The 128,881-nt window shown below is 45.7% G+C and overlaps 1 protein-coding gene and 1 pseudogene across 1 annotated transcript; both read left to right on the top strand.

The window, feature by feature from the left end:
• Positions 1-4,346: 4,346 nt before the first annotated feature.
• Positions 4,347-4,548, top strand: LOC139235761 (U2 spliceosomal RNA; annotated as a pseudogene).
• Positions 4,549-21,996: 17,448 nt separating this feature from the next.
• Positions 21,997-122,358, top strand: LOC139235343 (zinc finger protein ZFP2-like; the record flags this gene model as incomplete). Its single annotated transcript, XM_070866483.1, has 3 exons — positions 21,997-22,553; positions 23,814-23,820; positions 121,762-122,358. Coding segments are annotated over 3 exons (1,065 nt in total), but the record flags the coding sequence as incomplete, so codon positions are not given.
• Positions 122,359-128,881: the final 6,523 nt, after the last annotated feature.

The following is a 128,881-nucleotide window of genomic DNA, read 5'->3' as shown; positions in this document are numbered from 1 at the left end:
CCTGTGTTACTCACACTCCCTCAGTACCCTGTGTTTCTCACACTACCTCAGTACCCTGTGTTACTCATACTCCCCCGTCCACTGAGTTACTCACACTCTCTCAGTACCCTGTGTTATTCCCACTCCCTTAGTATCCTGTTTTACTCACACTCCCTCAGAAGCCTGTGTTAATCACACTCCCTCAGTATCCTGTGTTACTCAAACCCCCTCAATCCCCTGTGTCAATCACACTCCCTCAGTAGCCTATGTTAATCACACTCCTCAGTAGCCTGTGTTACTCACACACCCTCAGTCCCCTGTGTTACTCACAATCCCTCAGTACCCTGTGTTCTTCAAATTCCCTCAGTACCCTGTGTTACTCACATTCCCTTATTACCCTGTGTTACTCACACTCCCTTAGTACCCTGTGTTACTCACACTCCCTCTGTATCCTGTGTTACTCACACTCCCTCAGTACCCCATGTTACTCACACTCCCTCGGTACCCTGTGTTACTCACAATCCCTCTGTATCCTGTGTTACTCACACTCCCTCAGTACCCTGTGTTAGTCACACTCGCTCAGTACCCTGTGTTACTCACACTCCCTCAGTACCCTGTGTTAGTCACACTCGCTCAGTACACTGTGTTACTCACCCGTCCGCAGTGCCCTATGTTACTCACACTCCCTCCGTACCCTGTGTTACTCACACTCCCTCAGTATCCTGTGTTACTCACACTCCCTCAGTACCATGTGTTTCTCACAATCCCTCAGTAACCTGTGTTACTCGCACTCCCTCAGTGCCCTGTGTTATTCACACTCCCATAGTACCCTGTTTTACTCACACTCCCTCAGTACCCTGTGTTACTCACACTCCCTCAGTGTGCTGTATTACTCACGTGCCCTCAGTACACTGTGTTTCTCACACTCCCTCAGTACCCTGTGCTACTCACACACCCTCTGTAACCTGTGTTACTCACACTCCCTGAGTACCCTGTGTTACTCACACCCCCTCAGTAAACCGTGTTACACACACTCCCTCTGTCCCCTGTGTTACTCACACTCCCTGAGTACCATTTGTTACTCACACTCCCTCAGTGCCCTGTTTTACTCACAAACCCTCAGTACCCTGGGTTAGTAACACTCCCTCAGTACCTTGTGTTACTCACAGTCCCTCAGTACCCTATGTTACTCACAATCCCTCAGTAACCTCTGTTACTCACAATCCCTCAGTACCCTGTGTTACTCACACTCCCTCAGTACCCTGTGTTACTCAAACCCCCTCAGTTCCCTGTGTTATTCACACTCCCTCAGTACCTGTGTTATTGACACTCTCTCAGTACGCTGAGTTACTCACACACCCTCAGTCCCATGTGTTACTCACAATGCCTCAGTACCGTGTGTTACTCAAACTCCTCAGTCGCCTGTTTTACTCACACCACCTCAGTAACCTGTGTTACTCACACTCCCTCAGTACCCTGTTATTCACACTCCCTCAGTAATCTGTGTTACTCACACTCACTCAGTACCCTGTGTTACTCACACTCCCTCAGTATCCTGCGATACTCACACTCCCTCAGTAACCTGTGTTACTCACACTCCCTCAGTAACCTCCATTACTCAAAGTACCTCAGTAACCTGTGTTACTCACACTCACTCAGTACCCTGTGTTACTCACACTCCCTCAGTTCCCTGTATAACTCACACTCCCTCATTAACCCGTGTTACTCACACTCCATCTGTCCCCTGTTTAACTCACACTCCCTGAGAACCATATGTCACTTACACTCCCTCAGTACCCTGGGTTAGTAACACTCCCTCAGTAGCTTGTGTTACTCACACTCCCTCAGTATCCTGTGATAATCACACTCCCTCAGTACCCTGTCTTACTCACACTCCCTCAGTACCCTGCGTTACTCACAGTCCCTCACTAACCTGTGTTACTCACATTCCCTTAGTACCCTGTGTTACTCACACTCCCTCAGTACCCTGTGTTATTCACACTCCATTAGTACCCTGTTTTACTCACACTCCCTCAGAACCCTGTGTTACTCACACTCCCTCAGTATGCTGTATTACTCACGTGCCCTCAGTACACTGTGTTTCTCACACTCCCTCAGTACCCTGTGTTGCTCACACACCTTCAGTACCCTGTGTTACTCACACTCCCTCAGTACCCTGTGTTCCTCACAAACCCTCAGTAACCGGTGTTACTCACAATCCTTCAGTACCCTGTGTTACTCACACTCCCCCGTCCCCTGAGTTACTGACGCTCGTTCAGTACCCTGTGTTACTCACTCTCCCTCCGTCCCCTGTATTACACACTCTCCTTCAGTAGCCTGTGTTACTCACACTCCCTCAGTATCCTGTGTTACTCAAACCCCCTCAATCCCCTGTGTTACTTACACTCCCTCTGTACCTGTGTTACTCATACTCTCTAAATACGCTGTGTTACTCAAACGCCCTCGGTCCCATGTGTTACTCACAATCCCTCAGTACCCTATGTTAATCACACTCCTCAGCAGCCTGTGTTACTCACACACACTCAGCCCCTGTGTTACTCACAATCCCTCAGTAGCCTATGTTATTCAAATTTCCTCAGTACCCTGTGTTACTCACACTCCTTTATTACCCAGTGTTATTCACACTCCCTTAGTACCCTGTGTTTCTCACACTCCCTCAGTACCCTGTGTTACTCACACTCCCTCCGTACCCTGTGTTACTCACACTCCCTCAGTACCCTGTGTTACTCACACTCCCTCAGTATCCTGTGTTTCTCACAATCCCTGAGTAACCTGTGTTACTCACACTCCCTTAGTACCCTGTGTTACTCACACTCCCTCAGTACCCTGTGTTATTCACACTCCCTTAGCACCCTGTTTTACTCACACTCCCTCAGTACCCTGTGTTACTCACACTCCCTCAGTATGCTGTATTACTCACGTGCCCTCAGTACACTGTGTTTCTCACACTCCCTCAGTACCTTGTGTTACTCACACACCCTCAGTAACCTGTGTTACTCACACTCCTTGAGTACCCTGTCATACTCACACCCCTCAGTAACCCGTGTTACTCATCACTCCCTCTGTCCCCTGTGTTACTCACACTCCCCGAGTACCATGTGTTACTCACACTCCCTCAGTGCCCTGTTTTACACACACTCCCTCAGTACCCTATGTTACTCACAATCCTTCAGTACCGTGTGTTATTCACACTCCCTCAGTAATCTGTGTTACTCACACTCCCTCAGTACCCTCTGTTACTCACAGTCCCTCAGTCCACTGTGTTACTCACACATCCTCAGTCCCCTGAGTTACTCACACTCCCTCAGTAATCTTTGTTACTCACACTGCGTCAGTACCCTCAGTTAGTGACAATCCCTCAGTACCTTGTGTTACTCACAGTCCCTCAGTACCCTGTGTTACTCACACTCCTTCAGTACACTGTGTTCCTCACACTCCCTCCGTCCCCTGTGTTACTCACACTCCTTCAGTACACTGTGTTACTCACACTCCCTCCGTCCCCTGTGTTACTAACACTCTTTCAGTACCCTGTGTTATTCACACTCCCTCAGTACCTGTGTTATTGACACTCTCTCAGTACGCTGTGTTACTCACACAGCCTCAGTAACATGTGTTACTCACAATCCCTCAGTACCGTGTGTTACTCATACTCCTCAGTAGCCTGTGTTACTCACACCACCTCAGTAACCTGTGTTACTCACACTCCATCAGTACCCTGTGTTATTCACACTTCCTCAGTAATCTGTGTTACTCACACTCACTCAGTACCCTGTGTTACTCACACTCCCTCAGTATCCTGCGATACTCACACTCCCTCAGTAACCTGTGATTACTTGTTAGTTATTAGTTACAACTCACTAATTAGTTACAAGGTTCGATTGGGATATGACTTGGCCAACTTAGAATTTAAAAAAAACAAAAACTTTTGTCAGCAACGAGAATTAAATCAAGGCATCAGCAGTTGAAACCACATGCTGTGTTATCGTTATCCTGTGACATAGTTACACAAAGGTCAGAAAGGGGAAGATAAAGGACGACAGTTTGTAAGGCAGACTCAGGATGACCTAAAATACGGGAAACTGCAATCAGACAACTATGGCTGACAGAGATAAGCGCAGATCTAAAACCTATGGCCTTGCGATATGTAAAGAATTTATTGTTTTTAAACTTCAGCAACTAACCTGAGATCCTGTGAGACTTTGTAACAATGTGACTTATTCCTGCAACTAACTGATGAAATTAATGTAATTACACTTAATACACGGAGCCTGTTTACTTGTGCGTATAAATATGTGCGATATCTTGTGTTGGGGGAGTGACCAGCTCATCCGGTGATTGAGCAGCTGCTCCCACTTTCGCCTTTTGGCTAAGATCATGCGTAACTGGCCTGACAGGAGAGTAACCATGATCCCAAAGTGGTTCTCCCTGGATCAGGAAGGTGGTTCTCCTATGCTTTTTGGAAATAGGAGGTGGGTGGGATGGATTGACCCATCCACCTCCATGGCACGAACCTGGTATTGCAGTACTTCCAGGAACGGTGCAGTGGCTCTCGGCCTTTTGGCTAAGAGCATTGGAGCAGAGTGATCCTTGATGTGTGCAAGGTGACCTCTGGCGTTCGTGATTTGACAAAGAATTGGGAAGATTGGCTACGAATTAAAAAAAATAAATAAAGAGTGCGACAAGCGAACAAAATGCGAGAGGAAGGCGAATGGAATGTTGGCCTTCATTGAGAGAGGGATGGAGTACAAAAGCAAGGAGGTCCTTCTGCAACTGTACAGGGTATTGGTGAGGCCGCATCTGGAGTACTGCTTGCAGTTTTGGTCAACTTACTTAAGGAAGGATATACTAGCTTTGGAGGGGGTACAGAGACGATTCACTCGGCTGATTCCGGAGATGAGGGGGTTACCTTATGATGAAAGATTGAGTAGACTGGGTCTTTACTCAATGGAGTTCAGAAGGATGAGGGGTGATCTTATAGAAACATTTAAAATCATGAAAGGGATAGACAAGACAGAAGCAGAGAGGTTGTTTCCACTGGTCCGGGAGACGAGAACTAGGGGGCACAGCCTCAAAATACGGGGAAGCCAATTTAAAACCGAGTTGAGAAGGAATTTCTTCTCCCAGAGGCTTGTGAATCTGTAGAATTCTCTGCCCAAGGAAACAGTTGAGGCTAGCTCATTGAATGTATTCAAGTCACAGACAGATAGATTTTTAACCAATAAGGGAAGTAAGGTTTATGGGTAGCGGGCGGGTAAGTGGAGCTGAGTCCACGGCCAGATCAGCCGTGATCTTGTTGAATGGCGGTGCAGGCTCGAGGGGCTCGATGGCCTACTTCTGTACCTAATTCTTATGTTCTTAATTGTCTGAGTCCAACTCGGGGTTGAGGAAATTACAACACCGGACAGCCCCGCACGGGCCCAAGGCCCAGAGCCCACCTCCCCGGGGGCCCCGCACAGGCCCAGAGCCCACCTCCCCGGGGGCACCGAGCCCAGAGCCCACCTCCCCGGGGGCCCTGCACGGGCCCAAGGCCCAGAGCCCACCTCCCCGGGGGCCCCGCACGGACCCAGAGCCCACATCCCTGGGGGCCCCGCACGGGCCCAGAGCCCACCTCCCCGGGGGCCCCGCACGGGCCCAGAGCCCACCTCCCCGGGGGCCCCCGCACGGGCCCAGAGCCCAGAACCCACCTCCCTGGGGGCCCCGCACGGACCCAGAGCCCACCTCCCTGGGGGCCCCGCACGGGCACAGAGCCCACCTCCCGGGGGCCCCGCACGGGCCCAGAGCCCAACTCCACGGTGGCCCCGCACAGGCCCAGAGCCCACCTTCCCGGGGGCCCCGCACGGGCCCAGAGCCCACCTCCCCGGGGTCCCCGCTCGGGGAAAGGCCGGAGCCGCAGGTTGTTGTTCGGGGCCTGAGGCCCACAGCGGGTGTGTGTGAAACTCTTTTTGGAGTTCACCTGCAAAACATAAAACATTAAACGGTGCCACCCGACCTGGGTGACCCTCCAGACATTTACAAGGCCCTTTTTTTTCCCCCTTTTATTTTTTTTGTGTTTTTCTTTTTTTGTTTTTTTTTTGGGCACTAAAATCACAATTTTCCCCAGTGCCCCCTATAAAAGGGAAGGGGGACACTAAAAGCACCGGCAATTAAAACAAATTAAACTTAAAAAACGTAAAATCAAATTAAAATTTGGTTGCCGGGCGTGATGACGCACTCCAGTCCCTCCGGTGCCCACCTCTCGCAGAAGGCCGCGAGCGTACCGGTGGATCAGTGTGTGTGAAGCCCGCAGCCCCCCGGGGTTTATTAACCCGCTCCCTCCCTCCGCCCATCTCTCAGCCGCTGCCTCAGACACAGCCGCCGCATCGCGCATGCTCAGCTCACACTGCCCGGGTGATTGACGAGCGGGCGGTGGGTCATCCAACCAATCAGAGTGTGCAAGAGGCGGGGCTTGCGGCCCCACAGTGGGCGGAGCTGGAAGACCGAGCTCGAGATGAGTTCTCCAACCAATCGGAGTGTGCGAGGGGCGGGGCTGAGCCCGGATCTCCCGTACTGAGCATGTGCGGCGACAGTTGGTGGAGCCCGGATGATGTGGGTTGTCGGCGCGGGGCAGGAATTGGAGCCGCGCGTGGGGCTGGTGAGCGTCATAAACACGTGGTGTAGGGCCCAGGGCCAATCACAGCCCAGAGGCTGACCCCCGGCTTGACCCGCGGTGACAGGCCCGAGGTCAGCGGGGTCACCGGCCGCCAGCTGGGATTTGGGAAGGAGGAAAAATGGGAGGCATTCTAAAGCAAATGGTGCAATTTGCAGGTGAACACAAAGCTGTGAGGGGCAGGGTCCGCTGATCAATCTGTTCCAGCATTAATAGCAGTATAGAGTACAACAAGAAAGTTCTGGTCAACCTTTATCACTCACTAGTTAGACTCAGATATTGAGGGTTGGCCTCAATTCTGCGACATCAATAATAACTTTCAAAACCAGCAATGTTCAAAGGAAACATTTTCTGGTGTTTTGGGGCAGGTGCAGGGAGTGGGTCTTTCAGTGAGTCGGACAGGCTCATTCTGTGCCATGTGATTCCCTGAAATGGTGAGAGTCAGGGAGTGAGTGGTCAGGGAGAGCCCATCACCAAAACAGGGAGATATTACAGATATATAGGGAGGGTCAGAGTGTATAAAGAGCTGACGGGAGCACAGACACCCAGAGTCAGTACATTCAGGGGAGGGGAACCAGTGAGTGTAGAACTGAACCCAGCCAGAGTCAGTACCTTCAGGGGAGGGGAACCAGTGAGTGTAGAACTGAACCCAGCCAGAGTCAGTACCTTCAGGGGAGGGGAACCAGTGAGTGTAGAACTGAACCCAGCCAGAGTCAGTACCTTCAGGGGAGGGGAACCAGTGAGTGTAGAACTGAACCCAGCCAGAGTCAGTACCTTCAGGGGAGGGGAACCAGTGAGTGTAGAACTGAACCCAGCCAGAGTCAGTACCTTCAGGGGAGGGGAACCAGTGAGTGTAGAACTGAACCCAGCCAGATCAGTACCTTCAGGGGAGGGGAACCAGTGAGTGTAGAACTGAACCCAGCCAGAGTCAGTACCTTCAGGGGAGGAGAGAGAGGGGAACCAGTGAGTGAAGAACTGAACCCAGCCAGAGTCAGCACTTTCAAGGGAGGGGAACCAGCGAGTGTAGAACTGAACCCAGCCAGAGTCAGCACTTTCAAGGGAGGGGAACCAGCGAGTGTAGAACTGAACCCAACCAGAGTCAGTACCTTCAGGGGAGGAGAGAGAGGGGAACCAATGAGTGTAGAACTGAACCCAGCCAGAGTCAGTACCTTCAGCGGAGGGGAACCAGTGAGTGTAGAACTGAACCCAGCCAGAGTCAGTACTTTCAGGGATGAGACACAGACAGTTTAGGGAGGGAGTTCCAGAGCTTGGGGCCTCAGCAACAGAAGACAAGGCCACCAATGGTGGAGCGATTATAATCAGGGATGCTCAGCAGGGCAGAATTAGAGGAGCGCAGACATCTCTGGGGGTTGTGGGGCTGGAGGAGATTACAGAGATAGGGAGGGGCGAGACCATGCAGGGATTTGTAAACCAGGATGAGAATTTTAAAATCGAAGCGTTGCTTAACTGGGAGCCAATGTTGGTCAGCGAGCACAAGGGTGATGGGTGAACGAGACTTGGTGCGAGTTAGGACACGGGCAGCCGAGTTTTAGATGAGGTGAAGATTACGTGGGGTAGAATGTGGGAGGCCAACCAGGAGTGTGTTGGAATAGTCAAGTCTAGAGGTAACCGAGGAATGGATGAGAGTTTCAGCAGAGGGTGAGCTGAGGCAGAGATGGAGATGGCCGATATTACACAGGTGGAAATAGGCGGTCTTGGTTTTCTGGGGATATGTGGTTGCAGCATTCTGGATAAGATCATCCGTCTTTTTAATAGAATGAATGTGCAGGAGGCCATTCGGCCCATTGTGCCTGTGCTGGCTCTATGGTAGATATATCCAGTTAGTTCCACTCCCCTGCTCTTTCCCCATAGCTCTGCAAATATTGTCCCTTTAGTATTTATCCAATTCACTTTTGAAAGCCACTATTGAATCTGCTTCCACCGCCCTATCAGGCAGTGCATTCCAGATTGCAACAACTCGCTGCTTATACAATGGTTCCTCATGTCGCCTCTGCTTCTTTTGCCAATCACCTGAACTCTGTGTCCTCTGGTTACCGACCCTTCTGCAAATGGAAAGTGTTTCTCCTTATTTAGTCTATTAAAACTCTTCATGATTTTGAACACTCTGTCAAATCTCCTCTTAACCTTTTCTGATCCAAGGAGAATTACCGCAGCTTCTTCAGTATCTCCACATAACTGAAGTCCCTCCTCCTTCGTACCATTCCAGTAAATCTCTTCTGGTCCCTCTCGAAGGTGTAGATACCTTTCTGAAAGTGTGGTGCCCAGAATTGAGCACCATGTGTCAGCTGAGGCCTAACCAGTGTTTATAAAGGTTGAGCAGAACTAAACATCAAATGCTGGATTTTTTTGATGGGGTTTAGACGGGCGAGGTTTATCCAGTCAGTTGGATGTGAGCTGAAACATGTGCACTTGGAGCGGGGAGCCAGGGACACGCTGTGTAACCGGGCACAGACACTCTGCACAGCCCACACATCACTTGTTTCCCACATGGCCCAGAAAGATGTATTAAATGCAACAATTAATTTGATTTTACTTTAAATAGTTTTGTTTATAAATTTAATTATGCTTCTTTAATTTTATTTCTGAACTCAGATTCAGGGCCCCATTTTATTTCTTCCTCTGAGCCTCACAACTTAATCTGTCAGCGTAATGTTGACGAGTGGTGATTGATTGCCCTGGGAACCAACAGGAAGAGAGGTCAGAGGCCGGAGGGCCCAGCGAGCAGCGTGTTCTGCAACCAATCGCGGTGCTTGAGGGGTGGATCCTGAGTCGGCCTGTCAGGTGAGTCTGTGTGAACCCCTGTTAAACAATTTATCTTTTAAAGTTAAATCCAGATTTATTTTGTCAGCAAAACAGTTTAACATTTATCAGTATTTTATTTCCCTGGAGTTCCTAAATGAGTTTCAGACACTTCAGTGCCAAGTGGATCAGGTGTTTAAAGATCATTCATTTCCCTCATGTCGCTGTTAGTTAAAGATATATAGATTGATTTCCCTCCATTATGCATCTTTTGTAAGTAAACAAAAATCATTTCTGTTAGCAGTGAGTCACATTCTGCACTGGGGGAGACGGCTGGTGACTTCAGGCTTTAAAATAATCATCCACTTGTTCAAATCCCTCCAAGGCCTCGCCCCTCCGGATCTCTGTAACCTCCTCCAGCCCGCCAATCCTCTTAATAAGGAGAACCAATTTTCAGTGTCAGAAAGTTCAGTAACCAGAGGCACAGATTGAATGTGATTGGCAAATGAACCAGAGGCTACATGACGGAACTAATGAAGCAGCGAGATGTTCTGGCCTGGAACGCACTTCCTGTTAGGGTGGTGGAAGCAGATTCACTTGTAACATTCGAAAGAGATAAACATGAGTTTAAAAGATTTTCAGCGTTATGGGGCAAGAGTAGGACAGGTGTCCCCTGAGTGCATCTCGCTCACTAACCGGTTTTCAGTTCTGGATACAGATGAGGGCGATGGTTTCTCTGGGGAGTGCAGCCAGAGCCATGTCCACAACACCGTGGGTGGCTCAGCTGCACAGGGCGGGGAGGAAGAAGTGTGGAAGAGCAATAGTGGTGGTGGATTTGATAGGGGAACAAACAAGCGCTTCTGCAGGCACAGACATGATTCCAGGATGGTATGTTGCCTCCCTGGTGCCAGTTTCAAAGATGTCACTGAGCGGCTGCAGGACATAGTTGAGGGGGGAGGATGAACATCCAGAGGTTGTGGTCCATATCGGGACCAATGACATCGGTAGAAAGAGGAATGAGATCCTGCAGGCAGATTTTCGGCAGCTAGGAAAGAGATTAAAAAACAGGACCTCAAAGGTAGTAATGTCTGGATTACTCCCGGTGCCACGTGCTGGTGAGTACAGAAATAAGAGGATAGAGCAGATGAAGGCATGGCTGGAGTTTGGTGCAGGAGGGAGGGATTTAGATTCCTGAGGCATTGGGAGCGTTTCTGGGGGAGGGGGGACCAATACAAGCCGGACAGGTTTCACCTCAACAGGACCGGACAATATCCTCACTGGATAGAGAGAGGGAACAGTGTGGATCGAGAGAGGGGACAGTGTGGATAGAGAGGGGGGACAGGGTGGATAGAGAGGGGGGACAGTGTGGATAGAGAGGGGGGACAGTGTGGATAGAGAGGGGGGACAGTGTGGATAGAGAGGGGGGACAGTGTGGATAGAGAGAGGGGACAGTGTGGACAGAGAGGGGACAGTGTGGACAGAGAGAGGGGACAGTGTGGACAGAGAGAGGGGGGGCAGTGTGGATAGAGAGGGGGGACAGTGTGGACAGAGAGGGGGGACAGTGTGGACAGAGAGAGGGGGGACAGTGTTGACAGAGAGGGGGGACAGTGTGGACAGAGAGGGGGGACAGTGTGGACAGAGAGGGGGGACAATGTGGACAGAGAGAGGGGGGGCAGTGTGGACAGAGAGGGGGGACAGTGTGGACAGAGAGGGGGGACAATGTGGACAGAGAGAGGGGGGGCAGTGTGGACATAGAGAGGGGGGACAGTGTGGACAGAGAGAGGGGGGACAGTGTTGACAGAGAGAGGGGGGACAGTGTGGACTGAGAGAGGGGGGACAGTGTGGACAGAGAGAGGGGGGGTCAGTCTGGACAGAGAGAGGGGGGGCAGTGTGGACAGAGAGAGGGGGGACAGTGTGGACAGAGAGAGGGGGGACAGTGTGGATAGAAAGAGGGGGGGACAGTGTGGACAGAGAGAGGGGGGACAGTGTGGACAGAGAGAGGGGGGACAGTGTGGACAGAGAGAGGGGGGGACAGTTTGGACAGAGAGAGGGGGGGGCAGTTTGGACAGAGAGCGGGGGGGACAGTATGGACAGATACAGGGGGGACAGTGTGGACAGAGAGAGAGGGGGACAGTGTGGACAGAGAGAGGGGGGACAGTGTGGAGAGAGAGAAGGGGGGGACAGTGTGGACAGAGAGAGGGGGGACAGTGTGGACAGAGAGAGGGTGGACAGTGTGGACAGAAAGAGGGGGGGGCAGTGTGGACGGAGAGAGGGGGGGACAGTGTGGACAGAGAGAGTGGGGGACAGTGTGGACAGAGAGAGGGGGGGACAGTGTGGACAGAGAGAGGGGGGACAGTGTGGACAGAGAGAGGGGGGGGACAGTGTGGACAGAGAGATTGTGGTCAGTGTGGACAGAGAGAGGGGGGCACAGTGTGGACAGAGAGAGGGGGGACAGTGTGGACAGAAAGAGGGGGGACAGTCGGTATCGTGTTTGGAAGGCAGAGGAAACAAAAGCTAGAAAATAGACAATAAGGGAGTTTGGCAGCGCTAAATGCCAGTGCCAGTGTGTTTCAATGAGATCACCTCTCATTCGTCTAAACTCCAGAGAGTATAGGCCCATTCTACACAAACTCTCATCATAAGACAGCCCTCTCATCACAGGAATCAATCTAGAAATACTTCAATGCCAGTGCAAGGAGTCTAGGGATTGAGGCAGATAAGCTGAGATCACAGACAGACATGTGGGGGTATGATATTGTAACTATTAGTGAAACACGGCTCAAAGAACTGCAGGAATGGCAGCTCAACATTCCTGGTTACAGGGTTTTAAGACGAGATAGAGACAGGGATAAAAAAAGGCGGGCGCGTCGCAGTGTTGATTAAAGAAACAATTCCAGCTGTGGGGAGGGATGATATGTTTGAAGGATCATCAAATGAGGCCACATGGGAGAAGTGAAGAACAAAAAAGGGGCGATCACACTGCTGGGGATGTACTATAGACCCCCAAACAGTCAGAGGGAGACAGAAGAGCAAATATGTCGGCACATTTCTGATACGTGCAAAAATAATCGGGCAGTAATAGTCGGGGATTTAACTACCCAAATATTAACTGGGATAGAATTAGTATGAAAGATATAGAAGGAGCAGAATTCTTAAAATGCATTCAGGAGAACGTTTTTAGCCATTACGTAGCAAGCCCAACAAGAGATGGGGTGATTCTGGACTTAGGTTTAATGAATGAAGCTTGGGCAGGTGGAAGGGGTATCAGTGGGAGAGCATTTTGGTGCTGGTGATCATAATTCAGTTAGATTTAGGGTAGTTATGGAAAAGGACAAAGATGGACCAGGAATAAAAGTTCTCAATTGGGGTAAAGTTAATTTTACGAAGCAGAGATGTGATTTAACCAAAGTGGACTGGAAACAGCTACTTGAAGGTAAATTAGTGTCAGAGCAGTGGGAGACATTCAAGGAGGAGATAGCGAGTGTTCAGAGCAAGTATGTTCCCTTACGATAAAGGGTGGGACTAATAAATCTAGAGGCCCTTAGATGTCAATATTAGAATATCAGAGATAGGAGCAGGAGTAGGTCATACGCCCCCTCGAGCCTGCTCTGCCTTTCAACAAGATCATCGCCCTCAACTCCACTTTCCCACCTGATCTCCATATCCCTTGATTCCCCGAGAGTCCAAAAATCTATCTATCTCAGCCTTGAATAGACTGAGCATCCACAGCCCTCTGGGGCAGAGAATTCCAAAGATTCACAACCCTCTGAGTGAAGAAATTTCTCATCTCTGTCTTAAATGACCTCCCCCTTATTTTGAGCCCCCGAGTTCTAGTCACTCCAGCCCGGGGGAATCGAGCTCCCAGCATCTATCCTGTCAATACCCTTCAGAATCGTGTATGTTTCAATGAGATCCCCTCTCATTCTTCTAAACTCCAGAGAGTATATGTCCATTCTACACAATCTCTCATCGTAAGACAGCTCTCTCATCCCAGGAATCAATCTTGTGAACCTCCGCTGCACCATCTCCAAGGCAAGTATATCTTTCCTTTAATAAGGAGACTGAAACTGCCCAGTACTCCAGGTGTGGTCTCACCAAGGCCCTGTACAATTGCAGCAATAGATCCTGACTCTTATACTCCACCCCCTTACTGCTTGCTGTACCTGCATGCTCGCTTTCTGTGTTTCTTGCACAAGGACACCCAAATCTCTCTCAACACCAACATTTAAAGTTTCTCACCATTTAAAAGATATTCTGTTTTTCTATTCTTCCTACCAAAGTGAATAACCTCACATTTCCCGACATTATACTCAATCTGCCACCTTACTGCCCATTCACATCGTCTGTCTATATATCTTTGCACTCTTGTGTTCTACTCACAGCTTACTGTCTCACCGAGCTTTGTATCGTCAGCAAATATTACACTCGGTCCCTTTATCTAGGTCATTAATATAGATTGTAAATAGCTGAGGCCCCAGCACTGATCCTTGCTGCACCCCACTCGTTACAGCCTGCCGGAAGCCCCGCCCCTCACACACTCCAATTGGTTGGAGGACCAACCGCCCATTTGGTCTTCCAGCCCCGCATCGCTCTTCCTATTGGTGGGGAGCTGCCGTCAATCAGCCGGGCAGTGTGAGCTGAGCATGTGCAGGCGGCGGTGGCAGACGCTGACGCAGGAGGTGAGCGAGCTCCAGGGAGCGGGTTAAAGAAACACTGGGGGCAACAACACCAAGTGCAGCCCCGAGCCCAGATCTCAACCGGGGAACATTCTCCCCACACCGGGGGGAGGGGGGGGGATATAAACCGGGGAACATTCTCCCCACACCGCGGGGGGGATATAAACCGGGGAACATTCTCCCCACACCGGGGGGGGATATAAACCGGGGAACATTCTCCCCACACGGGGGGGGGGATATAAACCGGGGAACATTCGCCCCACACCGGGGGGGGGATATAAACCGGGGAACATTCTCCCCACACCGGGGGGGGGATATAAACCGGGGAACATTCTCCCCACACCGGGGGGGGGATACAAACCGGGGAACATTCTCCCCACACCGCGGGGGGATATAAACCGGGGAACATTCTCCCCACACCGGGGGGGGGATATAAACCGGGGAACATTCTCCCCAGACCGGGGGGGGATATAAACCGGGGAACATTCTCCCCACACCGCGGGGGGGATATAAACCGGGGAACATTCTCCCCACATCGGGGGGTGGGATATAAACCGGGGAACATTCTACCCACACCGTGGGGGGGGATATAAACGGGGGATCATTCTCCCCACACCGGGGGGAGGGATATAAACCGGGGAACATTCTCCCCACACCGGTGGTGGGGATATAAACCGGGGAACATTCTCCCCACACCGGGGGAAGGGGGATATAAATCGGGGAACATTCTCCCCACACCGGGGGGGGGGGATATATACCGGGGAACATTCTCTCCACACAGGGGGGAGGGGGGGATATAAACCGGGGAACATTCTCCCCACACCGGGGGGAGGGGGGATATAAATCGGGGAACATTCTCCCCACACTGGGGGAGGATATAAACTGGGGAACATTCTCCCCACACCGGGGGGAGGGGGGGTATAAATCGGGGAACATTCTCCCCACACCGGGGGGGGGTGATATAAACCGGGGAACATTCTCCCCACATCGGGGTGGGTGATATAAACCGGAGAACATTCTCCCCACACCGTGGGGTGATATAAACCGGGGAACATTCTCCACACACCGGGGGGGAGATATAAACCGGGGAACATTCTCCCCACACCGGGGGATATAAACCGGGGAACATTCTCCCCACACCGGGGGCGGGATATAAACCGGGGAACATTCTCCCCACACCGGGGGAGGGATATAAACCGGGGAAAATTCTCCCCACACCGGGGGGAGGGGGGGATATAAACCGGGGAACATTCTCTCCACACCGGGAGGGAGGGGGATATAAACCGGGGAACATTCTCCCCACACCGGAACTGGGGGGGGATATAAACCGGGGAACATTCTGCCCCTGCCTGCCGGGTCCTGGGTCCGCTCCAGCCCGAAGGAATGGTCAGTGCATGCGCTGTGTCTGCGTCAAACTCTCAGGGAGCGTCTGTAAATCAACGAGAAATAGTAATGGACCAGGGAGCGTCTGTTAATGAAGGAGCAATGCTGACTGAGCAGGGAGCGTCTGTAAAGAATTCTAGAATCACAGAATATTACAGCACAGAACGGGGCCATTCGGCCCATCGAGTCTGCGTCGATACTTTTGGGGTGCAATCCGGTTATCCCACTTCCCCCGCTCTTTCCCCAAATCCCTGCAATATCATTCTGCTTCAAGTCTTTGTCCAATTCACTTTTGAAGGCTACTATTGACTCTGTCTCCACCGCTCCGTCAGGCAGTGCATTCCAAACCCTAACCATCCCTTGTGTGAAAATGGTTTTCCTCATATGACCTCTGTTTTTGCCAATCGCCTCAAATCTGTGCCCTCTGGTTATCAGCGTTAGAAACAGTTTCTCTATTCATTCTATCTTATCTTCATGATTTTTAACACCTCTATCACATCTCGTCTTAGCCTTCTCTGCCCCAAGGAGAACAATCCCAGCTTCTCCAGTCTCCACATAAATGAAGTTCCTCATCCCTGGCACCATTCCAGCAAATCTCTTCTGTCCCCTCTCCAAAGCCTTTGTGTCCTTCCTGAAGTGTGCCCAGAATTGGACCCAAGCCTCCAGCTGGGGTCGAGCTAATGTTTTATATAGCTTTAGCATAACTTCCCGGCTTTAGTACTCTGTGCCTCGATTTTTAAAGCCCAGGATCCTTTAAGCTTTATTAACAGCTTTGTTAACCTGTCCTGCGACCTTCAAATATTTATTAAAATTTTTTAATATTTCAAAAAATATAGCAGAAATGTGGAGTGGTCAGGGAGCGTCTGTAAAGGAAGGAGAAATGGAGAGTGGTCAGGGACCGTCTGTAAAGGAAGGTGAAATGGAGAGTGGTGAGGGAGCTTCTGTAAAGGAAGGAGAAATGGAGAGTGGTCAGGGACCGTCTGTAAAGGAAGGAGAAATGGAGAGTGGTGAGGGAGCTTCTGTAAATGAAGGAGAAATGGTGACTGGGCACGAAGCTTCAATTTTAAGATTCTCATAATTGTTTTCAAATCCCTGCATGGCCTCGCCCCTCCCTATCTCTGTCACCTCCTCCAGCCCTACAACCCTCCATGATTTCTGACCTCCTGCACATTCCTGGTTTTAAGCACACCACCATTGCTGGACATAACTTCAGCTGCCTAGGCCCTAAGCTCCAGAATTCCCTCCCTCCTCCTTTAACACCCTCAGAACGTAAGAAATAGGAGCAGGAATAGCCCATTTGGGCCCTCGAGCCTGCTCCGCCATTCCATAAGATTATGTCTGATCTGATCATGGACTCAGCTCCAATTCCCTGCCCGCTCCCCATAACCCTTTACTCCCTTATCGTTCAAAAATCTGTCGACCTCCACCTTAAATATATTCAATGACCCAGCCTCGACAGCTCCCTGGGGCAGAGTATTTCACAGATTTACAACCCTCTGAGAGAAGAAAGTTCTCCTCATCTCAGTTCTAAATGGGCGATCCCTTATTCTAAGACTATGTCCTTTAATTTTAGTTTCCCCTATGAGTGCAAATATCCTCTCTGCATCCACCTTATCGAGCCCCCTCATTATCTTGTATGTTTCAATAAGATCACCTCTTATTCTTCTGAACTCCAATGAGTATAGGCCCAACCTATTCAACCTATCTTCATAAGACAACCTCCTCATATCCGGAATCAACCGAGTGAACCTTCTCTTACAGCCTCCAATGCAAGTATATCCCTCCTTAAATAAGGAGACTAAAACTGTACGCAGTACTCCAGGTGTGGCCTCACCAATACCCTGTACAGTTGCAGCAGGACTTCTCTGCTTTTATACTCTATCCCCCTTGCAATAAAGGCCAACATTCCATTTGCCTTCCTGATTACTTGCTGAACCTACATACTAACTTTTTGTGTTTCATGCACAAGGACCCCCAGGTCTCTCCGTACTGCAGCACTTTGCAATTTTTCACCATTTAAATTATAATTTGTTTTTCTATTATTTTTGCCAAAGTGGATAATCTCACAGTTTCCCACATTATACTTCATCTGCCAAATTTTTGCCCACTCATTGAGCCTGTGCAGATTTTTTGTGTCCTCCTCACAATTTGCTTTCCCACCCATCTTTGTATCATCAGCAAACTGGGCAACATTATACTCTGTCCCTTCATCCAAGTCAATAATATAAATTGTAAATAGTTGAGGACCCAGCACCGATCTCTGAGGCACCCCACTAGTCACTGTTTGCCAACTGGAAAATGAACCATTTATCCCGACTCTGTGTTTTTTGTTAGCTCACCAATCCTCTATCCATGCTAATATATTGCCCCCAACCCAGTGAGCTTTTATCTTGTGCAGTAACCTCTTATGTGGCACCTTATCGAATGCCTTCTGGAAATCCAAATACTCCACATCCACTGGTTCCCCCTTATCCACCCTGCTCGTTACATCCTCAAAGTACTCCAGTGAATTTGTCAAACCTGATTTCCCTTTCATAAAACCATGCTGAATCTGCTTGATTGAATCATGCTTTCGCAAATGTCCTTAATTATGGACTCCAACATTTTCCCAAAGACAGATATGAGGCAAACTGCTCTGTAGTATCCTGCTTTTTGTCTGCCTCCTTTTTTAAATAGGGGCGTTATATTTGTGGTTTTTCAATCTGTTGGGACCGCCCCAGAATCCAGGCAATTTTGGTAGATTACAACCAATGCATCCACTATCTCTGCAGCCATTTCTCTTAAGACCCGAGGATGTAAGGCATCAGGTCCAGGGGACTTGTCCACCTTTAGTCCCATTATTTTACCTAGTACCACTTCATTACTGATAGTGATTGTATTAAGTTCCTCCCTACCTATAGCCCCTTGATTATTCACTATTGGGATGTTTTTAGTGTTTTCTACCGTGAAGACCGATACAAAATATTTATTCAACGTCTCTGCCATTTCCCTGTTCTCCATTATTAATTCCCCAGTCTCGTCTTCCAGGTGACCAACATTTACTTGAGCCACTCTTTTCCTTTTTAACCCTCTTTAAAATGTGCCTCTTTGACCCTCGGTGTCAAATTCTATCTGATAATGCTCCTGTGAAGCACCAGGGGCCATTTTACAGAGTTATTTCACGGCTGAGATAGATACATTTTTGGTGTTTTGGGGAATCGAGGGATATGGAGATCGGGCGGGAAAGTGGAGTTGAGGTTGATGATCAGCCATGATGTTATTGAATGGTGGAGCGGGCTCGAGGGGCATATGGCCTACTCCTGTTCATAACTCTTATGTTCTTAAAGGCGCTATATAAATGAAAGTTGTTGTCTATAAAGGAAGGAGAAATGGTGAAGGGTCAGGGAGAGCATTTGATCAGGACTCGGAGATATGGCAGATGGACAGCTTATAGGGAGCGATAGAGTGAGGGAAAGGAGAGAGAGAGAGACCATGTACACAAGAAATGAAATGTAAAGTTGGGTGGGGAAGAGGAGGTGGGGAAGTGACAGCAGACAAAAGGAGGCACAATGGGAGAAGGGAGAGTAATAAAAGAGATAGAAAATAATAAGACTTGCATTTATTTCGCACCTTTCACCACCACCAGATGCCCCAAAGCACTTTACAGTCAATTAAGTTCTTTTTGAAGTGTAGTCACTATCGTAATGTAGGAAACGCAGCAACCAATTTACAATGTGATAATGACCAGATAATCTGCTTTACTGATGTTAAGGGAAAATATTGGCCAGGACATCGGGGATAACTCCCCTGTTCTGCTTGAAATCGTGCAATGGGAACTTTTACATCCACCTGAGGGAGCAGTCAGGGCTTCGGTTCAACATCTTATCCAATAGACAGCACCTCCGACAGTACAGCAGTCCCTCAGCACTGCACTGGAGCATCAGCCGAGATTTTTGTGTTCATGTCTCGGGAGTGCGACATCAACCCACAACCTTGTGACCCAGAGGCAAGTGTGTTACCCACTGAGTCACAGCTGACACAAATACTGACATAGTTACAGCAGGTTAGCTCAGTTGGAGATGTTAGACGATGCATTTATCAATGCTTAGATATTTTTTCTATAGCTCAAAATCAGTAATATTTTGGACCGTTCAGATCAAGGTTCACAGATTAACAATAAGAAATAGGAGCAGGAGTAGGCCATTGGATCCCTCGAGGCTGCTCTGCCATTCAATAAAATCATGGCTGATCTGATCTTGACCTCAACTCCACTTTCCTGCCTGCGCCCCATAACTCTTGACTCCCGTATAATTCAAAAATCTGTCTATCTCCCCTTTAAATATATTGACTGACTCAGCCTCCACAGCTCTCTGGGGTAGAGAATTCCAAAGATTCATGACCCTCAGAGAAGAAATTCCTCCACATCTCCGTTTTAAATGGGCGACCCCTTATTCTGAAACTATGTACCCTAGTTCTAGATTCCCCCACGAGGGGAAACATCCTCTCTGCATCTACCCTATCAAGCCCCCTCAGAATCTTACACGTTTCAATAAGATCACCACTCATTCTTCGAAACTCCAAAGAGTACAGGTCCAACCTGCTCAACCACCTCATCTCAGGAATCAACCTCGTGAACCTTCTCTGAACTGCCTCCAAAGCAAGTATATCCCTCCTTAAATAAGGAGACTAAAACTGTACACAGTACTCCAGAAGTGGTATCACGAACACCCTGTACAGTTGTAGCAAGACTTCTCTACTTTTATACTCCATTCCCCTTGCAATAAAGGCCAACATTGCATTTGCCTTCCTGATTACTTGCTGTACCTGCATGCTAACTTTTTGTGTTTCATGCACAAGGACCCCCAGATCCCTCTGTACCGCAGCATTTTGAAGTCTCCATTTAAATAATAATTTGCTTTTTTATTCTTCCTACAAAAGTGCATAACGTCACATTTTCCCACATTATCTGCCAAATTTTTGCCTACTCACTGAGACTGTCTATAATCCTTTACAGATTCTTTTTGTCCTCCTCACAACTTGCTTTCCCACCTATCTTTGTATCAGCAGCATATTTGGCTGCAGTGCCCTCCGTCCCTTCATCCAAGTCATTAATATAGATTGTAAATAGTTGAGGCCCCAGCACTGATCCCTGTGGCACCCCACTAGTTACAGTTTGCCAACCTGAAAATGACCCAGTTATCTGTGTTTTCTGTTCGTTCGCCAATCCGACATCGATGCTAATATATTACCGCCAACCCTGTGATATCTTATATTGTGCAGTAACCTTTTATCTGGAACCTTATCGAATGACTTCTGGAAATGCAAATACAAAACTGCTACTGGCTCCTCTTCATCCACCCTACTCGTTACTTCCTCAAAGAACTCGTCCAATTTGTCAAACCTGATTTCCCTTTCATAAAACCATGCCGTCTCTGCTTGACTATTATGATTTTCTAAATGTCCTGCTACCATTTCCTTAATAATGGACTCCAGCATTTTCCAAATGATAGATGTTAGGCTAACTGCTCTATAGTTTCCTGCTTTCTCTCTCCCTCCATCCCTTATTGAATAGGGGTACTGCATTTGAGGTTTTCCAATCCACTGGGACCTTGCCAGAATCCAGGGACTTTTGGGAGATTACAACCAATCCATCCACTTTCTCTGCAGCCACTTCTTTTAAGACCCCAGGATGCAGGCCATCAGGTCCAGGGGACGTCCACCTTTAGTCCCAATAGTTTGTCGAGTACCTTTTCTCCAGTGATAGTGATTGTTTTAAGTTCCTCGCTCCCTGTGACCCCTCGATTATCTATTATTATTATTGGGATGCTTTTCGTGTCTTCCACCGTGAAGACCACACAAAATATTTGTTTAAAGTCTCTGCCATTTCCGTGTTTCTCATTTTTAATTCCCCGTCTCATCCTCGAAGGGACCAACGTTGGCTTTAGCTATCTCTTCCGTTTTATATATCTGTAGAAGCTCTGACTGTATTTATATTTCTTGCCAGTTTACTCTCAATCTACCTTCTCCCTCTTTATTATTTTTATTAAGTCAATACTTAAAACCACACAGCAGAAGGAAAGAATGTTCCATAGAAACTAGAATTGTCTCTTCTGAATTTCGATCCTGTACTTACAGTGATGACTTTTGTAAACTCCTTTTGCAGGTGTTAGAAGGGGAGGATTTGAAGAAGGGAAACTCAAACGAAACGTCACGTCGTGATCAGATAGAGTCACTCGATTCATCAGGACTTGAATATCATCGGCCTTTTAATGTGGAAGGAGAAATGTTTTTTTGTTTTGTCTGTGGGGAAAGATTACAAACATCAGTGTGACTGAAAAAGCAGAGGCACACACACCCGAGTGAGAGTGTATCAGTGCACTGATTGTGGAAAGAGCTTTAACCAGTTACACATCCTGAAAAACCATCGCACCATTCACAGCGGGGAGAAACTGTAAACGTGTTGTGTGTGGAGGAGGCTTCAACTGATCATCCAACCTGGAGAGACGGAAGCACACCCGCACCACGGAGAAACCGTGGAAATGTGGGGACTGTGGGAAGGGATTCAGCTACCCGTCTGCGCTGAAAATTCATCAACACAGTCACACTGGGGAGAGGCCGTTCACCTGCCCCGTGTGTGGGAAGCGATTCACTCGGTCATCCGACCTGCTGATACACCAGCGAGTTCAGACTGGGGAGAGGCCATTTATCTGCTCTCATTGTGGGAAGGGATTCAGTGTGTCATCCCGCCTGCTGATACACCAGCGAGTTCACACTGGGGCGAGGCCATTCACCTGCTCAGAGTGTGGGAAGCGATTCACTCATTTATCCAGCCTGGTGATACACCAGCGAGTTCACACTGGGGAGAGGCCGTTCACCTGCTCGGAGTGTGGGAAGCGATTCATTGTGTCATCCGACCTGCTGACACACCAGCGAGTTCACTCTGGGGAGAGGCCATTCACCTGCTCGGAGTGTGGGAAGCGATTCACTCAGTCATTCCGCCTGCTGACACACCAGCAAGTTCACGCTGGGGAGAGGGCGTTCTCCTGCTCTGAGTGTGGGAAGCGATTCACTCTTTCATCCCACCTGCTGAGACACCAGCGAGTTCACGAGTGACTGCAGGGGTTGGATTCTGCTATAATTGCAGCTGTTAATCACATCCCGACTGAATCGTGTCAATTCCGACAGTTGAATTTTGTTTCTGATGATAATAACACTATAACTGGGCTGGAATATAATATTTTGATATTTCAACAACAGAGTGTGTCGACATTTAATGTTCCAAGATAAGAGGAGACTAATTGATGTCCTGTTACTGACTGCACCATTTTGGGGCCTTTTCTCCTTTATAACTCTGGATTATTTCAGTTCTCATACCTTTGGTTACTCTCGTGGACAAATGCCAGTTCCCCTTACCTTCCAGAGTGCCTCTCCTATCCTTGGTATTGTGGGAAGTTGTCGGTAACATGCCTGGGATCACTGAACACAAAACCCAGTCTGTGAATCACTTTCAGATACTGGACTTAGCGTGTGTCCCACAGCATCTCTCTCACCTTCTATGTGTGATTGGAGCATCACGCCTGCAAACCTGGGTTTAATTTAAATTTGAATCCACTTAGGAAATGTATTTAAGAAAACACAGATCACTTCAAATAATTGCCAACGGTTTCGAGTCAACAAGATGAACAATTAAATAAATCCCGGCCCAATATTCCACCTCTACATTCACAGGAGAAAGTCTGTTATCAAACTCCTCGAGTAGACAGAATATAGAACAATGCTAACTGTAATAATATCTAGCATCTGTTGTAAATATCTTTCAAATCCCGACTGATACAATGTGGCGTTTTCCTTTCGGTTGAAGTGAATGGAAGATGAGAGGGGTGTTGGCATAGGGAACTCGGCTAATTCAGCTTCTGAAAGGTGTTTATGTTTAGTTCATTCCATATTAGGGAAAATGTGGTTGTTATCATTAGAGAGAGATTTCACTGAGCAGCAGTATTTGTTTGCAACCAACTGGCCAAGGATATTTTCATCATAGAATATTTAGATTAGAAATATTATGTTAGAATAAGAAGAGTTCAAAGACTAGTGGTTTGTGCTTGTCACAGGAAGACCAGTGCTTCCAACATTGTTGATGTCTGTTGACGAAAATGCAGACTTGTGTCTCTGGACTATGCCGTAGCCAAAGACGACCATATTAGGCAATGCGAGTTCCAGTTGGATAAGAGGTTGATGGCATAGCAAAAGATACAGCAGTTAAAACAAAATTTTCTCCAGTTATCTGCAAAGTTGGACATAAGAATTTAAAGTATTGAGTTAAATTATTGGGATCGATTGTTATAGAATTGAATTGTTATAGAATGGAGAAGTGGTGAAGTTATTCTAAACTTGTATCGAACCTTGATTAGAGTTTGTGTGTGCAATTCTGGTCACCATATTACAAAAAGGATGTGGAGGCACTGGAGAGGGTGCAGAGAAGATTTACAAGGATGATACAAGAAAGGCGAGCGTATACCTATCGGGAAAGGATGGACAGGCCAGGTCTCTTTTCTCTTGGAAAAAAAAGGTTGAGTGGTGACCTAGTATTTTTAAAATGATGAAAGATTTTGATAGAGTAGACACAGTGTTTCCACTTGTGGGGACCAGCAAAATTAGAGGCCATCAACATAAGAAAGTCACCAAGAAATCAAATAGGGAATTCAGAAGAAACCTCTACCCAGAGAGTGGTGAGAATGTGGAACTCGCTGCCACAGGGAGTGGTTAAAGCGAATAGAATCGATGCATTTAAGGGGAGGCTAGACAAGTATCTGAGGGAGAAGGGAATCGAGGGTTATGTGGATATAGTTAGATGAGGAATGAAGGGAGGAGGCTCGAGTGGAGCATAAACGACGGCATGGGCCGAATGGCCTGTTTCTGGGTCGTATATCCGATATAATCCTGTTGTCGAAGTCACACTGCTCGAAGGGGAAGATAAATGACCTGCATCCAAACGCAATTGTTACTTTTGTCTTCTTTGTAAAATGACAAAGTCTGGGCATAATTTGTTTGTGAAATTAAAACTGATTTTATATATATATATATATATATTGCTAAGCGTCGCTGGTCAAACACATGGGAAGGAAAATTTAGCTGAAAATTGAGATAATTAAGTTTTATTTTTGAAAAAGTCCCGTCTCTGTGGTTCTGTCCAAACTATGTATTCAGAAATAAGTTTTTGGGGGCGACTGTTATGCTCAAGGGAACTAATATCCTTCCTCTTGTAGACTGAATTGCTCTCTGGCATATTTTGGAGAATAATAGGTCCAAGAAGAGGTTTGGTTAAATAAAATTAAACAAAGAAACTGGGTCATAACTTGGACCAAGTAGGAATGTTTTATTGATGTTTAAAGACAGTATGATAATATTATATTCGACAGTAAAGTTCATCCGGGCTCATGATATAAATGGTGAACACTGTATAAAATGTAATGAGAGGAAATGAGTGTGGATATAAGAGGAAAACAGGAAAGTTACACCTCCAAATAGAAATTTTTCTTAACTCATTGTTCCTGGGAGAATTGTCATAAATTAATGGGTACAATCTGGTGTTAATGTAAATTCTTTTTAAAGTCAGGGAAGTGTAGGAAATTGCTAAGATTTATCTGAGATGTTTGTGTCATTGCCGACACTGAACAATAAGAAAACTGAATTTGATCGCCTGGCCACTACCCGAGACATCGGGACCGTGCAGAGGGAGATGAGTAAAGATCTTCGACACCCCACGATGTTTTGATAAGTACACCTCAAATGGCTTGGATCAGATGTCACATGTGGCATGATACTGGGATACCGCTGCGTGTGTGTGTGAATAAGTCTCAGGCATGCTCAGTTATCGACAACAGCACAACATGAAATGGCTAATGTGGCACAGGAGAGTGAGAGAACTTTTTAAACCATCAAGGTCGTGACACATTCTCCATAGAGAAACCGACTTTGAAATAAGCAGGATAGAGTTAAACACACTGCTACCTGTCAGAGGCATTAGAATTAACAGTGGCGAGAATGCTGATCAAATTAGGATTTCCTTACAGCTAGAATGGTCATCAGTTTCAAGGCCTCCACTAAGTACTGAACAAAGAAAGCTTGTAGAGAGGCTAAAAACAAAACAAGTCAGCATGTCTCTGTCTGGACAAGGTGGCCATGGCTGTGTGCAGATCAGCTACAAGCTGAAGGTGGGAGATAAGGATGACGTACCTCACAGGCTCCATAACAAAACATGGATCCAAGTGAGAGGCCATTTCCAGGAGGAAGCAGAGGCCCTCAAAAGGTTTAGTTTTGGAATCCGTGATAAACCGAGGCAGAGACCCTCAAAAGCATAATTTTAGTGGTAATAGAGAAAGAAGCCTAAAGCCTGCTCCTTGGGAAGATTGGGAGACCAGGAAGACTCCCCTGAACCAAGTGGGTTGGGACACATCCTGACCACAAACACTAAATTAATAGTGTTCACTTAAAGATTTAGTATCACTCCAGGACAATATGTAATTCAAGAACATTATAAAATACTTCAATACAAATTTAAAAGATAATGACGGCAGATTATTTTAAAGTAAGAAATGTTGTATGTTGATCAGTAATGTTAACTATAGGTTTGCCAAGTACAAATGCTGATAGTGATCATCATATGTGGGACTGAAATAAAATGACATCCCACCTCACAAAAAGAACTCGACCTGTCCGATCCAGTAAACGAAGCCACATTTAATGGACTAGAAGTAACTGAATCAGGAAATGTATTATCTAACAATGTGTGTTTTTAAATTGTGAATTGAAATCAAAAGATTTAAACATGAGCTTGAATCTATCAACTAGATTATGTGAAGGGAGATTTTCAAAGTCAATAGACAAAATTGGAAGAGAATGAGTAAAGGATGTGTTAGTAAAGAATAGAAAACAGGAACCAAGGGAGGAGGAAGATGGGGAACACAAGGAGAATCAGTTTAAATCGCATGGAAAGTGAGAGCTGACAGGATAGCTCAGAATAGGAGCCACAGCAAGGTTAGAAGGAGTAAACAGAATAGATATAGAAAGTGAATGGGAACACGATGTGTCTTACTGGTGGTATTGTGTGTAGCCTCTGTCACATTTATGATGAATGTGGTACAGAAGTGACTAGACAAGAGAGAGAGTAATCAAATCCCTTTGTTTATTCATGAAGGACAACTGAGAAAATGGTTTCGGGCAACCAAGTCACAGGCTTAGATGTGATGCAGCCAATAGGAATAGGGATTTTGTCCCCTCTGGAAGGAGAAAGAAGTGAAGATATCAGACCAGTGGGATTGGTCTTGCCTTTGTTGAGGAAAAATGGAAATGAAACAAAACCTTGGACGGTGTATGGGGTAGAACTGTTTGCAAGGGTGGAAGACTGAGTTAGGTCTGATCCATAAACAGTATGAGGAATATCCAAGATATCTGATTCAGAAGGGAGGAACTTGGATAGCACCAGATATGCAGTGTTGTATTCTGAAAGGAGCAACATGGCTGTAGCATTGACGGGAAGGAGGTAATCTGTGTAAAGAGTTAGAAGGGGTAAGCTGCAGGACAAATTATAACGAAACACAGAAGGCTGAAAACCAAGGGTGGGATAGGTGTATTGCCAGAAAAAGAAGGAATACAACTAAAGGGAGAGTGTTCCCCAGCGATCCTTAGAGGAAATATACGGCGTATGACCTGAAGCGTGACATGGTAATAACACAGTGAAGCTGGTATTGATTGTGCACAGTTCAAGCAAGAAGGAATTCAAGCTAAAATTGGGGTGGGAACCCAGGATCCTAGGAAAACTGGCCAGTGGGATAAAATGCTAGCTGAAATAAATGGAAAATTAATAAAAGAAAAGAAAAATGTTGGAAAAGCAACTTGAATTTACAAAGGACAGTTTGTTTTTACCAAAAGATACAAATGCGAACTTGAAAGCTGCAGCAGCTTGAAAGAGAAACAAAGATGTTGTGGAAAATGGACTGGAGGAAGATCATCAAATTACAAAACCTAATTTGAAGAAATGAGATTTAAATTGGCTGTGAAAAAGATATTGATTTAAATCTAAAATCTTACGAGTTAAACCCGACAAAGCTTTGTGCTGAGAAAGAGAAACAACGATGTCTAACTATGGACTGGAGTAAGGTCATCAAAAAATGATTCAGTTCGGATTCAAAAGGGGGAAAAGTAGTAAGCTAGGCGAACTCAACACAGAAAGAAAAAACTGGGAGTTACAGAATTCTTAAAAACGATGGACCGGCACCGAAGTTTAGATTTTGTGCCGAGAGAAATAAAACATAAGATTTGCTCAGTGAACGGGATTGTAAAAAAACCAAACTGCTGGAATGTATATAGATTGCGTGAAAATTGGATATCTGTAAACAGAATAGCTATTAAATATGTGTGGTCTCGCTTTAAATCAGTGAAAAACTCGTTGGCAAGTATTTGAATTAGATGTGTAGAGAAATTGGAGTTTAATCTAAAATGCTGCCTTTCCCGCTGAGAAGGTTTTATCATGACAACTTTACGAATAATTTCTGCTATTTTAACGGATTCCTAATTTCTTATCAAGTTTTGAAAGCACAAAGACTTGGGGAAATATTTTCAGATGAATAACCGAAATCACGTAATGACGTCAGACCTTCTTACAGACCTGTAGTGGAGTTAACCCATTCCATTGACAGCTGTTGTATTTATAGTGGACATTATTAGTTTTGGATTTCTTAATAAAAGAAAGAAGACTCACCCGACAGACAGAGGACATGGTGGGATAGTCAGAATAAAAATAAAACGAAAAAAGCCAATGCAATAATTCTTGCCTGCTACAGAGGACAGATAGATACTCAAACAAAATAAATTCAAGAGTTAGAAGCTAAGATAAATAAGCTGGAAGAGATAAATACAGGACCAGACGGATAGTGCAGTGCACTATCCCTATGGGGTACCCCACGGTGGGTAAGTGTAGTCCACAACCCCAACCTAACAGTCAATCAGACAGGGATAATGACTACAGAGTCGAGGGGCCCCGACACATGATAATGGCTATTTATCAGTGACACCAATACGCACCACCACCATTCGCTCCAGCGAATGTAGAGCAGCCCACATTACCAAACAGGAGGTGCCCCTCAGCCCACAGGAGACAAATTCTATTGAATAAGTTACCAACCGCTAAAGCAAAATAGTAGAAATACAGAATTCTGACAAAAGTTTGCAGTAGAATATTTTGACTCAAAAGGTAGGGAAAAGGGTTGGGGAGTATGAGGAACGACCGTGGATAGAATATAAAAACCACTCCGGGGCTGATGACCGCAACAGAAATGATGCAGCATTCTTGAAAATGTTTAAGGATAGACTATGAAAGGCACATCAAAAGATAATTAAGTGAGTATTTAACAATAGAGATGATTATGATGAAACTTTGGAATGGGCAGAACATGCAGAGGAGTTAAAGTTAGAACAAAGGGATAAAAGAACAAAAATAGCAGCTACAGCATTGGCAGCCGAGACAAAGGAGGAAGAGACGCACTCCCGCGCAGCTCACCTGAAATGTTTAAACTGCAATGAGGAAGGCAACTTCAGTAGGGATTGCCCGCTGAAAAGCAGAGGTTACAGAAATTCTAAAGGGAGATGTCAAAATTGTGGTAAACTTGGACATTTGGCCAAAGATTGCGGGAGTAATGGGGGAGGCGCAGGAAGGCGAGGCCACCAACAGGCAAAGAAGGGAACACCATTAACCAGGGAAGATCTGATGGACAAGCTCTGACAGGTACCAGCACCACTGGTACCACTGCCACCACTGCCCCAACCCGAGAACACCCAATAACCAACTTAGATTTGCCCCTGACCCATAGGACCGTCAATTTATAAATAGAGGGGGCGGGATATCAGAAAGCAACCCTAAGTGAGATGGCGTTGTTAGAAGTGCAGAGGTAATGCTACCTGCTCAGTTTTGGTGCTGTCAGAATACAGATGACAACATATTGGGCATCGATACATTGAGGGAGATAGGGGTACTGATAGATCCTCAGCATAACCGGATCATTTAGGGGACAAGCACGAAAACTGAATTAAGTTCGAACACCCGGGACACCAGCAGCAACGAGTGGTAGGAACAACCATAATCCAACCCGAGTGGGAAACAAAGGCTGTATGGGGTAGCGTGTGCCAATTATACCCGACTCTGTGGGCACAATGCAAACAAAATTGTGGATTCGCAGAGATATCACCCATCAAAATTCCTGGACCGAACACAAAGCTCACTGACAGTTCCAATTAACACCAGAAGCTGAGGTAGCGGTCTTCAGATAGGGCTAGAATTAGAGTAGCAAAGTGTATTGAAACATGTAATAGCCTCCATTAATTCACCTGTGTGGCTTGTAAAGATACCCAACAGGTCTTACCGACTGACTATCGAATATACCGCCCTGAATAAGGTGACTTCCGGAAAACAGCCAATAGTGGCAAGTCCGGCCACAGTTTTTAATGGCTTGGATCCAGAACATAAGATATTCACCGTGCTGGTATAGCGAATGGAACTTGGATCATTCCGGTAGACAAAGAGTCCCAAGGAAAATTTGCCTTCATAGTAAAGGGAAAACAATACACATGGGCCAAAGTACCACTGGGATTCAATAACAGCCGGAGCATATTTCATCGAATATTGTCAGGGATTTTGGAACCAGTAGACTTAGGAAAAGGAAGGAGCGAAGTAACATATCTGGGATACATAATATCATAAGGGAAAAGACAGATGCCCGAGGACAGTAAGTAAGCAATTCAATCAATCCCCAGGCCGGGAACCGTGAAAGGCGTCAGGCAGGTACTAGGGTTATTCAACTACTGCAGAAATGTTATTCCTGAATATGCCAAGATGACCTAACCTATACAGAACCAGGTCAAAGGGTGGAAACCCTCCTAAGAGCCAGTAACCTGGGGCCTAGATCAAGAAACTGCATGTGTGCGGTTAAAACAAACTCTCACAAGTGCTCCAGCACTGGGACTGCAGACCAGAATAGGTCCTACCACATTAACCATCATTATAACGCGGTGGTGATTCAATTACATGGGGACAGGCATAGACCGTGGCATATTACTCAGCTGCAGGACTGTCCAGGTGCGTTGCTGCCCTCGACTGTGCGGCTTGGGCCATCAGAGTTAACGAACCAATAATAATGTCAGCATGCATTATTCTACACATCCAGCATACCTTAGTAGAATTACTTAACAATGGAAGGTTAAAAACGGTTTTCGATGAACAAAGGGCAAGGTGGTAAATAACGCTCTCCCCCCTCCTCCCCTGCGGCCCCCCACACCCCACCCAACGGTAACAATAATAAAATACGCTTGCAGTGTGGATCATTGCAGAGGGAGAGGAGCATCAGTGTAGCCCAACAGAGGAAGGTGAGGGAAGTAGTCAGGCAAGTGAAACCCCGCTTGAGGAGGCAGACATGGATCGATATGTAGATGGGTTTTGGTGCTATATCAATGGGACACCACAGACGGGATGGGCCGTGGTAGATCGCAGCGGACAGGTCAAAGGGGAAGGACTGTTAGAAGAGAATCTATCAGCTCAAGTGGTTGAATTAGTGGTTCTCACTGAGGCTTTGAGGCTTGCTGGGGGAAAATGAGTAAACATCTATACAGACAGTCGATACGCTTTCGGAGTAGTGCATGATTATATGATAGCCTGCAGCAGACGGGGATACATGACCGCAGAAGGAGGGCCGATTAAACATGAGGAGATTGGGAAACATCTCGTGGAAGCCTCCCTCCTACCCCAGGAGTGTGCGATAATAAAGATGAAAGCACACGTAAAAAATAATGATCAGTATGAACAAGGGAATGCATGGACAGATGAAGCAAGCAACCGAGTGGCAGAGACAGGAAGCCCAAGGCGGAGCATGTACAATTGGACGAGAGGAAGTAAACATGCTTGAGGTACAGGGAGAGGCCACTCCGCAGGAACAGAAGGGGTGGAAGCAGAGAGGGCCAAACAAGAGACCAACGGGATATGGAGAAAAGATGGGAATGTGGTGGCCCCAGAATGCATCCAGGGGAGCCTATAAAATTTATACCACGGGTATGTCCATACAGGTAGAACCAACATGATAAGCTCGATGTCCAGATGCTGGTGGTGGAAGGGAATATCTAGAGATATAGAGGACCTCTGCAGAAGGTGCGTGTTATGCGTAAAATACAACCCAGGGGGAAAGTAAAGGTCAGAATGGGACATCAGCCCCGACCGAAGGGACTCTGGGAAAATTTGCAGGTAGAGTTTACTGGACCATTATCCAGCAACAAGGGGAAGACATACTGCTTAGTTATAATACACCAGTTTACGAAGTGGGTAGAAGCTTTTGCCACGAGGAATTGTTCAGTAGAAACCATGGCCAGGATCCTAGCAAAGGAACTAATGGCATTACAGCTGAACTCAGATCAAGGTTCACACTTCACAGGGAAGATAATGAAACATGCCTGCGCATAGGGATTAGGCAAAAATATCCCACATAAAAGAGACTGGAAAGGGATGGGTAGACAGGATACCCCGAGTATAAATAAAGCTCAAGGCAACCCCTAGTCGGACGACAGGAATGATACACTTTGAACTAAAAAAAATAGAAATCTGTAATGGAACTCTGTAAGCAGTTACATGATTTAGAGTCAAAGGTTAGAGATCAGCAAATCAAGGATTTAGAGAACGACACTAAGAAACAGAAGTTCCAAACACCCCAAATAGGCAGTCAAGAGATTACCCCAGAGAGATTCGGGATCACATCCAAATGGATCGGTCGCTATCAGGTAATCATGGTAAGTTATGGTACTTATAAGGAATATCAGCAAGTGGAAACACTGGACCCAGTTAAAAAAGCATGGTCACTAACTAACCAGTGACAACCGGAAAATATTGCTTTTTGCAGGACTCGAGTGCTCGTGGAAATAACGTGGAGTAACGCAGCCTCATATCAGGGACAACAGACTGAGGGATGGCAAGGCCTATATTACAGGGACTTGGGCGACATTAGTTTAATAAAACATCAAAAACACTGATGGTTGACGGACGGAGCAATAGTAGAGTTAAATAACGGGCACAAAACAACGTTACAAGGAAACGAAACAACATTGGGGATGAGCCAATAATATAGAACCATAATTACTTGGAATAAGACCGCGGTGTGTTTTTAATCAGGAGGGACAAACATACTGCACCAGAGGAAGGGGGTGCAGATTTCACTAACATCTATGAATGGTGGTGGAGGGATATCTCCAGAGAGAGACCCACCAACACGGCCCCATCCACTACTTTATCAACAGTGAGCACTACCAGGGCCTCGACCATCAGACCCTCAGCGCAACAAACGTGTCCAACTGTGAACACTGGGGCAAAAGATAAATTGATAAGGCAGACCAAGGATAAGATACATTCAGGGTATGTCAGCGAATAATTACTGTATTCATAAATTTCAACAATATAACTATCCCCAACATCTGCGGGTTAAACAGTAAAAACCTGTATAGAAACCTGACCATGCGAGCACTTAAAGGCCTTGAATCAAAAGCCATGAAGTTTATTGTGGAAAAAGGGTCAGGTAAAAAACGGGACTGGGGAAAAATAGGGATACTAGAAAAGATACATGGTACACAGGATACGCGGCGGGATACACTGCAGGATACGCGGCGGGATACGCGGCGGGAGTTGTGACACTATAGAACTGCACACGATAGATGAGTGAGTTAATGCCCGAGCACAAACCTTACAGGGATTGCTGGAAAGGGATGAGGATAATGAAAAGTTATAGGCGCAACTGGGTAATGGCGCAGAAAGGGAATTATAACAGTGGCCCATACATTGCGAGACCACGCCAGAACTATAAATGAATAGAGCAGAATGGAACTTAAGTAAAACCATACTGAAAGAACTAGTGTGTACAGAATATGAAACATGGTTGCTCAATGGACTACAACATAACATAGAGGTGCTTCAGAATAGAAAGGTGCCGGATTGGATAACACTCGATATATTTACCAACTGGACCTTAGACAAAAACATGACTCATGCCTGCGAGGTGTTGAGAAACAGTCATGCTTGGGTCCCAAAGGCCTGCTGTGTAACCGGACATTTAAATAGATGTTTTATTATCTATACAACAGTATGATGTGACAAGGCGAGATTCTCTACACCAAACAATGTGGGAGAAATAAGGAATCAAACTCGCGTGCGGTACGATGACAAACCAGAAATGTAATTGAAGAGAACTACAGTACTAAGAGTCTCAGCATATATAGATTGTGATAAAAATAACCAAGTTGCTTTATTTCGAGATCCACTACGAATGATCAAAGATGACTGTGGATATAACCAAGTGGACGGGTGCACCTTGAGTATCACCCCGCTAACACATTGCTGCTAAATTATCGCTGTTCCACGAGGTTATGGAGATTGATGTGTGAGCACCACGGCAACTGAAATGAAGAAAGGAACACCTCATGCTCCATTATGGATATTGACTTCTGCTTTACTCCACTTAATGAGACAGATATAAACGTGTTTATTATAACCCCTGAGACAAAGGAGGAAAGATCGATGGGACAATGATGGACATTTCCTGAGAAGGTTATACGAAGGCCATCGGGCCATAAGGAAAACCGATACTCGATCTGAAAGAGAAACAAACTCGACTGAAGTGGACACCATTCGACAACATAGAGGATATTCCAGGCGGGGCAGAAATTCGGCAGAATAGAGAAGACCCCAAGTGGAGGGAAGATAGAAGAAACAGAGGATACCCCAACAGAGGACTTAATTCGAACACCGAGAAAATGTTGGCTAGAAAGGATTATAGACGAACTATGCTGGACTCAGTGTATTGGTTGTAGTGCAAGGGTACTCACCTTGATAGTATTATCCTTTTAAAAGCTGTAACCGACATAAGAGGCAGGCCCTAGCCCGTACTGTAGTTAAAACATTGAAGAAAGGGAAATCAGACAACCCGGTAGAAAGGACGTACATAGTATAACCTGGATGGGGAAGCCAACAGATAGCTCAAGGAGCACGGGAAGTAGCACTACCCAAGTGAAAGGATAACCCTGGAACCTCACCCATGTGGAATTAATTTCAAAATGGCCTATCTTGGGCATTTAGCCAAGGGCCATTAAGGGAAATTGTAAGGGATAAATAGTGAGGTTGTAGATATGGGGTCAGAATTATGCTGAAGGTTGTGAACTTATCAATTGCCTATGAATGTAACACTTGCTTATAAAGGTATAACACACTTATACGTATACGCATTATATTATAGCTTAACCTTAGTAACATTGAACCAGCCAAAGTCAGCAGTTTTGTTTAAACGTCCCTGAGACGAGATAAAGAAGCCAGGACAACCACACCAGGCGTCGGATAGACTGAGGTAGAGGGCAAAATGGAACAAAACAATGATGAGAGATGGGCAGTTGCATGTACCACTCAGAGCCCGTCTAATAAGATTCAACAAATCAATGTAACTTCGCTAATAGCAATAGACCTATCGATGATTTTGTAGGAGGTTAGCTCCTCTCCAACATCTGTATAAATTATGCTTGAAAACGCTTCTATTTCAGAGGTTCTAAGACTGAACCTTCCCGTGCATTGCTCGTAATAAACCCGATAAACCTGAGGTTTAGTTTGTTTACTTCCTTGGTTGTTATACAGTGGGAAGCTGGGTTAAGTGTAGATTAGCTATATCAGTTACTTCATCCCGAGGGAGAGAAGCCTCCTTTTAGCCCAACGGACGGGCAGGTGTCGATTAACTGCATCAGTTAGTCCACCTTGAAGGAGAGAAGCCTCCTTTGTACCCTAACCCCTCCCGTCCTCACCCCTCCTCTCTCCTCTCCTCTCTCCTCACGTCTCTCCTAAGCTCATCTCCTCTCCTCTCCCCTACCTTCTACCCTCCTCTACTCTATTCTCCTCTCCTACCCTCGCCCCTACCCTCTCCTCTCCCCTGCCCAGCCCTCTCCGCTAATCCCCTTCTCTCTTCACTCCGATTTCCTCTTCTCTCCTCTCTTCTCATCACATCTACTGTCCGTTCCTCTACTCTTCCCTGCTCAGCTTTCTTCTCCCCTCTCCCCCCCTACACTCTCGTCCCCTCCCTGCTCATCTCTACCCTCCTCTCTCCCCTCGTCTCTCTTTTCCTCCCATCACCACTACTCTCCTCCTCTTGCCTCTCCTCTCTGCCACGCTCCTCTCCTATCCTCTCTCCTCTGCTCACCTTCTTATCCTTTCATCTTCTCTCCTCCTCTCCCCTCTCCTCCCCTATCATCTCCACTCGGCTCATCCCTTCTCGCATCTCCTCCTCTCTCCTCTCCACTCCTCTACTCACCTGTCTTCCCGTACTCTCCTCTCTCCTCTCCCCTCTCCTCCCCTTCCGCAACTCTCCTCCCTATTCAGCTGTTCTCTTCGACTCTCTTGTGCCCTCATTTTCTCCGCTCTCGCCTACTTTCTCCACGCCTCTATTCCATTCTCCCCACGCCCCGACCTTCTTCTCCTCGCCTTTTCTCTCCTCCATTCTCCTCTCATCTCCTCTCCTCTGCTCTCTCATCTCGACTCATCTCCTCTCCTCTCCTATCTTCACCTATCCTCTCCTCTTCTCTCCCCTGTTTTTAAGTCGCTTCTCTCTCCACTCTCCTCTCTCTTCTCCACTCCTCTCCACTCCAATCATCTCGAATCCTCTCCCCTAAATTTTCTCCACCTTCCCCCTCCCCTCCTCCTCACCTCTTCTCTCCTTTCATTTTAACTCGTCTCCTCACTTGTGTCCTCTGATGTTCTCCCCTCTCTTCTCCTTCCCGCTCCACACTTTCCCTCTGCTCTCCCATACCCTCTCCACTCCTCTCATCTCCACTCATCTCCTCCCCCTCCTACCCTCTCCTCCCCTCTGCTCTCCTTTCCTCTAACCTCTTTTAACCTCCTCCTCTCATTCACTATCTTCTCCCTCCTCTTCTCTCCTCTAACTTCACCACCCCTCTTTTCCATTCACCTCTACTCACCTGTCCGCTAGCCACTCTTCTATCCTCTCCTGCCCTCTCTTCTACTCTCCTCTCTTGTCCCCTCTCTCATCCTCACCCCTCCTCTAATCTACTAACCTCCTCACTCCACTCTGCTTTTTTCTTTTCTCTTTTCTCCTCTCATTTCATCTATTCTCCTCTCCGTTGCTCGACTCTCCACAGCTCTGCTCCCCTCCACTGTCCTCTCCACTTCCCCTCTCTTCTCCGAACTCCTCCCCTCCCTTCTAATCTCTTCTCGCCCCTGCTCTCCCCACTCTCTTCCTCTCCTCTCATTTGATGATCTCTCCTCTGCTCTCCCGCCGCCCTTCTCCTCTCCTCTGCTCTACTCTCCTTCCCTCGCATCCTCTGTCCACTCTCCACTTCTCTCCATTCCTCCCTTCTTCGCTCTGCTCCTCTCCTCCACTCCACGCTCCTCTCATCTGTCTTCTCTCCCCTACCTTCTCCTTATCTCTACTCCACTCTGCTCTCCTACCATCTCCCCTATATTCTCATCTCCACTCCCCTCTCCTTTCCTCTGATCCCTCTCCCGGCCCTTACCTTCTCCACAACTCTATTCCACTTTCCTCTCCTACCATCTCCCCTACACTATCATCTCCATTCTCCTCCTCTCCTCTATTCCCCTCTCCTATCTTCTCCTCTCCTCTCTTTTCTCCTCTCTTATCCTCTCCTTCCTCTTATCAACTCTCCTCTCCGTTCCTCTACTCATCTCTGCTCTGCTCTCGTTTGCCCTCCTCTCTACTTCCTCTCTCATCTATCGTATCCGCCACTTACCTCTCCTCCTTTTCCTGCTCATCTTCTCTCTTTCCTCCTCCGACCCTCTCCTCTCACCTCCTATTCTCTACTCTGATCTGCTGTCTTGTCCACTCCACGCATGTCCTCCCCTCACCTCTGCTCTCCTATTCCCCTCCTCTCCACTCCTCCAAACTCATCTCCTCTAGTCTACTCCCCTCCCGCCTCCTGTTCTCTATCTTCTCCCCTCCTTACCTCTCTGCTCCTTTCATCTCCATTCCTCACCTCCAGTCTCTCCATTCCCTGTACTGAGGAAAATAAACCATAGGATGGCCTGTGACTGTCAGTATGGCATCGGTCGCCATGAATCCTTACTGACCATTGTATTAACAGCACACACATATCCTTACTGACCAATATGTTATCTGTCCCCATGTCCCCTTACTGACGATTGTATTATCTGTCCCCATGTACCCTTACTGACCATTGTATTATCTGTCCCCATATATCCTTATTGACCATTGTATTATCAGTCCTCATGTACCCTTACTAACCATTGTATTATCAGTACCCGTGTAACCTTACTGACCACTGTATTATCTGTCCTCATGTACACTTACTGACCACTGTATTAACAGTCTCCACGTATCCTTACTCACCATTACATTTACAGTCACCATGTACCCTTACTGACCATTGTATTATCAGCTCTCATGTACCCTTACTGACCACTGTATTATCAGTTCCCATGTATCCTTACTGACCATTGTATTATCAGTCCTCATGTATCTTTACTGACCATTGTGTGATCAGTCGTCATATATATTTACTGACCATTGTATTATCAGTGCCCATGTATCCTTACTTAGCACTGTACTGTCAGTCCCCATGTATGTTACTGACCTTTACTTAGAAATATATCCTTCCATTTGCTTTATTGCACTTGTGTTACGCCGAGAAGTGAATTGAAAATCTGAAATTACAGAGTTATTTTACATCTCAGCAATAACAGAAACTGCCTAAATGAAGCTGCTCCCTTCACATGCATGCTGTGATTCTGTGGACTTAACTATTTCTGCTTTTACCAATAGTGCTTGGTTTTGGATAAAGTTATTTGATCTGAAAGCCACGTTGCTTATAAGATATTTTGCAATTGAATCTGATGCAAAGAAAACGTTCGGACAACTTGTTTATTCAGTGACTGTGATTAATATCCATAAGTGTGCAGTTTAATTGTCTCACTGGAAAGTTCCCTCAGGCTATAAATAGGGATTTTTTTTCAGTCTGTACAGCAATGTTTGACTGAAGTTGTTGTCGAAAAAGAACAGTGCTCATTGGAGGTCACAGAAAGTCAAATCATGTTCTGGGAGATTCCAACTGAGCTTTGGACCCTGTGGGCACTTTTGGATGTAGAACGTATTTATTACCCGCTCCTCGCTGCTGTTGGTGTTCCTGGTGAGTCCTTCCTCTGCAATTAATTATGTAACCCATGTTTCACTGTATTTTCTGTCCATGTCCTTTAGTTACACTTATTAATTGTATTCAATTTAAACCTCTTGTTCTTTGTCTAGCAATGCAAAAAATTTTCTGTCATGTAATGTTTGATCATTTGTTAATTCGCTGCTCCCAGTTCAATGAACATTATGTTGTTTTCACAATTTAAACCTGTTTTCTCTGTCTGGCAATGCACGGAAGTTTCTGTCATGTAATGTTTGATCATTTGCTGACTCGCTGCTCCCAGTTCAATAAACAGTGTGTTGTTTCCGCAACTTGTTTCCAGTGATAGTGGTTTACAGGATTTGACAGAAATTTGATTTTATTGACACAAGATATGTTAGTGAACGATTTACTTTATTGAACAGCTTGCAGTCAGCTTTCTGCACTGATGCCCAGTGTTGGATAATAAATATGTGTTCAGAGGTAACAAGTGTTTTAAGTACAACTGGTTATTGTTAATGACACTGACCAGTGGAAATCAGCGTTGAGAGATCCTTCACAAATACATTGAGATATGAGACATTATTCACTAATGATTCAGCTATAGACAGTCGTCGTAATTTCCACCGTCTCCCGCTCTGCCTCACAGTCACTAATTCCAGATGGTCAGGACAGGGTTAAAACTGCAATACGTCTTCCACTAAAATGTTTATTCAGTTGTGTTTGAATTGATTTATTTCCCTTGTTCAGACACAGTTCAGGAGATCTCGGTTTGGGCCGCACGGGAGCAACTATTCAAAACGGAGCACTATATTGTGAAATATTTTGATATTTCCAGTCTCATACTCTCGCTGTCAACTGGAAGTCTGTAACTTTCTCACACCAGGTGAAAGGAAGTTGGTTGACACGGTTCCAGCTGTAAACAGACACGTTCGAAAATCTTCTGTGACATCTTACAACATGGGTCATCATCAGTCTATTATAAAGCAAAAGTCCCTTCTTTAAAGATTATTTGCAATATTGTTGGAAAGTCAGCTTAAGCCAGTTAGAATGTGTACTTTCAATACAATGGTTGGAAAGGTTCTGATTTCGACACATAATACAATTCAATTCATCTTCTTCAGCCTTCGACAAAACTGCAGTAACCTCGCCAAAGACTCCATTCCCCTCTCTGGCCACAGATTTCATTCACCACCTTGGCCATAGACTCCATTCCCCTCCTTGTACACAGATTCGATTCCCCTTCCTGGACAAAGAATCGATTCCTCTCCCTGGCCACATACTCCATTCCCCTCACTGTCACAGACGCCATTCCTTTTCTTGGCCACAGACTACATTCCCTCCCTTGGCCCACAACTCCATTCTCCTCCCTGGACACAGATTCCATTCCCCTCGCTGTCCTCATACTACATTCCCATCCCTGGACAATGACTCTATTCCCCTCAATGGACACAGGTTATTCACAAACTCGCGGCTTCTTGTGCTGAATTATTGGTCCCTCTGACTTGGATATGGCGTTATATATTAGTCTCATTCGGAGCTTTACCCACCTGGCAAAAGTCCAATACATTAATGCTTTCAGTCATGACCGAGCCCCCACACATCACATCCACCGCTTCACTCACTCCCTGTCACAACACCCAAACATCCCATCCACTGGTACATTCAGTCCAGAGCCAACACCCACACATCCCATCCATTGGTACATTCAGTCCCTGACCCGACACCCACACGTCCCATATATTGGTTCTTTCATTACCTGTGACAAACACCACACGTCCCATCCGCTAGTGTAATCAGTCCATACCCAAAGAGCACACGTCCCATCCAATGATTTCATCAGTCCTGACGCAAACATCACAAGTCCCATTGGCTGGTTCATTTAATCCTGACACATTTCACACATAATTCTTTGAGGCAGCTGTTGTTGCTCTCTATCTGAAATATAAATTACTTGTTTTTCTCTTTCTTGCAGTGAACTTAGTGACGATAATGATCCTGTCTCGAGGAAGGTGCGGTCTCTCCAAGTGTGTCAGCCGTTACCTGGTGGCAATGGCAGCGGCAGATCTACTGGTCGTTATACTCGACCTGATATCCAGGCAGATTCATATTCTTTATTGGACCGCGTTTGAGTTCATCTGGAAGTTTAAAGTTTGTAATATCCATGCCATCCTGCTTTACGCAGTCACAGACTGTTCCGTCTGGTTCACAGTTGCTTTTACCTTTGATCGATGTATAGCCATTTGTTGTCAGAATCTCAAAAACAAATATTGCACCGAGAAAACGGCGACTGTGCTTGTGGGAACATTGAGTGCGCTGTTCTGTGTAAAGAACACTTTCTGGTACTTTATGTATGGAAGTATGTATCAGATTTCCAATAATCCCTGGTTTTGTTTTGTTAGATGGGAATTCTCTGAGTCACTATCATGGGCAGTAATTGAATTCCTTCATTATATTATAACACCGTTTATTCCATTTGTTCTGATCCTTCTGCTCAATACTTTAACTGTCCGACATGTTTTAGCATCGGGCAGAGCCCGCAGGAGACTCCGGGCCCACAGCAGTGGGGAGAGTCCCAGTGACCCAGAGATGGAGAAGCGAAGGAAATCCATCATTTTACTGTTTGTTATATCCGGCAATTTTATCCTCTTATGGGCAGTGTTTCTGTTGTATTCTCTGGGTAATCGATTGTATTCGTTAAACTTTATTCCTGTATCTCTACCTAGATATGTACAGGAAATGGGATTTATGCTTCAGCTCCTGAGCTGCTGCACCAACACATGTATTTATGCCGTGACCCAGACGAAATTCAGAGAGGAGTTGAAGAATGTGGTGAAATATCCCTTCACTGAAATTGTTAAACGCATTAAATAATAAGAATCACACAAAGTTTTGGGCGTGTATTCTGCCCAATTCGCTCATCTCTGTGATACACACACAGTGAGGCCTGTTTTCAATTTTCACCACGCGGATTCAGCGACTAACAAAAATGATAGAGGTGGGGAAGTCCACGGAGATCAGTCCCGCTGGACTCCTGCAGGTGTTATCCGCGCTAAGATGTCTGCTGCGGCCTGGGACGGGTTTATAAAGTTCCCGACCGCCAGGCTCGTGTCGGATGTGTTTAGCCAAAGGGAGCGCCACGGGGAAGGTGGCTCTGTTACTGTACATTCCACGGGTGGAAGGGCCGATACGTCCCCAGCACTCCCAGGGAAAGCTGGGGGAAATGGCCTGGGACCAAACAACAGCCAGGGAGGGAAGGTTTCAAAGGATCAAAGATCAGTGCTTTCATCCTTTTACAGGCTCCTTGTGTTTTTCACCCAGTGGGGTTTAACCTGAACAGCCCCAGCGCCTGGTGATAGCGACGTATCCTTGTTTCATATAATCTACCTTTGGGATTAAAGGGTCTCCTGCAGACGGAGTATGTCCCAGTGACATCCACCACTATAACGTTCCTTTGTAAGTTTGCCTGAACAATGCGGTGATCTGCAGGATGAAGTGTTCACCGCACACATTCGAGACACATTACACTCAGCTCCTCCTCACTCTCTGTCAAATCTCCGAGCTAAACATAGCCCATAATATGCAGTGTTCAGGGAGGGTGGTAACGAGCTTTGTTACTTGGTATTGCAGTGTGTGTGATGTAATAAAGAGGGGAAACTCGCATGACACTGTGCCTGAGTATTGTGACATCACAGACCTGCCCTTCTGACCACGCTCTGGTCTGTGGTTGACCCAGAATCGCATTTCAGACATCCCTTCTCCTTCACACATCACTTTACATAGAGTTACTTAATGCCTGCAGCACAGAAATAGGCCATTCAGTGCTCGCAGCTGCAAACTGGTCTGAGGCGCTTCGCCTGAAGTTTCCCTGGGGGTGCTGGGAGTTAGCAGCCCATCTGCCTGTGGACTGCAAATTTACAGAGCGACCTTCCCCACCCCGACCCGTTCAGCCCAGCAGAGCTTGCCAGAGCTTACTCTGTCACCACATCATGATCTTAAACGGAGTGCACAAAGAGAGTGGTAAACTTGGGAACGTAGAGAAAGTGAGATTCAGTGGTAAGTCCGTGTGTTGAGTCTGGCTGAGTATTAGCTCTAAGAAGGGAAATTTAGATTAACGTTTTGAATTGAACTTCGAACTTTAAATACAGAAGTTAGCAGAAACTGCCTGTTAATGGTAGTTAACTATCAGTCAGCTGTACGTGTTAGTCTGAAATATGTGCTAATTACTGCGAGCAATGGGCATGGAGCTGAGACAGCACTTGCAACTTGTGTGTGGCTCCAAAGGTGTGAAACTAAACAGTAACTGTTGATTCACAGTGTGTTCTGCACAGTGATATTTAACGGAATTTGGTGAGAATTTGAATGGGAACAGTGGTTGAAGGAGGTGCTGCTTTGGTCTCCAAAATACAGCATGTAGATTAACGTTTGGTGAGTATTACCTTTTTTCTCGAAGATTGGTCCACACTAAGACCTGGGAACAATAACAATACTTTATTAAATTAATAATTTAACTATAATTACTAATTAATTAATATCATTATAAATAACCATTGAATAAAAACTAAGTAATTAAATTAATTCAGTGTGTAAATAAGCAAATAAATTTATAACAAAATAACAAAAGATGGCAGGTTAGGCAATGAGTCGAGACTGTAATGTGTGAGAGTTTGTGGACATAAAGTCTGTCCCACATTCCCACATCTGCAGGAAATGTCTATGCTTTATTCGCTCTGGCTCAGCGTAATTGGGCTGGAGTGCGTGTTCAGCACACTCTCAAACACACAGAATAAGTGATTTAATCCAGAAAACAGTCACATCCCACAGAAAAGCGCAGGTTCAGGAAAGTCCGTGTCTGATTGGGTGCCGTGTAGCGAGTACTGAGGAGAGGCTGAGAATGTGATACTGCTCCTGCCCAACGATAAGGATAAAGATTGCGTGGAGGACATCCACAAAAAATACCAAGATACGTGGCTCGGAAGTTTGTCCACAGGCAGAGATAGGAAGAAATATTAAACAATTACTTTGCATCAGTATTTATCAGGGAGTCACCACAGGTGGACATGAGATTGGATGATATTAAAAATGAAATAACTGCATTTAAAGTAACGAGAGGAAAATATTATATAAACTAATCAAACCGAAAATGGATAAAATGCTGGCTTCGGACGAATTACATCGAGGGAAGAGATAGCCGAGGCATTAATAAACATATTTAATATTTCACTAGAATAAAGTGAAGTGCCGGAGGATTGGCACATACCTAATGTAATACCTATTTTTAAGAAGTGAGGTAGAACGTGTCTGAGGAACTATAATCCAGTCAACTTAACATCATTGGGAGGAAAAATAATGGATTCCCTACGAAAGGAGAAAGTGGAAGAACAACTAGAAACCAAAAATGAATAGTCAGCATGGATTATAAAAGGGAAAGTCTTGAATTGACCAAATTCTTTGAATTTTACGAAGAGGTAATAGATAACGTAAACTAACGTAATGTAGTAGTTGTAATTTATCTAGATTTCCAAAAGCCTTCGATAAGATACCCCATAATAGACTGAAAGGGAAGATCACAAATCTTAATTACAATTAATAATAATAATTGGGATGTTTCAAAATGGAGTTAACAGATTTTTAAAATAGATCCTGCAGCCTGTTTTTCAGATTGTGGGAAGCATGTGTGGGATGCCTTCCACAGAGGGTCAGATGTTCCAATTCATAGACCACAGGCCTTGGGAGCTGGGCACAGACACAGATAACATAGAATTTGAATTCTGTAATAAGCTACAAGTTAAATAAAAAGAATCATAACAACATATATCCTGAATTACCAATGAAACATATAGAGGTCAGATTGGAGGAAGCAACCGACCAGATAATCATGTATTAAGCAATCAGCACATATTAATTGTAACTTGCGAAATTAAGTAAGACTATAATCTGAAACTGTATAAAATAAGATGTTTCTGGCAGTTTCTCTGAGCATTCCTTGAAGGATAGCTCCCCTGCCAGCTTGTATCTTTTATTAATAAAAACTGCATTTACTTTAAGGCTAACGGACTCCGAGTATGGTTTGAAGTTAACTCTAACAACGTGGCGCAGTCAGCAAGATCTACTGGACGGGCAGATTAGACTCAAAAAGCCAAACCAACCGAATAACGAGTTGTAGAGAATTACCTTGAGAAATTCTCCTCCCAAAGTAACCAGAGATCCAACGAATCTGAGGTAGAGTCCATGCAGCCAGTAAATCCAGTTGAGTGGCGCGTCAGGACACTGTAAATAAATACTGTAAATGTCGGTACAATAAGTACGTTTGCGGGATATCGGGGAAAAAGCCTCAGTGTAAATAGTTCCGCATAAGTAAAGGTGGAAAAACAGCACTGGGTAAAAAGCCTTGGTGTAAAAAGTTCTGCTTCAGTAAAGATGGTAAAACAGGAACTGGGGAAAAAGCCCCAATGTATGAAATGGCAAAGGAGTCTGCCAAGTCCCTCGGAGGGCTGATGTATAAACTACCAGAAGAGTTTCTGAGAGATAAATCTGAAAAGGTCATGAAGATGGTTAAGTCAGGATATGATGAAGGAAAAAAGATAATTTTAACAGCCGGAAAGATGAATAGAAAGATACCCGAAGGTGAGATGGACAGAGAAAGTAACAAAAGACAACAGGATGTAAGTATAAAAATAGATATAGATGACAGAAGGGAATGGACAGAGGAATTTGGCCCAAATTTGTATCCCCAAATTTGTAACAGGGTTATGAATAGGACCTGAGGAAAATAAAGGATTGATTGGGGGCCAGAAGGCTCGCTTTGTAGATATTTTTCGGAAGCCCCTAAATAAAATTGTTAGTGACTATCTTAAGTGAAGTATGGATCCAAAAATAGAGCCGGCCAAACAATAAGCTTTGTTGAATGAAGAGAGACGTTTGTGAATGTCTGTCGTTGAATGAAAGTGTTGTGTGATTTTTGACTGCAAAATATTTGAGGTGGGAATTAAAGAATGTTTCATATGTCTGAAAGCCTGCTTCAGAAAGTGGTGGAGCTGTCTGTTGTTATGGCCCCACCCACTTTTTCAGACAGAGTGAATTTGTTTTAACCCTTTGCAGTGTTGTCCTGCATGAAGGAAGTTTTAAGAAAGTGTGAACCTAGAATTGAATTGCATTTTAATTTAGAAACCCAGGTGTGGATTTATTCAGATGATATGTTATGGATCCAGGAAATGCACAAAGGATAGTTTTGTTGAGCTAAAGATATAAAATGTGTGGTCCCGATGGTTTTAAAAAAAACATTTCAACATGCTCACTTGTCAAAAGAAAACATGTAATCGTTGATTACATTTGTTTGAAAGACAATACATTTAGTCTAGGAATGAGATAAAGAACGGAGAAGGGAAATTGTAATGCCTTAAAAAAAGAATCCTGCGTGGGTGTCTCAAGGCTGCGGGCTGGGGAAGTACGCCCCCATATTTCTTTGTGTAAAATCTTGATGCGAAAGCTTCGAGCTCAGGAAAAAGATTTTTAAATAAAAGTTTGGCAGTACAATATTTGAATTGGGATTTTGAGATATTTCTGGTGATTCTCCTTGATAAAGATTTTGGTTGTATTGGAAAATCTTGGGTTTGGAGGACTTTTAATAAAAGTAAACATACTGCGTCAGAAGCTGAAGCTTAAAAAGATGAAATTTATGAGATACTGTATCACAAAATTGAAGTTATAGCGCAAAAGATTAGAGTTTTTGATGTTCAGCTTCTAAAACAGAAGTTAGGCACATAATTATAAAACAAGTACTTTGCATTCTGTGATCTGTGAATCACTATAAGCATGAATGAGAAGTCCGATTAAAAAACAGTATTATCATATTTGACATTTCATAATCCAAAAATAAATACAAATACTACAAAAGGGGAGCAGAAATTAGGATGGGAGCAGTGAAGAGTTAATTTTGTTGTGAAGATTTGAAGTACCACTGTTTAAGAAAATACACAACAAAATTAGATACATTTAAAATAAAAATTTAAATCTGATCTCTTGAAAAAAAGAAATTAAACTATAATGTTTGAAAACAATGTAGAAATACCTTCAGGGTTCTGGTCAAACTCCTGGGCAAGTGGGGAGCTATCTGCGAAAGTGCAAAAGGAATTTTGAAAACAATTAAATGTTAAAAAATGTTACCTGAATATTGTAAACCAGGGGAATTAACCTTGGGAAATTGAGTGGTAGTTAAACCTGGAACAGAAGTAATGTTGTTACTTGACAATGTGCAGCATGAAATGTTACCTGTGAGCATAAATTAATCAGCCCTATACCTGCCAGAAAATATTAGCCACAAGACTAAAGCGTTGAAAATACGATTGCTAGACACAATCCTGAGAATAGCTAGTGACACATCAGGAGCAAGGGAGTAACACAAGCAGCTGAGACACAAAGAAGGAAGACAGAGGAGATTTACAGCGAATGACGTATTAACTATACAGGGACATCTCGAGTAGGTGCACCAGATATACAGGCGCGCCAGGCAGGTGTAGATAGCTTGAGGGGAACAACGGAGTTACTAATCAGGAACCAGGCCAGGATTGGGATAGATTCTTCAGAGTTAGGATCTAAAACATCCACAGAAAATGCTAGAGGGTTTATCCGTATTGGAAGGCCATGCACGAACAATTAACGAGCAAAATAAGCAGGAATTGAGAGGACGATGCCGAGGACAGGAAAAGAGACACATGTCCTGCCTATGGGAGATGGATGATTGGTCAGGTGAGACACAATATGGATCAGATACAAACCGGGCGAGTTACAGGTTCAATAAATAGTACCCAGTTGAAAGAAATGGCACAGCACACTGGGCCATTAGATGCATGCACCCTGAAACATAGAAACATAGAAACAGAGAAAGAGGTTGCAGGAATAGACCATTCGCCCCTTCGAGCCTGCACCAACACTCAATAAGATCATGGCTGATCATTCACCTCAGTACCCCTTTGCTGCTTTCGCTCCATACCCCTTGATCCCTTTACCTTAAGGGCCATATCCAACTCCCTCTTGAATATATCTGATGAGCTGGCATCAACAACGTTCTGCGGAAGGGAATTCCACAGGTTAACAACTCTCTGAGTGAAGAAGTTTCTCCTCATCTCGGTCCTGAATGGCTTATGCATTGTCCTTAGCCTGTGACCACTGGTTCTGGACTTCCCCAACATCGGGAACATTCTTCCTGCATCTAACTTGCCCAGTCCCATCAGAATTTTATATGTTTCTGAGGTCCCCTTTCATTCTTATAAACTCCAGTAAATACAGACCCAGTTGATCCTATCTCTCCTCATATGTCAGTCCTGCCATCCCGGAAATCAGTCTGGTGAACCTTCGCTGCACTCCTTCAATAGCAAGAACGTCCTTTCTCAGATTAGAACAAAACTGAACACAGTATTCCAGGTGAGGCCTCACCAAGGCCCTGTACAGCTGCAGCAAGACCGCCCTGCTGCTATATTCAAATCCCCAAGATATGGGACCAACATGCTATTTGCCTTCTTTCTGTCTGCTGCACCTGCATGCCAACCTTCAATGACTGATGTACCATGACACCCGGATCTCGTTGCACTTCCTCTTTTCCTAATCTGCCGCCATTCAGATAATATTCTGCCTTCGTGTTTTTGCCACCAAAGTGCCATAACCTCATATTTATCGTTATTACACTACATCTGCCACGCAATTGCCCACTCACCTAACCTGTCCAAGTCACCCTGCAGCCTCTTAGCATCCTCTTCACATATCACACCGCCATCCAGCATAATGTCATCTGCAAAATTGGAGATATTATACACAATTCTTTCATCTAAGTCATTGATGTATATTGTAAATTGCTGGGCTCCCAGCACTGAGCTCTGCGGCACCCAACTAGTCAATATCTGCCATTGTGAAAAGGACCCGTTTATCCCGACTCTGTCAACCAGTTCTCTATCCACTTCAATACATTACCTCCAATGCCATGTGCTTTAATTTTGCACACCAACCTCTTGTGTGGGACCTTGTCAAAAGTATTTTGTAAGTCCCACTACATCACATCCACTGGTTTTCCCTTGTCTGCTCTACTAGTTACATCCTCACAAAATTCTAAAAGATTTGTCAATCATGAATTCCCTTTCATAAATCCATGCTGATTTGGACCGATCCTCTTAGTGCTTTCCAAATGTGCTGCTATTTCATCTTTAATAATTGATTCCAACATTTTCCCCACCACTGATGTCAGGCTAACTGGTCTGTAATTACACGTTTTCTCTCTTCCCTCCTTTTTCAAAATGTGGTGTTACATTTGCTACGCTCCAGTCCATACGAACTGATCTAGAGTCGATGGACTGTTAGAAAATGATCACCAATGCATCCACTATTTCTAGGACCACTTCCTTAAGTATTCTGGGATGCAGACCATCAGGCCCCGGGGAATTATCGGCCTTTAGTCCCATCAATATCCCCAACATAATTTCCCACAAATATGGATTTCCTTCAGTTCCTCCTTGTCAGTAGTCCCTCGGTCACGTACTATTTCCAGAAGGTTATGCGTGTCTTCCTTCGTGAATGCAGAGCCAAAGTATTTGTTCAACTGGTCTACCATTTCTTTGTTCCCCAGTATAAATTCACCTGAATCTGACTGCAAGGGACCTACGTTTGCCTTCACTAATCTTTTTCTCTTCACATATCTATAGAAGTTTTTATGTTCCCAGCAAGCTTCCTCTCTTACTCTATTTTCCCCCTCCGAATTAAACCCTTTGTCCTCCTCTGCTGAATTCTAAATTTCTCCCCGTCCTCGGGTTGATGCTTTTTCTGACCAGTTTATATGCCTATTCCTTGGATTTAACGCTATTCTTAATTTCCCTTGTTAGCCACGGTTGAGCCACCTTTCCCGTTTAATTTTTTACTCCAGACAGGGATGTCCAATTTTTGAAGTTCATCCATGTGATTTTAAATGTTTTCCATTGCCTATCTGCCGTCAACCCTTTAAGTATCATTTCCCAGTCTATTCTAGCGAATTCATGCCTCATACCATCGAAGTTACCTTTGCTTAAGTTCAGGACCCCAGGCTCAGAATTAATTGTTTCACTCTCCACCTTAACAAAGAATTCTACCTTATTATGGTTACTCTTCCCCAAGGGGCCTCGCACAACAAGATTGCTAATTAGTCCTTTCTCATTACACATCAACCAGTCTAGGATAGCCAGCCCTCTAGATGGTTCCTCGACATTTTGGTCGAGTAAACCATCCCGAATACACTCCAGCAAATCCTCCTCCACCGTATTGCTACCAGTTTGGTTAGCCCAATCTATATGTAGATTAAAGTCGCCCATGATAACTTCTGTACCTATATTGCACACATCCCTACTTTCTTGTTTGATGCTGTCCCCAAACTCACTACGATTGTTTGGTGATACACAACTCCTACTCGCGTTTTCTTCCCTTTGATATTCCGCAGCTCCACGCACACAGAATCCACGCGAATGTCCTTCCTTCCTATTGCGTTAATTTCCTCTTCAACCAGCAATGCCACCCCACCTCCTTTTCCTTTCTGTCTATCTTTCCTGAATGGTGAATATACCTGGAATTTGCGTTCACAGCCTTCGTCACCCTGGAGCCATTTCTCCGTGATGCCAATTACATCATATTCATTAATTGCTGCCTGTGCAGTTCATTTGTCCACCTTATTACGAATATTCCTCGCATTGAGGCACAGTGCCTTCAGGCTTGGCATCTTAACACACCTTGTCCCTTTAGAATGTGGCTGCAATGTGGCCCTTTTCGATTTTTGCCTTGGGTTTTTCTGCCCTCCACCTTTCCTTTTCAGCCCCCATTTTACTTCCCTCTGTCTCACTGCATAGGTTCCCATCCCACTGCCATATTAGATTAACCCCTCCCCAACAACACGAGAAATCTCTCCCCCGTGGACATTGGTTCTGCCCAGGTGCAGCGCGTCCGGTTTGCACTGGTCCCAGCTCCCCCAGAACCGGTTCCAATGTCCCAGGAAATTGAATCTCTCCCTTCTGCACCACACACTCCTCTGAGCTATCCTGCGATTCCTACTCTGACTAGCAGGTAGCAGTGTTAGCTATCCTGAAATTGCTACCTTTGAGGTCCTATTTGTTAATTTGGCTCCCAGCTCCCTAAATTCAGCTTGTAATTTCTCAGACAGAGTGATTCAGACTCAAACACAAACACATAAAGAGCTCTCTTAAGACAGTGAGTGAGAGGCACAGAAACATTGCATAATCCCATTTCTTTGTCAGTTGAGAATGTTATAACTTATCAACATGAACAGACTCAACAGAATACATTCGGGTACAACTGAGCAGGATGGGAGGAAATCGGTTTGAATTTAAAGATTTACCAGGAATGGGGTTCGAACCTACGCAGCTATAAACCCATTGAATTTTACGCCCACTCGGTCATCCGTGTTTTGCCAATATTCGGATTTTATCTCTGTGAGAATATGGGCTGCAGACCCACTCTCACAGACACAGGTTTTCAATGAGCATTTTCAAATAGTTATCGTACTATTGACACAGGCGCAACTCTCCTATTATTTTTCCAAAATCCAAGCGCATGGTATTGGGATTAATGTACTGACGTGGATAGAGAACTGGTTGGCAGACAGGAAGCAGAGAATCGGGATAAACAGGTCCTTTTCAGAATTAGCAGGCAGTTACTAGTGGGGTGCCGCAGGGTTGAGTGCTGGGACCCCAGCTCTTTACAATATACATTAACGATTTGTTTGAAGGAATAGTGTGTAATATCTCCAAGTTTGCGGATGACACTAAACTGGGTGGCGGTGCGAGCTATGAGGAGGATGCTAAGAGGCTGCAGGGTGACTTGGACAGATTAGGTGAGTGGGCAAATATATGGCAGATGCAGTATAATGTGGATAAATGTGAGGTTCTCCATTTTTGGGACAAAAACACGATGGCAGAATATTATCTGAATGGCGGCAGACTAGAAAAAGGGGAGGTGCAACGAGACCTGGGTGTCATGGTTTATCAGTCACATACAGTGGGCACGCAGGCACAGCAGGCGGTAAAGAAGGCAAATGGTATGCTGGCCTTCGTAGCTTTGGGATTTGAATATAGGAGCAGGGAGACCTTACTGCAGTTGTACAAGGCCTTAGTGAGGCCAGACCTGCTATATTGTGTTCAGTTTTGCTCTCCTAGTCTGAGGAAGGACGTTCTTGTTATTGAGGGAGTGCAGCAAACCAGTTGCCAAACAGTTCTCTATTCACGTCAGTGCATTAATCCCAATACCATGCGCTTGGACTTTGTGCACCAATCTCTTGTGCGGGACATTGTCAAAAGCCTATTGAAAGTCCAAATACACCACATCCACTGGTTCTCCCTTGTCCACTCTACTCGTCACATCCACAAAAAAATCCAGAAAATTCATCAAGCATGAGTTGCATTTCATAAATCCATGCTGACTCGGTCCGATATTGTCAACAGACTGATTCCAGGGATGGCAGGACTGTCATATGAGGAGAGATTGGATCAAATGGGCCTTTATTCACTGACGTTTAGAATGATGAGAGGGGATCTCATAGAAATATATAACATTCTGACGGGAATGCACAAGTTAGATGCGGGAATAATGTTCTCGATGTTGAGGAAGTCCAGAACCAGGGGACATAGTCTTAGGATAAGGGGTAGGCCATTTAGCACTGAGATGAGGAGATGAGGAGAAACTTCTTCACTCAGAGAGTTGTTGTTGACCTGTGGAATTCCCTGCCGCAGAGAGTTGTTGATGCCAGTTCATTGGATATATTCAAGAGGGAGTTAGATATGGCCCTTACGGATAAGGGGGTGAAGGGGTATGGAGAGAAATCAGGAATTGGGAACTGAAGGAATGATCAGCCATGAACATATTGAGTGGAGGCGCAGGCTCGAAGGGCCTAATGGCCTACTCCTGCAGCTATTTTCTATTTTTCTATATTCTAAAACAGAAAATTATGAAAATAATCATCAGGTTAGAGACAGGGACAAAGTGAAACAGGCAAAGACATGGGCAGAGATGATGGGAACGAGAGAGACAGCCAGACAGAGAGTCTGAGAGAATCTCCTTGGAACAGACGTGGGCACCGTGCGAAAGAGACAGATTGAGAGACAGAGACAAACAGAGAAACAGGCACAAACAGAGTGAGTCAGACTCAGACTCAAGCACACAGACACATGCACAGCTCTCTAAAGACAGAAAGGCAGAGACTGAGATATACAGATACATTTTACAATTTCATTTCATGATCAGCTCAGAGAGTCACAGAGTCACAGAAAATTGCTGATTCAACAGATGAAAGTCGGGTATCACTGATCAGCATGGGAGAAAATCAATGATAAATTAAAGAGATTCGAAGAGTGGGGTACGAACTCTCCCATTGAATTTTAAGGCCAACGCCTTAGCCACTCGGCCATCCTGGTCCTTCCAGTGTTTCGATGCTGTCTCTGTGAGAATCTGGGCTTCAACTCCACCACACAGACACACACATGCACATCGGGTTTCAATGAGCATTTACGAAAATATTTAGCAATATTGACACGGTGGCAACTCTCCTATTCTTTTTCGAGTAATGTTTTGGGAACGTTCACATCCACCCGAGGGTGCAGACGGAGCTTTAATTTAACATTTCTTGCGAAAGTCAACAGCTTCAACAGTGCAAAATTCTCCAACTACTGCACTTGAGTGTCTGCCAATATTATCTGCTCAAATCTCAGGAGTGGGACTTAAACACACAAACTCCTAATTCAGTCGAGAATACCGCCACTGAACCAAAGCCGATACCAAAGTTCACAACCGTATTATTTTCCTCAAGACTTTTTAAAAAGTTCCATGACATACCAAATTCATGGTGATGATTTATACAGACAGTTGCACATACATAGATATATATATATACAGATAGACAGACACAGACACACACACACATGAGCAAAAATATACTCGCACCAACGGACAGGCACAGATGTCTTAGACATATAGATCGATAGACAGGCTGAATCACTGTCGCAACTTTTGCTGATTTTTGCGTTTTTCTTTACGTATGTATCGTGAATATTGCAGTTTATTAAAAATGATAGTTTTGAAAGGTGTGTGACGTTATTCCATCTATCTCAGGATGAGTTTTGCAGAGACCTGGTTAAATTGTGAAATGGAATGAAAAATGCTGAGAATCGTAGTCGGCAGGATTCGACGTGCAGGGGGAAAATACGATGGATTTTGTAGTTCATCGCTGTAACCTCTCGGCCACGACTACTGACTCGGTATTTCTTTAAATGTTACTCAGATAAAACTCAGTCATCCACCATCTGCAGCAGATGACACAGAATTCTGAAAAAATCTCCTCTTCCTGTATTTTTACTGTTCTGTATTGCACTGGAACTTTTTAATATGAATCTCGACCAAGAAACAGAAGTAAAATCCTGCATTTTGAAAAAGCTTCCTGCCTGTTGGGGAATTGAAACACTGTCTTCTGCATAACAGGCCGGGATACTAAGCACTATACCATCGAATGTGGGTTTGGTCAGAGCAGGAATCGAGCTGTGAAGAGAACTGGACTCCATGAGAAGTAGAGAGACACATTGAGAGACAGAGACAAACCGACAAACAGGGAGAGACATACAACGAGATAGAGACAACGAGAGACAGAAAGTGCGAGATTCAGAAGGAGAGGCAGACGCAGTGTGAAAAACACTCAAACACATACATATACAGAGATATGTGTGTGTGCTCTACAAAGAGAGAGAGGGAAAGAGTGAGACAAAGTCAGTGTTAATGACAGTGACAAGGAGAGAGACAGATAGAGAGAGAGCGACAGATAGAGAGAGAGACAAAGATATAAACAGACAATGATGGAAATACTCAGCAGGTTAGAGACAGGAACTACCAGCGACAGGCAAAGAGAGACGGACAGGCAGAGGCATAGACAGACAGAGATGATGGGAAAGAGAGAGACAGTCAGACAGAGAGATTGAGAGAATCCCATTCGAACAGAACTGCACACCGTGAGAAAGAGACAGAAACATTGCGAGACAGAGACAAACAGGGAAACAGGGAGAGACAGACAGCGAGATAGAGACAGAGAGAGGCAGAAAGTTTTAGCCTGAGATGGAGGGTCAGACTGAGTGAGACAAAGACTCAAATACTTACATACACAGATATGTGTTTGCGTGCTCCATCAAGAGAGTGAGGCAAATAGTGATGGAATGACAAGAAAAAGAGGGAGACAGACACATACATCGAAACGAACTCATCAGGTTAGAGACAGGGACCAACACAGACAGGTAAAGACATGATGGGAAAGAGGGAGTTGGTCCCTTTGGAACAGAACCGGATACAGTGAGGCAGACTGAAAGCGACAAAGATGCAAACCTCTCGAAAGCGAGAGAAAGAGGCACAGATACATTTCATTATCTGCTCAGAGTGTCACCGAAACATGCAAATGCAACAGATGAAAATCGGGTATCATTAAGCAACATGGGAAATAATCTCTGTTTAATTAAGCAAATACCAGGAGTGGGGTTCGAACCCTCACGGGTAGAAACCCATTGGATCTTAAGCCGACGCCTTAACCACTTGGCCATCCTGGTCCCGTCAGCGATTGGATTCTGCCTCTGAGAGAATCTGGGCTTCAACTCCACCCCCATAGATACACACAAACACAGAGGTTTTCAGGGAGCATTTTCGAACATTTTTCGTCATATTGACACGGGCGCAACTCTCCTATTCTTATTCGAGTAAGGCTCTGGGACCTTTCACATCCACCCGAGGGTGCAGATGAAGCTTCAATTTAACTTTTCATCCGATGGTCAACAGCTTCAACAATGCAAAATTCCCTAAGTATTGCATTTGAGTGTCTGCCAAGATGATGCGCTCAAGTCTCAGGAGAGGGACTTACACACACGACCTTCTGAATGGAGCCACTGAAACAAAGCCGATACCAAAGATCACAACCGTATTATTTTCCCCAAGTTTTTTTTAAAGTTCCAGGACATACCAAATTCTTGGTGATGATTTCCATAGACAGTTGCACATACACAGAGACGTACATGCAGATAGACATACTCAGACACACACACACATACAATAACCAAAAATATACACGCATCAACATAGAAACATAGAAATTAGTTGCAGGAGTAGGCCGTTCGGCCCTTCGAGCCTGCACCACTATTTACTAAGATCATGGCTGATCATTCAACCTCAGTACCCATATCCTGCTTTCTCTCCATACCCCTTGATCCCTTGAGCCGCAAGGGCCATATCTAACTCCCTCTTGAATATATCTAACGAACTGACCTCAACAACTTTCTGCGGTAGAGAATTTCACAGGTTAATCACTCTCTGAGTGAAGACGTTTCTCCTCAACTCGGTCCTAAATGGCTTACCCTTATTCTTAGACAGTGACCCCTGGTTCTCGAACTCCCCAGCAACAGAAACATTCTTCCTGCCTCTCACTTGTCCAATCTCGTCAGAATGTTATATGTTTCTATGAGATCCCCTCTCATTCTTCTAAACTCCAGTGGATACCAGCAGAGTTGATCCAGTCTCTCCTCATATGTCAGTCTTGCCATCCCTGGAATCAAGATGGTGAACATTCGCTGTGCTCCTTCAATAGCAAGGACGTCCTTCCTCAGATTTGGAGATCAAAACTAACAAATTATTTAACGTGTGGCTTCACCAAGGCCCTGTACAACTGCAGGAAGACCTCCCTGCTCCAATATTCAAAGCCCCTAGCTATGAAGGCGAACATGCCATTTGCCTTCTTCACTGCCTGCTGCACCTGCATACCCACTTTCAATGACAGATGTACCATGACACTTAGATCAAGATATACACAGAGTGCCTTACACAAATAGACGGATAGACAGGCAGGGTGACTGTCGCTACTTTGGCTGGCTTTTGCGTTTTTCCGTCGAGAATGCTGCCACTGAACCAGAGCCGATACAAAAGTTCACAACCGTATTATTTTCCCCAATTCTTTTGAAAAAGTTCCACGACACACCAAATTCATGGTGATGATTTCCACAGACAGTTGCACATACACAGAGACATATATACAGATAGACAGTCACAGAGACACATGCACACACATAACCACAAATATACATGCACCAACGGACAAACACAGATGCCTTAGACATATCGAAGGAGAGACAGGCCGAGTTACTACTTTGGCTGATTTTTGCTTTTTCTATCCGTATGTATCGTGAATATTGCAGACTGATAAAAATGTGAAAAAAATGTCAGTGTTGAAAGGTGTGGGACGTTATTCCATCTATTTCAGGATCAGTTTTGACAAAACCTGGTTAAATTGAAAATGGAATGAAAAATGCTGAGAATCGTAGTCAGCAGGATTCGAACCTACGTGCAGAAAACCCAAAGTATTTCTACTCCATCGCTTTAACCACTCGGCCACAATTACTGTGTCTCTGGCACTTTAAATATTACTCAGAAAAAATTCAGTCGTCCATCTCTGTGCAGCAGACGGCCACAGAATCCTGAAAAAGTCTCCGTTTGCAAAAAATCTGGAAGAGGCAATCTCCTCTTGCTGTATTTTTACTGTTCGATATTGTTTTGGAACTTTTTAATAAAATCTATACAAAGAAACAGAAGTAAAATTCGACATTTTGAAAAAACTGCTGCATCGTCAGGGAATTGAACCCGGTTCACCCACATAACAAGCGGGGATAATCACCACTTTACAGACGAGGGTACGGGCTGCGTTTGAGCAGCAATCTAGCTTTTAACAGAAGTCGACAGACACATTGATCGTCAGAGACAAACCGATAAACAGGGAGAGACAGACAGCGAGAGAGAGATTCATCGAGAGACAGAAAGGGTGAGACTGAAAAGTGAGGCAGACTCAGTGAGAAAAAAACTCAAACACCTACATATACAGAGATGTGTGTGTGTGATCTATAAAGAGAGAGAGTGAAAGAGTGAGAGAAAGACAGTGATAAAGAGCGTGACAAGGAGAGAGACAGATAAAGAGAGAGCGACAGATAGCGAGAGAGACAAAGATATAAACAGAAAATTATGGAAATACTGAGCAGGTTAGAGGTAGGAACTACCAGCGACAGGCAAAGAGAGACAGATAGGTTGAAACATATACAGAGAGAGATGATGGGATAGACTGAGACAGTCAGATAGAGAGACTGAGTGAATCCCATTAGAACAGAACTGACAACGTGAGAAAGAGACAGACACATTCAGAACCAGGGACAAACAGGGAAACAGGGAGAGACAGACAGCGAGATAGAGACAAAGAGAGACAGAAAGTTTGAGACAGAAAGGGAGGATCAGACTGAATGAGAAAAAGACTCAAACACATACATACACAGAGATGTATTTCCGTGCTCCATAAAGGCAGGGGGGCAAATAGTGATGGAATGGCAGAGAAAAGTACAGGAACAAAGAGAGAGAAAAAGAGAGAGACAGATAGAGAGAAAGACAGATAGAGAGAGAGACATCGAGAAAAAAACAGAAAATAATGGAAATACTTATCAGTTTAGAGACAGAGACAGGCAACGACATGGTCAGACAGAGTTAATGGGACAGAGAGAGGCAGTCAGACAGAGAGTCTGAGAGAATCCCATTGCAACAGAACGAGACACCGTGAGAAAGAGACAGATTGAGAGACAGCGACAAACACAGAAACATGGACAGACAGAGTGGGTCAGAGAGAGAAAAAGACTCAAACACACAAACACAAACATAGCTCTCTTCAGAGAGAGCGCGGCAGAGACATTTCACAATTTCATTTCATTATCGGCTCCGAGTGTCACATCGCTACAGAAAATTGGAGATTCAGCAGATGAAAATCGGGTATCACTGAGCAGGATGGGAAAAATCTCTGTTTAATTAAGGAATTACCAGAAGTGGGGCTCGAACCCACGCGGGTATAAACCAATTATACCTTTAGTCCAACGCCTTTACCACTCGGCCATCCTGTCCCTGATCCTGTCAGAGGTTGGACTCTGCCTCTGTGAGAATCTGGGCTTCAGCTCCACCCCCACAGCGACACACAGACACATTGGATTTCAGGGAGCATTTATGAACATTTTTCGGAATATTGCCACGGGCGCAGTTCTCCGATTCTTTTTCGACTAAGGCTCTGGGAACTTTCACATTCCCGATGGTGCAGATGGAGCTTCAATTTAAAATTTCAGCCGATTGTCAACAGCTTCAACAATGCAACATTCCCCAAATATTGCATTTGAGTGTCATCCAAGACGATGTGTTCAAGTTCAGGAGTGGGACTTACACACACAACCTCCTGATTCAGTCAAGAATGGAGCCACTGAACCAAAACCGATACCAAAGTTCACAACCGTATTATTTTCCACAAGTTTTTTAAAAAGTTCCAGGATGTACCAAATTCATGGTGATGATTTCCACAGACAGTTGCACAAGCACAGAGTCATACATACAGATAGACATACACAGACACACGCACACACAATAACCAAAAATATACACGCATCAACATAGAAACATAGAGACATAGAAATTAGGTGCAGGAATATTCCATTCGGCCCTTCGAGCCTGCACCACCATTCAATAACATTATGGCTGATCATTCAACCTCAGTACCCCTTTCCTGCTTTCTCTCCATACCCCTTGATCGCTTTAGCCGTAAGGGCCATATCTAACTCCCTTTTAAATATATCTAACGAACTGGCCTCAAAGACTTTCTGCGGTAGAAAATTTTGCAGGTTAACTACTCTCTGAGTGAAGAAGTTTCTCCTCATCTCGGTCCTAAATGGCTTACCTCTTACTGTTAGACTGTAATCCTTGGTCTCATACTCTCCAGCAACGAGAACATTCTTCCAGCCTTTAAACTGTCCAATCTCGTCAGAATGTTCTATGTTTCTGTGTGATCCCCTCTCATTCTTCTAAACTCCAGTGGATACCAGCCCAGTTGATCCAGTCTCTCCTCATATGTCAATCCTGCCATCCCGGGAATCATGCTGGTGAACCTTCGCTGTACTCCCTCAATAGCAAGGACGTCCTTCCTCAGATTCGGGGACCAAAACTGAACACAATATTCCAGGTGTGGCCTCACCAAGGCCCTCTGAGGACCAAAACTGAACATAATATTCCAGGTGTGGCCTCACCAAGGCCCTGTACAACTGCAGTAAAACCTCCCTGCTCCTATACTCAAATCCTCTAGCTATGAAGGCGAAGATGCCATTTGTCTTCTTCACCGCCTGCTGCACCTGCATGCCAACTTTCAATGACTGATGTACCATGACACGCAGATCAAGATATACACAGGTTGCCTAAGACAAATAGATGGATAGACAGGCAGTGTGACTGTGGCTACTTTGGCTGGTTTTTGCGTTTTTTTATCCGTATGTATCGTGAATACTGCAGATTAATGAAAGAAAGAAAACAGCGGCTGCATCGAAAGATGTGGGACGTTGCTCCATCTATCTCAGAATCAGTTTTGCAGTAACGTGGTTAAATTGTGAAACAGAATGAAATAAGCTGAGAAACATAATCAGCAGGATTCAAACCTGCGCAGAGAAACCCCGATGGATTTTTTGTCCAATTGCCTTACCCACTCGGCCATGACTACTGGCTCGCTGTATCATTAAATGTTACTCAGATAAAACTCAGTCATCCATCTCTGTGCAGCAGACGGCCACAGAATCCGGAAAAAGTCTCGGTTTGCTAAAAATCTGGAAGAGGCAATCTCCTCTTCCTGTATTTGTACAGTTCTATATTGCTCTGGAATTATCAATATGAATCAACACCAAGAAACAAGTAAAATTCTGCATTTTGTAAATGTTGCCACCGCGTCGGGAAGTAGAACCACGGTCTCCGGCGTAACAGGCGGAGATACTCACCATGATACTAACGAGCATGAGTTCTATCAGAGCAGGAATCGAGCTGTGAACAGAACTGGACACCATGAGAAGTCGACAGACACATTGAAAGACAGAGACAAACCGACAAACAGGGAGAGACAGACACCGAGATAGAGACAACAAGAGACAGAGAGTGTAAGACTGAGAAGGAGAGGCAGACTGAGTGAGAAAAAAGACTCAAACACATACATATACAGAGATGTGTGTATGTGTGATCTATTATTAGAGAGAGGGTAAGAGTGGGAAAAAGACAATGATTGAGTCAGTGACAAGGAGAAAAACAGAGAGAGAGAGAGAGATAGAGACTAAAACAGAAAATGATGGAAATACTTCTCAGGTTACAGGCAGGGACTAACAAAGACTGGCAAAGACATGGACAGACCGAAATGATGGGAAAGAGGGAGCCAGTCAGACAAAGAGTCTGAGAGAATCCCATTGGAACAGACATGGGCACCGTGAGAATGAGACAGATTGAGACAAACAGAGAAACAGGGACAGACAGAGTGAGTCAGACTGAGAGAGACAACGACTCAAACATAAAAACACATACACAGCTCTCTTAAGAGAGAGAGAGGCAGAGACCGAGCGACACAGATTCATTTCACAATTTCATTTCATTATCGGTTCAGAGTGTCACATTGTTACAGAAAATTGCTGATTCAACCGGTGAAAATCCGGTCTCACTGATCAGAATGGGAGGAAATCCGTGTTAAATTAAAGAGATATTATGAGTGGGGTACGAACCCACGCCGGAAAAAGCCAGTGAATTATCAGGCCAACGCCTCAACCACTCCGCTATCCTGGTCCTGTGAGAACCTGGATTCTGTCTCTGTGAGAATCTGGGCTTCAACCCAACTCCACATCGAAACACATACACATCGGCTTTCAGTGAGCATTTACGAACATTTTTAGAAATATTGACACGGGGGCAACTCTCCTATTCTTTTCCGAGTAATGCACTGGGAACTTTCATATCCACCCGAGGGTGCAGACGGAGCTTCAATTTAACATTTCATCCGAAAGTCAACAGCTTCAACATTGCAAAATTCCCCAAGTGCTGCACTTGAGTGTTAGCCAAGATGATATGCTCAAGTCCAAGGAGTGCGACTTGAACACACTTACTCCTGATTCAGTCGAGAATGCTGCCACTGAACCAAAGCCGATACAAAAGTTCACAACCGTATTATTTTCCCCAAGTCTTTTTTATAAGTTCCAGGACATACCAAATTCATGGTGATGATTTCCACAGACAGTTGCACATACACAGAGACATATATAGAGATAGACAGACACAGAGACACACACACATAATAACCAAATATTTACACGCACCAACGGACATGCACAGATGCCTCAGACATCTCGAGGGATAGACAGGCTGAATCACTGTCGCAACTTTGACTGGTTTTTGCGATTTTTTAAACGGATGTATCGTAAATATTGCTAATTAATAAAAATGAGAAAAAAATGTCAGCTTTGAAAGGGGTGGGACGTTATTCCATCTATCTCAGGATTAGTTTGGCAGAGACCTGGTGAAATGGAATGAAAAATGCTGAGAATCGTAGTCGGCAAGATTCGAACCTGCGCTGTAAAACACCAATGGATTTCTAGCCCATCGCCTTAACCACTCGGGCACGACTACTGTGTCGCTGCCTTTTTAAACGTTACTCAGAAAAAACTCAGTCATCCATCTCTGTGCAGCAGACGGCTAAAGAATCCTGAAAAAGTCTCTGTTTGCTCAAAATCTGGCAGAGGCAATCTCCTCCACCTGTATTTATACAGTTCTATATTGCACTCGAACTTTTAATACGAATCTCTACCAAGAAACAGAAGTAAAATTCTGCATTTTGTAACAACTGCCGCCTCATCGGGGAATTGAACCCCGGTCTCCCGCGTGACAAGCAGGGATACTCACCACTATACTAACGAGGAACTGACGGCTACCAGATCTGTCAGAGCAGGAATCGAGCTGTGAACAGAACTGGACACCGTGAGAAGTCGACAGACACATTGAGAGACAGAGACAAACCGACAAACAGGGAGAGCCAGAAAGCAAGATAGAGACAACTACAGACATAAAGTGTGAGACTGAGAAGGAGAGGCAGACTGAGTGAGAAAAAGACTCAAACATATACATATACAGAGATGTGTGTGCGTGATCTATTAAGAGAGAGAGGGAAAGAGTGAGAGAAAGACAATGATAAAGACAGTGCCAAGGAGAGAGACTTATATAGAGAGAGAGATAGAGACTAAAACAGAATATTTTGGAAATACTTATCAGATTAGAGACAGAAAAGAGATGGACAGACCGAAATGATGGGAAAAGAGAGAGCCAGTCAGACAAAGAGTCTGAGAGAATCCCATTGGAACAGAAGTGGACACCGTGAGAGAGAGACAGATTGAGAGACAGAGATAAGCAGAGAAACAGGGACAGACAGAGTGAGTCAGAGAGAGGCAGAGACCGAGCGACACAGATACATTTCACAATTTCATTTCGTTATCGGCTCAGAGTGTCACAGAGTTACAGAAAATTGCAGATTCAACAGATGAAAATCCGGGATCACTGATCAGAATGGGAGGAAATCTGTGTTACATTAAAGAATAGAATAAAAGGAAAAGGAGGTGGGGTAGCATTGCTGGTTAAAGAGGAGATTAATGCAATAGTTAGAAAGGACATTAGCTTGGATGATGTGGAATTTATATGGGTAAAGCTGCAGACCACCAAAGGGCAAAAAACGTTAGTGGGAGTTGTGTACAGACGTACAAACAGTAGTTGTGATGTTGGGGAGGGCATAAAACAGGAAATTAGGGGTGCATGCAATAAAGGTGCAGCAGTTATAATGGGTGACTTTAATATGCACATAGCTTGGGCTAACCAAACTGGAAGCAATACGGTGGAGGAGGATTTCCTGGAGTGCATAAGGGATGGTTTTCTAGACGAATATGTCGAGGAACCAACTAGGGGGGAGGCCATCTTAGACTGGGTTTTGTGCAATGAGAGAGGATTAATTAGCAATCTCGTTGAGTGAGGCCCCTTGGGGAAGAGTGACCATAATATGGTGGAATTCTGCATTAGGATGGAGAATGAAACAGTTAATTCAGAGATCATGGCCCAGAACTTGAAGAAGGGTAACTTTGAAGGTATGAGGCGTGAATTGGCTAGGATAGATTGGCGAATGATACTTAAGGGGATGACTGTGGATGGGCAGTGGCAGACATTTAGGGACTGCATGGATGAACTACAACAATTGCACATTCCTGTCTGGCGTAAAAATAAAAAAAGGAAGGTGGCTCAACCGTGGCTATCAAGGGAAATCAGGGATAATATTAAAGCCAAGGAAATGGCATACAAATTGGCCAGAATAGCAGCGAACCCGGGGACTGGGAGAAATTTAGAACTCAGCAGAGGAGGACAAAGGGTTTGATTAGGGCAGGGAAAATGGAGTACGAGAAGAAGCTTGCAGGGAACATTAAGAAGGATTGTGAAAAGTTTCTATAGATATGTAAAGAGAAAAAGGTTAGTAAATACAAACGTAGGTCCCCTGCAGTCAGAATCAAGGGAAGTCATAAAGGAGAACAACGAAATGACAGACCAATTGAACAAGTACTTTGGTTCGGTATTCACTAAGGAGGACACAAACAACCTTCCAGATATAAAAGGGGTCATAGTGACTAGTAAGGAGGAGGAACTGAGGGAAATCCTTATTATTCGGGAAATTGTGTTGGGGAAATTGATGGGATTGAAGGCCGATAAATCCCCAGGGCCTGATGGACTGCATCCCTGAGTACTTAAGTTGGTGGCCTTGGAAATAGCGGATGCATTGACAGTCATTTTCCAACATTCCATTGACTCTGGATCAGTTCCTATCGCGTGGAGGGTAGCCAAGTAACCATACTTTTTTTAAAAGCAAGGAGAGAGAAGACAGGGAACTATAGTGGGTAGTGGGTAAAATGATGGAATCAATTATTAAGGATGTCATTGCAGCGCATTTGGAAAGAGGTGACATGATAGGTCCAAGTCAGCATGGATTTGTGAAAGGGTAATCATGCTTGACAAATTTTCTGGACATTTTTGAGGATGTTTCGATTTGATTGGACAGTTGACGTGGTATATTTGGACTTTCAGAAGGCTTTCGACAAGGTCCCACACAAGAGATTAATGTGCAACGTTAAAGCACATGGGATTGGGGGGTAGTGTGCTGACATGGATTGAGAACTGGTTGTCAGACAGGAAGCAAACAGTAGGAGTAAATGGGTACTTTTCAGAATGGCAGGCAGTAACTAGTGGGCTACCGCAAGGTTCTGTGCTGGTGCCCCAGCTGTTTACAATTATACATTAATGATTTAGACGAGGGGATTAAATGTAGTATCTCCAAATTTGCGGATGACACGAAGTTAGGTGGCAGTGTGAGCTGCGAGGAGGATGCTATGAGGCTGCAGAGTGAATTGGATAGGTTAGGTGAGTGGGCAAATGCATGGCAGATGAAGTATAATGTGGATAAATATGAGGTTATCCACTTTGGTGGTAAAAACAGAGAGACAGACTATTATCTGAATGGTGACAGATTAGGAAAAGGGGAGGTGTAACGAGACATGGGTGTCATGGTACATCAGTCATTGAAGGTTAGCATGCAGGTACAGCAAGCGGTTAAGAAAGCAAATGGCATGTTGGCCTTCATAGCGAGGGGATTTGAGTACATGGGCAGGGAGGTGCTGCTACAGTTGTACAGGGCTTTGGTGAGGCCACACCTGGAGTATTGTGTACAGTTTTGGTCTTCTAACTTGAGGAAGGACATTCTTGCTATTGAGGGAGTGCAGCGAAGGTTCACCAGACTGATTCCCGGGAAATGACCTATCAAGAAAAAATGGATCAACTAGGCTTGTATTCACTGGAGTTCAGAAGAATGAGAGGGGACCTCATAGAAACGTTTAAAATTCTGATGGTTTGAGACAGGTTAGAGCAGGAAGAATGTTCCCAATGTTGAGGAAGTCCAGAACCAGGGGTCATAGAAACATAGAAACATAGAAAATAGGTGCAGGAGCAGGCCATTCAGCCCTTCTAGCCTGCACTGCCATTCAATGAGTTCATGGCTGAACATGAAACTTCAGTACCCCATTCCTGCTTTCTCGCCATAACCCTTGATCCCCCATGTAGTAAGGACTTCATCTAACTCCCTTTTGAATATATTTAGTGAATTGGCCTCAACTACTTTCTGTGGTAGAGAATTCCACAGGTTCACCACTCTCTGGGTGAAGAAGTTTCTCCTCATCTCGGTCCTAAATGGCTTACCCCTTATCCTCAGACAGTGACCCCTGGTTCTGGACTTCCCCAACATTGGGAACATTCTTCCTGCATCTAACCTGTCTAAACCCGTCAGAATTTTAAACGTTTCCATGAGGTCCCCTCTCATTTTTCTGAACTCCAGTGAATACAAGCCCAGTTGATCCAGTCTTTCTTGATAGGTCAGTCCCGCCATCCCTTCTCTTTACATGCCTATAGAAACTTTTGCAATCCGCCTTAATGTTCCCTGCAGGCTTCTTCTCGTACTCCATTTTCCCTGCCCTAATCAAAACCTTTGTCCTCCTCTGCTGAGTTCTAAATTTCTCCCAGTCTCCAGGTTCGCTGCTATTTCTGGCCAATTTTTATGCGACTTCCTTGGCTTTAATACTATCCGTGATTTCCCTAGATAGTCACGGTTGAGCCACCTTCCCTTTTTTATTTTTACGCCAGACAGGAATGTACAATTGTTGTAATTCATCCATGCGGTGTCTAAATGTCTGCCATTGCCCATCCACAGTCAACCCCCTAAGTATCATTCGCCAATCTGTCCTAGCCAATTCACGCCTCATACCTTCAAAGTTACCCTTCTTTAAGTTCTGGACCATGGTCTCTGAATTTACTGTTTCATTCTCCATCCTAATGCAGAATTCCACCATATTATGGTCACTCTTCCCCAAGGGGCCTCGCACAATGAGATTTCTAATTAATCCTCTCTCATTACACAACACCCAGTCTAAGATACCTCCCCCACTAGTTGGTTCCTCAACATATTGGTCTAGAAAACCATCGCTTATGCACTCCAGGAAATCCTCCTCCACCATATTGCTTCCAGTTTGGCTAGCCCAATCTATGTGCATATTAAAGTCACCCATTATAACTGCTACACCTTTATTGCATGAACCCCTAATTTCCTGTTTGATGCCCTCCCCAACATCCCTATTACTGTTTGGAGGTCTGTACACAACTCTTACTAACGTTTTTTGCCCTTTGGTGTTCTGCAGTTCTACCCATATAGATTCCACATCATCCAAGCTAATAACTTTCCTAACTATTGCATTAATCTCCTCTTTAACCAGCAATGCTACCCCACCTCCTTTTCCTTTTATTCTATCCTTCCTGAATGTTGAATACCCCTGAATGTTGAGTTCCCAGCCCTGATCATCCTGGAGCCACGCCTCCGTAATCCCAATCACATCATATTTGTTAACATCTATTTGCACAATTAATTCATCCAACTTATTGCGGATACTCCTTGCATTAAGACACAAAGCTTTCAGGCTTGTTTTTTTTAACACCCTTTGTCCTTTTAGAATTTTGCTGTACAGTGGCCCTTTTTATTCTTTGCCTTGTGTTTCTCTGCCCTCCACTTTTCCTCATCTCCTTTCTGTCTTTTGCTTTTGCCTCCTTTTTGTTTCCTTCTGTCTCCCTGCATTGGTTCCCATCCCCCTGCCATATTGGTTTAAATCCTCCCCAACAGCACTAGCAAACACTCCCCCTAGGACATTGGTTCCGGCCCTGCCCAGGTGCAGACCGTCGGGTTTGTACTGGTCCCACCTCCCTCAGAACCGGACCCAATGCCCCAGGAATTTGAATCCCTCCCTGCTGCACCACTGCTCAAGCCAGGTATTTATCTGCGCTATCCTGCGATTCCTACTCTGACTATCACGAGCCACTGGTAGCAATCCCGAGATTACTACTTTTGAGGTCCTACTTTTTAATTTAGCTCCTAGCTCCTTAAATTCGTTTCGTAGGACCTCATCCCTTTTTTTAGTTATGTCGTTGGTACCAATGTGCACCACGACAACTGGCTGTTCTCCCTCCCATTTCAGAATGTCCTGCACCCGCTCCAAGACATCCTTGACCCTTGAACCAGGGAGGCAACATACCATCCTGGAGTCTCGCTCGCGGCCGCAGAAACGCCTATCTATTCCTCTCACCATTGAATCCCCTATCACTATTGCTGTCCCACTCTTTTTTTTGCCCTCCTGTGCAGCAGAGCCAGCCACGGTGCCATGAACATGGCTGCTGCTGCCCTCCCCTGATGAGTCATTCCCCTCAACAGTGCTCAAAACGGTGTATCTGTTTTGCAGGGAGATGACCGCAGGGGACCCCTGCACTACCTTCCTTGCACGACTCTTCCTGCTGGTCTTCCATTCCCTATCTGGCTGTGGACCCTTTCCCTGCGGTAAGACTCTGGGTCACAGTCTAAGTATAAGGGGTAAGCCATTTAGGAACGAGATGAGGAGAATCTTCTTCACCCAGAGAGTGGTGAACCTGTGGAATTCTCTACCACAGAAAGTTATTGAGGCCAATTAAGTAAATATATACAAAAAGGAGTTAGATGAAGTCCTTTCTACTTGGGGGATCAAGGTGTATGGCGAGAAAGTGGAATGGGGTACTGAAGTTGCATGATCAGCTATGAACTCATTGAATGGCAGTGCAGCCTAGAAAGGCCAAATGGCCTACTCCTGCACCTATTTTCTATGTTTCTATACCATAATTGGGGTACGAACCAACGCGGGAAAAACCCCATTGAATGTTGAGCCCAACACCTTAACCACACGGCTAAACTGATCCCTCCAGACTCTGGATTCGGTCTCTGTGAGAATCTGGGCTTCAACCCTAACCCCACAGACAAACACATGCACTTTGGCTTTCAGTGAGTAATTACGAACATTTTTAGCAATTTTAGCAGAATTTTAGCAACTCTCCTATTCTTTTTCGATTAATGCTCTGGGACCTTTCATATCCACCCGAGGGTGCAGACAGAGCTTCAATTTAACATTTCATCCGAAAGTCAATAGCTTCAACATTGCAAAATTCCCCAAGTGCTGCACTTGAGTGTTAGCCAAGATGATATGCTCAATTCTCAGGAGTGCGACTTGAACACACAAACTCCTGATTCAGTCGAGAATGCTGCCACTGAATCAAAGCCGATAAAAAAGTTCACAACCATATTATTTACCCAAGTCTTTTTTATAAGTTCCAGGACATATCAAATTCATGGTGATGATTTCCACAGACAGTTGCTCATACACAGAGACATATATAGAGATCGACAGACACAGAGGCACACACACACATAACCAAAAATTTACACGCACCAACGGGAATGCACAGATGCCTTCGTCATCTCGAGGGATAGACAGGCTGAATCACTGTCGCAACTTTGACTGATTTTTTCGATTTTTTAAAGGGATGTATCGTGAATATTGCAGATTAATAAAAATTAGAAAAAATGTCAGTGTTGAAAGGTGTGGGACGTTATTCCATCTATCTCAGGATCAGTTTGGCAGAGAACTGGTTAAATTGTGAAATGGAATACAATATGCTGAGAATCGGAGTCAGCAAGATTCGAACCTGCTCGGGAAAAAACGAATGGATTTCTAGACCATCGCCTTAACCACTCGGCCACAACTACTGTGTGGCTGCCTTTTTAAACATTACTCAGAAAAAACTCAGTCATCCATCTCTGTGCAGCAGGCGGCCAAAGAATCCTGAAAAAGTCTCTGTTCGCTCAATATCTGGAAGAGGCAATCTCCTCCACCTGTATTTTTACAGTTCTATATTGCTCTGGAACTTTTTAATATCTTTCTCTACCAAGAAACAGAAGTAAAATTCTACATTTTGAAACAACTGCCTCCCCGTCGGGGAATTGAACCCCGGTCTCCCGCGTGACAGGCGGGGATACTCACCACTATACTAACGATAAACTGACGGGTACCAGCTCTGTGAGAGCAGGAATCGAGCTGTGAACAGAACTGGACACCATGAGAAGTCGACAGACGCATGGAGAGACAGAGACAAACCGACAAACAGGGAGAGACAGACAGCGAGATAGAGACAACGAGAGACAGAAAGTGTGAGACTGAGAAGGATAGGCAGATTGAGTGAGAAAAATAATCAAACACATACATATACAGAGATATGTGTGTGTGATCTGTTAAGAGAGAGAGGGAAAGAGTGAGAGAAAGTCAATGATAAAGACAGTGACAAGGAGAGAGACAGATCGAGAAAGAGAGAAAGAGACTAAAAGAGAAAATGATGGAAGTACTCAGCAGGTTAGAGACAGGGCAAAGAAAGACAGGCAGGCAGAAATATAGACAGATAGAGAGAGACGATGGGAAAGAGAGAGACAGTCAGACAGAGAGGGATGATGGGAAAGAGAGAGCGAAATAGAGAGGGAGACTGAGAGAATCCCATTGGAGCAGAACGTTGATACCGTGAGAAAGTAAGAGACAGATTGAGAGACAGGGACAAAGAGAGAAACAAAGAAAACTGGTGCAGACATAGGCCATTCGGGCTTTCGAGTCTGCACCACCATTCAATAAGTTCATGCTGATCATTAAAGCTCAGTACCCCTTTCCTGCTTTCTCTCCATACCTCTTAATGCCTTCAGCCTTAATGGCCATATTTAATTCCTTTTGAATATAGCCAATGAACTGGCATCAACAACTGTCAGCGATAGGGAATACAACAGGTTAACAACTCTCTGAGTGAAGAAGTTTCTCCTCATCTCGGTCCTAAATGGCCTGCCCCTTATCTTAGACTGTGTCCCCTAATTCTGGACTTCCCCAACATCAGGAACGTTCTTGCTGCATCTAACCTGTCAAGTCCCGTCAGAATGTTTTATGTTTCTATGAGATCCCCTCTCATGCTTCTAAACTCCAGTGACTACAAGCCCAGTCGATCCAGTCTCTCCTCATATGTCAGTCCTGTCATCCCGGGATTCAGTCTGGTGAACCTTTGCTGCACTCCCTCAATAGCAAGAAAGTCCTTCCTCAGATTACGAGACCAAAACTGAACACAATATTCCAGGTGAGGTCTCACAAAGGCCCTGTACAACTGCATTAAGACCTCCGTACTCCTATACCCAAAACCCCTAGCTATAAAGGCCAACATACCATTTGCCTTCTTCACCGCCTGCTGTAACTGCATGCCAACTTTCAATGACTGATGTACCACGACACGCAGCTCCCATTGCACCTCCCCTTTTCCTAATCTGCCGCCATACGGATAATATACTGCCTTCGTGTTTTTGCCACCAAAGTGGATAACCTCACATTTATCCACATTATACTGCATCTGCCATGCATTTGCCCACTCACCTAACCTGTCCAAGTCACCCTGCAGCCTCTTAGCGTCCTCCTCACAGCTCACACCGCCGCCCTGTTAGTCTCATCTGCAAACAAGAAGATATTACACTCAATTCCTTCATCTACATCATTAATGTATATTGTAAATAGCTGGGGTCCCAGCACTGAGCCCTGTGGCACCCCACTAGTCACTGCCTGCTTTTCTGAAAAGGACCCGTTTATCCCGACTCTCTGCTTCCTGTCTGCCAACGAGTTCTCTATCCACGTCAGTACATTACCCCCAATACCATGTGCTTTAATTTTCCACACCAATACGTGTGTGGGACCTTGTTGAAAGCCTTTTGAAAGTAAATACACCACAATCTCCGCTTCCCCTTGTCCACTAAAGTAGTTACATCCTCAATAAATTCCAGAAGTTTTGTCAAGCTTGATTTCCCTTTCATAAATTCATGCAGCTTGGACCGATCCTGTCATTGCTTTCCAAATGCGCTGCTATTTCATACTTAATAATTGATTTTTACATTTTCCCCACTACTGATGTCAGGCTAACCGGTCTATAACAATCCGTTTTCTATCTCCTTCCTTTTTTAAAGTGTGGTGTTACATTAGCTACTCTCCAGCCCATACGAACTGATCTAGAGTCGATGGACTGTTGGCAAATGATCAGCAATGAATCCGCTATTTCTAGGGCCACTTCCTTAAGTACTTTCCAATGCAGACTATCAGGCCCCGGGGATTTATCAGTCTTCAATCCCATCAATTTCCCTCACACAATTACCTGACGAATAAGGATTTCCTTCAGTTCCTCCTACTCGCTAGATCCTCGGTGCCCTAGCATTTCTGGAAGGTTATGCGTGTCTTCCTTCGTGAAGACAGAACCAAAGTAATTGTTCAACTGGTCTACCATTTCTTTGTTCCCCATTATAAATTCACCTGAATCTGACTGCAAGGGACCTACGTTTGTCTTCTCTAATCTTTTTGTCTTCACATATCTATAGAACTTTTTTATGTTTCCAACAAGCTTCCTCTCATAATCTATTTTCCCCCTCCTAATTAAACACTTTGTCCTTCTCTGCTGAATTCTAAATGTCTCACAGTCCTCAGGTTGTGGCTTTTTCTCGCCAATTTATATGCCTCTTCCTTGCATTTAACACTATCATTAATTTCGCTTGTTAGCTACGGTTGAGCCACCTTCCCCGTTTTATTTTTACTCCAGACAGGGAAATACAATTGTTGAAGTTCGTCTATGTGATCTTTAAATGTTTGCCATGGCCTATTCACCGTCAACCATTTAAGTATCATTCGCCAGTCTATTCTAGCCAATTCACATCTCATACCATCGAAGTTTCATTTCCTTAAGTTCAGGACCCATGTCCCTGAATTAACTGTGTTACTCGCCACCTTAATAAAGAATTCTACCTTATTATGGTCACACTTCCCAAGGGGCCTTACACAACAAGATTGCTAATTTGTCCTTTCTCATTACACACCACCCAGTCTAGGATGGCCATCCCTCCAGATGGTCCCTCGATATATTGGTCGAGAAAACCATCCCAATTACGCTCGAGGAAATCCTCCTCCACCGTATTGCTCCCTGTTTGGTTAGCCCAATCTACATGTAGAGTAAGGTCGCCCTTGATAACTGCTGTATCTTTATGGCACGCATCCTTAATTTCTTGTTTGATGCTGTCCCCAACCGCACTACTACTGTTTGCTGATCTGTACACAACTCCTCTCGCGTTTTCTTCCCACTGGTATTCCGCAGCTCCACCCACACATGTTCCACATCATCCAAGCTAATGTCATTCCTTACTATTGCCTTAATTTCCTCTTTAACCAACAATGCTACCCCAACACCTTTTCATTTCTGTCTGTGCTTCCTGAATGTTGAATTCCCAGCCTTGGTCACCCTGGAGCTAATTATATCATATTCAGTAATTGCTGCTTGTGCAGTTAATTCATCCGCCTTTTTACGAATATTTCTCGCAACGAGGCACAGAGCCTTCATGCTTGTTATTTTAACCCTTTGGAATTTTACTGTAAAGTGGCCTTATTTGATTTTTGCGGTGGGATTCTCTGCCCTCCACCTTTACTTTTAATCTTTCATTCTGCGCCCATTCTACTTCCCTCTGTCTCCCGTCGCCCTGCCATATTACTTTAAACCCTCCCTAATAACACTAGCAAACACTCCCCGTTGGACATTGGTTCTGGTCCTGACCAGGTGCAGACCTTCCGGTTTAGTTCTGGTCCCACCTCCCCGAGAACTCGGTCCAAAGTCCGAGGAACTTGAAGCTCTCCCATCTGCACCACATTTCAAGCCACGCATTCATCTGAGCTATCCTGCGATTCCTGCTCCTACTAGCAGGTGGCACTGGTAGCAATCCTGAGTTTGCGACCTTTGAGGTCCTACTTTTTAATTTAACTCCGAGCTCCCTGAATTCAGCTTGTAGTTCCTTAGACAGAGTGAGTCAGTGAGTGACAGAGACTCAAACACATACAGGGCTCTCTGAAGACAGAGAGTAGGAGGCACAGATCCATTTCACAATCCCATTTCTTTGTCAGTTGAGAGTGTGACAGAGTTACAGATTCAACAGAAGACATTCAGGTAACACTGAGTAGGATGGGAGAAAATCGGTGTTAAATTCAAGAGTTACCAGAAGTGGGGTTCGAACCCACACGGGTATAAACCCATTAGATCCTAAATGCAATGACTTATACACTCGGCCATTGTGGACTTGTGAACCTTAACATTCTGTCTCTGTAAGAAGCTGGGCTTGAGCTCCACCCCCACAGACACACGCATACACACAGGTTTTCAGTGAGCATTTCAGAATATTTATATAAAAGTGACACGGGGCAACTCACTACTCTTTATCTAATAATGCTGTGGGAACTTTCACATTCACCGGAGAGAGCAGACGGAGCTTCAATTTAACATTTCATCCAAAAGTCAACAGCTTCAACAATGTAAAATTCCGAAAGTACTGCACTTGAGTGTCAGCCAAGATTATATGCTCAAGTCTCAGGAGTGGGACTTGAAGTCGAAAATGCTGCCGCTGAACCAAAGCCGATATCAAATGTCACAACTGTATTATTTTCCCCAAGTCTTTTTAAAAAGTTCCAGTACATACCAAATTCATGGTGATGATATCCAAAGACAGTTGCACATACACAGTGACATACATACAGATAGACAGACACAGAGACACACACACACACACACATAACCAAAAATATACACGCACCAACGGACATACACAGAGTGCCTGAGACATAAAGAGGGATAGATAGGCTGAATCACTTTCGCTAATTTGGCTGATTTTTGCGTTTTTCTATCCGTATGTATCGTGAATATTGCAAATTAATGAACATGAGAAAAAAATGTCAGTGTTGAAAGGTGTGGGACGTTATTCCTCCTAACTCAGGATCCGTTTTGCAGGGATCTGGTTAAATTGTGAAATGGAATGAAAAATGCTGAAATCGGTAGTCAGCAGGATCGAACCTGCGCGGGGAAACCCCAATGGGTTTCTTGGTCCATCGCCTTAATCACCCAGGCACGACTACTGGGTTTCTGCCTCTTCAAATGTTACTCAGACAAAACTCAATCATCCATCTCTCTGCATCAGAACGCCGCAGAGTCCTGAAAAAGTCTCTGTTTCCTAAAAATCTGGAAGAGCCAATCTCCTCTTGCTGTATTTTTACTCTTCTATGTTGCTCTGGAACTTTTAATAAGAATCTATATCGAATAACAGAAGTACAATTCTACATTTCGAAAATGCTTCCTCCCGCGTGACAGGCGGGGATACTCACGACTATACTAATGAGGTACTGACGGGTGTAGATTTTGAGACAGCAGGAATCGAGCTGTGAAAAGAACTGGACACCATGAGAAAGAGACAGACACATTGAGAGACAGACACAAACAGAGAAACAGGGAGAGACAGCCAGCGAGCTAGAGAAATAGAGAGAGATCAAGTGTGAGACTGAGAGGGATAGGCAGACTGAGTGAGACAAAGACTCAAACATACACATACACAGAGATGTGTGTGTGTGTGTGCTCCATAAAGAGAGGGAGGCAAATAGTAATGGAAAACCAGAGACAAAGACAAAGACATGGACAAAGAAAGCCACAAAGAGAGAGAGAGATAGAGTGAGAGAAGATAGAGAGAGAAAGACAGAGATAAAAACAGAAAATGATGGAAATACTCAACAGGTTAGAGACAGGATCGAACAGAGACAGGCAAAGAGAGACAGGCAGGCAGAGACATAGACAGACAGTAATGATGGGAAAGAGAGAGACAGTCAGACAGAGAGACTGAGAGAATCCCACTGCAACAGAACTGGACACTGTGAGAAAGACACGGGCAGATTGATAGACCGAGACAAACAGAGAAACAGGGAGAGAAAGAGTGAGTCAGAGCGAGGCAGAGTGAGGGAGACAAAGACTCAAACACGCAAACTCATGCACAGATCTCTAAAGAGATAGAGGTAGAGAGTGAGGCAGAGACTGAGAGACACAGATACATTTCACGATTCCATTTCTTTATCAGTTCAGAATGTCACAGAGTTACAGTAAAATGCAGATTCAACAGACTCTTACTGCAGTTGTAAAGGGCCTTGGTGAGGCCTCACCTGGAATATTGTGTTTAGTTTTGGTCTCCTAATCTGAGGAAGGACGTTCTTGCTGGTGAGGGAGTGCAGCGAAGGTTCACCAGACTAATCCCCGGGATGGCTGGACTGTCATGTGAGGAGAGACTGGATCAACTGGGTTTTTATACATTGGAGTTTAGACGGATGAGAGGGGATTTCATAGAAACATAAAGATTCTGGCGGGACGGGACAGGTTAGATGCGGGGTAGCTTGTTCCCGATGTTGGGGAAGTCCAGAACCAGGGGACACAGCCTTAGGACAGCCATGTCTCCGTGGTGCCAATTGTATCATATTCATGCATTGCTGCCTGTGCAGTTAATTTGTCCACCTTATTATGAATACTCCTCGCATTAAGGCACAGAGCCTTCAGGCTTGTCTTTTTAACACACTTTGTCCCTTTAGACTTTTGCTGTAATGTGGCCCTTTTTGAAAGGAATGACAAGGGTGTATGCGGTTACAGGAGGATGTGAGGGGAAACAAACATAATACGAGGGGAAGAGTACATCCGCGATGGACGAGTATGAGATCAAAAAGAATGGAAATATAAGGGGAATATCTTTATCTGTTTGCCGGAGAGGAGGAAGCCTAACTATAGGTCCTCATCCAGTGGGAGACGGGAGCAGGATAGCTGCGGGTTTGACAATACTACGGAAGGATGCGTCATTGGAATAAACCCTGCCCAAACCTACATTACAACTATCAAGTGCGAGGAGAATATTCTGTGGTAACTAGCCTGGGAACTTACGTTACTCCAAGACTGTCGGTGGCAGCGAGAAGAGCACGCATGACATGCCAGGAAGAAAATGACATGAAATATAAGCGAAGAGATTAAGCAAGATATTGATGTTTACATGGAAGAGCAAGCACAATCAATTTCCCTGTTACTTGAAGATTTAACTGAGCTCAAGGAATAACATTAAAAGATATTAAGAGCTGAAGGAGAACGCAGAAGAACTGGACAGTGAAATAAAGGATAACCTGAAAAACCCGCCTTGGTACTTGAGATTATACATCCCTGGATAAGGATCCTTTCCCATACCCTAGTGGCAGTAAAGATAGTAATAGCCTTGAGTTGGTTGGTGATGTTATGTAACAAGTGCAAAGATAGGCAAGGCTTACCCGATCAAAGTTACAAGATAGGGATTAGAATTATATCTCAGGTGGTAGTGCTAGTACAGCTGATAGTGGTGTTGATGCTACTGGGAGACTGTACAGGCAGATACAAGAGACGCAGAAAGAAGAGATTGGCCAAGACCCGTAACCAAGAACGCAGAAAGCCTTTGGTAATTCCAAAGAGGGTGAATCAAACAAAAAAACGGCATGAATACATGATTTGAGTCGTGAGTGTCCCAATGCTATCGACTGATCAACAAAACCGAGACCGGAGCCATAGGAATCAGGACAGGATAAGGCAGGGAAAGGGAAATTGTTGTTCATGGTGGGATATTTTTAAGGGCTGGTCACCTAAAGCCTACGAGGTCCTCAAATTGATGTGGCATTCAATTGTGGCAATAATGGTAGACTTAGGGATATGTGTCGTGATCTAACTATATCTGATGTGTAAGATCAGAGAGATATACAACCACATGGTTCTAGCCGAACAGCAAACAGCCTCATTAATTATGTAATGTAGGCATGATAGGGATGCGAATGACTTTGTAATGCGTTAGGGAAACAACCAAGACCCCCGAGCTTATGCACTGTATGTACAAAAAGAAATATAAGTGGCGTGCCAATATCCCAGGGAAATGGTCAAGGGTGGTATGTAAAGACTCCGCAAAAGATGGAACTACGAGCGATCACCATTTCCAACAGATGGCTCAGCACATATATGTGGTCAGCTGATTATTTAGAAATAATCAGGGACCAACAGGAGGGAATGAAATGGCAGATTACAAATTGTAATTACATTTAATAAGTACAATTGCGATGTTTTAAAATGGAGTTAACAGGTTTTTAAAATGGATTCCACAGCCTGTTTTTCAGACTGTGGGAAGGATGTGTGGAATGCCTTCCACAGAGGAGCAGAAGTTCCAATTCATAGACCAAAGGGAGCTGGGCACGGACACAGATAACATAGAATTTGAATTGTATCACTAAATAAGAGTTAAATAAAAGAATCATAACAACATGTATTTGGAATTGCCAATTAAGGCATATAGAAGCCAGATTGGAGGAAGCGCTGTACCAATCAATCATGTATTAATCAATCAGCATGTATTAATTGTAACTTGCGTAATTACTTAATGCTATAATCTGAAACGGTATAAAGTAAGATGTCTCTGGCAGTATCTTCGAGCATTCCTTCAAGGATAGCTCCCCTGCCGGCTTGTATTAATAAAACCTTCATTTACTTTAAGGCTAACAGAATCCTAGTGGTGGTTTGAAGTTAACCCTAACAAGGTTAGAGAGATAGGGGGAGCTGTAGGGGCTCGAAGAGGAGAGAGATAGGGAGGGGTGTAGTGGCTTGAAGAGGTTACAGAGATAGGGAGGGTTGTAGGGCTGGAAGAGGTTACAAAGATAGGGAGGGGTGTAGGGACTGGAGGAGGTTACAGAGATAGGGAGGGATGTAGTGGCTGGAGAAGGTTACAGAGAGAAGGAGGGGAGTAGGGGCTGGAGGAGGTTACAGAGATAGGGAGGGGTGTAGGGGCTGGAGCAGGTTACAGAGATAGGGAGGGGCGGGGCCATCGAGGGGTTTGAACAGGAGGCTGAGAATTTCAAAATCAGCGCCTCACTGGGGCCGAGGAGGGGGGAGAAGTGCAGGAACACAACCCCCTCACTACCTACCCTGCAGTAACCCCCATCATCTGTTACATCACCTGGATTTCCAGAGACACTCCTCCCCCTCTCTCTTGGTATTTATCTACTCACTGCCTCACTCAAAGCTTATCTCCCATTGACAGTCCGTGTGAGTGCCCACGTTGTCCCAGAATTGCTCCCCGTGGACACCAACTGACCTTCCCCGTGCCTCCCTCCCCCTCCTCCTGTTCCGTGACGGCCGACAAATTCAGGTTGTGTTCCAGTCAGCAATCAAAAGATCGGGACTGGGGCGGGGAGGGGTCATATAAATTAAAACACGTGGCGGCCGGAGGAAGGGGCTTGCGGGACCGTGTCTGGCCCGCGGGCCGGATGTTTGACACCTCTAATCTGCACTGTCAAACCCTGTAAGAATTTTGTATGTTTTAAAATGAGATCACCTCTCATTCTTCTAATCCTGTACAGAATATCGGCTTAGTCTACTCAATGTCTCCTCACAGGACAATCCCCCATCCCAGGAATCAATTTGGTGAACCTTCGTTGCCATCCTCAATAGTAAGTACGTCCTTCCTGAGGTAAGCAATCAAAACTGTACACAATACTCCAGGTGTAGTCTCACCAGGGTCCTATATAATTGCAGTAAGATGTCTAGGAACAAGTTATTATTTAAATGGAGAAAGATTGAAAAGTGCCGCAGTACAGCAGGCCCTGGGGTTACTTGTGCATAAAGCACAAAAGGATAGTATGCAGGTACAGCATGTGATCAGGAAGGCCAATGGTATCTTGACCTTTTTTGCAAAGGGGATGGAGTATAAATGTGGGGAAGTCTTGCTGCAGCTATATAAGGTTTTGGCGAGGCCACTCCTGGAATACTGCATGCAGTTTTGTTTTCCATATTTACAAAAGGATATAATTGCTTTGGAGGCAGTTCAGAGAAGGCTCACTAGGTTGATATAAGGGATCAGCAGGTTGACTTATGAGGAAAGGTTGAGTAGTTTGGGCCTCGACTCATTGGAATTAAGAAGAATGAGAGGTAATCTTATCAAAACATATAAGATTATGAGGGGGCTTGACAAGGTGGATGCAGAGCTGATGTTTCCACTGATGGGGGGAGACTCGAAATAGAGGGCATGATCTTAGAAGAAGGGGCCGCCCATTTAAAACAGATGAGGAGAAATTTCTTCTCTCAGAGGGTTGTAAATCTGTCGAACTCGCTGCCTCAGAGAGCTGTGGAAGCTGGGACATTGATTAAATTTAAGACAGAAATAGGTCTTAAATGATAAGGGGATAAGGGTTTATGGAGAGCGGGCGGGTAAGTGGAGCTGAGTCTCTGATCAGTTCAGCCATGATGTTATTGAATGGCGGAGCAGGCTTGATGGGTATGGCCTACTTCAGTTCCTATTTCTTATGTTCCTTTTCTTGTGTTTACTATTATCCTCAACTCCTCTTGTAATAAAGGCCGACATACCATTTGTTTTCTTAATTGCTTGCTGTGCCTGCATTTTAACTTTCAGTGATTCGTGTACATGGACACAAAGATCCCTCTGAACAGCAACATTTCCTAATCTCTCACCATTTCAAGTAGCTGTTTCCAGTCCACTTTGGCTAAACCACATCTCAGTTTTGTAAAATTGGCTTTTCCCCAATTGAGAACTTTTAGTCCTGGTCTATCTTTGTCCTTTTCCATAGCTACCCTAAATCTAACTGAATTCCGATCACTAGCACCAATGCTCTCCCAATGATACCCCTTCCACCTGCCCAGCTTCAGTCCCTAATACTAAGTCCAGAACTTCCCCCTCTCTTGCTGGGCTTGCTATGTACTGACTAAAAGGTTCTGCTGGTTGCTGACCTCTCTGCGAAGGGAAATAGGTCCTTCCTATCCACTCTATCTAGGCCCCTCATAATTTTATGCAACTCATTAATGTCTGCCCTCAGCCTCCTCTGTTCCAAAGAAAACAAACCATTAAGAGGGTTGGTGGGCTGGAGGAGGTTACAGAGATAGGGAAGGGAGAGACCCTGGAGAGATTTGAAAAAGAGAATGTGTATTTTAAAGGCTGATGCCACCAGCCATCTCGCCAACACAGAATGTAACTCACTTCCACAGGAAGGATGTTACGTTTATTACTACGCATGCATAATGAGAGGAAATCAATCTCTGTCCCATTAACTAACAGCGGCATGGAAAGAGGGAAATGAATGATCTTTAAATACCTGGTCCACTTGGCACTGAAGTGTCTGAAACTCATAATAGGAACTCATAAATGGAAATCAATTATTGACAGATGTTAAACTGTTTTTTTGACAAAAGAAATCTCGATTTAACTTTTAAAAGATAAATTGTTTAACAGAGGTTGACACATACTCACCCGATAGGCCGACTCAGGATCCACCCCTCAAGCACCGTGATTGGTTGCAGAATACGCTGCTTCCTTGGCTCTCCGGTCTCTGACCTCTCTTCCTGTTGGTTCCCAGGGCAATCAATCACCACTCGCCAACATTACACTGTCAGATTAAGTTGAGGGGCTCGGAGGAAGAAATAAAATGAGGCCATGAAACTGAGTTGAAAAATACAATTAGAAAAGCATGATTTTTTTGAACTAGGAGAGACAATATAAACTAAAGGGTACAATCCTAAAGGGGATGCATGAACAATGAGACCTGCGGGTATATGTAGACAAATCGCTGAAGGTGGCAGGACAGGTTGGGAAAGCAGTTAAAAATGCTTGCAGGATCCTGAGCATCACAGAGTACAAAAGCCAGGAGGTTATGATGAACCTTTGTAAAACACTGGTTCGGTCTCAACTGGAGCGTTGTGTCCAATTCTGGGCACCGCAGATTAGGATGTGAAGGCCTTGGAGAGGGTGCAGAAAAGATTGACAAGAATGATTCACGAGATGAGGGACTTCAGTTACGTGGATTGACTGGAGAAGCTGGGGTTGCTCTCCTTGAAGCAGAGAAGGTTGAGAGGAGAATTGACAGAGGTGTTCAAAATCATGAGGGGTCCGGACAGAGTAGATAGAGATATACTGTTCCCATTGGTGGAGGGGTCGAGAACCAGAGGAGACGGATTTAAAGTGGATGAGGAGAAGAACCAAAGATAATGGAAGAAAAATCTATTTTATGCAGTGAGTCGTTAGGATCTGGAATGCGCCGCCTGAAAGGGTGGTGGAGGCAGACTCAATCACAGCTTTCAAAAGGGAATTGGATAAGTATCTGAAAGAAAACATTTGCTGGATCGGGGGAAAGGGCGGGCAATGGGACTAGCTGGGAGCCGGCAAGGGCTCGACGGGCCGAATGGCTTTCCGTGCTGTAACCATTCTCCGATTGTGTGAGCAGAACCACTCTGTTCCTTGACTCAATCTAAAGCCTTCCTAAGTGTGAGCAACTCTGTTAAACCTGTCTACATCAGCTTTAAATATATTCAATGACCAAGCCTCCACAGCTCTCTGGGGCAGAGAATTCCACAGATCACAACCCTCTGAGAGAAGAAATTCCTCCGCATCTCAGTTTTAAATGGTCTGAGGAGAAAAGCTGCATTTGTAACTAGAACAGGATTTACTGGGATTACTTTGGGCACTGAACCATGTTCATTGTGGCAGCTCTTGTTTGTTTCTGATTCTCGTAATAACCCCTATATATGGGCTGGAGATTAATATCTTGTATAAATGTTGAACAAATTATCTTCCTTTCAAACACAGTGTGTCGAATATTTGATTCCTCCATGATCAGAGGAGACTAATTGATGTTCTGTTACCGATTGTTCCATTTTAGGGCTTTTTCTTCATCTCACTTACATCATTTCTCACCTAGTTCACCTTCTATTATATCAAACCCCAAACTTGTTCCGTTTGAGTACACGAGTTGTAGTTGTAGTAGACTTAACTGCAGTTTCTTACTTTAAACTCAGCTGAAATCCTTTGAACCGCCCCTTTATTGAACTGCCTTGCATAAGATTTGAAATCCGTTACTTTCTCTAACCTGGTTGTGGAACCGATTGAATTTTAAAATGCATCCACACATTTTGCACGTGATAGTCTGTGAAATATTCTGAATTTGTAATTTTCATTGCCACAAACTCAGTTCCCTGGCCACCGACTCAATCCCTCTCCCCAACTTGTGTCTGCGCCTGAACCGGAATGTTTGCAACCTTGGTGCCATACTTAACCCTGAAGCATGTTTTTGACCATAAATCCACACCATAATTAAAAATGCATATTTGCAGCTCTGTAACATCGCCCTTGCCTCAGCTCATCCGCTGCTGACACCTCATCCCTGCCTTTGTTACTTCTGGACTTGACTATTACAACGCACTCCTGCCACATTCTCACCTGCATAAACTTGAGTTGATCCAAAATTCGGTTGCCCGTGCCCTAACTTTCACCAAGTCCAGCTCACCCATCAGCCCTGTGCTCGCTGAACTACATTGGATTCTGGTTCAGAAACGCTTTGATTTCAGAATTCAATACTTATTTTCAAAACTCTCCATGGCCTCGCCCCTCCCGAGTTCTGTAAACACCTCCAGCCCCAACCAGCACCACACCGCCACCAGCCCCGACCCCCCACCCCTCCGCCCAACACCCCCCCCCCCACGACCCCCCCCCACCCCACCACACCCTTGAAATATCTGTCTTCCTGAGCATCCCTGATAATAATTGGTGGCTGTGCCTTCTGTTGCCCAGGCCCCAAGTTCTGGAAAACCCAGCCTAAACCTTTCTGTCTAACCCATGCTGTACCTGCTCTGGCAGTTCTTGATGCGATAGTGGAAAGCAAGCTTTTCTCTCTTAGCTAATCCGTGCTGCATCTTTCCACGGAGTGTTTGATAGAAGAGTGTAGGGTGAGCTTTACTCAGTATCTAACCCGTGTTGTTCATCCCCTGGGTGTGTTTAATGGGACGGTGTAGAGGGAGATTTACTCTGTATCTAACCCGTGCTTTACTGTCCTGGAAGTGTTTGATGGACAGGGTCGGGGGAGCTTTACAGTGTATGTAACCTGTGCTGTACCTGCGCTGGGAGTGTTTGATGGGACAATGTCGCAGGAGTTGTCCTCTATATCTAACCCATGCCGTAACTGCGATGGGAGTGTTTGATGGATAAGTCTATGGGGAGTTTTACTCTCTGACTAACCCATGCTGTGCCTATTTTGCGAGTGTTTGATGGGACAGTGTAGAGGGAGATTAACTCTGTATCTAACCAATGCTGTACCTACCCTGGGAGTGTTTGGGACAGGCTAGAGGGAGATTTAACCTTCAAGAACCAAAGCTGTATCTGCCTGGGAATGTCTGGTGAGACATTGTAGAGGGAGCTTTACTCTGCATCTAATCTGTGTTGTCCTCATCATCATCATAGGCAGTCCCTCGGAATCGAGGAAGACTTTCTTCCACACATGAAGTGAATTATTTGGTAGCTGAACAGTCTAATACGAAAGCCACAGACTCTGTCACACGTGGGACACATAGTCGTTGAAGGAAGGGACTGCTTTGCAGCACGCTCTTTCCACTGCCTGCACTTGTTTTCTGCATGCTCTTGGCGATGAGATTCCCGGATGCATTTCCTCCACTTAGAGTGGTCTTTGGCCAGGGACTCCCAGATGTCAGTGGGGATCTCGCACTTTATCAGGGAGGCTTTGAGGGTGTCCTTGTAACGTTTCCGCTGCCCACCTTTGGCTCATTTTCCGTGAAGAAGCTCCGCATCGAGCACTTGCTTTGGGAGTCTCGTGTCTGGCATGCGAACTATGTGGTCTGTGTAGCGCAGCTAATCGAGTGTGTTCAGTGCTTCAATGCTGGGGACGTTAGCCTGGACGAGGTCGCTGATGTTGGTGTGCCTGTAGGATTTTGCGGAGACATCATTGGTGATAAATCTCCAGCGAGAAAAAGTGTCTACTGCACAGTGTCCATGCCTCTGAGCCATACAGGAGGGCGGGTATTACTACAGCCCTGAAGACCATGAGCTTGGTTGTACCTGTCCAGGGAATGGTTACTGAGACAGTGTAGAGGAATCTTTACTCTGTCTCTAACCTATGCTGTATCTGTCCTGGGAGTGTTTGATGGGACAGTATAGAGGGAGATTTACTCTGTATCTCACCCGTGCTACACCAGCCCCACGAATATCCACTGGAACAGTGTAGAGGGAAATTTTCTCGACATCTAACAGATGCTGTATCTGCCCTGGAATGGCTGGGACAAGTTAGAGGGAGATGTAGTCTGTGTCTAACCTGTGCTGTACTTGCACTGGAAACGTTTGACGGAACAGTATAGAGGGAGCTTTATTCTATATTTAACCTGTTAAGTCCAGAAAAAGTAAAGTGATTGAGTACTGTAGACGTGAATAAGTGTGACCTATCTCTTTATTCTAACTTCAGAGTGCACGTACAACATGGAATGTCTGCTTATATACAGTGCTCCCAAGCGACGCTGTGATCCCTTGGGACTCCAACAGATACGCCCTGTGGTGGTGGTAGAATTCTGGTTACATAGGGTTGTATACATAACATCACTCCCTCCCAAAGTCAATAGTACACTCATTTGCAAGTTGAGGCGATCTGGGGCTTTTCGCTCCCAAGTCGATCGTCTCGGTACAAATGCAGATGCAGGTGAGTTGGTTGGTTCTTCGCTGGTCTGCTGCGCAGCTGACCTTGCCGGGCTGCTGGGGATGATGAGTTCAGCTACGTGGTCAACCATGATGTTGGTTGCCACTTGCGTGTGTGTCGGATGGTCGAACTTGGTTGCTTGTGGCTGTTTGTGAATCGAAGTTTGGTTTGGTCCAAATGCTTTCTGCAAGTTATTTCATTTGCGAGTTTGACCTGAAACACCCTCCTCCCTTCTTTGGCTATGACAGTGCCAGCAAGTTATTTGGGACCAGATCCATAGTTGAGCAAAAATACAGGGTCATTGACTTCAATATCGCGTGACAAATTTGTGTGATCATGGTACATGCTTTGTTGATGCCGCCTGCCCTCGACTTGATCATGGAGATCAGGGTGAACGAGAGAAAGCCTTGTTTTGAGCACCCTGTTCTGGAGCAGCTCAGCTGGGGAACCCCGGTGAGGGAATGGTGTCTGGTGCAGTGGCTGAGCAGCACTCGGGACAGGTTGTTCTGCAGGGAGCCTTTTGACATGTATTTCAAGCTTTGCTTGATGCGTTGGACTGCACGTTCTGTCTGGCCATTGGATGCGGGCTTGAACGGTGAAGATGTGATGTGCTTGATCCCATTGCGTGTCATGAATTCCTTGAATTCAGCGCTGGTGAAGCACGGCCCGTTGTCGCTGACAAGGACATCAGGCTGGCCGTGCGTGGTTCGTAGGTTTTCAAGGGTGGCAGTGGACGTGCTTACAGACATTATTACACACTCAATCCAGTTAGAATAAACATCCACAAGAACGAAGAACATTTTGCCTAGAAATGGGCCGGAAAAGTCAACGTGGATCCTAGATCACGGTTTGGAGGGCCATGACCACAAACTTGGGTGGCCCTCGGTGCACTGCTGAGTTACGAGCAAGTCGTGCCTTGGCACATGCAAGACTCCAAATCTGAGTCGATATCGGGCCACCACGCATGGGGTCTGGCTATAGCTTTCATCTTTACTATGCCTGGGTGGGCACAGTGTAGGTCGCGATTGAACATTTCCCTGCCTTTCTTGGTCAAAACTACGTGAGTACCCCACAAAAGACAGTCCGTATGGGCATTTCGTCTTTACGCTGCTGGAACAGCTTGATCTCTTCGTGCATCTCCGCTGGGGCACAGGACTAGCTCCCATGGAGGACACCGTTTTTACAAGGGACAGTAAAGGATCCTGGCTGGTCCAGGTCCTCAACTCGCGGCCGTAATGGGTGACTTTTCATTTTCAAATGCATCCATCACCAAGAGCAAGTCTGCAGGCTGTGCCATTTCCACCCCGGTGATGGGAAAAGTAGCCGACTGAGGGCATCAGCGCAGTTCTCTGTGCCTGGCCAGTGATGAATTACATACGTATATGCATACAGCGTGAGCACCCATCTTTGGATGTGAGCAGAAGCATTTGTGTTAATACCTTTTCTCTCTGTGAATAGCGATATGAGCGGTTTATGGTGAGTTTCTAACTCGAACTAAAGCCCAAACAGATACTGGTGCATTTTTTCACCCCGTAAACGCATGCCAGACCTTCTTTTTCAATCATGCTGTAGGTCCTTTCGGCCTTGGACGAGCTCCTGGACGCATAGGCGACCGGTTGCAATGTTCCCAATTCGTTTGCATATTGTAACACACGCCCGTGCTCATACAAAGATGCATCGCAAGCTAGTACTAAACATTTTCATGAATCATACAGGACAAGCAGTTTGTTGGAACATAACAGATTTTGGGCTTTCTCAAAAGCAGTCTCTTTTGATCTCCCCCATGCCTAATAATCTCCTTTGCGCAGCCATATATGTAGAGGTTCTAGCAAGGTGCTTAACCCGGGTAGGACATTACCAAAATAATTGAGGAGCCCCAGGAAGGACCACAGCTCCGTCACGTTCTGTGGACTCGGCGCATTCTTGATGGCCTCCGTCTTGGTGTCAGTGGGTCTGATGCCATCGGCCACGATTCTTCTCCCTAAGAACGCGACCTTTGGCGCCAAGAAAACACACTTCGAGCGTTTCAACCTGAGTCCCACATGATCTCGCCGACTTAGAACCTCTTCCACATTCTGCACGTGCTCGATGGTGTCCCGACCTGTGACCAGTATATCATCCTGGAAAACCACAATGTGCAGAACCGACTTTAGCAGACTCTCCATGTCCCTCTGAAAAATAGCCACTGTCGATCAAATTCCAAACGGGCATCTAATGTCGATGAACAGACCTTTGCGTGTTGATGCAGGTGAGGCCTTTTTAAGATTCCGCCAGCTCCTGCATCATGTGGGCCGAGGTCAGGTCCAACTTGGTAAATGTCTTTTCTCCTGCCAGTGTCACAAATAGTTTGTCTGCCTTGGGTTGCGGGTACTGGTCCTGCAGCGAAAAACGGTTAATCATTACTTTATAGTCCCCACAAATTCTGACCGTGACATCGCCCATGAGAACCAGAACAACCTGACTGGCCCTCTCGTTGCAGCCTGTCTAACTCGATCTCCACTTTCTCTCGCATCATATATGTCACTGTCCTTGCCTTGTGATGGATGGGTCATGTACGGTGAATCAAGTGGTTCTGCACCTTCGCCCTCAAGAAACTTCCGATCTCTGGCTCAAACAACAATGGAAACTTGCTCAGATGCTGGGAACATGAGGCATCATCGATGGATGAAAGCGCTCAGATGCCATCCCAGTTCCAGCATATTTTTCTCAGCCAGCTTCTGCCGAATAGTGTGGGGCCATCTACTGACACTATCCTTAGTGGTAGTTCGTGTACTGTTCCATCATAAGAGACTTGTAATACTGTGCTGACAATGACAGGGATCAGCTCTTTAGTGTAAGTTTTCAGTTTGGTGTGAATGGGGCTCAGCTTGGGCCTGTCGAAGGCCCTTTTCCCATGATGGACTGAATCGCACCCATGTCCAATTCCATGGATACCGGAATTCCATTCAGTTCAACATTTAACATGATCGGTGGACATTTCCTGATGAAGGTATGTACCCCGTACACTTCTGCCTCCTCAGTTTGAGTCTCTAATTCAGTTTGATCCACCATGGATCGGTCTTCCAATGCAATGTGATGCTTTGCAGTGTTTGCAGCTCATCTGCACATTCGCTGGAGGTGTCCCATTGCTCCACAGCCTTTGAACGCATAGTGTTTGAAGCTGCATTAATGGGCTCGAGGATCACCTCCGCAGTGTCAACAAGCTGTTAACTGCCTCGCATTAACGCTTTATGGCAGACTCTGAGTCATCTGAGATCATGCAGCTGCAGGCGTGCACATTGTGCCATATGCATTCCTGCCTGAAATCGATGTTACTTTGTGTACAGTACTTGCCGAAACATCTGTATGCTGTGAAATCTGTTTGGTGTTGTCGCTGGTGGACATAAATGCCTAGGCTATCGTTATGGCTTTGCTCAGGTGGGGTGTTTCAACAGTCAATAGTTTGCGAAGGATATCCTCATGGCCAATGCCAAGCACAAAAAATCTCTCAGCATTTACTCCACGCATCCATCAAATTCGCAATGTCCTGCAAGGTGCCTTATGTCACCGACGTAGCTCGCCACATCCTGGCCTTCAGACCGTTGACATGTGTAAAATCGATACCTTGCCATCAGAATGCTCTCCTTCCGATTTAGGTGCTCCTGGACCAGCGTACACAGTTCTTCATACGATTTGGTTGTTGGTTTCACCGGAGCAAGAAAATTCTTCATGAGGCCATAGGTTGTTGCCCCACAGAGAGTGAAGAGGATCGCCCTTTGTTTGGCAGCATTCACATTCCCTGCCAGCTCGTTGGCCATGAAGTATTAGTCGAGTCGCTGCATGAAGACCTCCCAATCGTCCCCTTCTGAGAATTTCTCCAGGATACCAACAGTTCTCTGCATTTTCGCATGATGGTTCATTATCTCGTCGCCAATTGTTATGTCCAGAATAAAGTAATGTGATTGAGTACTGTAGACATGAGTAAGTGTGATCTTGGTCTCTTTTTTCTAACTGCAGAGTGCACGTACAGCATGGGAGGCCTGGTTATATACAGTGCTCCCAAGGGATGCTGGGATCCCTTGGGACTCCAACAGATATGCCCTCTGATGGCGGTAGATTGCTGGTTACATAGGGTTGCATACATAACATAACCCATGTTGTACTTGCCCTGGGAGTGTCTGATGGGACAGTGCAGAGGGAGCTTTAATCTGTATCTACTCCATGTCCGTTGTACTCTGTAGAGGACGAAATCCACATTGTGAATCCAGGAGGAGGTCCTCAGCCATAGGGGAAGACGGTTGAGGAGGATTCTAGCGATGACTTTCCCAGTGGCTGGTAACAGGGAGACTCATCTGTAATTGTCACAGTCGGACTTGTCCCCTTTGTTAAAGATGGTCACGATTACTGCAACTCTGAGATCTCCAGGCCTGCTCTCCTCCTTCCAGATGAGAGAGATGAGGTCATGCATTCATGCCAATATTGCCTCTCCACCATACTTTAGTGCCTCAGCGGGGATTCCATCCGCTCCCATTGCCTTTTGTTCTTGAGCTGGCGGATGGCCTTTTCTATCTCGTGCAGGGCTTAGGTTTTGCTGAGATGGTGGCGGTTAGCATGCTGCAGGATGGAGTCGAGGTCACTCGAGTCAAAGGCAGAGTCTCGTTTAAGGACATCTTCGAAGTGTTCCTTCCAGCTGGTCCTGTCTGCCTCAGTGTCCTTGATGAGTGTTTCCCCATTCTTGGCCAGCAATGGGGCGGTGCCTTGGGTGCTTGGGCCATAAGTGGCCTTGACTGCGATGAAGAATCCTCGCACATCATGGCTGTCGGCCAGCTGCTGAAACTCCTGTGATTTCTCCACCCACCATCTATGCTTTCGGTCACAGGTTTTTTCTTGGATTCGGCCTTAAGCCGCCTGTAATGCTGCTTTGCTGCTCCCGAGTTGGGTTGTTATTTTAGGTTCGAAATACCCTGAGCTTGTGGTTAATTTGCTCTTGCATCTCCTGGCCATTCTCATCAAACCAGTCCTGGTGTTTCCTCGATCAGGGTAATATCCCCAGCATCGAAGGACTGACCACACTCGACCAGCTGCATTGGGTGGGCCACATTGTTCACAACTATTTTAAGTAGAACAATAATCAGGTTCCCCCTGATTAAAGGGTGGAGGGGCGTCACACTCCAGAAACTTTCATAAAAGTGCCCCCTTGTTTTTTTGGGGAACCAAAAACACAAATGAACAAATCAACATAAAGGTAACTTTTGTCAAATCAAATCAAATGAATTAAAAATACAATTCTGTTCCCTCTGGAATGATGCACTCCAGTCTCTCTGGTGCTCACCTCTCATGGAAGGCCACGAGTCTACCGGTGGACACTGCATGCTCAATCTCCAGGGATACCCTGGCTCAATACATTTTTCATATGCCTGACACAAGACTCACAATGCAAGGCTCTACTCGGAACGCTTACATGGCAAGCGAGCCTACAGTGGGCAGAGGAAACCTTTCAACGACACCCTCAAAGCCTCCTTGATAAAATTCAACAACCCCCCAATACCTGGGAGTCCCTGACAAACGTCCGCCCTAAGTTGAGGAAGTGCATCCGGGAGGGCTCTGAGCACCCTGAGTCTCATCGCCGAGAGCATGCAGAAACCAAGCGTAGGAGCATGCGGCAAACCAGTCCCACCCATCCTGTCATTGAACGACTGGATGTCCCAGCTGTGAGAGAGACTGTACTTCCCGTACTGGATTGCTCAGTCCCATAAGAACTCACCTTTAAAGTGTAAGCAAGTCTTCCTCGATTTTGACGGACTGCCTGTGATGATGATGATGTGTACCTAACCTGTGTTGTGCCTGTCCTGTGCATTTTTGGATTTGCTGTTTCGAGAGAAGTTTACGCTGCATCTAAATTATGCTGTACTTGCCCTGGGAGTGTTTGATGGGACAGTGTAGACGGAGCTTCACTCTGTATCTAACCCATGCTGTACCTGCACTGGGAGTGTTTAATGGGACAGTGTAGAGGCAGCTTTACTCCGTATCTAACCGTTGCTGTACCTGACCGGTGAGTGTTTGATTCATCACTGTAGATGGAGCTTTACTCTGTATCTAACATGTGCTGTACATAGCCTGGCAGTGTTTGATGGGACAGTGCAGAGGGAGCTTAACTCTGTATCTAACCCGTGCTGTACCTGCCCTGGGAGTGTTTGATAGGTCACTGTAGAGGGAGCTTTACTCTGTATCTGACATGTGCTGTACCTGCCACCAGTACTCTTGCAGCCTTCTGTAAGAGGTCGGCACCGGAAGGACTGGAGTGCATCATCACCTCCAGCAACCAAATTTTAATTTGATTTAAGTTTACCGTCCAAAGTTTAATTGGTTTATTTTGTCGGTTATAGTTCCCCTCCCTCCTTTAATCAGGATGCATTTGATTTACAGGTCAACAACAAAATAGTTGTGCTGTATCTGCCCTGGGATTGTTTCTTGGGATAGTGCAGAGGGAGCTTTATTCTGTATGTAACCTGTGCTGTGCATACCCTGGGAATACCTGGTGGGACAGTGCAGATGGATCCTTACTGTGTATTTTACATGTGCTGTACCTGCCCTGGGAGTGATTGATGAGTCAGCGAACAGCAAGCTTTAAATTGTTACTAACCCGTGCTGTACCTGCCCTGGGATTCTTTAGGACAGCATAGAGGGAGCTTTACTCTGTTCTCACCGTGCAGAATCTGGCCCACTCCTGCTCCTATTTCTCATGGTCCTATGTACCCAGCATGCCTCGCGGGAGAGAATGTGCCACACCCAGTCTACAGGAGCACAGTGCGCAGGCGCGGGCCCAGGCAGTGTTTGGAGCATGCGCGAGGCTTGTAATGACGGAGGAGACATGTTTTTGAGTGGTTCCTGAGAATGTCCATTTCGGCGGGGCGGAGGGGAGTAATCGACCAGCAGGGAGTCGTGGAGGCTTCATAAACAACCGGTGCTCGCCGCAAGCCCGGAATAAGAACCGGAATATCGGCGGTTGCAGTTTCGGGGCTTTCTCCCGGTCACAAGTCCAGGCTGACGGCGGCCAGCTTCGTACAGGAAGGCAGGTTCAGCGCTCCGCCATTTTGATTCAGTGAGTAGCAGCGCGCATGCGCGGCCATCTTGGTGCAGGAACAAAGTAAATGATGTCAGTGTCTGGTTCTGAACCCAGCCAGAGTCAGTACCTTCAGGGGAGGGGAACCAGTGAGTGTAGAACTGAACCCAGCCAGAGTCAGTACCTTCAGGGGAGGGGAACCAGTGAGTGTAGAACTGAACCCAGCCAGAGTCAGTACCTTCAGGGGAGTGGAACCAGTGAGTGTAGAACTGAACCCAGCCAGAGTCAGCACCTTCAGTGGAGGGGAACCAGTGAGTGTAGAACTGAACCCAGCCAGAGTCAGTACCTTCAGGGGAGGGGAACCAGTGAGTGTAGAACTGAACCCAGCCAGAGTCAGTACCTTCAGGGGAGTGGAACCAGTGAGTGTAGAACTGAACCCAGCCAGAGTCAGTACCTTCAGGGGAGTGGAACCAGTGAATGTAGAACTGAACCCAGCCAGAGTCAGTACCTTCAGGGGAGGGGAACCAGTGAGTGTAAAACTGAACCCAGCCAGAGTCAGTACCTTCAGGGGAGGGGAACCAGTGAGTGTAGAACTGTACCCAGCCAGAGTCAGCACCTTCAGGGGAGGGGAACCAGTGAGTGTAGAACTGAACCCAGCCAGAGTCAGTACCTTCAGGGGAGGTGAACCAGTGAGTGTAGAACTGAACCCAGCCAGAGTCAATACCTTCAGGTGAGGGAACCAGTGAGTGTAGAACTGAACCCAGCCAGAGTCAGTACCTTCAGGGGAGGGGAACCAGTGATTGTGGAACTGAACCCAGCCAGAGTCAGCACCTTCAGGGGAGGGGAACCATTGAGTGTAGAACTGAACCCAGCCAGAGTCAGTACCTTCAGGGGAGGGGAACCAGTGAGTGTAGAACTGAACCCAGCCAGAGTCAGTACCTTCAGGGGAGGGGAACCAGTGAGTGTGGAACTGAACCCAGCCAGAGTCAGTACCTTCAGGGACCAGTGATTGATTGGTGCCGCGGCCCCGCCCCCCGCCACTGATTGGTGCGGAGCAGCGCGCTGGGTGAGCTGGTGCCCCATGCCGCCTCGCCATTGGCTGCGGGCTGAGTGTTGCGTGCAGGCGGTTGGGTGGTTTGTTGGTGGGCTCCGCTCGCAGCCTTTGAGCTCGGGGCCGAGGTGAGGCGGGGCGGAGTTGTGCTCAGGCGTGGGGCCAGCCTATTGTGGGAGATTAGCTGCGGACGGATGACGTTTTGTCCCCTCCCCCACGGAGGATGGATGATCAGCCCGGGCAGTGCGCCCAGCCTCCCTGAGGACTCACAGACTCACGGACTCACGCTGGCGGTGAGATTTGCCGCCGAGTCGGCGGGTGGGGCACCTTCGGGCGAGGACGGGCCTTGGTTACTGTCGGGGTTTGCCGGGAGTTCTGCCGCCATCTTTGGGCAGCACGGGTCCGCCCGCCACGTGGAGCAGGGAGCAACAGGGGCGGGGCTTCCTCGACGTCACAATACTTTCCATTGTCCCGCTGCAGGGCAGGGAGCATGCGCGGCGGCCATCTTACTGCAGGGAGCAGGTGCAGGATGGGGACTAGTGACATGAATACATGAGAACATCAGAAATAGGAGATGAGTCGGCCCTTTGGCCCCTCGAGCCTGCCGCCATTCAATAAGATGATGGCTGCAGCATCTGGGGTGGTTCTCCTTGGAGCAGTGAAGGTGCAGGGCAGGTTTAACAGAGGTGCTCACAATCAGGAAGGCTTTAGATTGAGTCAGGGAACAGAGTGGTTCTCCTCACACAATCAGAGAATGGTTACAGCACGGAAGGCCGTTCGGCCCATCGAACCCTTGCCTGCTCCCAGCTAGTCCCACTGCCTGCCCTTCCCCCAGCCCTGCAAATGTTTTCTTTCAGGTAATATCCAACTTTTTTTTTTGAAAGCTGTGATTGAGTCTTCCTCCACCACCCTTTCAGGCCGTGCTTTCCGGATCCTAACCACTCGCTGCGTAAAATAGATTTTCTGATGTCACCTTTGGTTCTTTTGCCATTCACCTCAAATCCATCTCCTCTGATTCTCTACCCTTCTGCCAGTGGGAACAGTATCTCTCTATCTACTCTGTCCAGATCCCTAATGATTTTGAACACTTCTATCAATTCTCCTCTCCACCTTCTCTGCTCCAAGGGGAACAACCCCAGCTTCTCCAGTCAATCCACGTAACCGAAGTCCCTCATCTCATCAATCATTCTTGTCAATCTTTTCTGCACCCTCTCAGGCCATCACATCCTAATGTGCGATGCCCAGAATTAGACACAATGCTCCAGTTGAGACCGAACCAGTGTTTTACAAAGGTTCTTCATAACTTCCTTGCTCTGTCATGCCCAGCAACCTGTTTAAGCTTTTTTAACTGCTTTCTCAACCTGTCCTGTCACCTTCAGTGATTTGTGAACATATAGCCGCAGGTCTCACTGTTCATGCACCCCCTTTCGGATTGTACCCTTCAGTTTATATTGTCTATCCTTGTTAATTTCATCATGCTTCTCGAATTTTATTTCTTCACTCAGGTTCACGGTCTTGTTTTATTTCTTCCTCCAAGCCCCTCAACTTAATCTGGCAGTGTAATGTTGGCGAGTAGTGATTGATTGCCCTGGGAACCAACAGGAAGAGAGGTCAGAGGCCGGAGTGCACAGGGAGCAGCGTGTTCTGCAACCAATCGTGGTGCTTGAGGGGTGGATCCTGAGTCAGCCTGTCGGGTGAGTCTGTGTTCACCCCTGTGAAACAATTTATCTTTTAAAAGTTAAATCGAGATTTCTTTTGTTAACAAAACAACGTAACATTGCTCAGTATTTTGTTTTCCTGGAGTTCCTATTATGAGTTTCTGACACTTCAGTGCCAAGTTAATCAGGTGTTTAAAGGTCATTCATTTCCCTCTTTCCATGACGCTGTTAGTTAAAGGGACAGAGATTGATTTCCCCGCATTATGCATTCGTAGTAGTTTAAAGTAACATCCTTCCTGTTAGTAGTGAGTCACATTCTGTGCTGGGTGAGATGGCTGGTGGCATCAGCCTTTAAAATACGAATTCTCTTGTTCAGATCTCTCCAGGGTCTCACCCATCCATATCTCTGTAACCTCCTCCAGCCCACCAAACCTCTGAATAGTTTGATTTCTTTGGAACAAAGGAGGCTGAGGGGAGACCTTAATGAGGTGTATAAAATCATGAGGGGCCTAGATAGAGTGGATAGGAAGGAGCTATTTCCCTTCACAGAGGGGTCAGCAACCAGCAGAAAATTTTAGCCAATACATAGCAAGCCCAACAAGAGAGTGGGAAGTTCTGGACTTAGTATTAGGGATTGAAGCTGGGCAGGTGGAAGGGGTATCAGTGGGAGAGCATTTTGGTGCCAGTGATCATCATTCAGTTAGATTTAGGGTAGTTATGGAAAAGGACAAAGATAGACCAGGAATAAAAGTTCTCAATTGGGGAAAAGCCAATTTTACGAAGCTGAGATGTGATTGAGCCAAAGTGGACTGGAAACAGCTATTTGAAATGGTGAGAGATTGGGAAACGTCGGTGTTCAGAGGGACCTTGGTGTCCTTGTACACGAATCACTGAAAGTTAATATGCAGATACAGTAAGCAACGAAGAAAGCAAATGGTATGTTGGTCTTTATTACAAGAGGATTTGAGTACAGGAGTAAAGACGTCTTACTGCAATTATATAGGGCCCTGGTGAGATTGCAGCAGGAGTATTGAGCACAGTTTTGGCTGCTTACCTAAGGAAGGATGTACTTGCCGTTGAAGATGGCAACGAAGGTTCACCAAACTGAGTTCCTGGGGTGGGAGGATTGTCCTATGAGAAGAGATTGAGTAGACTTGGCATGTGCTCGCTAGAGTTTAGAAGAATGAGAGATGATCTCATTGAAACATACAAAATTCTTACAAAGCGTGAGAGGATAGATGCAGGGAGGATGTTTCCTCTGGCTGAGGAGTCTCGAACCAGTGGTCACAGTCTCAAAATAAGGGGTTGGCCATTTAGGACTGAGAAGAGCAGAAACTTCTTTACTCATTAATCTTTGTAATTCTTGACCCCAGAGGGCTTTGGAGGCTCTGTCTTTGAGCATATTTAAGACAGAGATCGATAGATTTTTGTAAATTAAGGGAATCAAGAGATATGGAATAGTGCAGGAAAGTGGAGTTGAGGTAGAAGATCAGCCATGATCTCATTGAATGGCAGAGCAGGCTTTTGGGCGAATGGCATACTCCTGCTCTGAAATTTTATGTTCTTATGTTATATTAAGGCATACCACTTATCCTGAGACTGTGCCCCCAAGTTCCAAACAGTCCAGCCAGGCGAATCAACCTCTTAGCATCTAACCTGTCAATCCCATTCAGAACCTTATATGTTTCAATGAGATCACCTCTCATTATTCTAAACTCGAGAGTGTATAGGCCCATTCTACACACTATCTCATCATAAGACAGCCCAGGAATCAATCTTGTGAACCTTTGTTGCACCGTCATCAAGGCAAGAAGTTCCGGCCTTCGATAAGGAGACCAAAACTGTGCCCAGTACTCCAGGTGTGGTCTCACCAATTGTAGCAAGACCTCCTTACTCTTATACTCGAACCCCTTGCAATAAAGGACAAACCATTTGCCTTCCTTGTTGCTTGCGTACCTGCATGCTCACTTTCTGTGTGTCTTGCACAAGGGCACCCCAAATCTCTCCAAACACCAACGTTTAAAAGTTTCCCATAATTTAAAAGATACTCTGTTCTTCTGTTGTTCCTACCAAAGTGAATAACCTCACATTTCCCTACATTATACTCCATCTGCCACCTTACTGCCCACTCACATAGTCTATTTATATATATATATCTTGCAGACTCTTGTGTTCACACAGCTTACTGTCCCACCTAGTTTTGTATCATAAGCAAATTTGGATACATTACACTCGGTCCCTTCATCTAGGTCATAAATCATAAAATCATCGAAATACAGCATGGCAGGAGACCATTTCAGCCCACCGTGTCCGTGCTGGCCGACAAACAGCTATCCAGCCTAATCCCACTCTCCAGCTCTCGGTCCGTAGCCCTGTAGGTGATGACACTTGAAGTGCACATCCAAGTATTTTTCAAATGTGCTGAGTGTTTCTGCCTCTACCGCCCTTTCAGGCAGTGAGTTCCAGACCCCCACAAACATCGAGGTGAAGAAAATTCCCTTCGTATCTCCTCTAAACCAATTACTTTAAATCTGTGCCCCCTTGTTATTGACCACTCTGCCAAGGGAAACAGGTCCTTCCTATCCACTCTATCCAGGCCCCTCATAATTTAATACCCTTTCATCAGGTCTCCCCTCAGTGTCCTCTGTTCCAAAGAAAATGGACTCTGCATCTCCAATCTTTCCTCATAGCCAAAATTCTCCAGTCCAGGCAACATTCTTGTAAATCTCCTCTGTACCCTTTCCAGTACAATCACATCTTTCCTGTAATGTGGTGACCAGAACTGCACACAGTATTCCAACTGCGGCCGAACCAGTTCAAGCATAACCTCCTAGCTCTTGTATTCCATGCCTCGACTAATAAAGGTAAGTATTCCATATGCCTTCTTAACCACCTTATCTACCTGGCCTGCCACCTTCAGCGATCTGTGGACCGACACTCCAAGGTCCCTTTGTTCCTCTACAATTTGCAGTGTTGTAGCATTTAATGTGTAATCCCTTGCCTTGTTAGACCTCCCCAAATGTATTACCTCACACTTATCCGGATTAAATTCCATTTGCCACTTTACTGCCCACCTGACCAGTACATTGATATCTTCCTGCAGTCCGCAGTATTCTTCTTAATTCTCAACTACACAGCCTATTTTAGTGTCACCTTCAAGCTTCTTAATCATACCCCCAACATTGAAGTCCAAGTCATTGATATATACCACAAAAAACAAGCGACCCAGCACTGAGCCCTGCAGAACCCCACTGGAAACAGCCTTCCAGTCACAAAAACACCGAATGGCCCACTCCTGCAACTATTTTCTATGTTTCTATGACCCAACTTCCACAGCTCCCTGAGGCAGCAAATTCCACAGATTTACAACCCTTTGAGAGAAGACATTCCTCCTCATCTCAGTTTTAAATGGGTGGCCCCTTATTCGAAGATCATGCCCTCTAGTTCGAGTCTCCCCCATCAGTGGAAACATCCTCTCTGCATCCACCTTGTCCCGCCCCCTCATAATCTTATACGTTTCGATAAGATCACCTCTCATTCTTCTGAATTCCACTGGGAAGAGGCCCAAACTACTCAACCTTTCCTCATAAGTCATCCCCCTCATCCCCGAAACCTTCTCTGAACTGCCTCCAAAGCAAGTATATCCTTTCATCAACATGGATCAGAAGGCCAAGATTCCGTTCGCCTTCCTGATCACTTGCTGTACCTGCATACTGTCCTTTTGTGTTTCATGCACAAGTACCCCCAGGTCCCGCTGTACTGCAGCACTTTGCAATCTTTCTCCATTTAAATAATAACTTGCTCTTTAATTTTTTTTCTGTCAAAGTGCATGACCTCACACTTTCTAATATTATACTCCATCTGCCAAATTTTTTCCCATTCACTTAGCCTGTAGATGTCCTTTTGCAGATTTTATGTGTCTTCACATATTGCTTTTCCTCCCATCCTTTGTATCGTCAGCAAACTAGGCTACGTTACACTCAGTCCCTTCTTCCAAGTCCTTTAATATAGAATGTAAATAGTTGGGATCCCAGCACTGATCCCTGCAGCACCCCACTAGTTACTGGTTGCCAACCAGAGAATGCACCATTTATCCAACGCTCTGTTTTCTGTTAGTTAGCCAATCCTCTATCCTTGCTGATATATTACCCCCAACCCTGTGAACTTTTATCTTGTGCAGTAACCTTTTATGTGGCACCTTTTCAAATGCCTTCTGGAAGTCCAAATACACCACATCCACTGGTTCCCCTTTATCCACCCTGTTTGTTACATCCTCAAAGAATTCCAGCAAATTTGTCAAACATGCCTTCCCCTTCATAAATCCATGCTGACTCTGCCTGACCGAATTTTGCTTTTCCAAATATCCTGCTACTGCTTCTTTAAAAAAGGACTCCCAACATTTTCCCAACCACAGAAGTGAGGCTAACTGGTCTATAGTTTCCTGCTTTTTTTCTGCCTCCTTTGTTAAATAAGGACGTTACATTTGAAGTTTTCCAATCGCTGGGACCTCCCCAGAATCCAGGGAATTTTGGTAAATTACAACCAATGCATCCACTGTCCCTGCTGCGACTTCTCAAGACCCGAGGATGCAAGCCATCAGATCCAGGGGATTTATCCGCCTTTAGTCCCATTATCTTACTGAGTACCACCTTCTTAGTGATTGTGTTAAGTTCCTCCCCCCTGTAGCCCCTTGACTGTCCACTGTTGGGATATTGTTAGTGTCCTCGGCCGTAAAGACTGATAGAAAATATTTGTTAGTGTTTCTGCCAGTTCCATGTTCCCCATTACTAATTCCCCGATCTCGTCCTATAAGGGACCAACATTTACTTTAGCCACTCTTTTCCTTTTTATGTACCTATAGAAACTCTTGCTATCTGTTTTTCTATTTTGTGCTAGTTTACTTTCATAGTCTATCTTCCCTTTCTTAATAATTTTTTTTAGTCATTCTTTGCTGGCTTTTAAAAGCTTCCCAGTCTTCTGTCCTCCCACTAGTTTTGACCACTTTGTATGCCCTTGTTTTTAATTGGATACCGTCCTTTATTTCTTTAGTTAGCCATGGCTGGCTATCTTTTCTTTTACACCCTTTCCTCCTCACTGGAATATATTTTTCTTGAGAGTTGTGCAATCAATATCTCCTTAAATGTACACCACTGTTCATCAACCGTCCTGCACTTTAATCTATTTTCCCAGTCCACTTTACCCAACTCTGCCCTCATACCTACATAGTCTCCTTTATTTAAGATTAGTACGCTGGTTAGAGATCCAACTTTCTCACCCACCATCTGAATTTCAAATTCAGATCATGCTATGATCACTCATTCCAAGGGATCCTTTACTAGGAGATTGTTTATTAATCCTGTCTCATTACACAGGACCAGATCTAAGATAGCCTGCCCCCTGGTTGGTTCCATTACATACTGCTGAAGGAACCTGTCCCTTATGCACTCTGTGAACTCCTCCTCAAGGCTACCCTGACCAATTTGGTTTGTCCAATCAATATGGAGGTTAAAATCACCCATGATTATTGCTGTTCCCTTTTTACAAGCCCCCACTATTTCCTGGTTTATGCGCTGACCAACAGAGTAGCTCTTGTTAGGGGGCCTATAGACTACACCCACCAGTGACTTTTTCCGCTTATTGTTCCTTATCTCCACCCAAACTGTTTCAACATCCTGATCATTTGAGCCAATATCGTTTCTTACTATTGCAGTGATTCTATCCTTTATCAATAGAGCTACTCCACCTCCTTTTCCTTTCTGTCTGTCCTTCCGGATTGTCCAATACCGCTGAATATTTAATTCCCCAATTGCTCACCTTGCAACCACGTCTCTGTAATGCCTATCAGATCATACCCATTTGTACCTTTGTGCCGTCAACTCATCTATTTTGTTACAAATGCTACGTGCATTTAGACAAAGTGCCTTGTTTTTTTACACTTTTTTCCTGCTTGTTTCCTCTCTCCTCCAAACTCACTTTCTTTCTTTTTGCTTCCTAATTCCAGCTTTACTCCCCTCCCTACTGACTCTATTTTCAGGTTCCCATCTCCTTGCCAAGCTAGTTTTAAACTCTCCACAACAGCACTAGCAAACCCCCCCCGCCACGAGGATATTGGTCCCGGCTCTGTTAAGGTGCAACCCGTCCGGTTTGTCCATGTCCCACGTCCCTCAGAAGCGGTACCAGTGCCTCAGGAAACTAACGCCCTCCCGCCTGCACCATCTCTCCAGCCAGGCATTCATCTGCTCTATCCTCCTGTTTCTGTACTCACTCGCTCGTGACATTGGGAGGAATCCGGAGATTACTACCTTTGAGGTCCTGCTTTTTAATCTCTCTCCTCACTCCCTGAACTTTGCCTGCTGGAGAGGGGAGGGAGGGGAAACAGTGAGCGTGGAATTGAACGCAGCCAGAGTTAGCGCTTTAAGGGACGGGGCAGATGGGAGGGAGGGGAACCACTGAGTATACAACTGGACCCAGCCAGAGTCAGCACCTTCAGGGGAGGGGAACCAGTGAGTGCAGAACTGAACCCAGCCAGAGTCAGTACCTTCAGGGGAGGGGAACCAGTGAGTGTAGAACTGAACCCAGCCAGAGTCAGCACCTTCAGGGGAGGGGAACCAGTGAGTGTAGAACTGAACCCAGCCAGAGTCAGTACCTTCAGGGGAGGGGAACCAGTGAGTGTAGAACTGAACCCAGCCAGAGTCAGCACCTTCAGGGGAGGGGAACCAGTGAGTATAGAACTGGACCCAGCCAGTGTCGGCATCTTCAAGGGATGAGAGGGGAACCAGTGAGTGTAGAACTGATTTCAGCCCGAGACAGCACCTTCTGGGGCGGGGACAGAGGAGAACCAGTGAGTGCAGAACTGAAACCAGACAGATTCAGCATCTTCAGGGGAGGAATGGAGAGGCAGTTGAGAGAAGGTTCACGAGGTTGATTCCGGAGATGAGAGGGTTGACTTTTATAAGGAAATATTGAGTCGGGATAAATGGTTCATTCTCAGTTTGGCAATCAGTAACTAGTGGGTTGCCGCAGGGTTCAGTGCTGGGACCCCAACTATTTACAATCTATATTAGTGACTTGGAAGAAGGGACCGAGTGTAGTGTAGCCAATTTTGCTGATGATACAAAGATGGGAGGAAATGCAATGTGTGAGGAGGACACACAAAATCTTCAAAATGACATTGACAGGCTACGTGAGTTGGCAAAAATTTGGCAGATGGAGTATAATGTTGGAAAGTATGAGGTCATGCACTTTGGCAGAAAAAAAATCACAGAAGAAGTTATTATTTAAATGGAGAAAGATTACCAAGTGCTACTGTACAGCGGGACCTGGGGGGACTTGTGCATGAAACACAAAAGATCAGTATGCAGGTACAGCAAGTGATCAGGAAGGCCAATGGAATCTTGCCCTTTATTACAAAGGGGATGGAGTATAAAAGCTGGGAAGTCTTGCTACAGTTGTACAGGGTATTGGTGAGGCCACACTTGGAATACTGCGTGCAGTTTTGGTTTCTGTATTTACGAAAGGATATACTTGCTTTGGAAGCAGTTCAGAAAAGGTTCACAAAGTTGATTCTGGAGCTAAGGGGGTTGAATATGTTGGGCCTCTACTCATTGGAATTCAGAAGATAGAAAAGTGATCTTATCGAAATATATAAGATTATGAGGGGGCGTGACAAGGTGGATGCAGAGAGGATGTTTCACTGATGGGGGAGAGTAGAACTAGAGGGCATAATCTTAGAATAAGGAGCTCCCATTTAAAACTGAGATGAGGAGAAATTTCTTCTGAGGGTTGTGGATGTGTGGAATTCACTGCCTCAGAGAGCTGTGGAAGCTGGAACATTGTATAAATTTAAGACAGAAATAGACACTTTCTCAAACGATAAGGGGTTATGGGGAGCGGGCAGGGAATGGGATTTGAGTCCATGATTGGATCAGCCACGATCGTATTAAATGGCGGAGCAGGTTCGATGGGCCGCATGGCCTACTGCTGCTCCTATATCGTATGTTAACCAGTGAGTGTCGAACTGAAACCAGACAGAGTCAGCATCTTCAGGAGAGAGAGGGGAACCAGTGAGTGTCGAACTGAACCCAGCCAGAGTCAGTGCTTTCAGGAGAGGGGAACCAGTGAGTGTCGAACTGAACCCAGCCAGAGTCGGTACCTTCAGGGGAGGGGAACCAGAGAGTGCAGCACTGAACCCAGCCGGAGTCAGTACCTTCAGGGGAGGGGAACCAGAGAGTGCAGCACTGAACCCAGCCGGAGTCAGTACCTTCAGGGGAGGGGAACCAGTGAGTGTAGAACTGAACCCAGCCAGCATCAGTACCTTCAGGGGGGGGGAACCATTGAGTGCAGAACTGAACCCAGCCACAGTCAGTGCTTTCAGGGGAGGGGAACCAGTGAGTGTAGAACTGAACCCAGCCAGAGTCAGTACCTTCAGGGGAGGGGAACCAGAGAGTGCAGCACTGAACCCAGCCGGAGTCAGCACCTTCAGAAAGGAGGCACAGAGGTTTCGGGAGGGTGTTCCAGAGCTTGGGGCCTCGGCAACAGAAGACAAGGCCACCAATGGTTGAGCGATTATAATCAGGGATGCTCAGGAGGGCAGAATTAGAGGAGCACAGACATCTCTGCGGGTTGTGGGGCATGGAGTTGATTACAGAGATAGGGACGGGAGAGGCCATGGAGGGATTTGTAAACGAGGATGAGAATTTTGAAATCGAAGTGTTGCTTAACCGGGAGCCAATGTCGGTCAGTGAGCACAGGGGGTGATGGGTGAACGAGACTTGGTGCGAGTTAGGACACGGGCAGCCGAGTTTTGGATGAGGTGAAGATTACGTGGGGTAGAATATGGGAGGCCAGCCAGGAGTGTGTTGGAATAGTCAAGTCTAGAGGTAACCGAGGAATGGATGAGGGTTTCAGCAGAGGGTGAGCTGAGTCAGGGGTGGAGACGGCCGATATTACACAGGTGGAAATAGGCGGTCTTGGTTTTCTGGGGATATGTGGTCACAACATTCTGGATAAGATCATCCGCCATTTTCATAGAATGAAAGCGCAGGAGACCATTCAGCCCATCGTGCCTGTGCTGGCTCTATGGTCGAGCTATCCAGTTAGTTCCACTCCCCTGCTCTTTCCCCATAGCTCTGCAAATATTGTCCCTTTAGTAATTATCCAATTCACTTTTGAAAGCCACTATTGAATCTGCTTCCACCGCCCTATCAGGCAGTGCATTCCAGATTGCAACAACTCGCTGCTTATACAATGGTTCCTCATGTCGCCTCTGCTTCTTTTACCAATCACCTGAACTCTGTGTCCTCTGGTTACCGACCCTTCTGCCACTGGAAAGTGTTTCTCCTTATTTTGTCTATCAACACCGTTCATGATTTTGAACACTCTATCAAATCTCCTCTTAAACTTTTCTACTCCAAGGAGAATTACCGCAGCTTCTCCAGTATCTCCACATAACTGAAGTCCCTCCTCCTTCGTACCATTCTAGTAAATCTCTTCTGCTCCCTCTCTAAGGTGCAGATACCCTTCTGAAAGTGTGGTGCCCAGAATTGAGCACAATGTGTCAGCTGAGGCCTAACCAGTGTTTATAAAGGTTGAGCAGAACTAAACATCAAATGCTGCTATTTGTGTGATGGGGTTTAGACGGGCGAGGTTTATCCAGTCAGTTGGATGTGAGCTGAAACATGTGCACTTGGAGTGGGGAGCCAGGGACACGCTGTGTAACCGGGCACAGACACTCTGCACAGCCCACACATCACTTGTTTCCCACTTGGCCCAGAAGGATGTATTAAATGCAACAATTCATTTGATTTGACTTTTAATAGTTTTGCTTATAAATTTAATCATTTATTTCTAATTTTATTTCTTAATGCAGATTCACAGCCCCATTTTATTTCTTCCTCTGAGCCTCTCAACTTAATCTGGCAGCATAATGTTGGCGAGTGGTGATTGATTGCCCTGGGAACCAACAGGAAGAGAGGTCAGAGGCCGGAGGGCCCAGGGAGCAGCGTGTTCTACAACCAATCGCGGTGCTTGAGGGGTGGATCCTGAGTCGGCCTATCAGGTGAGTCTGTGTGAACCCCTGTTAAACAATTTTATCTTTTAAAGTTTAATCGAGATTTCTTTTGTCAGCAAAACAGTTTAACATTTGTCAGTATTTTGTTTCCCTGGAGTTCCTATTATGAGTTTCAGACACTTCAGTGCCAAGTGAACCAGGTGTTTAAAGGTCATTCATTTCCCTCATGTCGCTGTTAATTAAAGATACAGAGATTGATTTCCCTTCATTATGCATCTTTTGTAAGTAAACAAAAATCCTTTCTGTTAGCAGTGAGTCACATTCTGCACTGGGGAAGACGGCTGGTGGCTTCAGGCTTTAAAATTCTCATCCTCTTGTTCAAACCCCTCCAAGGCCTCACCCCTCCCTATCTCTGTAACCTCCTCCAGCCCGCCAATCCTCTTAATAAGGAGAAACAATTTTCAGTGTCAGAAAGTTCAGTAACCAGAGGCACAGATTTAATGTGATTGGTAAATGAACCAGATGCTACATGAGGGGACGAATGAAGCAGCGAGATGTTCTGGCCTGGAACGCACTGCCTGTTCTGGTGGTGGAAGCAGATTCACTTGTAACTTTAGAAAGAGATAAACCTGAGTTGATAAAATTTTCAGCGTTATGGGGCAAGAGTAGAACAGGAGTCCCCTGAGTGCATCTCGCTTGCTCACCGGTTTTCAGTTCTGGATACTGCTGGTTTCTCTGGGGAGTGCAGCCAAAGCCATGTCCACGACACCGTGGGTGGCTCAGCTGCACAGGGTGGGGAGGAAGAAGAGTGGAAGAGCAATAGTGGGAGTGGATTTGATAGTTAGGGGAACAAACAAGCGCTTCTGCAGGCACAGGCATGATTCCAGGATGGTATGTTGCCTGCCTGGTGCCAGGGTCAAGGATGTCACTGAGTGGCTGCAGGACATTGTTGAGGGGGGAGGATGAACATCCAGAGGTTGTGGTCCATATCGGGACCAATGACATCGGTAGAAAGAGGGATGAGATCCTGCAGGCAGATTTTAGGGAGCTAGGAAAGAGATTAAAAAACAGGACCTCAAAGGTAGTAATGTCCAGATTACTCCCGGTGCCACATGCTTGTGAGTACAGAAATAAGAGGATAGAGCAGATGAATGCATGGCTGGAGTTTGGTGCAGGAGGGAGGGCTTTACATTCCTGAGGCATTGGGAGCGTTTCTGGGGGAGGTGGGACCAGTACAAGCCGGACAGGTTGCACCTCAACAGGACCGGACAATATCCTCACTGGATAGAGAGAGGGGACAGTATGGATAGAGAGAGGGAACGGTATGGATGGATAGAGAGAGATGGGAAAGTATGGATAGAGAGGGGGGACAGTATGGATAGAGAGAGGTGTTAGATCTCTTAATTTCCAATGAAATACGAACTCCGATGGTAGTTTTAACTTTTTAATCTTGGCAGAGAGCAACAAACTGCTGGCTGATTGCCAGTTTCTTTGTCTTACTGAGACACATGGTCAAAAATGGCTGTACTTTATACCTGGATCAATTTACAGAAAAAAAACTCGCCTTCTTTGACCTTATTGGCTCAATTGAAAGTCTTTTAACGTTTTATTGGCTCGCTACCCAAGGTCTGAAAATGTCATGTTGATTGATGAGTTAATGCAACATGCTGAGCAGCACGTAGTAGCTTTGACTTGGGGGTCTGTGAATTTTCAAAGCCTGTCTAAATGAGCCTGTTTGAATAGTCTATCAATCCCCCCTTTGATTCTTTCACAAACTGAATCATAAAACTTCAGGTATCACTGGTTAAACATTCTACAAAATAATTTCATACATGTTAATAGAGTTTCCTTCCAAAATTTGTTGATGTGTTTCGCCACATGGTCAGACTAGTAGCTTCCACACAAATTTACACCAACCCGAGTTCCATCGTGGCCACAATGGAAGTCTGGTTTTAATACATTAATGAACCTTATTCCAATTTAATCCAAATCAATATCTTAATTCAACCAGTAAACAACCTTTCCTTAAGCATAACATACCCCTGTGCCACGTACAGACGGTCTGCTGGGACCTGCAAGGTGCCTCACCTGCGGGACAGCAGCTACAGCCACCTGGTCGCAACAACATTTAATCAACATAAACAAACAATATAAAAGTAAAACAATTACAACAAATAGAATTAAACCTTCCACCAATGAATTTCCTATTGAACCTAGCCATTCAGTGGCTCCACTCCACAAACTGAATGATGGGGGTTGCTTAAGTTTTTCTACCTCCTTTTGGATATGCTCCACTAAGTGGGTAATTTCTTCGGAGCTATCTGGGATATATGTGCAACACTCAGTTCCGAGTAGGGTGCAAGTACCTCCCTTTTCAGCCAGGATGTAATCAAGGGCCAGTCTATTCTGTAGGGCTACTGTGCGGATTGCTACCATTTCTGCATTGATTTTAACGAGGGCCTCTGAGTAATCATTGGCTACCCGTTCCACAACAGATGTCATGTTAATGGATTCCCTTGCCAGTTTGGCGGTCCCATACCCAGGGATCAGGATGGCAAAGAACCTCTCTGTTTCTGTGATAGCTCTCTTAGGACGGTGTAAATGTTCCGACAATGACTTTATATGATACATATAAGGCACAATGTCGGCTAAATAGCAGGATCCCATCCAATTCTGGGGCAGCCAAGGGTAGGCTTGTGGCCACACACCCAATAGGTGCCATTATATGCAATGAATGTTAGCTGTTTCTTTATCAGCAACACTCCGGGGCCTGTCCAGGCTTTTCCATCTGTTTTATTCAGAATCCCCGTTACGTTAAAAATTCCCACATCGGCCCAGTTTGGACGGTTCCGTGGCTTGATTATATTATAATTCCGGGAGCAGTTACTATACCCCATATTTTGGCCTCCTTTGATGTTTCTAATCAGACAGACCGATTTCCCCGGTCTTCTGATTCCCGTTGTATTAGTGATAACAAAAAATGGGGGCCGTTTGGAATTATTGTACCACGGTTGGTATCCCCCTTCAAAGGTAGTCAAATTGTAACCTGCTGACTTCCATTTACGAGCCCAGTTTTCCGTATCCTGAAACGCATTGCCTGTTTTATTATCCACTCAGCCATTTCCGAGATATTCAAGGGAACTGGCCTCAAGGGAATCCCTCCCTTTGAGTGAATAGGAATATGCGTACACACCCAACAACTCGAAATGTTACTTTGTTTGGCATAAATGTATGACATATATAAAAAGGTATTTACATGTAATTCCCTTGCTTACCCTACTATTTCCCTTTGGTGCAGAGGGTCGGCTAGTAAGAAGTCGGCCTATGCCTATAATACCTACAATCAATAATACAGTAAATTTATACATTTTCGCAAAAAGTAATTGTCCTTATTAGATTTCAGCTTCAGTTTTACAGGTGCTCGTTTAACGTGTGAAGCGAGGATCCAGGCTTTCTTTCCTTGGACTTTAACAGCTGCCTGGGTGGTCAATAACACTTGATAAGGTCCCTCCCACTTGGCACCCAAAGGTTCTTTATGCAATTTTTTCACATACACCCAGACTCCCGGGATGATGTCATGTCCTCCTTCGGGTGGATTACCCCAAGCTGCCGATACCTGTCGGGAAACAGAACTAATAGCATTGGTTAAGTTCTGACAGTATGATAAGAAAGTGTCACTCATTAAGTGAACATCAGCTTTCCATAAATCGATAGTTCCTGGCAGCGACATGGGTCTTCCTGTTATAATTTCAAATGGGCTTAGACCTGTAGTTCTGTTCGGGGTTGCCCTAATGCTGCATAGCACTATTGGTAGTGCCTGGGGCCATGGTGTTCCTTCTTGGTGATTTGTGCTTTGTCGATGCTGGCTTTATGTCCTTTCAGCCGAAGGTGATCCAGCAAAGCTCGTAAATGTTGTTTATTCTGTTCTTCTGTGTTTGAATCTAGCAGGATATCGTCTACATATTGTTGGGGTAAGCATGTTAATTCCGCCCCTGTGTCTAAAAGACAGTCCACATCCTTATCGCCCACCCTCACAGTTATATATAGTCCATCTCCTCTCTGTTGTATTAGTGCGAGGAGGGGTGCCAGGGTGGGCTCTAATTGTTTTTTGCTATCCCAAGTAACTCCTTCTGTTGTTGTATTGTCAGTCGCTTAAATGCTTCTATGAGGTCGTTATCTTGTGATAAGCCTGGCTTGTTGGCTGAATTGTATCCCTGGCTGCGTCCTCTTCCCCAGCCAGGACCTTTCTGTTTTGCCCTGCACGTCTTGGCCCAGTGACCTTCTTTCCCACAATAACGACATTTTCCGGGTAATTTTCCAAATGACTGTTTATCGGAATCCTGGGATTTCCATCCCATAGCCTGTACAGCTCGGACTTGAGGTCCCATATCCCGATCTAATTGGTTACATCGATCCACCAATGCTGCAAAGGTAGTTCCTCTACCTTCCCAGTCCGGTAACACTACCTTAAGCATTTTGGACAGTTCTGGCTTTAGACCTGCCACGAAAGCTGCTTTCAGGGGTCCAAACGCTTGTTCATCCATTTCCTCATCTGTATTATTCATACCCGAATGTTCTAGCCACATGCATCTAAACCGCTCATCATACTCCAGGACCTCCTCTGTTCCTTTCTGTTGGCAAGCTGCAATTTTTCCCCGGTCTGTCTTAGCTGCACTGAAGGCTTGCAGCCAGTGTTTAATCGCCTCCCATCCTGCATCTAATTCTTGCTCATCCTGCCCCAAAGCTTCATCTACCTTGTCGTGCAATTTTCTTCCCTGTGTTTTTGGCACCATTATGGTCAAAATTTGCACTCCGTCCCAGGGATGAAGTTGATATATATTTCTTAAGCGGTCCAATTAGTCCCACGTTTTTACTCCCCCTTTCTTTGGATTGGGCAATTCCTTGGACCATTTATCAATTTTCTCTGGGCCTGCCGGATCATGAACTAAGTATTCTTCGTACACCCTTCTCTTTGTTTTTTTTGTTCCGCCCTCATCCGCAGTCTCTTCTGATTTGACTACAGCTCATCTTTTTTTAAACGGGGCAAAGCGCACCCCTAATTCTTCATCATCCTCCGACACTGTATTGTCGGAGGATTCAGAAACCGTATCTATTCCTCGGTCGTGTCTTCGAGTTTGCGCTTTTAATTTATCCAAACATGGGTACCCTGGGAATTGATCAATACATTTTCCTTTTCCTATTACTGTCTCTTGACCTCATGATTTTTTCCATTCTTTAATTTCACCTTTAAGATCTTTAAGTTCCGCTTCCAGCTTTTCAAGTTCAAGCTTTTTCTGTCGCAGCTGTGCACAAACTGCTTGCAATTGATCCTTTGTACTGGTCAGTTCTCGATCATGTTGGGAACACATTATAATTTCATTCCGGTTTCAAATCTAGATCATAACCGGGAGGGACCATCTAGTTCACTCTTTATATTTCATACGGGTCGTTTTCCCCAGACCCTTTTAATCTCGTCCAAGGACCATTGTCCTTTGGAGGTTCCGTACTTTTGTTCGATCTTAATACAGGTTTTAGATAAGTTGAATTGTTGCTCTATGTATTCTTTCAACTGTTCGAGAATTAAATCGAGCGAAACTTGAGGTGGTGCCTGCCCACATTTAACAGTTGTAGGCAATTCTTTGCCCTTTTCTCCTGCTGCTATTTCTTTACTGAGTCCTTTACTGGGGTCTCGAGTCGTAGGCCTGCTAGCCGATCAATAGGTCGGTGATTAATTAACTAACACACCGCCGAAGTTTAGATGTCTATGGGACCTCGGGCCGACTACCAACTGGAGGGTTCGCAAACCGGAGGCTTTCGGAATCGCGTAGAAGGAGAGGCGAATTTAGATTTTTGACCGAGGACTTTTTTTTAAAAAGAGGAGTCCTCACCTCAATGTAGGTCCGATGTCCAAAATTCAGTTTCTTTCCTCAGCGACCCTGCTCGAAGCGCCAAAATTGTTAGATCTCTTAATTTCCAATGAAATACGAACTCCGATGGTAGTTTTAACTTTTTAATCTTGGCAGAGAGCAACAAACTGCTGCCTGATTGCCAGTTTCTTTGTCTTACTGAGACACATGGTCACAAATGGCTGTACTTTATACCTGCATCAATTTACAGAAAAGAACTCGCCTTCTTTGACCTTATTGGCTCAATTGAAAGTCTTTGAATGTTTTATTGGCTCGCTACCCAAGGTCTGAAAATGTCAAGTATATTGATGAGTTAATGCAACATGCTGAGCAGCGCGTAGTAGCTTTGACTTGGGGGGTCTGTGAATTTTTAAAGCCTGTCTCAATGAGCCTGTTTGAATACCCTATCAGAGGGGACAGTATGGATCGCGAGAGGGGACAGTATGGATCGCGAGAGGGGACAGTATGGATCGCGAGAGGGGACAGTATGGATCGCGAGAGGGGACAGTATGGATCGCGAGAGGGGACAGTATGGATCGCGAGAGGGGACAGTATGGATCGCGAGAGGGGACAGTATGGATCGCGAGAGGGGACAGTATGGATCGAGAGAGGGGACAGTATGGATCGAGAGAGGGGACAGTATGGATCGAGAGAGGGGACAGTATGGATCGAGAGAGGGGACAGTATGGATCGAGAGAGGGAGGGGACAGTATGGATCGAGAGAGGGAGGGGACAGTATGGATCGAGAGAGGGAGGGGACAGTATGGATCGAGAGAGGGAGGGGACAGTATGGATCGAGAGAGGGAGGGGACAGTATGGATCGAGAGAGGGAGGGGACAGTATGGATCGAGAGAGGGAGGGGACAGTATGGATCGAGAGAGGGAGGGGACAGTATGGATCGAGAGAGGGAGGGGACAGTATGGATCGAGAGAGGGAGGGGACAGTATGGATCGAGAGAGGGAGGGGACAGTATGGATCGAGAGAGGGAGGGGACAGTATGGATCGAGAGAGGGAGGGGACAGTATGGATCGAGAGAGGGAGGGGACAGTATGGATCGAGAGAGGGAGGGGACAGTATGGATCGAGAGAGGGAGGGGACAGTATGGATCGAGAGAGGGAGGGGACAGTATGGATCGAGAGAGGGAGGGGACAGTATGGATCGAGAGAGGGAGGGGACAGTATGGATCGAGAGAGGGAGGGGACAGTATGGATCGAGAGAGGGAGGGGACAGTATGGATCGAGAGAGGGAGGGGACAGTATGGATCGAGAGAGGGAGGGGACAGTATGGATCGTGAGAGGGAGGGGACAGTATGGATCGCGAGAGGGAGGGGACAGTATGGATCGCGAGAGGGAGGGGACAGTATGGATCGAGAGAGGGAGGGGACAGTATGGATCGAGAGAGGGAGGGGACAGTATGGATCGAGAGAGGGAGGGGACAGTATGGATCGAGAGAGGGAGGGGACAGTATGGATCGAGAGAGGGAGGGGACAGTATGGATCGAGAGAGAGGGAGGGGACAGTATGGATCGTGTTTGGAAGGCAGAGGAAACAAAGGCTAGAAAATAGACAATAAGGGAGTTTGGCAGCACTAAATGCCAGTGCCATTGTGTTTCAATGAGATCAGTCTCATTTTTCTAAACTCCAGAGAGTATAGGCCCATTCTACACAAACTCTCATCATAAGACAGTCCTCTCATCACAGGAATCAATCTAGAAATACTTCAATGCCAGTGCAAGGAGTCTCGGGATTAAGGCAGATAAGCTGAGGGCACAGACAGACATGTGGGGGTATGATATTGTAACTATTAGTGAAACATGGCTAAAAGAACTGCAGGAATGGCAGCTCAACATTCCTGGTTGCAGGGTTTTAAGACGAGATAGAGACGGGGATAAAAAAAAGGAGAGCGCGCCGCAGTGTTGATTAAAGAAACAATTCCAGCTGTGGGGAGGGATGATATGTTCGAAGGATCATCAAATGAGGCCACATGGGAGAAGTGAAGAACTAAAAAAGGGCCGATCACACTGCTGGGGATGTACTATAGACCCCCAAACAGTCAGAGGGAGACAGAAGAGCAAATATGTCGGCACATTTCTGATACGTGCAAAAATAATCGGGCAGTAATAGTTGGGGATTTCAACCACCCAAATATTAACTTGGATAGAATTAGTGTGAAAGATATAGAAGGAGCAGAATTCTTAAAATGCATTCAGGAGAACTTTTTTAGCCATTACGTAGCAAGCCCAACAAGAGAGGGGCTGGTTCTGGACTTAGGTTTAATGAATGAAGCTTGGGCAGGTGGAAGGGATATCAGTGGTTAGTATTTTGGTGCTGGTGATCGTAATTCAGTTAGATTTAGGGTAGTTATGGAAAAGGACAAAGATGGACCAGGAATAAAAGTTCTCAATTGGGGTAAAGCTAATGTTACTAAGCAGAGATGTGATTTAACCAAAGTGGACTGGAAACAGTTACTTGAAGGTAAATTAGTGTCAGAGTAGTGGGAGACATTCAAGGAGGAGATAGCGAGGGTTCAGAGCAAGTATGTTCCCTTAAGATAAAGGGTGGGACTAATAAATCTAGAGCGCCTTCGATGTCAATATTAGAATATCAGAGATCGGAGCAGGAGTAGGTCAAAGGCCCCCTCGAGCCTGCTCCGCCATTCAATAAGATCATCGCCCTCAACTCCACTTTCCCACCTGATCTCCATATCCCTTGATTCCCCGAGAGTCCAAAAATCTATCTATCTCAGCGTTGAATAGACTGAGCATCCACAGCCCTCTGGGACAGAGAATTCCAAAGATTCACAACCCCCTGAGTGAAGAAATTTCTCATCTCTGTCTTAAATGGCCACCCCCTTATCTTGAGCCCCCGAGTTCTAGTCAGTCCAGCCCGGGGGAATCGAGCTCTCAGCATCTACCCTGTCAATACCCTTCAGAATCTTGTATGTTTCAATGAGATCCCCTCTCATTCTTCTAAACTCCAGAGAGTATCGATCCATTCTACACAATCTCTCATGGTAAGACAGCTCTCTCATCCCAGGAATCAATCTTGTGAACCTCCATTGAACCATCTCCAAAGCAAGTATATCTTTCCTTTGATAAGGAGACTGAAACTGTCCAGTACTCCAGGTGTGGTCTCACCAAGGCCCTGTACAATTGTAGCTATAGATCCTTACTCTTATACTCCACCCCCTTACTGCTTGCTGTACCTGCATGCTCGCTTTCTGTGTTTCTTGCACAAGGACACCCAAATCTCTCTCAACACCAACATTTAAAGTTTCTCACCATTTAAAAAATATTCTGTTTTTCTATTCTTCCGACCAAAGTGAATAACCTCACATTTCCCGACATTATACTCAATCTGCCACCTTAATGCCCATTCACATCATCTGTCTATATATCTTTGCACTCTTGTGTTCTGCTCACAGCTTACTGTCTCACCGAGCTTTGTATCGTCAGCAAATATTACACTCGCTCCCTTTATCTCGGTCATTAATATAGATTGTAAATAGCTGAGGCCCCAGCACTGATCCTTGCTGCACCCCACTAGTTACAGCCTGTCGGAAGCCCCGCCCCTCACACACTCCAATTGGTTGGAGGACCAACCGCACATTCGGTCCTCCAGCCCCGCCTCACTCTTCCTATTGGTGGGGAGCTGCCGTCAATCACCCGGGCAGTGTGAGCTGAGCATGTGCAGGCCCCGGGCCCTGATATAAACCGGGGAACATTCTCCCCACACCGGGGGAGATATAAACCGGGGAACATTCTCCCCACACCGGGGGGGTATATAAACCGGGGAACATTCTCCCCACACCGGGGGGGGGGGGGGGGATATAAACCGGGGAACATTCTCCCCACACCGGGTGGGTGATATAAACCGGGGAACATTCTCCCCACACTGGGGGGGTGATATAAACCGGGGAACATTCTCCCCACACCGGGTGGGTGATATAAACCGGGGAACATTCTCCCCACACCGGGGGGGGATATAAACCGGGGAACATTCTCCCCACACCGGGGGGGGTGATATAAACCGGGGAACATTCTCCCCACACCGGGGGGGATATAAACCGGGGAACATTCTCCCTACACCGGGGGGGGGGGGGTGATATAAACCAGGGAACATTCTCCCCACACCCGGGGGGGGATATAAACCGGGGAACATTCTCCCCACACCGGGGGAGGGATATAAACCGTGGAACATTCTCCCCACACCGGGGGGAGGTGGTGATATAAACCGGGGAACATTCTCCCCACACCGGGGGGAGGTGATGATATAAACCGGGGAACATTCTCCCCACACCGGGGGGGGGGATATAAACCGGGGAACATTCTCCCCGCACCGGGGGGTGGGGGGGATATAAACCGGGGAACATTCTCCCCCTGCCTGCCGGGTCCTGGGTCCGCTCCAGCCCGAAGGAGCGGTCAGTGCATGCGCTGTGTCTGCGTCAAACTCTCAGGGAGCGTCTGTAAATCAATGAGAAATAGTAATGGACTAGGGAGCGTCTGTAAATGAAGGAGCAATGGTGACTGAGCAGGGAGCGTCTGTAAAGAATTCTACAATCACAGAATATTACAGCAAAGTTGGGGGCCATTCGGCCCATCGAGTCTGCGCCGATACTTTCGGGGAGCAATCCGGTTATCCCACTTCCCCCGCTCTTTCCCCAAATCCCTGCAATATCATTCTGCTTCAAGTGTTTGTCCAGTTCACTTTTGAAGGCTACTATGACTCTGTCTCCACCGCTCCGTCAGGCAGTGCATTCCAAACCCTAACCACTCCTTGTGTGAAAATGGTTTTCCTCATGTGACCTCTGTTTTTGCCAATCGCCTCAAATCTGTGCCCTCTGGTTATCAGTGTTAGAAACAGTGTCTCTATTTATTCTATCTTATCTTCATGATTTTTAACACCTCTATCAAATCTCGTCTTCACCTTCTCTGCTCCAAGGAGAATAATCCCAGCTTCTCCAGTCTCCACATAAATGAAGTTCCTCATCCCTGGCACCATTCCAGTAAATCTCTTCTGTCCCCTCTCCAAAGCCTTTGTGTCCTTCCTGAAGTGTGCCCAGAATTGGACCCAATCCTCCAGCTGGGCTCGAGCTAGTGTTTTATATAGCTTTCGCATAACTTCCCGGCTTTAGTACTCTGTGCCTCGATTTATAAAGCCCAGGATCCTTTATGCTTTATTAACAGCTTTGTTAACCTGTCCTGCCACCTTCAAAGATTTATTAAAATCTTTAAATATTTCAAAAAATGGAGCAGAAATGGAGAGTGGTCAGGGAGCGTCTGTAAAGGAAGGAGAAATGGAGAGTGGTCAGGGAGCGTCTGTAAAGGAAGGAGAAATGGAGAGTGGTCAGGGAGCGTCTGTAAGGAAGGAGAAATGGGGAGTGGTCAGGGAACATCTGTGAAGGAAGGAGAAATGGAGAGTGGTCAGGGAGCGTCTGTAAAGGAAGGAAAAAGGAGAGTGGTCAGGGAGCGTCTGTAAAGGAAGGAGAAATGGAAAGTGGTCAGTGAGCGTCTGCAAAGGAAGGAGAAATGGAGATTGGTCAGGGAGCGTCTGTAAAGGAAGGAGAAATGGAGAGTGGTCAGGGAGCGTCTGTAAAGGAAGGAGAAATGGAGAGTGGTCAGGGAGCGTCTGTAAAGGAAGGAGAAATGATGACTGGGCACGAAGCCTCAATTTAAAAATTCTCATCCTTGTTTTCAAATCCCTCCGTGCCCTCGCCCCTCCCTATCTCTGTAACCTCTTCCAGCCCTACAACCCTCCAGGATCTCTGGCCTCGCATTCCTGGCTTTAATCACACCACCATTGGTGGCCATGCCCTCAGCTGCCGAGGCCCTAAGCTCCAGAATTCCCTCCCTAAACCTCTCCCTCCTCCTTTAAGACCCAAACAACAGAAGAAATAGGAGCAGGAGTCGGCCATTTGGCCCCTCGAGTCTGCTCCGCCATTCAATAAGATCATGGCTGATCTGATCATGGACTCAGCTCCACTCCCTGCCCGCTCCCCATAACCCTTTACACCCTTATTGTTCAAAAATCTGTCTATCTCCACCTTAATTATATTCAATGCCCCAGCCTCTGCAGCTCTCTGGGGCAGAGAATTCCACAGATTTACAACCACCTGAGAGAAGAAATTTCTCCTCATCTCTGTTCTAAATGGGCGGTCCCTTATTCGAAGACTATGTCCTCGAGTTTTAGTTTCCCCTATGAGTGGATGCAAATATCCTCTCTGCATCCACCTTATCGAGCCCCCTCATTATCTTATATGTTTCAATAAGATCACCTCTCATTCTTCTGAACTCCAATGAGTGTAGGCCCAACCTATTCAACCTATCTTCAGAAGACAACCCCCTCAGATCCTGAATCAACCTAGTGAACCTTCTCTGACAGCCTCCAATGCAAGTATATCCCTCCTTAAATAAGGAGACTAAAACTGTACACAGTACTCCAGGTGTGACCTCACCAATACCCTGTACAGTTGCAGCAGGACTTCTCTGCTTTTATACTTTATCCCCCTTGCAATAAAGGCCAACATTCCATTTGCCTTCCTGATTACTTGCTGTACCGACATACTAACTTTTTGTGTTTCATGCACAAGGACCCCCAGGTCTCTCTGTACTGCAGCACTTAGCAATTGTTCTCCATTTAAATTATAATTTGTTTTTCTATTATTTCTGCCAACGTGGATAATCTCACAGTTTCCCACATTATACTCCATCTGCAAAATTTTTGCCCAATCACTGAGCCTTTGCAGATTTTTTGTGTCCTCCTCACAATTTGCTTTCCCACCCATCTTTGTATCATCAGCAAACTTGGCTACATTACACTCTGTCCCTTCATCCAAGTCATTAATATAAATTGTAAATAGTTGAGGACCCAGCACCGATCCCTGCGGCACCCCACTTGTCACTGTTTGCCAACTGGAAAAAGACCCATTTACCCTGACTCTGTGTTTTCTGTTAGTTCGCCAATTCTCTATCCATTCTAATATATTGCCCCCAACCCAGTGAGCTTTTATCTTGTGCAGTAACCTCTTATGTGGCACCTTATCGAATGCCTTCTGGAAATCCAAATACACCACATCCACTGGTTGCCCCTGATCCACTCTGCTCATTACATCCTCAAAGAACTCCAGTGAATTTGTCACACCTGATTTCCCTTTCATAAAACCATGCTGACTCTGCTTGATTGAATCATGCTTTTCCAAATGTCCCATTACTGCTTCCTTAATAATGGACTCGAGCATTTTCCCAACGACAGATGTTCGGCGAACTGGGCTATAGCTTCCTGCTTTTTGTCTGCCTCCTTTTTTAAATAGGGGCGTTACATTTGCGGTTTTCCAATCTGCTGGGACCGCCCCAGAATCCAGGGATTTTTGTGAGATTACAACCAATGCATCCACTATCTCTGCAGCCATTTCTCTTAAGACCCTGGGATGCAAGCCATCAGGTCCAGGGGACTTGTTCACCTTTAGTCCCATTATTTTACCTAGTACCACTTCATTAGTGATAGTGATTGTATTAAGTTCCTCCCTACCGATAGCCCCTTGATTATCCACTATTGGGATGTTTTTAGTGTCTTCCACCGTGAAGACCGATACAAAATATTTGTTCAACGTCTCTGCCATTTCCCTGTTCTCCATTATTAATTCCCCAATCTCATCCTCCAGGGGACCAACATTTACTTTAGCCACTCTTTTCCTTTTTAACCCTCTTTAAAATGTGCCTCTTTGACCCTCGGTGTCAAATTCTATCTGATAATGCTCCTGTGAAGCACCAGGGGCCATTTTACAGAGTTATTTCACGGCTGAGATAGATACATTTTTGGTGTTTCGGGGAATCTAGGGATATGGAGATCGGGCGGGAAAGTGGAGTTGAGGTTGATGATCAGTCATGATGTTATTGAATGGTGGAGCAGGCTCGAGGGGCCATATGGCCTACTCCTGCTCATAACTCTTATGTTCTTAAAGGCGCTATATAAATGAAATTTGTTGTTGTCTATAAAGGAAGGAGAAATGGTGATGGGTCAGGGAGAGCATTTGATCAGGACTGGGAGATATGGCAGATGGACAGCTTATAGGGAGCGATAGAGTGAGGGAAAGGAGAGAGAGAGAGAGAGAGACCATGTACACAAGAAATGAACTGTAAAGTTGGGTGGGGAAGAGGAGGTGGGGAAGTGACAGCAGACAAAAGGAGGCACAATGGGAGAAGGGAGAGGAATAAAAGACACATAGAAAATAAAAAGACTTGCATTTATTTTGCACCTTTCACCACCACCAGATGCCCCAAAGCGCTTTACAGCCAATTAAGTTCTTTTTGAAGTGTAGTCACTATCGTAATGTCGGAAACGCAGCAACCAATTTACAATGTGATAATGACCAGATAATCTGCTTTACTGATGTTAAGGGAAAATATTGGCCAGGACATCGGGGATAACTCCCCTGTTCTGCTTGAAATATTGCAATGGGACCTTTTACATCCACCTGAGGGAGCAGACGGGGCCTCGGTTTAACATCTTATCCAAAAGACAGCACCTCCGACAGTACAGCAGTCCCTCAGCACTGCACTGGAGCAACATCCGAGAGTTTTGTGTTCATGTCTCTGGAGTGCGACGTCAACCCACAACCTTGTGACCCAGAGGAAAGTGTGTTACCCACTGAGTCACAGCTGACACAAATACTGACAAAGTTAGAGCAGGTTAGCTCAGTTGGAGATGTTAGATGATGCATTTATCAATGCTTAGATATTTTGTCTATTCCTCAAAATCAGTAACATTTTGGAAGGTTCAGGTCAAGGTTCACAGATTAATAAGAAATAGGAGCAGGAGGAGGCCATTTGATCCCTCGAGTCTGCTCTGACATTCAATAAAATCATGGCTGATCTGATCTTAACTTCAACTCCACTTTCCTGCCTGCTCCCCATAAATCTTGACTCCCCTATAATTCAAAAATCTGTCTATCTCCCTTTTAAATATATTGACTGACTCAGCCTCTACAGCTCTCTGGGGTAGAGAATTCCAAAGATTCACGACCCTCAGAGAAGAAATTCCTCCGCATCTCCGTTTTAAATGGGCGACCCCTTATTCTGAAACTATGCATCTGAAACTATGCATCCTAGTTCTAGATTCCCCCACGAGGGGAAACATCCTCTCTGCATCTACCCTGTCAAGCCCCCTCAGGATCTTACACGTTTCAATAAGATCACCTTTCATTCTTCAAAACTCCAATGAGTACAGGCCCAACCTGCTCAAGCTTACTTCACAAGACAACCCCTTCATCTCAGGAATCAACCTCGTGAGCCTTCTCTGAACTGCCTCCAATGCAAGTATATCCCTCCTTAAATAAGGAGACCAAAACTGTACTCAGTACTCCAGGTGTGGTCTCACGAACACCCTGTACAATTGTAGCAAGACTTCTCTACTTTTATACTCCATTCCTCTTCAATAAAGGCCAACATTGCATTTACCTTCCTGATTACTTGCTGTACCTGCATGCTAACTTTTTGTGTTTCATGCACAAGGACCCCCAGATCCCTCTGTACCGCAGCATTTTGTAGTCGCCATTTAAATAATAGTTTGCTTTTTTATTCTTCCTACCAAAGTGCATAACCTCACATTTTCCCACATTATACTCCATCTGCCAAATTTTTGCCCACTCACTGAGCCTGTCTATAACCCTTTGCAGATTATTTGTGTCCTCCTCACAACTTGCTTTCCCACCTATCTTTGTATCAGCAGCATATTTGGCTGCAGTGCACTCCGTCCCTTCATCCAAGTCATTAATATAGATTGTAAATAGTTGAGGCCCCAGCACTGATCCCTGTGGCACCCCACTAGTTACAGTTTGCCAACCTGAAAATGACCCATTTATCTGTGTTTTCTGTTAGTTAGCCAATCCTACATCGATGCTAATATATTACCCCCAACCCTGTGAGCTCTTATATTGTGCAGTAACCTTTTATCTGGCACCTTATCGAATACCTTCTGGAAATGTAAATACACAACTGCTACTGGTTCCTCTTCATCCACCCTGCTCGTTACATCCTCAAAGAATTCGAGAAAATTTGTCAAACGTGATTTCCTTTTCATAAAACCATGCTGTCTCTGCTTGACGATTATGATTTTCTAAATGTCCTGCTATTTCCTTAATAATGGACTCCAGCATTTTCCAAATGATAAATGTTCGGCTAACTGCTCTATAGTTTCCTGCTTTCTCTCTCCCTCCCTCCCTTGTTGAATAGGGGTGTTACATTTGAGGTTTTCCAATCCACTGGGACCTTGCCAGAATCCAGGGAATTTTGGTCGATTACAACCAATCCATCCACTTTCTCTGCAGCCACTTCTTTTAAGACCCCAGGATGCAGGCCATCAGGTCCAGGGGACGTCCACCTTTAGTCCCAATAGTTTGTCTAGTACTTTTTCTCTCGTGATAGTGATTGTTTTAAGTTCCTCGCTCCCTGTGACCCCTTGATTATCTATTATTATTGTGATGCTTTTAGTGTCTTCCACCGTGAAGACCACACAAAATATTTGTTTAAAGTCTCTGCCATTTCCCTGTTTCCCATTATTAATTCCCCGTCTCATCCTCTAAGGGACCGATGTATATTTTAGCTATCTCTTCCTTTTTAGATATCTGTAGAAGCTGTGACTGTATTTATATTTCTTGTCAGTTTACTCTCAATCTATCTTCTTCCTCTTTATTATTTTTATTAAGTCAATACTTAAAACCACACAGCATTAGGAAAGAATGTTCCATAGAAACTAGAACTGTCTTTTCTGAATTTCGATCCTGTACTTACAGTGACGACTTTTGTAAACTCCTTTTGCAGGGTGTTAGAAGGGGAGGATTTGAAGAAGGGAAACTCAAACTAAACCTCACGTCAAGATCTGATAGAGTCACTCGATTCATCAGGACTTGAATATCATCGGCCTTTGAATGTGGAAGGAGAAATGTTTGTTTATTCTGTCTGTGGGGAAAGATTACAAACATCAATGTGACTGAAAAAGCAGAGACCCACACACCCGAGTGAGACTGTTTCAGTGCACTGATTGTGGAAAGAGCTTTAACCAGTTTCACAGCCTGAAAAAGCATCACATCATTCACAGCGGGGAGCAACTGTAAACGTGTTGTGTGTGGAGGAGGCTTCAACTGATCATCCAACCTGGAGAGACAGAAGCACACCCGTACCACGGAGAAACCGTGGAAATGTGGGGACTGTGGGAAGGGATTTAGCGACCCATCTGCGCTGCAAATTCATCAACACATTCACAGTGGGGAGAGGCCGTTCACCTGCCCCGTGTGTGGGAAGGGATTCATTCAGTCATCCGACCTGCGGAAACACCAGCGAGTTCACACCGGGGAGAGGTCGTTCACCTGCCCCGTGTGTGCGAAGCGATTCACTGGGTCATCCAACCTGCTCAAACACCAGCGAGTTCACACTGGGGAGAGGCCATTCACCTGCTCAGAGTGTGGGAAGCGATTCACTCAGCCATCCAGCCTGGTGAAACACCAGCGAGTTCACACTGGGGAGAGGCCGTTCCCCTGCTCTGATTGTGGGAAAGGATTCACTCAGTCATCCGACCTGCTGGCACACCAGCGAGTTCACACTGGGGAGAGGCCGTTCACCTGTTCTGAGTGTGGGAAGGGATTCGCTCGGTCATCAAACCTGCTGAAACACCAGCGAGTTCACAAGTGACTGCAGGGGTTGGATTCTGCTATCATTGCTGCTGTTAATCACATCCCGACTGAATCATGTCTATTCCAACAGTTGAAGTTTGTTTCTGATGATAATAACCCCTATAACTGGGCTGGAATATAATATTTTGATGTTTCAATAACATAGTGTGTCGATAGTTAATGTTCCAAGATAAGAGGAGACTAATTGATGTCCTGTTATTGACTGCACCATTTTGGAGCCTTTCCTCCTTTCTAACTCTGGATTATTTCAGTTCTCATACCTTTGGTTACTCTCGTGGAAAAGTGCCAGTTCCCCTTACCTTCCAGAGTGCCTCTCCGAGCCTTGGTATTGAGGGAACATGTCGATAAGATGCCTGGGATCACTGAACACAAAACCCAGTCTGTGAATCACTTTCAGATACTGGACTTAGTGTGTGCCCCACAGCATCTCTCTCACCTTCGATGTGTGAATGGAGCATCACGCCTGCAAACCTGGGTTCAATTTAAATTTGAATCCACTCAGGAAATGCATTTAAGAAAATACAGATCACATCAAATAATTTGCAATGTTTTCGAGTCAACAAGATGAACAAGTAAATACATCCCAGCCCAATATTCCAGCTCTACATTCAAAGGAGAAAGTCTGTTATCAAACTCCTCGAGTAGACAGAATAGAGAACAATGCTAACTCTAAAAATATCTAGCATCTGTTGTAAATATCTTTCAAATCCCAACTGATGCAATCTAGTTTTCCTTTCAGTTGAAGTGAATGGAAGATGTGAGGCGTGTTGGCATCGGGAACTCGGTTAATTCAGCTTCTGAAAGGTGTTCGTTCCATATCGGGGGAAAATGTGGTTGTTATCATTAGAGAGAAATTTCACTGAGCAACAGTTGGTGTTTCCAACCAACTGGCCGTGGATATTTTCATCATAGAATGTTTAGATTAGAAATATTGTGTTAGAATAAGAAAAGTTCAGAGACGAGTGATTTGTGCTTGCCACAGGAAGACCAGTATTTTACGTGCTTCTAACATTGTTGATGTATGTTGAAGAAAATGCAGACTTGTGTCTCTGGACTATGCCGTAGCCAAAGACGACCATATCAGGCAATGCCAGTTCCAGTTGGATAAGAGGTTGATGGCACAGCAAAAGATCCAGCAGTTAAAACAAAATTATCTCCAGTTAACTGCAAACATCGAATGTCGCAGCATGCTGACAAAGTTGGACTTAAGAAGTTAAAGTATTGAGTTAAATTATTGGGATCCATTGTTATAGAATTGAATTGTTATAGAATGGAAGAGTAGTGAAGTTATGCTAAACTTGTATCGAACCTTGGTTAGACTTTGTGTGTGCAACTCTGGTCACCATATTATAAAAAGGATATGGAGGCACTGGAGAGGGTGCAGAGAAGATTTACAAGGATGATGCCAGAAAAGCGAGCGTATACCTATCTGGAAAGGATGGAAAGGCCGGGTTTCCCTCTCTTGAAAAAAGAAGGCTGAGGGGTGAGCTAATGTCTTTAAAATGATGAAAGGTTTTGATAGAGTAGACACAGTGTTTCCACTTGTGGGGACCAGCATAATTAGAGGTCACCAAGAAATCAAATGGGGAATTCAGCAGAAATCTCTACCCAGAGAGTGGTGAGAATGTGCAACTCGCTGCCACAGGAAGTGGTTGAAGTGAATAGTATCAATGCATTTAAGGGGAGGCTAGACAAGTATATGAGGGAGAAGGGAATCGAGGGTTATGTGGATATAGTTAGATGAGGAAAGAAGGGAGGAGGCTCGAGTGGAGCATAAACGCCGGCATGGACTGGTTGGGCCGAATGGCCTGTTTCTGTGCCGTATATCCGATGTAATCCTATTGTCCAGGACACACTGCTCGAAGGGGAAGATAAATGACCTGCATCCAAACGCGATTGTTACTTTTGTCTTCTTTGTAAAATGACAAAGTCTGGGCATAATTTGTTTGTGTAATTAAAAAACATTTTCTAAATATATATATTATATATTGCTAAGCGTTGCTGTTCAAACACATGGGAAGGAAAATTTAGCTGAAAATTGAGATAATTAAGTTTTATTTTTGAAAAAGTCCGGTCTCTGTGGTTCTGTCCAAACTATGTATTCAGAAATAAGTTTTTGGTGGTGACTGTTGTGCTAAAGGTAACTAACATCCTTCCTCTGAATTGCTCTCTGGCATATTTTGGAGAATAAAAGGTCCAAGAAGAGGTTTGGTTAAATAAAATTAAACAAAGAAACTGGGTCAAAACTTGGTGGGAATGTTTGATCGATGTTTTAAAGACAGTATGATACATAGAAACATAAACATCGAAAATAGGTGCAGGAGTAGGCCATTCGGCCTTTCGGCCCTTCTAGCCTGCACCGCCATTCAATGAGTTCATGGCTGAACATGCAACTTCAGTCCCCCATTCCTGATTTAATGATAATATTGTGTTAGACAGTAAAGTTCCTCCGGGCTCATGAATGAAATGGTGAACACTATATAAAATTTAATGAGAGGAAATGAGTGAGGATATAAGAGGAAAACAGGAAAGTTACACCTTGTGAAAATATAGTTACAAGGTTCGATTGGGATATGACTTGGCCAACTTAGAATTTAAAAAAACCCAAAACTTTTGTCAGCAACTAGAATTAAATCAAGGCAGCAGCAGTTGAAATCACATGCTGTGTTATCGTTATCCTGTGACATAGTTACACAAAGGTCAGAAAGGGGAAGATAAAGGACGACAGTTTGTAAGGCAGACTCAGGATGACCTAAAATAAGGGAAACTGCAATCAGACAACTATGGCTGAAAGAGATAAGCGCAGATCTAAAACCTATGGCCTTGCGATATGTAAAGAATTTATTGTTTTTAACTTAATCAACTAACCTGAGATCCTGTGAGACTTTGTAACAATGTGACTTATTCCTGCAACTAACTGATGACATTAATTTCATTACACTTAATACACGGAACCTGTTTACTTGTGTGTATAAATATGTGCGATATCTTGTGTTGGGGGAGTGACCAGCTCATCCGGTGATTGAGCAGCTGCTCCCCCTTTCGCAAGTAAATAAAGAAAGTGCGACAAGCGAAGAAAGTGCGAGAGGAAGGCGAATGGAATGTTGGCCTTCATTGCGAGAGGGATGGAGTACAAAAGCAGGGAGGTCCTTCTGCAACTGTATAGGGTATTGGTGAGGCCGCACCTGGAGTACTGCATGCAGTTTTGGTCACCTTACTTTAAGAAGGATATACGAGCTTTGGAGGGGGTACAGAGACGATTCACTCGGCTAATTCCGGAGATGAGGGGGTTACCTTATGATGATAGATTGAGTAGACTGGGTCTTTACTCAATGGAGTTCAGAAGGATGAGGAGTGATCTTATAGAAACATTTAAAATAATGAAAGGGATAGACAAGATAGAGGCAGAGAGGTTGTTTCCACTGGTCGGGGAGACTAGAACTCGTGGGCTCAGCCTCAAAATACGGGGGAGCCAATTTAAAACCGAGTTGAGAAGGAATTTCTTCTCCCACAGAGTTGTGAATCTGTGGAATTCTCTGCCCAAGGAAGCAGTTGAGGCTAGCTCATTGAATGTATTCAAATCACAGATAGATAGATTTTTAACCAATAAGGGAATTAAGGGTTATGGGGAGCGGGTGGGTTAGTGGAGCTGAGTCCACGGCCAGATCAGCCATGATCTTATTGAATGGCGGAGCAGGCTCGAGGGGCTCGATGGCCTACTCCTGTTCCTAATTCTTATGTTCTTAATTGTCTGAGTCCAACTCGGGGTCGAGGAAATTACAACACCGGACAGCCCTGCACGGGCCCAGAGCCCACCTCTCCGGGGGCCCCGCACGGGCCCAGAGCCCACCTCCCCGGGGGCCCCGCACGGGCCCAGAGCCCACCTCCCCGGGTGCCCTGAGCCCAGAGCCCACCTCCCCGGGAGCCCCGCACGGGCCCAGAGCCCACCTCCCCGGGGGTCCCGCACGGGCCCAGTGCCCAGAGCCCACCTCCCCGGGGGCCCCGCACGGGCCCAGAGCCCACCTCCCCGGGGGCCCCGCACGGGCCCAGAGCCCACCTCCCCGGGGGCCCCGCACGGGCCCAGATCCCACCTCCCCGGGGGCAACGAGCCCAGAGCCCACCTCCCCGGGTGTGTGAAGCGGATAATGCGGAGTGTTGTCTCTCGGGCGGGCGGGGCCTGGGCCCACACTCTGTGTGTGTGAAGCCCGCGGCCCCCCGGGTTTATTAACCCGCTCGCTCCGTCTGCCCATCTCTCAGCCGCTGCCTCAGACACAGCTGCCCCACCGCGCATGCTCGGTTCACGCTGCCCGGGTGATTGACGAGCGGGCGGTGGGTCATCCAACCAATCAGAGTGTGCGAGAGGCGTGGCTTGCGGCCACAGAGTTGGCGGAGCTGGAAGACCGAGCTGGAGGTGAGTTCTCCAACCAATCGGAGTGTGCGAGGGGCGGGGCTGAGCCCGGATCTCCTGCACTGATCATGTGCGGGCGGCGGCGACAGTTGGTGGAGCCCGGATGATGTGAGTGTAGAACTGAACCCAGCCAGAGTCAGTACCTTCAGGGGAGGGGAACCAGTGAGTGTAGAACTGAACCCAGCCAGAGTCAGTACCTTCAGGGGAGGGGAACCAGTGAGTGTAGAACTGAACCCAGCCAGAGTCAGTACCTTCATGGGAGGGGAACCAGTGAGTGTAGAACTGAACCCAGCCAGAGTCAGTACCTTCAGGGGAGGGGAACCAGTGAGTGTAGAACTGAACCCAGCCAGAGTCAGTACCTTCAGGGGAGGGGAACCAGTGAGTGTAGAACTGAACCCAGCCAGAGTCAGTACCTTCAGGGGAGGGGAACCAGTGAGTGTAGAACTGAACCCAGCCAGAGTCAGTACCTTCAGGGGAGGGGAACCAGTGAGTGTAGAACTGAACCCAGCCAGAGTCAGTACCTTCAGGGGAGGGGAACCAGTGAGTGTAGAACTGAACCCAGACAGAGTCAGTACCTTCAGGGGAGGGGAACCAGTGAGTGTAGAACTGAACACAGCCAGAGTCAGCACCTTCAAGGGAGGGGAACCAGTGAGTGTAGAACTGAACCCAGCCAGAGTCAGTACCTTCAGGGATGAGACACAGAGTTTTCGGGAGGGAGTTCCAGAGCTTGGGGCCTCAGCAACAGAAGGCACAGCCACCAATGGTTGGGCGATTATAATCAGGGATGCTCAGGAGGCAGAATTAGAGGAGCACAGACATCTCTGGGGGTTGTGGGGCTGGTGGAGATTACAGAGATAGGGAGGGGCGAGGCCATGGAGGTATTGGTAAACAAGGATGAGAATTTTGAAATCGAAGTGTTGCTTAACCGGGAGCCAATGTAGGTCAGCGAGCACAGGGGGTGATGGGTGAACGAGACTTGGTGCGATTTAGGACACGGGAAGCCGAGTTTTAGATGAGGTGAAGATTACGTAGGGTAGAATGTGGGAGGCCAACCAGGAGTGTGTTGGAATAGACAAGTCTAGAGGTAACCAAGGAATGGATGAGGGTTTCAGCAGAGGGCGAGCTGAGGCAGTGGTGGAGACGGCCGATATTACACAGGTGGAAATAGGCGGTCTTGGTTTTCTGGGGATATGTGGTCGCAGCATTCTGGATAAGATCATCCGCCATTTTCATAGAATGAAAGCGCAGGAGGCCATTCGGCCCATCGTGCCTGTGCTGGCTCTATGGTAGAGCTATCCAGTTAGTTCCACTCCCCTGCTCTTTCCCCATAGCTCTGCAAATATTGTCCCTTTAGTATTTATCCAATTCACTTTTGAAAGCCACTATTGAATCTGCTTCCACCGCCCTGTCAGGCAGTGCATTCCAGATTGCAACAACTCGCTGCTTATACAATGGATCCTCATGTCGCCTCTGCTTCTTTTGCCAATCACCTGAACTCTGTGTCCTCTGGTTACCGACCCTTCTGCCACTGGAAAGTGTTTCTCCTTATTTAGTCTATTAAAACCATTCATGATTTTGAACACTCTATCAAATCTCCTCTTAACCTCTTCTGTTCCAAGGAGAATTACCGCAGCTTCTCCAGTATCTCCACATAACTGAAGTCCCTCCTCCTTCGTACCATTCTAGTAAATCTCTTCTGTCCCTCTCTAAGGTGCAGATACCCTTCTGAAAGTGTGGTGCCCAGAATTGAGCACAATGTGTCAGCTGAGGCCTAACCTATGTTTTATAAAGGTTGGGCATAACTAAACATCAAATGCTGCTATTTGTGTGATGGGGTTTAGACGGGCGAGGTTTATCCAGTCAGTTGGATGTGAGCTGAAACATGTGCACTTGGAGCGGGGAGCCAGGGACACGCTGTGTAACCGGGCACAGACACTCTGCACAGCCCACACATCACTTGTTTCCCACTTGGCCCAGAAGGATGTATTAAATGCAACAATTAATTTGATTTTACTTTAAATAGTTTTGTTTATAAATTTAATTATGCTTCTTTAATTTTATTTCTGAACTCAGATTCACGGCCCCATTTTATTTCTTCCTCTGAGCCTCTCAACTTAATCTGGCAGCGTAATGTTGGCGAGTGGTGATTGAATGTTCTGGGAACCAACAGGAAGAGAGCTCAGAGACCGGAGGGCCCAGGGAGCAGCGT

Source organism: Pristiophorus japonicus, chromosome 23, assembly GCF_044704955.1.
Source record: "Pristiophorus japonicus isolate sPriJap1 chromosome 23, sPriJap1.hap1, whole genome shotgun sequence".
NCBI lineage: Eukaryota > Metazoa > Chordata > Chondrichthyes > Pristiophoridae > Pristiophorus > Pristiophorus japonicus.
Note: the sequence above shows the minus strand (reverse complement) of the source record. Positions and strands in the feature narration are given on the sequence as shown.